The following is a 144,179-nucleotide window of genomic DNA, read 5'->3' on the forward strand; positions in this document are numbered from 1 at the left end:
AAATAAACATATTATATCCGTATAAGCCTACAGCGTTAATTCACTGCCCACTGCAACTGATTCCTAAGGAAGTGAAATGCCTTAGCTCTATATACACAATATTACAAGCTTGGAGAAAATTAGGACACAAATTAGGCATAGACCTATCTATTCCGAGATTTCAAGGATTATGTGGCAATCCGGAATTTCAAAGAGGTACCCAATCGCAGGTCTTCCAGGGATGGAATAGCCTCGGATTGACTTACCTCACACAATTTATAAATCAGGAGGCCTGCCTAATTAAAACTTTTGAGACCTTAAAACAGGAATTTGAACTAAGCAATAAAGACTTCTTCGCGTACCTACAGGCTAGGCATTATCTTTTGTCGCTTATCAGCAAATATGGCTGGTCCTGGTCTTGGGGGAAACTAGATAACTGGCCTATTCTGGTTAAAAATAACCTATTCTCCATCTCAACTTGGTATAACTTGCTGGTCAGCCAGAAAGGTGAATCTAATCTGGAGTATATAACGCAAAAATGGAATTTAATATCGCAAGATCTAGACATAGACCCCAACCAGGTTGAAAAGTCTATAGCTACAATAACACAAACTACCTTGTCTGCTAGCTGGAGGGAATCACACATCAAGCTATTGTATAGAACTTATTATACCCCGCTCAAAGAATTTAAATGGCATAACTCCAACTTTAATATGTGTCCAAAATGTTCCCTCCCAGCGGCGGACTTAGTTCATATGATATGGACCTGTCCCCGATTAATGCAGTTTTGGCGGAAATTAGAATTTTGGCTTACTAGGGTGTTGAAAATTCCTCCTTTCTCTCTCTCCTTGGCAGAAGTAATTTTCTTTGCTGAACCCCCGTCCACTCATAACTCTAAAAAAATAATAAACATGACAATTCTGGCTGCAAGGAATTTAATTCTTAATAAATGGCGAGACACTTCAATCCCGAGTATATCAGAAGTTAAAAACTACATGAAAAAGCAATGTCTCATTGAGCAGCTGGACATAACTCTGGCTTCCGAAAGAGACATAACTCTCTTTTTTCAGAAATGGTCTAGATTCATCAAAATCTTCCCCCAGAAAGAAATAGATAATTTAATATACCCCCTTAGAAATACAGAGACAGTCTTATTAGGACGTTGGCAAGAAAGGCTTTCCCCCTTTTCTTTTTCCGTTTTTTTTTTCCCCCTCTCTCTCTCTCTCTTTCTCTCGCTCTCCCTCTGTGCCGCCCCCCCCCCCATCCCCCTCTTCCCGCAGATGTCGAACAGATAACGGTTAAACTGAAACCTGGTTTAAAAAGTTTATGCCTTTAATTATCTATGTGTTAACAGGAGACCTCCTCTCTTCTTTATTTTTTGTATATGTATTTCTGCTGAGAATTACTGATTATTGTTTATGTTGTAAATTCAAAACTGAATAAAAAAAAATATAAAAAAAAAAAAAAAAAAAAAAAAAAGGTGCGGGGGGGAAAAAAGGAGCGTTAGCTACACGGGTCGTTACCGACAAAACTCTAAATATAGCCGAGTGTTAGTAAACCAATCCATTATTTGCTGCATAAATATGGCTTGCCTATATTTTAGAAGATCTGGAACACCCAGTCCACCAAATGAAACTGGGGTGCACATAATAGATTTATTAATCCTAGCATGTTTCTTATTCCAAATATCTTGTTCTATATGGATTGTATATATTTAGGTGGTAAAGGTATAGGAAGTGTTTGTAATATATAGAATAGATGTGGTATTATGTTCATTTTAAAAATATTAATTCTTCCTAACCACGAGGTGTTTACTGACCGCCACAATGATAGGTCAGCTATTATTTGTCTTTGAAGGTAACTGTAATTGGTTTGAAACAGATCATGTGTTTTTGGTGTAAGGTATATCCCTGGACTTGTTTTGCCATTTAAAAAGGCATGATTGTTTAATAAGATGTATGTCAATATGGGGTATAGTAATATTAAGGATTTCTGATTTGGCTTGATTAATTAAAACGATAGCTGTGGACCGAAATTTCTCAAATATATTGATGATAGAGGGTTTAGATGTAATTGGATTTGTCAGTGTAAATAAAATATCATATGCATATAGCATTATTTTATATTCTGAGTTTGCTATTTGGATACCTGTGATACTTGGGTCATTGCGTATTTTAACTGCTAAAGCTTCTATAACATAAATGAATAGTAAAGGGGACATGGGGTATCCCTGCCCCGTACCGTTAGATATGGGAAATGAGTGAGAGAGAGTACCGTTAACTCTAATCTGAACGGATGGAGAGTGATACAATGCAAATACTTTGGAAATAAATTGTTGTCCCATACCAAACCTATCCAGGACTGTGCGCAAAAATCCCCAGCGGACACGTGCAAAAACTTTTTCATCGTCCGTGGAGATCATAACTGCGGGTATGTTATGTGTATTGGCATAATCTATCAGGTGCATCGCTTTTGTTGTATTGTCCCTTGCTTCTCTATTAATTATGAACCCCACCTGATCTTTATTTATTATTTTTTGTAATAGTAGGTTAAGTCTAGTAGCTAGAAGTTTAGCATAGATTTTGATATCATTATTTAACAATGATATTGGTCTATAGTTTTCAACTCTGTCTGTGGATTTGCCAGGTTTTGGCAACACCACAATGTCTGCTTTTAAAGATTCTGCTAGAAATGGTTTCGAATCTGTGATAGAATTAAACAGATTTTGTAGATGAGAAGCAAGAATAACAATGTATTTTTTATAATATTCTGACGTATATCCATCAGGACCAGAGGCTTTATCGGTGGGCAAGTCTTTGATGGCCGTTTGGATTTTCTCTAGACTAAATGGTTCATTTAAAATAGCTCTATCTTTGTCATTAAGTGTAGGGAGAGTTATCTCATCTAGAAATTTAGTTATATCCTCAATTGGGGCTTCCTCTAGGTTGTATAATTTTGCATAATATTGTCGAAATTATTCCAGATTTTTTTCTGTTGTAGATAGTGTTTTATGTTCTGTGTTTTGTATATGCAGGATATAAGATCTGTTTGTATTGCGTTTAAGTTTTCTAGCTTATAGTCTGTTACATGTATTGTTTCCTTCATATTGTTTCTGTTTTAGCTTACAAGCATATCATTTACATTCTTTATCTAAAATATCATTTAATTTGAATTTAAATTATTGTAGTGGTGTTAATGTATTATGGTTTGAGTGGTCTTTTTTATGCTCTGTTTCCAAGTTCTCTTTCTGTTGTAATACGTTATAATAATAAATTCTCTGCTGTTTTAGCTGATGAGCTTTTACACTAAGCAGTTCACCTCTAATTATAGCCTTATGGGCTTCCACACCTGTCTGATATCTGAAATAGAGTTAGAATTGAGCAAAAATAGTTTTGCAGGGTCTCTATTAATCGTTGTTCATATATGGGGTCTCCTAAAAAAAATTACTCTAATCTTCACTTGTTATTTGATCGAGACATAGAATCCCATTGCATGTTGCAACTGACCATAGAATGGTCCGTCCAAGTCATGGGTATTATTTTGGATTTTTGGATGAGACCTAAGCTCATGACATCTGTCATAATGTAATAGATCCTAGAGTATCTGGAATGGGGATGTGAATAAAAAGTATGGATTTTGTCCTCCATATGGAAGACTCTCCAGACATCATGAAGAGCCAGATCACTCAAGCATTTTTGATCTTAATAAATATTCTGTGTGGAATTGTTGAAGTCTCATTGGAGTTATCCATCTGTGGATTTAGAGTGCAATTGAAATCTCTGCAAATTATTAAGGGGCCCTTGGCTACATCTAATATTACGTTAGTTAAATGTTTAAGAAATAGTCTTGTGTTGTGTTAGGAGCATATGAGTTGACCAATGTTATACATTTATTGTACAAAAGGCCTACTAGTATCAGGTACATTCCCTGCATAGTTTAGCTTGATTTTTTAATTTAAAAGGGATATTTTTTTTAAATTTGATTCCAACTCCATTTGTCTTGTTTGTGTTGGAAGCGTAGTACACCTCTCCAAACTTAAATATGAATGTTCAGGGCTCCCTGCCTTTAATAATGTGAGTCTCTTGGAGGAAAATAATCCCTTTTTTTCTCTTTAAAGTCTCTTAATGCCATATTATCTTTATCGGACTATTTAGACCTTTTGAGTTTACTGTTAGTAGGTTTAATCCCTATATTCTTTCTTTTACTATATTAAATCCTGTTTCTACAGGGTTTTTGTTCTTTGATAAGCTCCAAAGCTATATAAGGATATAGAGATTATGATAAGTAAGGACCATGCGGTTTTCCCCATAAGCAAGGTGAGACATGATGTATGACATGATAATTAAAACAAGAAAATTTGAGTAACTTTATAAACTATGAACATAATACTAATAAGTACAACATCTCCTTGTACCTCTGGAAAGCCTATGGATCTTTTTTGCGAGGGTGTGCTAAACAACCTCATAACCCTGTATTGACTATACCATAACATCAGCATCAAGTCATGTACATTATACTTCTAACCATAACATATGAAACAACCAGAAAACAAACAATTTATGATATATATATATATTTATCATATCATATGAAATATCAATGTGAGTGCAAGGCGTACAGTCTATGTAAAGAAGTTCATTTATCAGTTCCTTCATTATTACCATATGGGGAAAAAACTTCTATATGATTGAGACATCGATAGATCTGACCCATATGTTATGACCATCAAGTATTTGCTGTAGCGGTCTGATCTGTAGAATCTGTTGAATCAGGATATTTGTTCTTTCTTTTTTTGCTATTGGAGGGTATCATGTGCCATTGTGATTTTTTCTTGAAGCGGCTGGGTTGTTGATTTAAGTGTGATGCTTGGTCTCTCCTGTTCTATGTGTTGGTCTGGAGGCTGAAAAGTAATGCTTAAACCTCTGGTCAGAGTATCCAGATCTTGAATGTTCTTGTAAGTATATATGGTTCCTTCATGTTTGATCATCAGACGGAAGGGGAATCCCCACCTATATCTGATATGCTTTTTCTGCAAGATTTTGGTTATAATGGAGACTTCCCTTCTCTTTTGAATAGTATTCGGACTGAGGTCCATATATACTTGAAGGTTGTGATCAAGATATTTTATATTGCAAAGTTGTCTTGCTTTAGACCAAACATCTTCTCTTTCTTTAAACCTTAGAAAGTGCATAATCACATCTCTTGGTGGCTCATTTGAAGGTGGCATGGGTCTGAGAGCTCTATGTATCCTATCCTTTTCGATCTCTGGTGCTTGCGGGTCTGTTTTAAGATATCTGAAAAAGTCCTGAACATAGGCCTCTAATTCAGAGCTTTTAACAGTTTCGGTGTTTCCCCTTATTCGTAAGTTAATACATCTAATTCAATTGTCCAAGTCAACAATCTTATCTTGGAGAGTTGATATTTGAGAGTTGTGTATATTCGCCTGCGTTATGATCAAATCAGTTATAGCAGTGTCTCTTCCACATTTTCCACTCTATGTCCTATCTCTGTTATATCCCTTCTCAATGTTAATTCTGTTTTAATAAGTATTTTTAGGGAGTCAAAGTCTGCTTTAGATGGCAGATTAGCAATAACCGCTTTTATTTGTGCTATATGGTCTGGCTGTGAGTTAGACTCAGATACAAGAAAGAAGGCACTGACAGAGACTGGGTGATTAGCCTGTTGTTTAGCTTTGTCCAACTTTGTGGATTTTTTGGAAGCCATAGTGTAGGTATATATCAGGCAGATATCTGGATACATTTGTATAGATAGTAAAGTTCAGTTGTGTCTGCCTTTTGATTTAGTGATTTCACACGAGCTGTAGTGTTATTTTTTGCATTCAAAACATAGAAATCTTCTTTGTCTCTCATAGCATATACTTTTTTCCTCTTTTTATATAACTTATTTCATGTACAGATATGCTGTAAGCTGTTTTTTCTTTTATTCTTTTTTACTTTTCTTTACTTGCTTTCCCCACACTTTAAGCCATATTGTGAGCCTAGCTTCATGTATGACTGATAGTTATTATGCAAATCTCAATTATAGCCCCCAAAAAAACAAAAACAAATAAAAAAAACATTACATTTTTTAACCGCTCTCAATGGTTATATTTAAAGCTTCCATTTTTGTTTTAATATCCGCTTCTTTATAAAGTATGTAAATTTTATTGTTGAAGCACACGCATGGAGATCGATTAGTGTGTGAGATTATAAGCCCTCCATTGATTTGTGTGATGGTATCACCCCTTTCTTTACCTTTTCTTTAACACATGAGGACACTTACTACAGTCATTTAGGGTGTTGTTTTTATGGCAAATAGCCCTTGCAGCCTTACTCACATTTTGTATTGCGGTTTAGATCGCTGTTATGTATGGGAAGCTGCAAATGTGCTGATCCAAGATGGTGGATTCTTATCCTGTAGTTCTCTGCTCCCTCGGTTGCATCCACTGCTGCTTGTCTCTCACTGATGTCTCATGCCCCCGGGCCATTCCTGGACACTTCTAGTATGACTTGTGCTGCTTTCCCGGTTATATAGTGTGAATAATCTAGATAGGGTTGGTTGTTCAGCTCGGAGCTCTGTCAGTGTGTGGCCATGTTCCGGCACAGCCAGGCTCCACCCCCCGATCACAGAAATGTTTTAAATTTTATATATATATATATATATATATATATATATAAAACACGGAAGGGAACTGCACTCTCATACCGGACCGGGTACACATCCCATGGACCCTGCAACATGCTCAGCCCTGGGTGCCACTGGCACTCACAGGAAGCTGTGCTGTCCCCAGAATCACAGGCAGTTAACCCCAGACAGGTTTGGGTGCAAGAACCATAGGGAAAATTACAAAACAAATTAATACAACACACAAAGAAAACCCAGCACTCACTTACAAGCTCTAAGCTAAGATTTAAAAGCAAAAATGGAAAGGTTAGTTACTGCATCTGGCCAAATGGGACAAGCCCAGGTACCTTGTCAAGGTCCTTTCCAATACCTGGGACCCTAAAACAGCCACACAATGCAAGCTTTCAAATCCAAACAAACTGGGAACAAGGGAAGGATGCACAGGCATATGTAATTACCCTAGACATATACAAAACACGGAAGGGAACTGCACTCTCATACCGGACCGGGTAGACATCCCATGACCCTGCAACATGCTCAGCCCTGGGTGTCACTGGCACTCACAGGAAGCTGTGCTGTCCCCAGAGTCACAGGCAGTTAACTCCAGACAGGTTTGGGTACAAGAACCATAGGGAAAATTACAAAACAAATTAATACAACACACAAAGAAAACCCAGCACTCACTTACAAGCTCTCAGCTAAGATTTAAAAGCAAAAATGGAAATACCTGGGACCCTAAAACAGCCACACAATGCAAGCTTTCAAATTCAAACAAACTGGGAACAAGGGAAGGATGCACAGGCATATGTAATCACCCTAGACATATACAAAACACGGAAGGGAACTGCACTCTCATAACGGGTTGTTCAGCTCGGAGCTCTGTCAGTGTGCGGCCATGTTCCGGTACAGCCAGGCTCCACCCCCCCCATCACAGAAATGTTTTAAATTATATATATATATATATATATATATATATATCTGGTACACATCCCATGACCCTGCTACATGCTCAGCCCTGGGTGCCACTGGCACTCACAGGAAGCTGTGCTGTCCCCAGAGTCACAGGCAGTTAACTCCAGACAGGTTTGGGTGCAAGAACCATAGGGGAAATTACAAAAAAGCTTGTAAGTGAGTGCTGGGTTTTCTTTGTAAGTGATAGATAGATAGATAGATAGATAGATAGATACAGAGGTTCAAATTTCCACTAGTCTACTGGTCCCAGACAATGTAGAAATTGCAACAGATTAAAAAATATATATTTGATGTATCTTTAACATTGAGTTAATTTGGAACTTTTCCCTCTGGATAAATTACTTTTAACCCCTGACTACTAAATTATAGTGATATTTGTCCACTCTTGTATACTAAAACGTTTTATGGCAGATGTGTTGTAACTTAATTTACCATAATGCTTAGGCCCTCTGCACAAAAGGAATCTATAAACATTTACAAAATGATTCATTGATTATAAAACACATATTAGTCCCTGATGTAGATAAAGGTGCTGCCTAATCCCTGTCCCTTTTTTTTCACAACCTGAAATCCGGGTTAGTCCAAACAAAAAATTACAGCCACTGGTTAGTACTCAATCCCTGCAAGCTCCCACAAGGAATGTCTTCTGATCTATATCCGTTAGAGTCAGAGGAAGATGTATGAGCTGCAGGTAGCTATGGCAGCTTGAAGGTGGCAAATCAATTGACATACAAATAGCCTATGTGACAGCTGAACTTTGGCGGCTTTGTGGGCTGGAGTCCGGACGTTGCTGTATTGGCTAGATTGGAGCCCTGTATCAACTGCTTATCTGCCGCTCTGGGATCTTATCAAGAACATTCGGTATACCTGGCTCTTACATTGAAGAAATAAGCTGTCGGAGACTTACCGGGAAGTCTGGTATCCTACCTGGTATCCCACCTGGCCGCCTGGTTGGCCGGGTGTATGGTTGTATCTGCCGAGGAGTCGGAGGGTAGATTGAAAGGGAGTCCACCGAGAAGAGGGCGGCACATAAAGCATACAGACTGAAATTGAAAGTCTTGACCGGTGGCTGTTGCGGTCTCCTGAGTGCTGGGCGGGACCAGTGAGAGTAGTGCGCCCAGAGAAGGTAGCAGCTATCAGTGTTGCGGTTCCTGCTGAGGAGTCGGCAAAGAGGCTGAAGGTGACCCCGCTGAGAGGAGGGCGGCAGCTAGAGTAAAACATACCAGAACCAAAACGCTTGTCCTGTCCTTGTAGTGTATCCTGAGTCCTGGGCGGGTCCAGTGAGAGTGGTACGTCCAGAGGTAGCAGCGGCTATCGGTCCAAGAGATCAGCTCCCAGGTACTGTGTTCTTACTATTGCTCAAGGCTCTTGGTGCGTTTGGAGGGATTACAGTGCGGCACTATGGTCTGATCCGATAAGGGACGCTGTGAATATTCATTTGCTTATTAACTTTGTTTTGATCAATAGAAACTTTGTCTAAATCTACCTGACTTTTCCACTTGGGACTAAGAGACGCCAAGATAAACTGACTTATTGTTCCTTATTGGATACTGTTTTCAGCTATTATTTAATGTCCACCTAAGAGCAGCTGTTTAGAACCTTGTATTTTTTTTTTCCTCTTTTTTTTTCCCTTTTTTTTTAAGTAAGCTGTCTTTTGGACTGTTTAGTTTAAAATGATGCTAGTTGTATATAACCCAACATAAATACAGGGGATCCTTTACTTGGCCTCCTCTTTTGGAGCTACTGATTTAGGTTGGCTAAAGGTATTGTTTTATTTTGATTGCATTTGCTTTAAAGTAATAGAACTTAAGAAGGAACTATTATTTAAATGACATGTTAATAATGTTGCATTTCTTTTTGTATGAGCCCTAGCTAACTGTGGGGTCTGATTCCAGCAGGGTAACAGGGAGTTGCCCTGCCCTCATATTGGGCTCATCATTGTGAGGAGGTAATAGAACATAAATTACTTTACCCAATAGGTATTTTTGTTTGTAATAATCACGGCACGTTCTCTCCCCAAGAAGGAGAGTTATCAAAGGTTTTTTTTGTCCTAATACACTTTTAGACTAATTTATATTTCACTTTGTTTGGTTTTCACATTCCATTTCAGTTTTGTATTTCTCCTAGGATAGGAGATTTAGGAGATCTGGATACATGGTTTTTGTATATATACCTTTAAAACACAACTAAGTAGGTTGATTTATTTTTTCTTTCTTTTTTTCCTTAGTCACCTTGCACGGTAGTTCACTTTTTTTTTTTTTTTTTTTTTTTTCTTTCTATATATATTGATAGCACCATACCCATTTTTCCTTTATGGAAAGATTTATCACACAAGCCAAGGCTTCTTCACCCAAAATGCCTGTTAGAGGTAAAGATAAAAAAATGAAACAGGCTGACCCAAGCCTAAATAGCTCTAATTAGATATTGTCTACTAATTGTGACACTCAGTTGTTAATCACCCATTTAACAGATCTATTTAACCCACAGTTTGAGATTATTAAGACCGAATTAAGTTCAATCTTAGCAGTAATAGCTAATCTTTCCACAGAAGTCAAACAATTTTCAAAAAGAATGCAAGAGGTCGAGAACAGAGTGTCTGAAGTGGAAGATCAAGTTCATGTACAAGATTCAGTCATAAATAAACAGGAGGCTAAAATTACTAAATTGCAATTGCGTCTGGACGATCTGGAAGATCGTTCCAGGCGCAATAATATCCAAATAATTGGTCTCCCTGAAATTGCAGAATTTGGAGATCTTCTCCAATTTACATCATTTGTACTTCCTCAAGCATTAGGTTTCCCCGAACATCAGCTTCCAATTGCTATAGAAAGAGCGCATAGAACCGGCTCTAAAAAATCTCAGCCTGAAGGTATGCCCCAAAACAGAATGTGTATTTTTAGGGTTCTAAATTTTCAGGTAAGATTGAGATGTTAAGGTTATTTAAAAAAAGAACTGATCCTTTACTGTTTGGGAATAACAGAATCCTGTTATTTCAGGATTACTCAGTAGAAACCTCTACGAGAAGGAAACTAATGGCACCGTATTGCTCGCAACTAATTAATAAAGGATTTAATGCATGGATGGGTTACCTGCTAATATAATTGTTGTTGATCAAAGCGGGGCTAGAAGAACTTATCGTGAGGTTGTGGAGGTGAAAAAGTTATTAACTGACAGTTAGGGCTGAGTACTATAGCTTTTCATACAGTTAGTGTGGAATTAATGCAGAGTTCTAAGGAAGATAGAAATGGAATTAAAGTTGTTGCTTTTCTTAGTAACAATTTAGAGACTTCCCCCTTTTTTTTTTCCCTTCCTTCCTCTTTCCCCCCCCGCTCCCTCCACCCCCCGTCAAAGATGGTCGTGTAGGATGGAGTTTTAAATTGCGATGCAGCTTAAAATAGTGTCATGGAATGTGGGAGGAATTTCTTCCCCACTCAAACGTAAATTAATTATTAAAACTTTAGCAAAAGAGAAGCCTGATATCGCATTTTTACAGGAGACTCATTTAAGTAAACAGGAAGCTGATAAATTGAAGTTTAAATGGGTTGGGGAGGTTGTTGCCACAGATGCCATAAGACGGAAATGTGGTGTTGTCTTATTAATTAATAAATCCTTAGATTATAAAATCTCTGATAGAGAAATAGATGTGGACGCCCGATATATTGTCTTACGTATTGTCATTAATAATGAGGAGTATATTCTCTGTAATATATATGCTCCTAATAAATTTAAAATTGAATTTTGGAACAAAATTAAAATTAAATTATTTCCCTTCATTAAGCAGAATCTTATTATAGGGGGCGATTTTAACGTGACCATGTGTCCGGAGCTGGACCGTTTCTCACAAAGGAATGTCTCAGAGAATAGGAGATGCTCTAAACATTTTAGTAAATTCTATCGAAAGCTACAACTGGTAGATATCTGGCGGAATCTTAACCCTGACGATCGACAGTTCTCTTGTGAATCTAAAGTTCATAAAACTTTCTCGCGAATAGATATGTTTCTTATAGCAGAGGGTTTATCTATTGGGCGAATAGAGGCCGCAATTGGAGAAATTGTAGTTACAGATCATGCTATTATTTCTCTAGTCTTGGATAGACAGATTATGTCTAATATGAAAGGTTCTGCATTTTGTATTCCCCGTTATCTTGTGAATAATCCTAGATTCACACTCTGGTTAAAACAGAGCTTCAAGGATTTTTGTCTATTTAATATTGCCCATTTACAGAAAATTAAAACTTTCTAGAAGGCATCTAAGGTGGTCATACGAGGCGCCATTAAAGGCTACATGGTTACTTTTAACAGGAAAAAAAGGGCCCAGGAAGTCCAATTAACGAATCAAGTCAGGAATGCTTTTAGAAATTATTATTTGAGTCGTTCGATGCATAATTGGTCTAAATATCTTGAAATGAAAAAAGAGAGAGAGGCATTTCTATTACAAAAACACCATGAAGAAGAACACAAAATTAATCTACGCTTTAGAAGTTTTCATGGCTGTTCTGCAAAAAATCTTGCCAGATTGGTTAAAACTAGGAATAGGAGAAATTTTATTCCTGTTATTCAGGTAGAGGGAACCTATTACAATGAGACTAAGGATATATCTAACGCTTTTTCTTTATACTATCAACAGCTTTATACGGAGGTCCCTGCTGATTTAAAGAAACAAGAAAATTTTTGGTCTAAGACCAAGGTGCCTAGAATACAACCAGAAAATCTGGGAAGGTTGAATGCACCTTTTAATAAGGAAGAGATCATTACTGCAATAAAAGCTACAAAGATGAGTAAAGCAACAGGCCCAGATGGGCTACCCGCAGAGTATTATAAAATATTAGCTGAGGAAATTACCCCCATATTAGTAAAACTTTTCAATTTTTACTTTTCTTCCGATAATCCTATCTCTAACCTCTTTACAGCTGCTAATATTTCTTTAATTTTAAAAAAAAGGCAAAGATCCTATGGACCCTGCTTCTTATAGGCCAATCTCAGTGCTTAACGCTGATTATAAAATTTTAGCGTCAGTCTTATCCGCCAGACTCTCATATTGTCTGGATAATCTTATTCATCCTGACCAGACAGGATTTATGACCGCTCGTAATCCGACGAAAAATATTCGGAAATTGTGGATTATATGTGGTATAGTGACCCACTTAGAATTGATAGCGGCGTGGAAGACCGGGCTGTGTTAACTTTAGATACTGTCAAAGCGTTTGATAGTATATCGTGGTCGCATCTTTTCTCTACACTCGCTAAATTCGGCTTTTCAGATAACTTTGTCAAAATTATTAGGAAAATTTATCAGAATCCCAGATCATTTCTGTTGATCAATCAAACTATCTCAGCGCCAATTGTTTTACAAAGGGGAACGAGGCAGGGATGCCCGTTGTCCCCCCTCCTTTTTAATATTGCGCTAGAACCTCTTGCAGTTCGGTTAAGAGATGTATTAAAGGGGATTCCACTTGGAACGCAAAGCTTAAAACTTTTATTATACGCAGACGATATGTTAATATTTATCCAGAATACTGCGATTGCTATTCCAGAAATAGTTCAGGTATTGGAGGAATTTAGCTCCTTTTCAGGATATAAGATTAATATTGATAAGAGTGAAATAATTTGGCTGGGTCCGGAAGAGGGGAAGGTAACCGTAACTAAGTTCAGAAGAGTAAGAAGCATCAAATATTTGGGTCTGGATATAAATAAAAATCCTAAATTCTGGTATCAGGAAAACTTTCTACCCCTTTTTCAGAAGATTCAAGATGATTTACAGTTGTGGAGGATATTTCCGCTTTCTATTTCAGCTTCCATAAGTGTTATCAAGACATTAATTTTTCTGCGTATTTTATATTTGTTGCAAAACTTGCCATTATATATATTAAATAAAGATTTAACGAAAATGGAGTCTTGGTTCTCTCAATTTATTTGGAAAGGCAAAAAGCCATCAATTAAGAGATTGACCAATACATTTCCTGCAGCTGGGTTGGCTCTTCCAAATATCAAATTTTATAATTTGGCAACTTTATTGAAATTTGCATTTGATTGGATTGCCCAATCTAATATAGTCTCGTCACATGCTCTTGAAGAACACTTGGTTTCTCCTTGGTCACTGTGTGCCCTCTTGCACTGCACATCTCCAAATTTACCGATACATGTTAAGAAACTGTGCTCATTTAAGAATATAATATCTGCTTGGCATAAAGCTGGTCATGCTCTTCAAATTGATCCTGCATTTTCTGAATTCCTGCCGATTATGGGTAACCCACTCTTTCTTCCGGGTACAGAGCAGATGGTGTTTAAAAATTGGCGAGAGAAGGGGCTTAAAAATATATCTCAACTGTTGACTCCTGATTTTCGAATTCATCCTTGGACCACCCTGTGTCAAAAGTTTGCTCTTCCATGTAGGAATCAATATGCGTATTTCCAGATCCGACATTATGTCTCATATCAGAAATGGTACGCTTCTTTCACATCTGATTGGTCAGACGTGAAGATGTGTATCCAGAAATTTAGAGGGGGAGAGGCATCTATATCTCTAATTTATGATGTAATGCTGTCCAAACAAGGTACTCTGGCTATGGATAAACTATGTGCTTCTTTAAGGTCGACTATTGAAACAATTGATACAGAGAAGATTGTACTCAGCCTCTCTCAGGCTTCTAGTTATCCTATATCAGTGGGCTGGAATGAATCTCATCTAAAATTAATTAACAATCTTTATCTAACGCCAGTTAAATTATCCAGATTCTATCCCGAACAAAGTGCAGCCTGTTATAGATGTTCATGCCCATGTGCGGATCTGGCTCATATGTTATGGTTTTGTCCAAAGATTCGACAGTTGTGGTATAAAATACAATTTTGGGTAAACAGGGTTTTTAAGATATCGCACTCCCTTTCTCTAGAAGACATTCTTTTTTTGGTCACTGATGTCAGATTGAATATAGATAGACGCATAGTTAATATTATCATACTTACTACTAGACATATTATTTTTAAGAACTGGAAGTCTGTTAAAGCTCCTAGTTTGGCTTCTATACTGAAAGGTATTAGAGAACCGATTATTTATGAATCATTTCATTTAAAACAGGTAAAGGAATCCAGAATAAAAAAATCTTTGATTGGTTGGGCCTCCGTGATTGCAACATTCCCAACTCCGGTCCAGAAGCAAATTTTGTCCCTCTTCCTTTCTTCGATCAATTTTTCTGAACTGGTAATACTTGGAATATTCCCTCATTCGTGGATAAGGAATTATAGAGATGGTTAAAAAGCCTAGTGGACCCTCCAACGACGGGGTCGGGGTGAGGATTATCGAGAGGGGGGGTGTTGGGGTCCCTTTTCCTTTTTTTTTTTTTTTTTTTCTTCTCCTCTCTCTCTTTTTCTTTATTTTCTTCTTGGTCTTTTTTTCTACGGTGTTCCGATACACCCTTGGTCTATCCTTGTAATAAGTAGGGAATCTATAATATATAGTATAGCAACATTTTGATCAGGAAATGTTATAAAAGCTGTGTTATGGTAATACTACAGTAGAGATTATGTTAATTGCTGTCTTGTGTATTTATATGTTTTGAATTTATTTTTGGTTATTTCTTGTTTTTTTGTATGATGTTGGAATACATATATATGGAATTTTTTATGTTACAATGTAACCTTTTTGGCTCAAGACAGCATGACACCATGTATGATTTGTCCTTTCCCTAATAAAAAGATTTAAAAAAAAAAAAAAAAAAAGTACTCAATCTCAAATAGATACAACAGAAATCTCCCTCAAGATAGGTGGATGATACTAACGTATGTTGTTTTTTTTTTAAAGGCACAAAAACAATCCTCTTATTAATAAGTATTAAACCTTTGAAACATGTTAGGAGATACAGTGGTAAAAGATGCACTGAGCTTAACTGTAAGTATTTGTATGCACTATGAACAACCTTGTGAGCTTTTAAACACATTTAGACTGAACTGCTTAGCTGCATAGTATTTTAGTAAGGACAGTACCATTGTAAACTGATTCTTCATTTAATGCTCTTGACACACCTCATATCTGTATAAGGTTAACAAATCTGAATTAAGTTAGTTGCATCCTATTTGTATTAGCATCAACAAACTTTGAATAAACTACTACACTATATATTGTTTTCTACTTTTATTTCTTATAGATTACTGAAGTTCTAAATCAGGCTGGTTATTAACAGTATACCAGTTTGCTTGTATCTGGCTTTCCCCTAACAGATCTTCTCAAAATGAATTATGTGCACCAACCAATAAAATTTCAAGAAAATGTAAGGAAATCAATTTTATCCACAAGAGCTGCCAATTAAAGATCACCTGAGACAGGTTAAACAGGTGTGACTGGAGATTGAATGTGCATGAGCACTGGATAAAGGTTTTGTTGGTGTTAGATGATTTTTTGAAGTAGTTGCTTTTGAAGTTCCATTGAGTATGAATATGAGACCCAATGCTAATTTATAAGAGTGTAGGTACTTCAGAGGGCTAAAATCACCATGGTGTGTGTATGCTGAGGTAAGATGGTAAATATCTTAAGCTAGTAAAGTGAGCAGACATAACTACCAGTGGCACTGTGTATATATAATTTACATGGTCATGTGAACATTCCTACATTCAACAACAATATTACAATAAGAAAGAAAATACTAGACATTGAATGTGTACATTTTTGTTTTGTCCAAATATTTGTTTAATATTTTTCAAACCATTTTGTTTGGCTGAATTTCATGCATGCGGGTGTTTGTTTGGGCCAAGTATTGTTTTAGATTAATTACTGTTGTTACCAATGGGAACAGTAGATTTACAACTCATTTTAATAAAAATCTTACATTATAGAATTTAAACAATTAAAAGAACCTATTGTTCAATGTTAACAGAACATATCCTTTAGAAACGCATACCTAATGATTTTTCTGCAAAATTCATCACTAAATTCTATGGGGATTTCTGTTAAATAATTTGGTAAGCTTTTGTAAAGGATTGTGATTGACCTTATGGCCTCTAGTTATGAAAGTCTGGTGGACCTGATCCGCCTGTGCGGATCAGGTCCACCAGACCTCTCTGAATACGTTGAGCAATACGCTCTCCGTATTCATCATTGCACCAGCAGCTCACAAGAGTTGCTGGTGTAATGCCGCCCCCTGCAGACTCGCGGCCAACAGGAGGGTGTCAATCAACCTGATCGTACTCGATCGGGTTGTATTGTTGCAATGTGTGTCCGCCTGCTCTGAGCAGGCGGACAGGTTATGGAGCAGCAGTCTTTGTGACCGCTGCTTCATAACTGCTGTTTCTGGCGAGTCTGATGACTCGCCAGAAACACAGGGCATCAAGCTCCTTTCGGAGCTTGATACATATGCCCCTATAACTCTAAACAAAATGTAACAACTGTTGATATCACCTCTGTGTTCAACTCTAGGGGGCACAAGAGGAGAAGGTCACTAAATTGTCATATGGGACAAACCGTGTACATATGTTGGTATTAGTTTTTATATTGTTATTTTAATAAATTAATTTTAATTTCCTGGAAGCCTGTGCTTTTTTTGCCTTGATCTGGAGCTGATACTGGGAGCCCGTGTCCACATTTCCCTGGCCAGGGAACAGTGAGCTTGGACACTGCAAGATTCCAGGAGGCTTAATTCAGCACAAGTGGGTGCTGCCTATTTTGTGAGTACAAAACCTACTCAGGACTTTTGTATTCTCTTAAAGTATTACAGTATTACACTAGGAGGCCTGTTTCTTTGTGGTTCATTTCACAGATTCCTGGTCCTAATTGTGGTTCTGAGCCTGGGAGCAGTGAGCTGGAACACTAGCAATTTTCCAGTTAGCCTTACTCAGCACAAGTGGGTGCTGCCACTTTTTTGAGTATAATACTTACCAAAGATTCTTGTGTGTTTATATACCCATTTTGTCATTACAGTATTATACTAAGAGGCATCCTCTGTTTTGTGATCTCCATTCACAGACCCTATAACTCACTGTTTTTTTTAAGTCTTCCTTGACTTCTCTGGACCTCCTGACTTTGTGATTTTCCCTGTGATCCTCTTTAGTCAAAGTTTATTGAAAATGACATATTGTCCCCTAGTTTGCCACCACTCTATGATAGGTTAAGACTTGATTGGACAAGCTTGTATGGCCAGATTCCTTTCCTGTCTCTTCCAACATCTTTTTTTGGTGGTAAACAATACAAACCAAAAAAACAACCATTTGATTTGGTTAAGCAACTGTTATTTTTCCATGCTGTCCTATTATATATTGTGTTGCTCCTATATCAGGAAAATTCCTGAATTAGCATAAGTTTAGATTAATTTATATTTGTCCAAAGCAGAATGCACATCTTTTCAAAATAGTCTTTTCAAAAAATAGTTTTTCAAAAAAGCAAATTTTACCATGGTCTTTGTACTTTTCAAATCAAGTTGCATTTATTGTTTATTCAACCATTCTGCCGGTCCGGATGTCCTCTTCTGCCCCATCGGTGCCCGGTTGGGTGAACACGGCTCAAGGTAGGGTTATCTTCAATAGGGTAGTGTTAGGTTTTTGTATTTCATTTTTTTACAGGTAAAAGTGCTGATTACTTTGGGGCAATGCCCCGCAAAAAGCCCTTTTAATTACTTTGTAATTTAGTTTAGGATAGGGAATTTTATTATTTTGGGGGGATTTTTTATTTTATTAGGGGGCTCAGATTATTTGTAATTAGATTAAACTTCTTGTAATATTTTTTTATTTTTTGTAATTTAGTGTTTTTTTTTTTTTAATATAGTTTAGTTTATTTAATTGTATTTTTTTTTAGATAATTGTATTTAATTTATTTAATTAATTTATTGATAGTGTAGTGTTAGGTGTATTTGTAACTTAGGTTAGGATTTATTTTACAGGTAATTTTGTAATTATTTTAACTAGGTAGCTTTTAAATAGTTATTGACTATTTAATGGCTATTGTACCTAGTTAAAATAAATACAAAGTTGCCAGTAAAATAAATATAAATCCTAAAATAGCTACAATGTAACTATTAGTTATATTGTAGCTAGCTTAGGGTTTATTTTATAGGTAAGTATTTAGTTTTAAATAGGATTAATTTATTTAATTATAGTAATTATATTTAGATTTATTTAAATTATATTTAACTTAGGGGGGTGTTAGGGTTAGGGTTAGACTTAGGTTTAGGGGTTAATAACTTTATTATAGTAGCGGCGACGTTGGGGGTGGGATATTAGGGGTTAATAATTGTAGGTATGTGGCGGCGACGTGGGGGGGGAGATTAGGGGTTAATAAAATTTACTATAGTGTTTGCGAGGCGGGAGTGCGGCGGTTTAGGGGTTAATACATTTATTATAGTGGCGGCGATGTCCGGTCGGCAGATTAGGGGTTAATAATTGTAGGTAGGTGGCGGCGACGTTGGGGCGGCAGATTAGGGGTTAATAAGTATAATGTAGATGTCGGCAATGTTAGGGGCAGCAGATTAGGGGTTCATAGGTATAATGTAGGTGGCGGCGATGTCCGGTCGGCAGATTAGGGGTTAAAAATATTTATCTTAGTGTTTGCAATGTGGGGGGGGGGGGGCTCGGTTTAGGGGTTAATAGGTAGTTTATGGGTGTTAGTGTACTTTGTAGCACTTTAGTTAAGAGCTGTATGTTCCGGTGTTAGCCCATAAAACTCTTAACTACTGACTTTTATATGCGGTAGGAGTCTTGGAGGTAGAGGCTGTACCGCTCACTTCTTCCAAGACTTGTAATACCAGCATTAGCCAAATCCCATTAAAAAGATAGGATACGCAATTGACGTAAGGGGATTTGCGGTATGAAAAAGTTGCGGAAAAAAAGTGAGCGGTAGACCCTTTCCTGTCTGACTCGTAATACCAGAGGGCATTAAAAAGCAGCGTTAGGACCCCTTAACACTGCTTTTTAAACTAATGCAGAACTCGTAATCTAGCCATACATTTTTATTACATTTGGTATTGAGTCATGCTAAATTATTGTGTTGTCTAGGAAATCAGTTTCAAAGAAAATATAAATCCTTTAGTAAGAAAATAACCAAAGCGATGTACAGGAAATTGTTTGAATTTAACTTTTAATGTTATCATTATGTCAGTATTACAGGGTTATCCTGCTGTGTGTGTATGTATATATATATATATATATATATATATATATATATGCTACATACTATCTACTACAAACAATGTATAGTTACTGTAGTTTTTATGCTGTGCAGCATAGCATCCAAAGTTTAAGGGACAGTAAATTAAAAATCTTAAATAATTTACTTCTATTATCTAATTTTCTTCATATATCTTGCATTCTTTGTTGAAAAGCATACTTAAGTAGGCTTAGAAGCAGCAATGCACAAATGATAACTAGCTGATGATTTGTTGCTGTACATATATTTCCGTTCTCATTGGTTCACCTAATATCACCATGTTCAGCTAGATGCTCCTTCAATGAATGATATAGATGAAGGAAATTTGATAATAGAAATAAATTGGAATGTTTTTTTAAAAATTGTATCTTCTAGTTTGTAAGATCCCACTGGAAAAAGGCCCCTAATTACTCCTGTATTTGTTTTTCAAATGTAGTCTTTTCTCTTAGAAGTTTTCTATCATTGTTTTATTTAAATGAATTGAACCCATGGACAGCACTGTGGAATATTTTGGTGCTTTATAAATTAAGCATAATGATAATATGCTTTGTCTGAATCATAACAGAAAAACATTCGGCTAGATTACGAGTTGTGCGTTAAGGTAAAAAAGCAGCATTAACATGTCCTAACGCTGCTTTTTTACGCCCGTTGCTATTACGAGTCTTAAAGGTTTAGGGTGACCGCACACTTGTTTGGCCTTACCGCAAACCGACTTACGTAAAGTTTGTAAACCCTTTTTTCAATGGGACTTCCACAGCGCCGGTATTATGAGTTTGTTCTGGGAGGCGAAAAAGTGAGCGGTACAGCCTCTACCGACAAGATTCCTAATGCATTTAAGTCAGTAGTTATGAGTTTTACACTACAACGCTGTAGCATAAAACTCATAACTAAAGTGCTAAAAAGTACACTAACACCCATGAATTACCTATTAACCCCTAAAGCGATGCCCTCCCGCATCACAAACACTAAAATAAAATGATTAACCCCTAATCTGCCGCTCCAGACAGTGCCGCCACTATAATAAAAATATTAACCACTAAACCGCCACACTCCCGCCTCCCAAACACTAGTTAAATATTATTAACCCCTAATCTGCCACCCCTAACATCGCCGTCACCTACATTATATTTATCAACCCCTAATCTGCTGCCCCCAACATCGCTGCCACCTACCTACATTAACATTACATTAACCCCTAATCTGCGGTCTCCAACGTCGCCATCACTATTTTAAATTTATTAACCCTTTAAACCTGTCTAACCCTAACCCTAACACCGCCTAACTTAAATATATTTTAAATAAATCTAAATAAAATCCCTATCATTAACTAAATTATTCCTATTTAAAACTAAATACTTACCTAGAAAATAAACCCTAAGCTATCTACAATATAACGTATAGTTACATTGTATCTAGCTTAGGGTTTATTTTTATTTTACAGGCAAGGTTGTATTTATTTTAACTAGGTCTGGAGGACCACTTCTGCCCTTTTGGAGGACCACTTCTGCTCGTCTGGAGGACCACTTCTGCCGGCTTAGTTGAGGAAATCTTGCCGCTTGGATGAAGACTTCTCCCGCTAAGTTAATCTTCGGGGGTTAGTGTTAGGATTTTTTAAGGGTGTATTGGGTGGGTTTAATTTTTAGGTTAGGGCTTTGGTCCGCAATAGAGCTAAATGCCCTTTTAAGGGCAATGCCCATCCAAATGCCCTTTTCAGGGCAATGGGGAGCTTAGTTTTTTTTAGTTAGGCTTTTATTTGGGGAGTTGGTTGTGTGGGTGGTGGGCTTTACTGTTGGGGGGGGATGTTTGTATTTTTTTTTACAGTTAAAAGAGCTGATTTCTTTGGGTCAATGCCCCGCAAAAGGCCCTTTTGAGGGCTATTGGTAGTTTAGTTTAGGCTAGGGTTTTTTTTTATTTTTGGGGGGATTTTTTTATTTTGATAGGGCTCTTAGATTAGGTGTAATTAGTTTAATTTAAAGATCTGTAATTTGTTTTTTATTTTCTTTAATTTAGTGAGGTTTTTTTTTTGGTGATTTAGCTAATTTAATTTAATTTATTTAATTTTATTTAATGTAGGGAATTGATTTAATTGTAGTGTTGAGTTAGGTATTATTGTAAAATAGGTTAGGTTTTATTTTACAGGTAAATTTGTATTTATTTTAGCTAGGTAGTTAGTAAATAGTTAATAACTATTTAGTAACTATTCTACCTAGTTAAAATAAATACAAACTTGACTGTAAAATAAAAATAAACCTTAAGCTAGATACAATGTAACTATTAGTTATATTGTAGCTAGCTTACGGCTAGATTTAGAGTTTTGTCGGTAAGGACCCGCGTAGCTAACGCCGGCTTTTTTCTGGCCGCACCATAAAAATAACTCTGGTATTGAGAGTCCACATAAAGGCTGCGTTAGGCTCCAGAAAAGGAGCGTAGAGCATATTTAACGCAGCTTCAACTCTCGATACCAGAGTTGCTTACGGACGCGGCCAGCCTCAAAAACGTGCTCGTGCACGATTCCCCCATAGGAAACAATGGGGCTGTTTGAGCTGAAAAAAAACCTAACACCTGCAAAAAAGCCGCGTTCAGCTCCTAACGCAGCCCTATTGTTTGCTATGGGGAAACACTTCCTACGTCTGCACCTAACACCCTAACATGTACCCCGAGTCTAAACACCCCTAGCCTTACACTTATTAACCCCTAATCTTCCGCCCCCACTATCGCTGACCCCTGCATATTATTTTTAAACCCCTAATCTGCCGCTCCGTAAACCGCCGCTACTTACATTATCCTTATGTACCCCTAATCTGCTGCCCCTAACACCGCCGACCCCTATATTATATTTATTAACCCCTAATCTGCCCCCCACAATGTCTCCTCCACCTGCCTACACTTATTAACCCCTAATCTGCCGACCGCACCGCACCCCTATCATAATAAAGTTATTAACCCCTAATCCGCCTCACTAACCCTATAATAAATAGTATTAACCCCTAATCTGCCCTCCCTAACATCGCCGACACCTAACTTCAAACATTAACCCCTAATCTGCCGACTGGAGCTCACCGCTATTCTAATAAATGTATTAACCCCTAAAGCTAAGTCTAACCCTAACACTAACACCCCCTAAGTTAAATATAATTTTAATCTAACGAAATTAATTAACTCATTAAATAAATTATTCCTATTTAAAGCTAAATACTTACCTGTAAAATAAATCCTAATATAGCTACAATATAAATTATAATTATATTATAGCTATTTTAGGATTAATATTTATTTTACAGGTAACTTTGTATTTATTTTAACCAGGTACAATAGCTATTAAATAGTTAAGAACTATTTAATAGCTAAACTAGTTAAAATAATTACAAATTTACCTGTAAAATAAATCATAACCTAAGTTACAATTAAACCTAACTCTACACTATCAATAAATTAATTAAATAAAATACCTACAATTACCTACAATTAAACCTAACTACACTATCAATACATTAATTAAATGCAATACCTACAAATAACTACAATGAAATAAACTAACTAAAGTACAAAAAATAAAAAAGAACTAAGTTACAAAAAATAAAAAAATATTTACAAACATAAGAAAAATATTACAACAATTTTAAACTAATTACACCTACTCTAAGCCCCCTAATAAAATAACAAAGCCCCCCAAAATAAAAAAATGCCCTACCCTATTCTAGATTACTAAAGTTCAAAGCTCTTTTACCTTACCAGCCCTGAACAGGGCCCTTTGCGGGGCATGCCCCAAGAAGTTCAGCTCTTTTGCCTGTAAAAAAAAACATACAATACCCCCCCCAACATTACAACCCACCACCCACATACCCCTAATCTAACCTAAACCCCCCTTAAATAAACCTAACACTAAGCCCCTGAAGATCTCCCTACCTTGATTCGTCTTCACCCAGCCGAGCCAAATTCTTCATCCAAGCGGAGCAAGAAGAGGTCCTCCATCCGGTAGAAGTCTTCATCCAAGCGGGGTAGAAGAGGTCTTCCATCCGATTGAAGTCTTCATCCAAGCGGGATCTTCTATCGTCATCCATCCGGAGCGGAGCGGCAGGATCCTGAAGACCTCCGACGCGGAACATCCATCCTGGCCGACGACTGAACGACGAATGACGGTTCCTTTAAATGACGTCATCCAAGATGGCGTCCCTCGAATTCCGATTGGCTGATAGGATTCTATCAGCCAATCGGAATTAAGGTAGGAATATTCTGATTGGCTGATGGAATCAGCCAATCAGAATCAAGTTCAATCCGATTGGCTGTTCCACGTCGGAGGTCTTCAGGATCCTGCCGCTCCGCTCCGGATGGATGACGATAGAAGATGTATCATTTAGAATATTTAATTGTATTTTTTTTTTCAGATGATTGAACGATGAAACATTTTTGCCTGCAATTTTTCTTTAAGATTCCCATACATTTTAAATTACAGAACAAACCTAAAAAAACAGCTTACTTGTTTTCTTAATTGTTGAGTTAAATCCATATGTTCATCCATTAACATATGACAAAAACAGAGATTTATGTTTTTATTTTTAAGATAAATCCAGTAAATCATTTTGCAACCTACACACTTTCTTGCAGTGATATATTATGGATGACTGCAATAAAAAAACTTTCTTTAGTGATTTACTATATAACAAGCTTCAGCACAGAATTCTGATCATGCTTGCTATTACATAACTGAATTCAGATTAGCAGACGTAAGGGAAGATGAATAGTTTTTAATCTATGTTGCCATTTGCAAAGCTACTCCTTTTCAAAGAGCTACAGTGTATTACATTTTCCCTACTCTAAAATCATAAACTATATTTCTTTGACAAAAAGTATTGTTTAAAAATAAATATATATTTAAAAAAAACTACTGTTAAAAAATAATAATACAAAAAAGTATAGTTTAATCAAAACCTCTTGGGATAGGAAAGTTAAATTAATAATTATAGATAGAGGATATAATTTGAAAATTCTTTATATTCACTAAATTATTGATATATAAATATGCTACACTTCTGGGAGGTAGCTGGTGATTAGTAGCTACACATATTTGTCTCTTGTTATTGGCTCACCAGATGTATTCAGCTAGCTCCTAGTGTATTGTTGCTCTGGAGCTGACTTTAACTACATTTTTAACCCCTAAAAGCACAGTTATTTGCAAGCAATAGTGTGATAATAAAATGATCTAACACATTAGAACATTTTCTTTTTGCACTTATATATATCCCTTTAAAGACCCAAAAATGTTGAACAGAGGGCTAATCACTAAGCCAAGGTTGTCCAGGGACTAATGCTAAAGACAACACCTTAATTTAGCTGTATATATTTATATATTTTGTTACAATTAAACATAATTACCACCTAATCAGAAGTATAGAATTGTTTATTCAATAACTATTTCAGATTTTTATTTTAGCTCAGTGGTAATGAATGCCGCACAAACACTTTTGTTTAGTCATATGTGGCCAGCGGGCTGTAATTTAATAATACAATACTATAGTTTTTTTGGTTTTTTTTAAATATGCAAAAAAGCATAAGAATAGGGGGCGCTAAAATAGTTTTTGAAACACAATGGGTGAAAAAATTTAATCTAAGTATACAAAATCATAAGCCAAAAAGTGATAATAGTGACTAAGTGACTGATCTCAAATGATAAACTTAATTAAGAAATAATATAATTGTAGAAGCAAATAATAATAACAAAAAAGAAAATTCAAATGACAAGAAAATATAAAATAAAATAAGATAAAATGAAATACGAGATACTGTGAATAAAACCCAATAAAATGGGTAGTGATGACAATATTAAAAAAACAAAAAAGTCTTTCTGTGCTAATCCTAATCAGGAGGGAGGCAGCTTTTCTTGTGACTGGTGGTGATTCAGTGCATCTACAAATTAACCCCTTAAGGACTAAGGCCATTTTTCAATTTCTTTTCCCTGAAGGATCAGGGCTATTTTTAAATTTCTGCGGTGTTTGTGTTTAGCTGTAATTTTCCTCTTACTCATTTACTGTACCCACACATATTATATACCGTTTTTCTCGCCATTAAATGGACTTTCTAAAGATACCATTTTTTTCATCATATCTTATCATTTACTTTAAAAAAAATGATAAAATATTAGGAAAAAATGGAAAAAAACACACTTTTTCTAACTTTGACCCCCACAATCTGTTACATATCTACAATCACCAAAAAACACCCATGCTAAATAGTTTCTAAATTTTGTCCTGAGTTTAGAAATACCCAATGTTTACATGTTCTTTGCTTTTTTTGCAACTTATAGGGCCATAAATACAAGTAGCACTTTGCTATTTCCAAACCACTTTTTTTCAAAATTAGCGCTAGTTACATTGGAACACTGATATCTTTCAGGAATCCCTGATTAACCCTTGACACGTATATATATTTTTTTTAGAAGACATCCCAAAGTATTGATCTAGGCCCATTTTGGTATATTTCATGCCACCATTTCACCACCAAATGCAATCAAATAAAAAAAAATTGTTCACTTTTTCCCAAATATTTTCACAAACTTTAGGTTTCTCACTGAAATTATTTACAAACAACTTGTGCAATTATGGCATAAATGGTTGTAAATGCTTCTCTGGGATCCCCTTTGTTCAGAAATAGCAGACATATATGACTTTGGCGTTGCTTTTTGGTAATTAGAAGGCCGCTGAATGCCACTGCGCATCACACGTGTATTATGCCCAGCAGTGAAGGGGTTAATTAGGGAGCATGTAGGAAGTGTCTAGGGTTAATTTTAGCTTTGGTGTAGTGTAGTAGACAACCCCAAGTATTGATCTAGGCCCATCTTGGTATATTTCATGCTACCATTTCACCGCTAAATGCGATCAAATAAAAAAAAACGTAACATTTTTCACAATTTTAGGTTTCTCACTGAAATTATTTACAAACAACTTTTCAAAGTATGGCATAAATTATTGTAAATGCTTCTCTGGGATCCCCTTTGTTCAGAAATAGCAGACATATATGGCTTTGGTGTTGCTTTTTGGTAATTATAAGGCCGCTAAATGCTGCTGCGCATCACATGTGTATTATGGCTAGCAGTTAAGGGGTTAATTAGGGAGCTTGTAGGGAGCTTGCAGGGTTAATTTTAGCTTTAGTGTAGAGATCAGCCTCCCACCTGACACATCAGACCCCCTGATCCCTCCCAAACAGCTCCCTTCCCTCCCCCACCCCACAATTGTCCACCTCCATCTTAAGTACTGGCAGAAAGTCTGCCAGTACTAAAATAAAAGGTATATTTAAAATTTAAAAAAAAAATTGTATTGCATATTTACATATGCAGCTGTGTAGGACCCCCCCTTAGCCCCCAACCTCCCTGATCCCCCCCAAACAGCTCTCTAACCCTTCACCTCTACCTTACTGGGAGCCATCTTGGTTACTGGCAGCTGTCTGCCAGTACCCTGTTTTCAAATACAAATGTGTTTTTTTTAATTTTTTTAATTTTTTTTTTATTTTTTCTGTAGTGTAGCTCCCCCCCCCACAGACCAATTACCCACCCGCTCCCAGATCCCTTAGATTTACTTTTGTTGGGGATTTTATCCCCCCTTACTGCCACTCATATAGCATGTATTTGCTGTAGTGTAGCGGTTCCCACCCGCTCCCTCCCCGTGCACGCGCCCGCCCGCCACCCCCTGTGCACGCGCGCGCTCCCGTGCGCGCTCCCGACTATCCCGCCCCCGATCCCGCCCCCCTCTCTCTTCAGTTTTTCATCGATGGCCGCCCACCCGCCTCCCACGGTCAGCTCCCACCCACCAACGATTGCAGCCATCGATGCCGGTGCAGAGAGGGCCACAGAGTGGCTCTCTCTGCATCGGATGGGGGAAAAAGGTTATTGCAGGATGCCTCGATATCGAGGCATCACTGCAATAACCTTAAAGCGGCTGGAAGCGATCAGGATCGCTTCCAGCCGCTTTAATTCCCAAAGTCGTACAGGGTACGTCGCTGGTCTTTAAAGACCAGGTTGTGTGTGACGTACCCTGTACGACTCGTGTCGTTAAGGGGTTAAGAAACTCAAAGAGAATTTCCGAGTAAGTAAAAACAGGTTTTTAATAAGCTTAGCAATGCGTTTCTTGGCCGTATTGCTCTGGCCGTTTCTTTCAGCCTCAGGAAATGGCCAGAGCAATACGGCCGAAAAACGCGTTGCTAAGCATATTTAACAACTGTTTTTACTTACTCGGATGTCCTGCTTCCTTATCCCAATATTGTTTTCCATTCAAATCTCCAATATCAAGATTAGACGCCACTCCAGCATTGGACTTGCTATACAAGCTGCAGTAATCCCCACTGCAGTCTAACCATTTGGGCTCTGCTCCCGGATTTTGTTACAAGACAGATTCTAGACTGGCTATCTAAGGATTGCACCTGCTGTGGATCTCATACCAGCCTCTTAATCACACGTAGGACACTGTGGCTACAGTGTACTGACTGATGCATTAAAGGTCAGCCTGCCTTTATGCACTTTTTTTGTTAAAAATGCCATCACACTTGTGAGTACCTATTCACCTGATAGATCGCTGCATTGTTTCTACACTGTTTGAAAATACTGCACCATGAGGCACTTTCTTTTTGTTTCTCAATAATAAAATAATTTATTGCATTAGAGCAGCGGTGTCAAATTGGCAGCCCACATGCCTCATGTGGACCACAACCTAATTTTTTTTAAGTCTTCAACAAGAAAATAATTATGCTTATTACTTAAAGAAGTTTACGTATACACCAACTGTACAATGCGTGACGTACTAGTTCCTGCGCGAACAAATATAACAGTGGAGTAAATGTGAAATCGTAATCATACAATTTGATGTGCTTTCAATCTTACGTAGTAAAGCGAGTTAACTGTCGGCTAGATTACGAGTTGTGCATTAAGGTAAAAAGGCAGCGTTAACAGGTCCTAACGCTGCTTTTTTATGCCCGCTGCTATTACGAATCTTGCAGGTTTAGGGGCACCGCACACTTTTTGGCCTTACCGCAAAATGACTTACATAAACTTTGTAAAGTCTTTTTTCTATGGGACTTCCATAGCGCCGGTATTACGAGTCTGTCCTGGGAGGCCAAAAAGTGAGCGTACACCCTCTACCTCCAAGATCCCTAACGCATTCATCAGTAGCACAACGCTGTAGCATAAAACTCATAACTAAAGTGCTAAAAAGTACACTAACACCCATAAACTACCTATTAACCCCTAAACCGAGGCCCTCCCGCATCGCAAATACTAAAATACATTTTTTAACCCCTAATCTGCCGCTCCGGACATCGCCGCCACTATAATAAACATATTAACCCCAAAATCGCCGCCCTCCCACCTGGCAAACACTAGTTAAATAATATTAACCCCTAATCTGCTATCCCTAACATCGCCGCTACCTACCTACATTGAGTAACCCCTAATCTGCTGTCCCCAACGTCACCGCCACTATATTAAATGTATTAACCCCTAAATCTAAGTCTAACCCTAACTTAAATATAATTTAAATAAATCTAAATACAATTACTATAATTACCTAAATAATTCCTATTTAAAACTAAATACTTACCTATAAAATAAACCCTAAGCTAGCTACAATATAACTAATAGTTACATTGTAGCTATCTTAGGGTTTATTTTTATTTTACAGGCAAGTTTGTATTTATTTTAACTAGGTAGAATAGTTACTAAATAGTTATTAACTATTTACTAACTACCTAGCTAAAATAAATACAAAAGTACCTGTAAAATAAAACCTAACCTAAGTTACACTAACACCTAACACTACACTACAATTAAATAAATAACTTACCTAAATTAAATACAATTAAATAAATTACATAAAATTAAAGTACAAAAAAAACAAACACTAAATTACAGAAAATAATAAACAAATGACAAGATATTTAAACTAATTACACCTAATCTAATAGCCCTATCAAAATAAAAAAAGACCCCCCCAAAATAAAAAAAACCCTAAACTAAACTATCAATAGCCCTTAAAAGGGCCTTTTGCGGGGCATTGCCCCAAAGTAATCAGCTCTTTTACCTGTAAAAACAAACAACCCTCCAACAGTAAAACCCACCACCCACACAACCAACCCCCCAAATAAAATACTAACTAAAAAAACCTAAGCTCCCCATTGCCCTGAAAAGGCCATTTGGATGAACATTGCCCTTAAAAGGGCAGTTAGCTCTATTGCAGGCCCAAACCCTAACCTAAAAATAAAATCCACCCAATACACCCTTAAAAAAACCTACCACTAACCCCCTGAAGATCGACTTACAGTTCTGAAGACTGGACATCCATCCTCAAGGAAGAGGCAGAAGTCTTCATCCAACCGGGCCGAAGTCCTCAACAAAGCAGGGAGAAGTCTTCATCCAAGTCGGGCGAAGTGGTCTTCCAGACGGGCAGAAGTCTTCATCCAGACGGCATCTTCTATCTTCATCCATCCGACGCAGAGCGGGTCCATCTTCAAGACATCCAACGCAGAGCATCCTCTTCATCCGGAGTCTTCTTACTGAATTAAGGTACCTTTAAGTGACGTAATCCAAGATGGCGTCCCTTAGATTCCGATTGGCTGATAGAATTCTATCAGCCAATCGGAATTAAGGTAGAAAAAATCCTATCCAATCAGTCAATAGGATTGAGCTCGCATTCTATTGGCTGTTCCAATCAGTTATATTGTAGCTAGCTTAGGGTTTATTTTATAGGTAAGTATTTAGTTTTAAATAAGAATTATTTAGGTAATAATATTAATTTTTATTTTGATTTATTTTAATTATATTTAAGATAGGGGTTGTTAGGGTTAGACTTAGGTTTAGGGGTTCATAAATGTAGGTAGGTGGCGGCGATGTTAGGGATAGCAGATTAGGGGTTAATATTATTAACTAGTGCTTGCAATGTGGGAGTGCGACGGTTTAGGGGTTAATATGTTTATTATAGTGGCCTCGATGTCCGGAGCAGCAGATTAGGGGTTAAACATTTTATTTTAGTATTTGCGATGCGGGAGGGCCTCGGTTTAGGGGTTAATAGGTAGTTTATGGGTGTTAGTGTACTTTTTAGCACTTTATTTATGAGTTTTATGCTACGGCGTTGTACCATAAGACTCTTAACTACTGACTCATTCAAATTGTTTGCCTGAGGAAACGACCAGTTTAAGGTCAAGAAACGTGTAGCAGTTTTGGAATAAAAGCTTGTTACTTTTAAACTTTATAGGGAGTTGTCATTTTTTTTTTTTTTTTTGAAGTTCAAATCGAGGCATACAGATATCAAGAAAACAATAGAATACAAAAATGGCACAAAATATGTAAAACATAGCACAGAGTCAAATTCAAAGGAAATATTGTGCAGCCAGTATGCAAAACAATGCGTCACCCCCCTAAATGACACAAGAGGACACTTTTGATCCTCAGAATCATAAAGCAAACTAATAGGGGGACATCTTGAACAAAGGAGACCACTTTTGGATCTCCTATGTCGAACCTCATTTTCTTTTTTGGTGTAGATGGTCACTCATGGACCACTGATATGATAACATTGCCCCTTTTGAGCATCAACATTTGGCAATGAATCATTTAAGCTATGGGCTGCTCCTTGTATTGAAAATAGAGGTTTCTGCCCTGGCTACAAGCAGTTATACCTCAGATGTTCTTATATGATACTATCTTGAAATAGGCTACAAAAGGAGTATATAAACATACCTTATGTTATTGAAATATGTATTTAACTTTGATGCCCTAACAACTTAATATGTCACATTGATTGCACCAACAATCATCCTCATGACTTGGAACATTACAATCAAATATCCTAATTTTAGACAGTAAGGTATACAAAAGCTAACACTCCAATACAGTCTCTTTATGAAATCCTTAATATAACAAGTGTTCAGCTATCTCTAGCAACAGAATAAGATATTTTGCAAGTTAGTATCTCGACATATACAGTTACCCCTGGTTATGTTAACCGTTCCATTTTATGTAATCAAAATGACAACTTAGAAAACGTCCCTTTTGAGGATCGAGTAGGAGGAAAAACAGTTAAACTTGCATTGTAGCTGCAAAGTAGGACCTCCGGTATCAGGCTTTCTGGCTGTCATCAACAAGAGGAGAGGTTCTACAGGTATTCGGATTGTTTGGGGCCCCTGTTCTTTCTGAACATAAACTCAAATTAGAGACCGCGGTAGGCAAAGAGTCTCATCAAATTGGCCCCATGTATGAGTGGGCTATCTATGGTAATAAACTCTAAGTGTCCCAAGCCCATTAGTCTGTGCCAAAACATTCTCACCCCACTCCGATCCTGAGGCAACAGGGGTTGGAAACTGTAGGTATGTTACTCACAGTGTGCAGATCACTGGAAGCAAAAGAAGCCCGCCAAGTCTTTTCTCCCCCTAGCTGAGCGAGTCGCCAAGTTGCTAGCCCTTTAGACCGGCTGATTGATGGAAGAAGTGTTAGGGAGGTCGGGTTTGATTTTCTCTGCCGTCTTCTCCTGCGCCTGATCACCTGAGGTGTGCGGCCATCCTTAGGCTGCGTTATCAATGGCGGTATTTTGATCGCATCTCTAGCCGGAGGAGCAGGTAAGCTAGTTGCAGTGTAAGAGGGCGGCAAGGATATCTCAGCACTTAGCGAGGCATCCGGAGGTGCTATATGAAGTCGGTCCTCATCTTCTAGTAGAGCAGACTGGGGTCGAATGCTGAACCCACTGGAGATTAGATAGGCCAATTTCTGATAGTGCTCCTCTAGTAGAGAGCAGATCGTAGCTTCTAATAATCGAGTGTTGAGTGCCATAGCATAGAGTGTTCAGAAGGACAGCTTAGCAAGCTGTTATACCCGGATTGCCAGGGGGATTAGGTGACGGTCGGGCCTTATTCTAGGCCGCCACTGCGTACCTCACTGTTCCAGTATAACAAGGATGAATTTTGCTCCACTATTTAGGTCAAATTATACAGCAACATCTATAGTTTAGATATATTACACTTTTGACCCTGGTTGGTGCCGTAGTCAGATGATATGCGGTGGATATATCAGACCAACTCTTCAGCTCTTGAAATAAGCAGCCATCATGGCCGCCACCCGGAAGCATCCCACTGTCATTACCTTTTTATTGCACTTCAAGCTCATTGCCAGTAGTAATCCACCGTTTAGGAACAAGGGTTCCTACAAGCACAGTCGAGAGTACTTTTGTGCTAGAGACACAGTGGATCAACGTACCGGAACAAGGGTTCCCAAAGCACAGTCCTGAGCATTCCGTTGCCAAAGACACAGTGTTTCAACAAGCCATATCAGTGTGCTAACCACTGTAAGAGTTTAGCCTGCCTGCTGGCACCGGTCAATAGTATGGTGCATACCCATCTGGTAAGCCTATCTCAGTTGTACTCTGTTTGTCCTAACAAGGCTGTTTTACACTATGAGGCACCCTCTTCTTTTTGTTTGACTTTAGAATGTGTTAGGGATCTTGGAGGTAGAGGGTATACCACTCACTTTTTGGCCTCCCAGGACAGACTCGAAATACCGGCTCTATGGAAGTCTCATAGAAAAAAAAAAGACTTTACAAAGTTTATGTAAGTCGTTTTGCGGTAAGGCCAAAAAAGTGTGCGGTGCCCCTAAATCTGCAAGACTCGTAATAGCAGCGGGCATAAAAAAACAGCGTTAGGACCTGTTAACGCTGCTTTCTTACCTTAACGCACAACTCGTAATCTAGCCATTTATTTGTATAAATGTTATTATTTTAAAAAAAATTATACAGGCCATATCACTTTTCAAGGCAAACAGAAAAAGAATATTTTTTTTCTTTTCACCAGACATTTTTGTTTTAATGTTGAGAAAGCTCCCATTTCCCTACAAATAGAACTAATTAATTTGCAGAATTACTCAGCTTTAAAGGGACATTAAACACTAAATAAATGCTAAAAAGAATGATGCATTCAAAGAAAAGATTTGTCTGAGAATAAAATGTTAGATGTATTTTTTAAAGTTAAATTTTCTGTTTAAATATTGACAAAATAAGTGTAACGTTTTAGTGTCTTTAGAACAATGGGAGCTTCCATGACGTAACTTAGGTTACCTTCTCTGCTGTGGCCAATTAGGGACAGTTATAAATAGGTCGCTAGAGAGCCAATGGATGTGTGGAATATAACTGTGTTCGGCACTTCCATTTCTAATAGGAACTGAAAAGCTCATCACAATATAAGAATGGAATTATAGGATACGGGTGCAAATAAATAATGAAAGTCTATTGTAGAATTATTTTATATATACAATTTTGATTTTATATTATTATTTCAAAGTGTTTAAAGGGAACCACAACACCTGCTTGAAAAGTTTTTAACTAACTTTCTCTGATTATGCAAAATAAACTAACTACAATTCTGTATGCAGTCTTCATCTTACCGCATTCTGTTGCAGAAAACAGCTTTATAATTTTAATGATGATCTGCAGCCTACGATCTGCTGTGTATGCTGCCATATTGGGAAGTACTTTCCATTACAGTGGGTCATGTGACTAAAACGGCACCTTCTTCTATTACTAACACTAAAGAAGCAGAGGGATCACTGCAGTGTCTTCTAAGAACGGCTTCAGTCACTGCTATAATTATAAATATCAAGAGCAGGGAAGGAAGTGGGAGGGGGAGAGGAATGCACAGGAGGAAGAAAGGCTCCGGAGACAGAAAGCAAACTGAGGGTTTGCTCTGTTAGCTCTATTTTGCAAGATACTAGGTTATTTTAGAGAGATGGCTTGCGTTTGGAAAAGACTGCATAAATAATTGTTATTTTATTTTGCACAATTAGAACAAGTTAGTTTAGAACATTTGAAGCAGGTGTGGTTTCTCTTAATAGGAAAATATCAAGATGTCGGGATCAAAAAAATATATTTATATATAGGGCAAAAATAAAAAAGTTTTGCTGAACAAAATTTCTTGTTACTTTGGGTGTACATATATATGTGAACAACTGTTTTCATGTATGAAAGGTTCCAAAACAATTCCCAGATCAAGGCTAACCAACACCAATCTTTCTTCCATAATGAAGGTTGGAGAAGTGTCTGGCAAAAAATTATTAAATTACTTAAAATTAAAGTCAATCCTAGCGTTTGTGACTATTGAAACAAATAAAGGAGACTTTCATTCATAAAGTATAAGATACTTCATATAGAAAGCTCCTTTATTTGTTTCAATTGATCAGCATTCTTAGCTGCTACGGCAGCCCACGGCTGAATTTTTTTTTGTTAAGAGGTGATGTTTTCACCCCTTAGCCAATATCCATGCAGTAAATCCGGCTTGTCGCCCATGGGAGCTGGATTTACCGCACGGCTATTGACTAAGAGGTGATCGGTTGAAACAAATAAAGGAGCTTTCTACATGAAGTATCTTATATTTCATGAATGAAAGTCCCCTATATTTGTTTCAATAGTCAATCCTAGCGTTTGTAAAATGCTAGGATTGACTTTCACTTTAATATTATTGTTATTATTTCATATTAATATTGAATAGATTTTCTTTTCATTATTCATTCTGCTGTTTATTATTTAATTTCCTTTCTGTTCCCAAAACTGCTAGAATTTTTTTTTATTCTTGGACCAATGGCTAAACTTTGTCCCTCACCTCCAGTTCCCCATGAGGAATCTATTTACAGATTAAAATATCACACTTCAGAATACAATCATTAGAATGGCATTTCAAATTGAATTGTTATTTCAGGTTTATCCCCAAAAGGATCAGTGGTGAGGGTAGCTCTGTTTTGCAAGATAATAGGTTATTTTAGAGAGATGGCTTGTGTTTGGATGTTAAAGGAACAGAGTATCTGGTAAAGGAGTTTAAGTGCTTTATGAGAAATAATTTAACCTAGAAAAATGGGTAGCATTAACATATCCACCTGCCCCCCCCACCCCAAAGCATGCATAAACTGTTAGTCTTATTTACAGGGGGCAACCACCACTATAGTGGTATACCAAACCTTAGATTTCTAAGGTCTTAAGCCACTAGACTCTGATAAGTGAGGAACGAACGTCACACAATATAGAACCCCTCAGCTACGACTAGGCAATATTAAGGTCTTATCTGGGAATATACTACATTTTTGGATAAAGCTAAAATCTTACCTCATTATTGATTGAGGTTTTCTAATGTAAGCAGAATACCATTTGTACATAATAAATTTTATTTTATGTTATACAGTATTACGCTATGTGTGCTTTTTTCTTTTCTGCATAACTCTGGGAGCCTTGGTTTATTACTCTCCATACACCTGAGGGGATAAAGATTCTCACCAACATACGAAAGCACAGCAGAGAGTCCAGGAGTTCCATTAAGTATAAAGACACCTTCCTACAAAAGGATTAAAAGGGTGGATCAAGAAAATTCCAAAGATAGTATACTGAGGCCAATATCATCTTCAATCACGCAGAGCAGACACCTTATCTCATATGATTGAGGTCTGAGTTGGTATGCAAGCATTCTTTACATCAGTATACAACTATAAGAGGCTGTTGACTAAAGAAGTAACAGCATACAGCTATTAATTAAGATTTGTCTCATCTATGAAAGAATTTTTATGAAAGACTCTTTATTTTATTATTTTTTTGCTTACAGAAAAGGCTGTTCATATAGCCGAGCGCCTTTTCACTTTTATTGATTGCTCTTTTCTCAAATACCTTTAACAGTGTCAGGGGTACACTGCATCAAAACTAGGCAGCACGCTAATTTTACTTATTCTGGTGGGTTAAAATCCCTTATAAATGGTGTATTGTACAGTACACACTAAATAAGATATATATTCAGTACAATCGGTCATACCAATACACACACTAAATAATACAGGAATTTTTTAACTATATTTCGCCTAGATTATGAGTCTTGCATTAGCCTTAAAAAGCAGCGTTGAGAGGTTCCAATGCTGCTTTTTAACGCCTGCTGGTATTACGAGTCTGGCAGGAACAGGTGTACCGCTCACTTTTTTTCCGCTAATCGAGCAAACCGCAAATCCCCTTACTTCAATTGCTTATCCTATCTTTTCAATGGGATTTTCCTAACGCCGGTATTACGAGTCTTGGAAAAAGTGAGCAGTACAGCCTCTCCTGTCAAGACTGATACTGCATTTAAAAGTCAGTAGTTAAAAGTTTTATGGGCTAACGCCGTAACATAAAACTCTTAAATAAAGTGCTAAAAAGTACACTAACACCCATAAACTACCTATTAACCCCTAAACCGAGCCCCCCCCCCCACATCGCAAACACTTAAATAAAAATTTTAACCCCTAATCTGCCGACCGGACATCAGCGCCACTTTAATAAATATATTAACCCCTAAATTACTGCACTCCCGCCTTGCAAACACTAGTTAAATATTATTAACCCCTAATCTGCCGTCCCTAACATCGCCGACACCTACCTACATTTATTAACCCCTAGTCTGCCACCCCCAATGTCGCCGCCACTATACTAAATGTATTAACCCTAAATCTAAGTCTAACCCTAAGACCCCCCTAACTTAAATATCATTTAAAATAATCTAAATAAAATTACTACAATTAAATAAATTAATCCTATTTAAAACTAAATATTTACCTATAAAATAAACCTTAAGATAGCTACAATATAACTAATAGTTACATTTGTATCTATCTTAGGGTTTATTTTTATTTTACAGGCAACTTTGTATTTATTTTAACTAGGTACAATAGCTTCCTAGCTAACATAAGTACAAATTTACCTGTAAAATGAAACCTGTTACAATTACACCTAACACTACACTATAATTAAATTAATTACCTAAACTAAATACAATTAAATACAATAAAATAAAATAAAATAAACTAAAGTACAAAACCCCCCACTAATTTACAGAAAATAAAAAAATAATTAATTTTTTTTAAATAATTACACCTAATCTAATCCCCCTAATAAAATAAAAAAGCCCCCCAAAATAATAAAAATCCCTACCCTATACTAAATTACAAATAGCCCTTAAAAGGGCTTTTTGCTGGGCATTGCCCCAAAGTAATCAGCTCTTTTACCTGTAAAAAAAAATACAATACCCCCCCAACATTAAAACCCACCACCCACACACCCAATCCTACTCTAAAACCCACCCAATCCCCCCTTAATAAAACCTTACACTAACCCCTTGAAGATCACCCTACCTTGAGACGTCTTCACCCAACTGGGCAGAAGTGGTCCTCCAGACGGGCAGAAGTCTTCATCCTTTCCGGGCAGAAGAGGACCTTTCAGACAGACAGAAGTCTTCATCCAGGCGGCATCTTCTATCTTCATCCATCCGGAGAGGAGCGGGCCCATCTTCAAGCCAACCGACGCAGAGCATCCTCTTTTTTCCGACAACTCTCGACGAATGAAGGTTCTTTAAATGACGTTCTCCAAGATGGCGTCCCTTGAATTAAGATTGGCTGATAGGATTCTATCAGTCAATCGGAATTAAGGTAGGAAAAATCCTATTGGCTGATGCAATCAGCCAATAGAATTGAAGTTCAATCCTATTGGCTGATCCAATTAGCCAATAGGATTGAGCTCACATTCTAATGGCTTTTACAATCAGCCAATAGAATGCAAGCTCAATTCTAGGATTTTTCCTACCTTAATTCCGATTGGCTGATAGAATCCTATCAGCCAATCGGAATTCAAGGGACACCATCATGGATGACATCATTTAAAGGAACCTTCATTCGTCTGGAGTTGTCGGAAGAAGAAGATGCTCTGCGTTGGTTGGCTTGAAGATGGACCCGCTCCGCTCCGGATGGATGAAGATAGAAGATGCCGTCTGGATGAAGAGTTCTGCCCATCTGGAGGTCCTCTTCTGCCCGGAACGGATGAAGACTTCTGGCCATCTGGAGGACTACCTGCCCAGTTGGGTGAAAACATCTCAAGGTAGGGTGATCTTCAAGGGGTTAGTGTTAGGTTTTATTAAGGGGGGATTGGGTGTGTTTTAGAGTAGGATTGTGTGTGTGGGTGGTGGGTTTTAATTTTGGGGGGTATTGTATTTTTTTTTGTACAGGTAAAAGAGCTGATTACTTTGGGGCAATGCACCGCAAAAAGCCCTTTTAAGGGCTATTTGTAATTTAGTATAGGGTAGGGATTTTTATTATTTTGGGGGGCTTTTTTATTTTATTTGGGGGATTAGATTAGGTGTAATTAGTTTAAAAATGTGTAATTATTTTTTTATTTTCTGTAATTTAGTGTTTTATTTTATTTAATTGTATTTAATTGAATTTAGTTTAGGGATTTAATTTAATTATATTGTAGTGTTAGGTGTAATTGTAACTTAGGTTAGGTTTTATTTTACAGGTACTTTTGTATTTATTTTACCTAGGTAGTTATTAAATAGTTAATAACTATTTAATAACTATTCTACCTAGTTAAAATAAATACAAACTTGCCTGTAAAATGAAAATAAATCCTAAAATAGATACAAATGTAACTATTAGTTATATTGTAGCTATCTTTGGGTTTATTTTATAGGTAAGTATTTAGTTTTAAATAGGATTATTTATTTAATTGTAGTAATTTTATTTAGATTATTTTAAATTATATTTAAGTTAGGGGGGTGTTAGGGTTAGGGTTAGACTTAAGTTTAAGGGTTAATAACTTTATTATAGTTGCGGCGACGTTGTGGGCGGCAGATTAGGGGTTAATAAATATAATGTAGGGTTTGGTGATGTGGGGTCAGCAGATTAGAGGTTAGTAGGTATAATGTAGGTGGTGGCAGTGTCCGTAGTGGCAGATTAGGGGTTAATAATATAATGCAGGTTAAGAGAATTATGTAGGGGGCAGCAGATTAGGGGTTAATAAGTGTAAGATTAGGGATGTTTAGACTCGGGGTTCATGTTAGGGTGTTAGGTGTAGACATAAAAAGTATTTTCCCATAGGAATTAATGGTGCTGCGTTATTAGCTGAACGCTGCTTTTTTGCAGGTGTTTTTTCCAGCCAAATCTGCCCCATTGATTCCTATGGGGAAATCGTGCACAAGCACGTTTTACCTGCTTACCGCTAACGTAAGCAGCGCTGGTATTGAGGTGAGATGTGGAGCTAAATTTGCGGTGAGAAAAAAATGCTCGTTAACACCGCACACCATTAACGACAAAAACTCGTAATCTAGCCGTTTATATAGTAATCTTTTAGGGCAGTACAAAGCCTTATACAAAATAGAAGTGTAATAATCAAAACCACTACTAAGGTTGAGCGCTGTTGAATTTTTTCTTGACTCTCATATATATATATATATAGTCATGGCCAAAAATATTGGCATCCCTACATTTCTGTCTGATAATGCACCACTTCGCCCAGAAATTTGTTGCAATTACAAATGTTTAGGTATTCTTATGTTTATTTCTTTTGTTTGTATTTGTATGATACAAACAAAAATGGAGAAAAAAAGCCAAATCTGACACATTCCACGCAAAACTCCAAAAATGGACTGGACAAAATTAGTGGCATCCTCAATTAAATATTTGGTAGCACACCCCTTGGGAAAAAATAACTGAAATCAGTTGCTTCTTGTAACCATCAAGGTGTTTTACACCTCTTTACTGAAATTTTGGACCACTCTTCTTTCGCCAACTGCTCCAGGTCTCTCAGATTGGAAGGGTTCCTTTTCCCAACTGCTGTTTTGAGATCTCTCCACAGTGCTCTATGGGATTGAGATTTAGACTCATTGCTGGTCAGTTCAGTACTCTCCAGCACTTTGTCTTAAACCATTTCTGGGTGCTTTTTGATGTGTGCTTTTGGTCATTGTCCTGCTGTAAGACCCATGACTTCTGACAGAGACCCAACTTTCTGACCCTTGGCCCTACATTGCACAACAGAATTCTTTGGCAGCCTTCAAATTTCATAATGCCATGCATACAGTCAAGACATCCAGTGCCTGAAGCAGCAAAGCAACCCCAAAACATCAGTGAACCTCCACCATGTTTGACTGCAGGGACTGTATTATTCTCTTTAAAAGCCTCATTTCTTTTTCTGAAAACAGTAGAATGATGGGCTTTACCAAAAAGCTGTAATTTTGTTTTGTCTGTCCACAGCACATTCTCCCAAACGGATTTGGGCTTCCTCAGGTAAGTTCTGGCAAACTCCAATCTGGCTTTTTTATGTTTCTTTGTCAGCAGTGTGGTCCTCCTTGCTCTCCTACTATAGCGTCCCTTTTCATTCAGATGGCGACGTACAGTGCAAGCTGACACATTTGTACTCTGTGCCTGAAGGTCAGCTTGAATTTATCTGGAAGTATATTATATTTTTAATACTATGGGGCCTATTTATCAAAGGTCTTGTGCACCTGATCCGACAGTGCGGATCAGGTCCGCAAGACCTCACTGAATGCGGAGAGCAACACACTCTCCATATTCAGCATTGAACCAGCAGCTCACAAGTGCTGCTGGAGCAACGCCGCCTCCTGCAGACTCGCGGCCAATGGGCCGCCAGCAGTTGGGTGTCAATCAACCCGATCGTACCCGATCGGGTTGATTTTCGGCGATTTCTGTCCGCCTTATCAGAGCAGGCGGACAGGGTTATGGAGCAGTGGTCTTTAGACCGCTGCTTCATAACTGGTGTTTCTGGCGAGTCTGAAGACTCGCTAGAAACACGGGCCCACAAGCACCATTCCGAGTTTGATAAATGGGCCCCCTTATCTGGAAAATTATTGGTTCAGAAATTTAATATAAATCGGCTTGTCCACTTTTTTATGTGTAATTTCCTCTGGGCAGCTTAAAGGGCCATTATAGTAAAAAAAAAAGTTACATGCTCTAATTTATTAGGGTCATGTGAATAGCACTACTGGTTGGGAAAGTGGCAATTTAGTATTGGGAGCTGTGTTCTGTGGGTCCTTGATGAGTTCTGTAACTATGTACTTAACACTTGTGTTCTCCAATAAATGCAAAGAATACAGCAAAATTTGTGTTATTTTAAAAATTGTGTCTGAATTTAAATGCACATATTTAGCTAAAGCATGCTCATCTAGCAGTGTTTAGGCAAACCACATATTCATTAATTAAGTTTTTTTTTTTTTTATATATATCAAATCATCTTAATCAAAATTGTATTCATAATATATAAACAAAAGAAAAACATCCTTTTACTTTTTATACTGAACTTGCTTTCCTATTAGATCATTGGAGGCCAGTTCAAAATCTTATAAAAAGAACTTGCTTAAAGGACCACTCTATGCAGTAGAATTGTAGAATTGAGAAGTGCATAGTAAAAAGACAATGATTTAACACCATAGGGCCGATTTATCAAGTGTCTGGCTGACATGATTCGCTGTAGCAGATCATGTCCGCCAGACTTCGATAAATGACGACAGCATACGCTGTCGTCATTTATCATTGCACAAACAGTTCTGGTGAACTGCCTGTACAATGCCGCCCCCTGCAGATTCGCGGCCAATCAGCCGCTAGCAGGGGGTGTCAATCAATCCGATCATATGAGATTGGGCGGATTAATGCCAGAAGAGGCATACGAGAGGAGAAGCGGTCTTAAGACTGCTGCTTCTTAACTGCTGTTTCCGGTAAGCCTGAAGGCTTGCGCAGAAACAGGGAATTACAGCCCCATTTGGGCCGTGATAAAACGGCCCCCTACTCTTAATTTCAAATAAGCGGTTGATTTTTTTTTGAAAAAAATATTTTTTCTCCAATTTTCTAGCCCCTTGTATCAAGTGATAGACATCAGCCAATCACAGACTAGTATACGTATACCCTGTGAGCTTGTGCACATGCTCAGTACGATCTTGTTCCCTAAAGTGTGAATATAAAAAGACTGTACAAAATTTGATCATGGAAGTAAATTGGAAAGTTTCTTAAAACTACATGCTCTTTCTGAATCATTAAACTTTATTTTGACGTGAGTGTCCCTTTAAATTGCTGTTCTACACAGCATGAAAAACTACATAATTGTAATTTTTTTCTGTAATAGATATGATACATTATATGCTACTAAATTGTGACACTAGTTCTTTAAGAATTTTATTTCTGTTAGTATACACTACTTATAAAAAAAAGAAATGATTTACATAATCAAATCTTTTTAGACAGCAGGATAAACCAGTATTACCGACATTATCATTATATTAAAAGTCAAATTCAAAATATTTCCTAAAAAACACAATATGATAGCATGACTCAATACCAAATATAAAAGAAAGATTGTTTTGCTGTAACAGAGAACAAATGCAAAACTGTTTTAAAAAGATCTAAACGTCTTAAACTGTGCAAACATACTAATTTGCGGGTGTTTAATAATACATTTTACATGTAAATAGAACTTAAAAAACAAGCTTGTATGGAGTAGTAATGCAGTTGATGCTAAACCTGAACCCTTCCATTTTAGGTCTATAATTGTAAAAAAAGTATCACCTAGATATAGAGTTTTGCGTTAGAAGGGGTGCGTTAGCTACGCGTGTTTCCCCCCCCCCCCCCGGCACCTTTTAACTAACGCTGGTATTGAGAGTTCTCTGAAGGGCTGCATTAGGCTCCAAAAAGGGAGCGTAGAGCATAATTTACCGCCACTTCAACTCTCAATACCAGCGTTGCTTACGGACGCGGCCAGCTTAAAAAACGTGCTCGTGCACGATTCCCCCATAGGAAACAATGGGGCAGTTTGAGCTGAAAAAAAACCTAACACCTGCAAAAAAGCAGCGTTCAGCTCCTAACGCAGCCCCGTTGTTTCCTATGGGGAAACACTTCCTAAGTCTGCACCTAACACCCTAACATGAATCCCGAGTCTAAACACTCCTAACCTTACACTTATTAACCCCTAATCTGCCACCCCTGCTATCGTTGACCCCTGCATTACACTTTTAACCCCTAATCTGCCGCTCCGGACACCACCGCAACCTACATTATCCCTATGTACCCCTAATCTGCTGCCCCTAACATCGCCGACACCTATATTATATTTATTAACCCCTAATCTCCCCCCCCAACATCGCCGCTACCTACCTACACTTATTAACCCCTAATCTGCCGACCAGACCTCGCCGCCACTATAATAAATGTATTAACCCCTAAACCGCCTCAAAAACCCTATAATAAATAGTATTAACCCCTAATCTGCCCTCCCTAACATCACTGACACCTAACTTAGAGTATTAACCCCTAATCTGCCAACCGGACCTCACCGCTACTATAATAAATGTATTAACCCCTGAAGCCTAACCCTAACCCTAACAACCCCCTAAGTTAAATATAATTTAAATCTAACGAAATAAAATAAATCTTATTAAATAAATTAATCCTATTTAAAGCTAAATACTTACCTGTAAAATAAACCATAATATAGCTACAAAATAAATAATAATTATATTGTAGCTATTTTAGGATTTATATTTATTTTACAGGCATCTTTGTATTTATTTTAACTAGGTACAATAGCTATTAAATAGTTAATAACTATTTAATAGCTACCTAGTTAAAATAATTTCAAAATTACCTGCAAAATAAATCCTAACCTAAGTTACAATTAAACCTAACACTACACTATCAATAAATTAATTAAATAAACTACCTACAAATACCTACAATTATCTACAATTAAATCAACTAAACTAAATTACAAAAAAAACCCACTAAATTACAAAAAATAAAAAAGATTACAAGAATTTTAAACTAATTACACCTACTCTAAGCCCCCTAAAAAAATAACAAAGCCCCCCCAAATAAAAAAAATGCCCTACCCTAATCTAAAATAAAAAGTTTACAGCTCTTTTACCTTACCAGCCCTTAAAAGGGCCTTTTGCGGGGCATGCCCCAGAGAATTCAGCTCTTTTGCCTGTAAAAAAACATACAATACCCCGCCCCAACATTACAACCCACCACCCACATACCCCTAATCTAACCCAAACCCCCCTTAAAAAACCTAACACTAAGCCCCTGAAGATCTCCCTACCTTATCTTCACCACGCCGGGTATCACCGATCCGTCCAGAAGAGACTCTGAAGTCTTCATCCTATCCGGCAAGAAGAGGTCCAGAAGAGGCTCCGAAGTCTTCATCCTATCCAGCAAGAAGAAGACATCCTGACCGGCAAACATCTTCATACAAGCAGCATCTTCTATATTCATCCATCCGACGAGGAGCGGCTACATCTTCGAACGACTAGTCTATAATCGGCTAACTCAATTTCTCACAACTAACTCCTTACTTGATCCACTACAATCTGGTTTCCGCCCTAAACACTCAACAGAGACCTCTCTTGCTAAAGTAACAAATGACCTGTTATCAGCCAAAGCAAAAGGCCATTACTCATTACTGATTCTTCTTGACCTGTCCGCAGCTTTTGACACAGTTGACTATCCTCTCCTCCTAAAAATACTACATTCATATGGCATCCGAGACACAGCCCTCTCCTGGTTTGCATCATATCTTTCAAACCGCTCGTTTTCAGTTTCCTTTAACAACATATCTTGTGATCCTATGCCTGTCTCAGTTGGAGTACCGCAAGGCTCTGTCTTGGGTCCCTTGCTTTTCTCTCTTTATACATCCTGCCTTGGAAAACGTATAGCCTCCTTTGGATTCCAGTACCACCTATATGCTGATGATACCCAAATCTATCTTTCCTCTCCTGATATCTCTCCCTCTTTACTCAACCAGATTTCTGACTGCCTCTCTGCAATTTTCTCTTGGATGTCTTCACACTACCTCCAACTCAATCTGTCCAAAACTGAGCTGCTTCTTATTCCCCCCTCTTCGAGACATCCAACACCTGACATTTCTCTGATGTTGGAGACTCTATTCTCAACACCTCACCCCAGGTCCGCTGCCTTGGGGTCACACTAGACTCAGAACTCACATTCAACCCACATATACAAACGCTTACCAAATCATGCCGTTCACACCTACTCAAAATACTACAAAAATACTTATTCATTCCCTCATCCTGTCACGCATTGATTATTGCAATCTACTCTTACATGGCCTTCCAAAACACTGCCTTTCCTCCCTCCAATCTATTATGAATGCTTCTGCTAGACTCATCCACCTAAGTCGACGATCTACATCAGCTGCTCCACTCTGCCAGTCTCTACACTGGCTCCCCATACACTCCAGAATACAATTTAAAGTATTAGCCCTAACCTACAAAGCACTCAACAGTCTAACTCCCAACTATATTTCCTCTTTCATTGGGAAATACTCCCCATCCCGTCCTCTTCGATCAACCTCTGACCTACGTCTCTACACTCCTGTTATCTCTACATCCCACACCCGCCTCCAAGACTTTGCACGTGCTGCTCCTGTCCTCTGGAACTCTCTACCCCACTCCATCAGACTCCAACCTTGTATAGCTTCAGAAGATCCTTGAAAACCCACCTATTCAGAGAGGCTTACCATCTCTCCTCCATCCCGCATCCGAACCAAGCTAATACATGTACATGAACTGCCTGACTCACTGTTGCAAATACAACCGATGTAACAAGCTACCCCAACCTTATGTCTCTGCACCCTAAACCTATAGACTGTGAGCTCTCCGGAGCAGGGCCCTCTTCCTCCTGTGCTAGATTTGTTTAGTCTTGTTATGTTTTGTATTGTATCACAAATCTTTGTCATTGTATACCCCTATCATTGTACCCAGCGCTACGGAATTTGGCGGCGCTATACAAATAAATTATAATAATAATAATAATAATAATAATCTTCAAGACCTCCGGCGCGGAACATCCTCTTCTCCCGAAAACTAGACGACGAATGAAGGTTCCTTTAAGGGACGTCATCCAAGATGGCGTCCCTCGAATTCCGATTGGCTGATAGTATTCTATCAGCCAATCGGAATTAAGGTAGGAAAAATCTGATTGGCTGATTGAATCAGCCAATCAGATTCAAGTTCAATCAAATTGGCTGATCCAATCAGCCAATCAGATTGAGCTCACATTCTATTGGCTGTTCCGATCAGCCAATAGAATTCGAGCTCAATCTGATTGGCTGATTGGATCAGCCAATCGGATTTAACTTGAATCTGATTGGCTGATTTAATCAGCCAATCAGATTTTTCCTACCTTAATTCCGATTGGCTGATAGAATCCTATGAAGATGTTTGCCGGTCCGGATGTCCTCTTCTTGCCGGATAGGATGAAGACTTCGGAGCCTCTTCTGGACCTCTTCTTGCCGGATAGGATGAAGACTTCAGAGCCTCTTCTGGACCTCTTCTTGCCGGATAGGATGAAGACTTCGGAGCCTCTTCTGGACGGATCGGTGATACCCGGCGTGGTGAAGATAAGGTAGGGAGATCTTCAGGGGCTTAGTGTTAGGTTTTTTAAGGGGGGTTTGGGTTAGATTAGGGGTATGTGGGTGGTGGGTTGTAATGTTGGGGCGGGGTATTGTATGTTTTTTTACAGGCAAAAGAGCTGAATTCTTTGGGGCATGCCCAGCAAAAGGCCCTTTTAAGGGCTGGTAAGGTAAAAGAGCTGTAAACTTTTATTTTAGATTAGGGTAGGGCATTTTTTTATTTTGGGGGGCTTTGTTATTTTTTTAGGGGGCTTAGAGTAGGTGTAATTAGTTTAAAATTCTTGTAATTTTTTTTATTTTTTGTAATTTAGTGTTTGTTTGTTTTTTTTTATTTAGTTTAGTTGATTTAATTGTAGATAATTGTAGGTAATTGTAGGTAGTTTATTTAATTAATTTATTGAGAGTGTAGTGTTAGGATTAATTATAACTTAGGTTAGGATTTATTTTACAGGTAATTTTGTAATTATTTTAACTAGGTAGCTATTAAATAGTTATTAACTATTTAATAGCTATTGTACCTGGTTAAAATAAATACAAAGATGCCTGTAAAATAAATATAAATCCTAAAATAGCTACAATGTAATTATTATTTAAATTGTAGCTATATTAGAGTTTATTTTACAGGTAAGTATTTAGCTTTAAATAGGAATAATTTATTTAATAAGATTTATTTTATTTAGTTAGATTTAAATTATATTTAATTTAGGGGGGTGTTAGGGTTAGGGTTAGACTTAGCTTTAGGGGTTAATACATTTATTATAGTAGGGGCGAGGTCCGGTCGGCAGATTAGGGGTTAATACTTGAAGTTAGGTGTCGGCGATGTTAGGGAGGGCAGATTAGGGGTTAATACTATTTATTATAGGGTTTTTGAGGCGGTAGTGAGGCGGTTTAGGGGTTAATACATTTATTATAGTGGCGGCGAGGTCCGGTAGACAGATTAGGGGTTTATAAGTGTAGGTAGGTAGCGGCGACGTTGGGGGGGGCAGATTAGGGGGTAATAAATATAATATAGGTGTCAGCGATGTTAGGGACAGCAGATTAGGGGTACATAGGGATAATGTAGGTTGCGGCGGTGTGCGGTCGGCAGATTAGGGGTTAAAAAAAATTATTAGAGTGGTGGCGATGTGGGGGACCTCGGTTTAGGGGTACATAGGTAGTTTATGGGTGTTAGTGTACTTTAGAGCACAGTAGTTAAGAGCCTTATGAACCAGCGTTAGCCCAGAAAGCTCTTAACTCCTGGCTTTTTGCTGCGGCTGGAGTCTTGTCGTTAGAGTTCTAACGCTCACTTCAGCCAAGACTCTAAATACCGGCATTAGAAAGATCCCATTGAAAATATAGGATACGCAATTGACGTAAGGGGATCTGCGGTATGGAAAAGTCGCGGCTGGAAAGTGAGCGTTAGACCCTTTCCTGACTGACTCTAAATACCAGCGGGCGGCCAAAACCAGCGTTAGGACCCCCTAACGCTGGTTTGGACGGCTAACGCAGAACTCTAAATCTAGGCGTATGTGTTTTTAATACGTTAGAACATGTAATTTTAAAACTAACAACCCTTCACAAAGGGTTTAACACTCAGTAGAATTACATCTTGGGACCCACAGAGCACTGCTGGTGTCGAGTGGAAAAGACTGCTGTTCAAGTTGTACAACTCAGCTGTGTAAAAATCACTGCCGATTGGATCAGTGCCCGAGCAGTACTTCTACTGTGTGTTTAAACTCTTTGCAAGGTTAAACACACAGCAGTGCAGGGTGGATGGTGTTGAAATGATATGTTCTAACAAATTAGAGCATGTCATTTTTGGGTCCTTTAAATATTAAATATAAATATAACTCATTTTTTTGCAATAATTTTGTGTGAGCTAACTATTGTACTAGCGCAAAGAAAATGGTTGTGCTAGTGTAATGTCTAGTGAAGACACCAAAAAGTTATCAAACAAATAATAAAATGCGTAAATATTTCCCTCTTTTCTTCCCATTACACTATTAACTCCTAAACCACCACAACCCCAATTAGAGATAACCCCTATGCCATTTACCCCTAAACTGTCACTACCCCATATAAATACCCTCTAAGATATTAACCTCTAAATTACCACTTTTGCCATTGCAAATACCCTCCTACACTAATTACTACTATTGCCATTGCATAAATTGCAAATACCCCCTTACAAAAATAATTCCTAAACCAACTCTAACCCCAGTTAATATAATACCCATTACACTACTAGCTCCTAAATGGTCAATGCCCCATCACAAATAACCCACCGACAATATTAACCTCTAAAGTACCACTACCCCATCACAAAGACACCCCTGCTCTATTAACACAAACTGCCAAACCCACAAGACCCCTTTATTTAAGGCCCCCTTAGTAAAAACATAGATGCATACTTATCAAACTCCGTATGGAGCTTGATGCCCCATGTTTCTGGCTAGCCTGCAGGCTCACCAGAAACAGCAGTTATGAAGCAGCGGTCACAAAGACCGCTGCTCCATAACCTGTCCGCCTGCTCTGAGCAGGTGGACAGATATCGTCGAAATTCAACCCGGTCGAGTACGATCGGGTTGATTGACACCCCCATACTGGCGGCCGATTGGCCGCGAGTCTGCAGGGGGCGGCGTTGCACCAGCAGCTCTTGTGAGCTGCTGGTGCAATGCTGAATAGGGAGAGCGTATTGCTCGCCGTCTTCAGCGAGGTCTGGCAGACCTGATCCGCACTGTCGGATCAGGTCTGCCAGACCTTGATAATTAGGGGCCATAGAATAAAAGTAAAAAAGGAGTCAACAGTGTAGGGGGTATCTGTGATGAGGGAAGGGGCAGTTTATGGGTTAATAGTTTATGGGGAGTTTTTGTGATAGTGGTAATAAGAGATGTGCATTCATTTCACTATGGATGCACATTCGTAACAAAAATTTGGATATTTGTTTTGTTTTAACAAAATCAATATCTGAATGAATGCATAAAATAATTTAGATAAAAGACTATGGCCTAGATTTGGAGTTTGGCGGTAGCCGTGAAAACCAGCGTTAGAGGCTCCTAACGCTGGTTTTAGGCTACCTCCGGTATTTGGAGTCACTCAAAAAAGGGTCTAACGCTCACTTTTCAGCCGCGACTTTTCCATACCGCAGATCCCCTTACGTCAATTGCGTATCCTATCTTTTCAATGGGATTTTTCTAACTCCGGTATTTAGAGTCGTGTCTGAAGTGAGCGTTAGAAATCTAACGACAAAACTCCAGCCGCAGAAAAAAGTCAGTAGTTAAGAGCTTTCTGGGCTAACGCCGGTTCATAAAGCTCTTAACTACTGTACTCTAAAGTACACTAACACCCATAAACTACCTATGTACCCCTAAACCGAGGTCCCCCCACATCGCCGACCGCCACCTACGTTATCCTTATGTACCCCTAATCTGCTGCCCTAACATCGCCGACCCCTATATTATATTTATTAACCCCTAACCTGCCCCCCACAACGTCGCCGCCACCTACCTAAAATAATTAACCCCTAATCTGCCGACCGCAAAGAGCCGCCAGCTACATTATAGCTATGTACCCCTAATCTGCTGCCCCTAACACCGCCGACCCCTATATTATATTTATTAACCCCTAACCTGCCCTCCCTAACATCGCCGACACCTAACTTCAATTATTAACCCCTAATCTGCCAACCGAATCTCGCTGCTATTCTAATAAATGTATTAACCCCTAAAGCTAAGTCTAACCCTAACACTAACACCCCCCTAAATTAAATATAATTTTAATCTAACGAAATTAATTAACTCTTATTAAATAAATTATTCCTATTTAAAGCTAAATACTTACCTATAAAATAAATCCTAATATAGCTACAACATAAATTATAATTATATTATAGCTATTTTAGGATTAATATTTATTTTACAGGTAACTTTGTATTTATTTTAACCAGGTACAATAGCTATTAAATAGTTAAGAACTATTTAATAGCTAAAATAGTTAAAATAATTACAAATTTACCTGTAAAATAAATCCTAACCTAAGTTACAATTAAACCTAACACTACACTATCAATAAATTAATTAAATAAAATACCTACAATTACCTACAATTAAACCTAACACTACACTATCAATAAATAAATTAAATACAATTCCTACAAATAAATACAATGAAATAAACTAACTAAAGTACAAAAAATAAAAAAGAACTAAGTTACAAAAAATAAAAAAATATTTACAAACATTAGAAATATATTACAACAATTTTAAACTAATTACACCTACTCTAAGCCCCCTAATAAAATAACAAAGACCCCCAAAATAAAAAAATGCCCTACCCTATTCTAAATTACTAAAGTTCAAAGCTCTTTTACCTTACCAGCCCTGAACAGGGCCCTTTGCAGGGCATGCCCCAAGAAGTTCAGCTCTTTTGCCTGTAAAAAAAAACATACAATACCCCCCCCACAACATTACAACCCACCACCCACATACCCCTAATCTAACCCAAACCCCCCTTAAATAAACCTAACACTAAGCCCCTGAAGATCATCCTACCTTGTCTTCACCATACCAGGTTCACCGATCCGTTCTGGTTAAAAAATCTTCATCCAACCCAAGCGGGGGCTGGCGATCCATCTTCCGGCGGCTGAAGAGGTCCAGAAGAGGCTCCAAAGTCTTCATCCTATCCGGGAAGAAGAGTAGATCCGGACCGGCAACCATCATCTTCCAATCGGCATCTTCTATCTTCATCCGATGAGGACTGGCTCCATCCTGAAGACCTCCACAGCGGACCCATCTTCATCCGGCGACGTCCAACTGAAGAATGATGGTTCCTTTAAGGGATGTCATCCAAGATGGCGTCCCTCGAATTCCGATTGGCTGATAGGATTCTATAAGCCAATCGGAATTAAGGTAGGAATATTCTGATTGGCTGATGGAATCAGCCAATCAGAATCAAGATCAATCTGATTGGCTGATCCAATCAGCCAATCAGATTGAGCTCGCATTCTATTGGCTGATCGGAACAGCCAATAGAATGCAAGCTCAATCTGATTGGCTGATTGGATCAGCCAATCGGATTGAACTTGATTCTGATTGGCTGATTCCATCAGCCAATCAGAATATTCCTACCTTAATTCCGATTGGCTGATAGAATCCTATCAGCCAATCGGAATTCGAGGGACGCCATCTTGGATGACGTCCCTTAAAGGAACCGTCATTCTTCAGTTGGACGTCGCCGGATGAAGATGGGTCCGCGGTGGAGGTCTTCAGGATGGAGCCTGTCCTCATCGGATGAAGATAGAAGATGCCGCTTGGAAGAAGATGGTTGCCGGTCCGGATCTACTCTTCTTCCTGGATAGGATGAAGACTTTGGACCCTCTTCTGGACTTCTTCAGTGGATGTCTAGCCCCCGCTTGGGTTGGATGAAGATATCGGAGCCAGGAGGGATCGGTGTGATACCCGGTGAGGTGAAGACAAGGTAGGATGATCTTCAGGGGCTTAGTGTTAGGTTTATTTAAGGGGGGTTTGGGTTAGATTAGGGTTATGTGGGTGGTGGGTTGTAATGTTGGGGGGGGGTATTGTATGTTTTTTTTTACAGGCAAAAGAGCTGAACTTCTTGGGGCATGCCCCGCAAAGGGCCCTGTTCAGGGCTGGTAAGGTAAAAGAGCTTTGAACTTTAGTAATTTAGAATAGGGTAGGGCATTTTTTATTTTGGGGGGCTTTGTTATTTTATTAGGGGGCTTAGAGTAGGTGTAATTAGTTTAAAATTGTTGTAAGATGTTTGTAAATATTTTTTTATTTTTTGTAACTTAGTTCTTTTTTATTTTTTGTACTTTAGTTAGTTTATTTCATTGTAGTTATTTGTAGATATTGCATTTAATTAATGTATTGATAGTGTAGTGTTAGGTTTAATTGTAGGTAATTGTAGATATTTTATTTAATTAATTTAATGATAGTGTAGTGTTAGGTTTAATTGTAACTTAGGTTAGGATTTATTTTACAGGTAATTTTGTTATTATTTTAACTAGGTAACTATTAAATAGTTCTTAACTATTTAATAGCTATTGTACCTGGTTAAAATAATTACAAAGTTACCTGTAAAATAAATATTAATCCTAAAATAGCTATAATATAGTTATAATTTATAGTGTAGCTATATTAGGATTTATTTTACAGGTAAGTATTTAGCTTTAAATAGGAATAATTTATTTAATAAGAGATAATTAATTTTGTTAGATGTAAATGATATTTAACTTAGGGGGGTGTTAGTGTTAGGGTTAGATTTAGCTTTAGGGGTTAATACATTTATTAGAATAGCGGTGAGCTCCAGTCGGCAGATTAGGGGTTAATAATTGAAGTTAGGTGTTGGTGATGTTAGGGAGTGCAGATTAGGGGTTAATACTATTTATTATAGGGTTAGTGAGGCGGATTAGGGGTTATTAACTTTATTATAGTAGCGCTCAGGTCCGCTTGGCAGATTAGGGGTTAATAAGTGTAGGCAGGTGGAGGCGACGTTGTGGGGGGCAGATTAGGGGTTAATAAATATAATATAGGGGTCGGCAATGTTAGGGCAGCAGATTAGGGGTACATAGGGATAATGTAAGTAGCGGCGGTTTACGGAGCGGCAGATTAGGGGTTAATAATAATATGCAGGGGTCAGCGATAGCGGGGGCGGCAGATTAGGGGTTAATAAGTGTAAGGTTAGAGGTGTTTAGACTCGGGGTACATGTTAGAGTGTTAGGTGCAGACGTAGGAAGTGTTTCCGCATAGCAAACAATGGGGCTGAGTTAGGAGCTGAACGCGGCTTTTTTGCAGGTGTTAGGTTTTTTTTCAGCTCAAACAGCCCCATTGTTTCCTATGGGGGAATCGTGCATGAGCACGTTTTTGAGGCTGGCCGCGTCCGTAAGCAACTCTGGTATCGAGAGTTGAAGCTGCGTTAAATATGCTCTACGCTCCTTTTTTGGAGCCTAACTCAGCCTTTATGTGGACTCTCAATACCAGAGTTATTTTTATGGTGCAGCCAGAAAAAAGCCGGCGTTAGCTACGCGGGTCCTTACCGACAAAACTCTAAATCTACCCGTATATTAACAAAATTGGTTTCCTTTAAATAAGCGGTAAAAGAAAAAATACTTGCCCATAGAGCTCTGGGGAGCTGCGCTAATCACAACCCTTCTTCCCAGAACAAAACTGATAGGAGGCTTAGAGCGATGGATATCAGAGCTGCTCAAGTCTAGTGGTAATGTCAGTTTAGAGGTTAGACGCATAGGAGGGTTTATCCAGGGGTTTATGATGGGGTTATTGGCAGTTTGGGGTTTGATTATTTTGGGAGTTTGGCAAGTATAGTGATGGTTATAGGGGGGTTAGTGCTGGTTGGTCTGTTACCATTTGTGTTAACAGTGTACACCAGCTTTTCAAAAGCAAACATGAGCATTGTCCATGCTACACTCAACTGCTAACATCAAGAGAATATGTCCTTCATGCTAATTAACTTTACATTATGCATATGGGATGCAAGCATGAAACAAGTTTTGGGTTAGATTTTTTTAATTAATGACTTGATTGCAGGTGGGTTGCAGAGAAATGAAGTAAATAGGGTGACTCTTGCATCCCAAACATGTAGTAACAGGATTAATAAGTTTAGAATTATCAGTATATTAATATATATGCAGCAGAGAAATATTCAGTTCATATGAACTAAATAAAAACTGAATTAGTCGGGGAACATTTATAAAAATATTTTTGTTAAATGAATGAAAATTTTAAATATTTCACCTGCAGTATTTTCATTATGAATTTTCATTCGTAATGAAAAGAATGCACAAGCCTATTATAAAATATATTATAAAGCAGAAAGACCTAATCAGATTAAATAACCTATATGTTAAGGCAGTTATTGAATTTGGAGCTAAAGAAGAGGATTGATCAAATACGAGAACTATAGTAAACTGCATAATATTTAAGAGCAAACTACCCAGATACTGTACAAGTGTCCCCAACCCAGGATCATCAGTGGAGTATTATTAATAAAAGATGGGAACCTAGGGTGAATAGTATGGTTCATATATGATTTGGGAATCAAAATATCATATAGTAAATTGAAACACATCTCATCCTATCATATAGGTGTCTGACAGCAGGAGAATAGCTAAATTAAATTAAGGAAACTAATTGTTCTTAAATAATTTCACAACGTCTCATCATATTTCACAAAATGCAGTATGCCCCAAAAATAAAAGGGTAACAACAGTGGCAAACATAAAGTAATCAGAGATTGCAAAATCTCATAGCTCCTAGATCCATATCCCAAGCCTCAGAGTAAATTGCACCTGGCCATATTGATCCCTATACTCAGTAGCACATCTAGATATTTTCTATATGCCTAACAAGTAATTGTAAATAGACTTACAAATAAGAATAGGTAACTTAAATCTGTGAGAAAAATTTCACCAACTGAGCCCTATCAGAGTCAGAGATAGATTTGTATTATTTAGAAAAAAAAAAAATTCTTATCCATTCATACACTAACGTTTATTAAGTAAATATATTTAACCACACATACATTTAGCAAGAGCTAAAAATTAAAAACACTGCACCCAGGTTGAGCTATAGTTTTTTTGAATTAATCTGAAATCAGCATATAGAGTATCTTGCAGCATGAATATAAATATAGGCTAAGCCTTTACAATCCGAGGGCTAAATTAAGTTTAGTTTTACCAAAGGGGCCTCTGAGGAAGCGTTTTTTGTGAAACGTACGTCAGGGGTCCTCTGGGATAAGCTTTGTCTTTCCCTTTTTTAACTTGCTCACCCTCGTTGGTCTGGTAAATTGCAGCTTTATAATATAATTGGTAAAACTAAACTTAATTTAGCCCTCGGATTGTAAGGGCTTAGCATATATTTATATTCATGCTGCAAGATACTCTATATGCTGATTTCAGATTAATTCAAAAAAACTATAGCTCAACCTGGGTGCAGTGTTTTTAATTTTTAGCTCTTGCTAAATGTATGTGTGGTTAAATATATTTACTTAATAAACTTTAGTGTATGAATGGATAAGAAATTTTTTTTTTCTAAATAATACAAATCTATCTCTGACTCTGATAGGGCTCAGTTGGTGAAATTTTTCTCACAGATTTAAGTTACCTATTCTTATTTGTAAGTCTATTTACAATTACTTGTTAGTTGTACCTTGCTTTTAACTTTAAATCTGTGGCAGGAGGTATTAGTGGTTAGGAGATTATAAAACTCAAATTTGGCTATTTGCCTTTAACCACTAACCTCTTGTATATATTATACTCTGCCCTACCCCCACCCACTCTTACTTTAAAATTTTCTATATGCCCCCATTAAATAAATCACCATTAAAAATCCTTAAAAAGGGTATGGTAAGTATGGTAAACAGTCCCCAAAGGATGAATATCACCAGTAAATATAACAGATATGGAGACCTGCCAGAACCGCAGAATAGTTGCAGGACAGGAACAAGCAAGAGTTTAGTTATTTAACCCACTTCAACTCTCTTTACATCTAACACATAGGGGCCAATTTATCATCTTGCGGGTGGACATGATTCGCTGCAGCGGATCATGTCCGCCACACATTGATAAATACCGACAGCATACTCTGTCGGCATTTATCATTGCACAAGCATTTCTCATGAAATGCTTGTGCAATACCACCCCCTGCACATTCGCGGCCAATCGGCCGCTAGCAGGGGGTGTCAATCATCCCGATCGTATCTGATCGGGATGATTGCTGTCCGCCACCTCAGAGGTGGCAGACAAGTTAAGGAACATTGGTCTTAAGACCGCTGCTTCTTAACTTCAGTTTTAGGGGAACCTGAAACTACGGGGATAGATTGCAGAATCCGCATATGTGTAGAGGAGGCCAATGGCCACACCAAAAGAAGAAAACAACCATATCCTGAAGGATAAGTGTTCTTGCCAGCCAATAAAAGAGCTGTAAAAAAAAACAGTCCAGTATATCTTACTATATTATTGAAGTCAAATAACTAAGGCCACAGTAAGCCCAAAGCATTATTTGATATTCTTCCGCAATTTGAAGAATACCATTAATACCATATTATGTTAGTATATGTAGCCTTCACTGTAAAAGAACACTCATCCATTAAAATTGAGAGGTCTTTCAGCTCAGTCTTGCTTCTCCTATCATCCATTTGATCCTGACAGCCAGCTCTAGCATTGTTTATAGTAAACTCTTCTTCATTGCTTCCATCTCTCATGTGGTGATCTGATGAAGGGGTAAACTTGTCCCTAAACTATATGTTTTTTATGCTATCTATATATCTAAACAAACATTTTGAACATTATAAAACCAGTGAGTTTGTACTGGAAGAATTTAATATCTTTAATAGCCAATAATGCACCTTAGAAGATGTCATAGGTTAAAGTGAACATAGTAACATAGTAACATAGTAGATAAGGTTGAAAAAAGACTGAAGTCCATCGAGTTCAACCTATACAAATCTAAAATACTTTCAAAAAGCTCCAGTTAAGCTTAAATAACCCCATTAAAATGTGACCCATTTAATACTAGCAATCATATCCATGAATTTTGTTTATATACAGAAATTTATCCAGACTATTTTTAAATGTATCTATGGTATTGGCATTCACTACCTCCTTTGGTAATGAGTTCCACAATTTTATTGCTCTTACAGTGAAAAAATGTTTCCGTTGCAGGAGATTAAATCTCCTTTCCTCCAACCTTAAATTATGACCTCTTGTCAGAAACAATTTTCTTGGAATAAACAGAGCTTCTGCCATCTCTGTATATGGGTCTTGAATATATTTATAAATATGAAGGGACCCATAAACTTTTTATATATGTATTTACACGCCAAAGACCAATCTAATAATGCATCACCTTACCTATTTTGTTACCTTCTCACTAGACACAGCAGCAATGAATAATTTGTTTTGGAGAAATCATTTAGAACGAATATTCTAAAAAAATAGTTTTCAGAATATTCGTTTGCTACAGTATCAGGTATTTGGTTAGTTTAAAACAAACCAAAAACTGAATATTCATTAAAATTTACATTAGATATCTTTAATACAAATGTAAATGTTATCTTGCTGCATGTATCAGGTATACTTACTTATAGCGTGCTTGAGAGCCTCGCTAATCTGCTTCTTCACAGACTCCAGGCTCTAATTCTCTTATTAGCGCAGCCCTAGAGTTTACGAAAAAGAAGCGGATTAGCATGGCTCCCCAGCTATAGGTATTACAACTACATTAAAGATGAAGAATGACAAATTTACGGCTAGATTATGAGTTTTGCGTTAGGTTTAAAAAGCAGCGTTAGCCGGTCCTAACACTGCTTTTTAACGCCCGCTGGTATTACGAGTCTTGCAGGTACAGGTGTACAGCTCACTTTTTTGGCCAGACTTGGAAATACTGCAAATCCACTTACGAAAAATTGCATATCCTCTTTTTTCAATGGGACTTGCATAGCACCGGTATTATGAATCTGCCAAAAAGTGAGCGGTAGACCCTCTCCTGTCAAGACTGGTACCGCATTTTAAAGTCAGTAGTTTTACACTACAACGCCGTAGCATAAATCTCTTAACTAAAGTGCTAAAAAGTACACTAACACCCATAAACTACCTATTAACTCCTAAACCGAGGCCCTCCCACATAGCAAACACTAAAAGAAAAATGTTAAACCCTAATCTGCCGAACTGGACATCACCGCCATTATAATAAATATATTAACCCCTAAACCGCAGCACTCCCGCCTCGCAAACACTAGTTAAATATTATTAACCCCTAATCAGCCATCCCTAACATCGCTGCCACCTACCTACATTTATTAACCCCTAATCGGCCGACCCTAACGTCGCCGCCACTATATTAAAGTTATTAACCCCTAAATCTAAGTCTAACCCTAACACCTCCTAACTTAAATATAATTAAAAGAAATCTAACTAAAAATTCCTATCATTAACTAAATTATTCCTATTTAAAACTAAATATTTACCTGTAAAATAAACTCTAAGATAGCTACAATATAACTAATAGTTACATTATAGCTAGTTTAGGATTTATTTTTATTTTAAAGGCAAGTTTGTATTTATTTTAACTAGGTAGAATAGTTAATACATAGTTATTAACTATTTAAAAACTACCTAGCTAAAATAAATACAAAAGTACCTGTAAAATAAAACCTAACCTAAGTTACAATTACACCCAACACTATACTATAATTAAATAAATTACATACAATTAAATAAATTACATACAAGTACCTAAATTAAATTAAATTAGCTAAAGTACAAAAACAAACAAACACTAAATTACAGAAAATAATAAACAAATTACAGAAATTTAAACTAATTACACCTAATCTAGTAGCCCTATTAAAACAAAAATGCCCCCCCCAAAATAAAAAAAAAACCTAGCCTAAACTAAACTACCAATAGCCCTTAAAATAGTCTTTTGCAGGGCATTGCCCCAAAGTAATCAGCTCTTTTACCTGTAAAAAAAATACAAACAACCCCCCAACAGTAAAACCACCCACACAACCAACCCCCCAAATAGGATTGAGCTCGCATTCTATTGACTGATCGGAACAGCCAATAGAATGTGAGCTCAATCCTATTGGCTGATTGGATCAGCCAATAGGATTGAACTTCAATCCTATTGGCTGATTGCATCAGGCAATAGGATTTTTTCTACCTTAATTCCGATTGGCTGATAGGATTCTATCAGACAATCAGAATCTAAGGGACGCCATCTTGGATGACATCACTTAAAGGTACCTTCATTCTGTGTTAGTCGTCGGATGAAGAGAATGCTCCGCATCGGATGCCTTGAAGATGGACCCGCTCCGCGCCGGATGGATGAAGATAGAAGATGCCGTCTGGATGAAGACTTCTGCCCGTCTGGAGGACCACTTCTGCCCAGCTTGTATGAAGACTTCTGCCCATCTGGAGGACCACTTCGCCCGGCTTGGATGAAGGGGTCTCCTGGTATGTCGATCTTCAGGGGGTTAGTGTTTTTTTAAGGGTGTATTGGGTGGGTTTTATTTTTAGGTTAGGGACTTTGGGCAGCAAAAGAGCTAACTGCCCTTTTAAGGGCAATGCCCATCCAAATGACCTTTTCAGGGCAATGGGGAGCTTAGGTTTTTTTAGATAGGTTTTTATTTGGGAGGATGGTTGTGTGAGTGGTGGGTTTTACTGTTGGGGGGGTTGTTTGTATTTTTTTTTACAGGTAAAAGAGCTGATTACTTTATATTAACTCCTAAACCACCTCGCAAACACTAGTTAAATAAAATAAACCCCTAATCTGCTGCCCCTAACATCGCCGCCACCGACCTACGTTTATTAACCCCTAATCTGCCGCCCCCAACGTCGCCGCCACTATACTAAATTTATTAACCCCTAAACCTAAGTCTAACCCTAACACCCCCTAACTTAAATATAATTAAAATAAATCTAAATAAAACCTACTATCATTACCTAAATTATTCCTATTTAAAACTAAATACTTACCTGTAAAATAAACCCTAAGCTAGCTACAATATAACTACTAATAGTTACATTGTATCTAGCTTAGGTTTTATTTTTATTTCACAGGCAAGTTTGTATTTATTTTAACTAGGTAGAATAGTAACTAAATAGTTATTAACTATTTACTAACTACCTAGCTAAAATAAATACACATTTACCTGTAAAATAAAACCTAACCTGCCTTACAATAAAGCATAAACTTGCACTACAATTAAATAAATTACCTAAATTAAATACAATTACCTAAATTACAAAACCCCCCACTAAATTACACAAAATAAAAAAAATTATAATATATTTAAACTAATTACACCTAATCTAATAGCCCTATCAAAATAAAAAAGCCCCCCAAAATAAAAAAAAAACCCTAGCCTAAACTAAACTACTAATAGCCCTTAAAATGGCCTTTTGCGGGGCATTGCCCCAAAGAAATCAGCTCTTTTACCTGTAAAAAAAAAATACAAACACCCCCAACAGTAAAACCCACCACCCACACAACCAACCCCCCAAATAAAATACTAACTAAAAAAACCTAAGCTCCCCATTGCCCTGAAAAGGATATTTGGATGGGCATTGCCCTTAAGATGGCATTTAGCTCTTTTTAAATGCCCAAACTCCTAATCTAAAAATAAAACCCACCCAATAAACCCTTAAAAAAGCCTAACACTAACCCCCTAAGATCCACTTACAGTTTTGAAGACCCGACATCCATCCTCAACGAACTAGCAGAAGTCCTCATCGAAGCCCACAGAAGTCTTCATCCAAGCGGCCGAAGTCTTCATCCATGCCCGCAGAAGTCTTCATCCAGACGGAATCTTCTATCTTCATCCTTCCGATGTGGAGTGGATCCATCTTCAAGACATCCATCGCGGAGCAGCCTCTTCTTCCGACGACTAACGACGAATGAAGGTTCCTTTAAATGATGTCATCCAAGATGGCGTCCCTTTAATTCCAATTGGCTGATAGAATTCTATCAGCCAATCGGAATTAAAGGTGAAAAAATCCTATTGGCTGATGCAATCAGCCAATAGAATTGATATACATACCCACACATATACATACCTACACACACATATATATATTAATTAAAATTAGGTGGAGATAAAAACATGAGATTAAAATCCTCCATATCGCATAAGTAAATCAATAGAAATTATTGCATAGGTTATTAGCACATCTAGGCAAGTAAAGGCAAGCGGGGATAATTGCCTATGCAATTATATATATATATATATATATATATATAATAAAAAACAAAATAGGGAGAATTACCGGGAACAGAATCCTGGTAAAGAAAGACAGGGATTTCAGCACTCTTTTGAAAAAAACTCTCAAATCATTTTAAATCATAAAAAGTCCCTCCTCCACATCATGGGAGCAGATCCATGCAAGTGAAAATTTAATGAAACACATAAGCATAACGCTAACATGGAACTTTAATGTGTTCAAGAAGCACTCAACAACGTGGATACTTGGAACCAGAGTGTCCGAAAATAAGGTCGTATTAGTATACAAATGCTGACACCTGATATATGAAAGCTACAATATCTATCAAAGTACCTGCTATGAATGGATGACCCTATTAAGGGAATTTACGGTACTAAAAGTCACAAGCTGTTTTGATATGGGATAAGACGCAGCTCTATGTCTTAAAAAGACTGTGAATGTTGAAAAAGTCTCCGCTTGAGGTCATATATTTCTTGCTAAGACTGAGCTTTACCTAACTCAACTTGGCTTTCGCTTGCTTACATCCAGCAATACTAACATGTTCTCTGCACCTGTGCTTTAACATCGCTCCATCCTGCATACAGGCTTCTGCTTGGAACTGTGAATATATATGATCAATGGTTGCTAGATGTGAAATATGTGTATGAGCGACACTTGCATAATTGTGCTTTCTCGTTTTGCCTTGTACATATTCAGGGAGTCCACTTGCTTGTCCACTTAGATCGCTAACATCACCCGCACAGCGTTAAGCCCCTCATATATAGGGGTGCTGCGAGCAGCCGGGTGTAGCTAGACTTGAGGTGGTCTCTCTTGATATAACTAATACTATCTTGTACGAGCATTTCCATGTATATCATACACCACGTGTAAATATTTTCCGCTTCTGTATATCCGTTCCCGGTAACTCTCCCTATTTTGTTTTTTATAATATAAATTTTGAAGGGTCTGCACCACGTTAATTGACTTTTTGCTTGGGCAGTTGTGCCTATATACAATGTATCTAATAGAACTCTTTTAGCAATTGCGTCCTCTCCTTAAATGGACAGTCTACACCAGAATTTGTATTGTTTTAAAAGATAGATAATCCCTTTATTACCCATTTCCCAGTTTTTCATAACCAACACAGTTATATTAATATACTTTTAACCTCTGTGATTATCTTGTATCTAAGCCTCTGCAAACTGCCCCTTTTTTCAGTTCTTTTGACAGACTTGCAGTCTAGCCAATCAGTGCCTGCTCCCAGATAACTTCACGTGCACGAGCACATTGTTATCTATATGAAATACGTGAACTAACACCCTCTAGTGGTGAAAAACTATTAAAATGCAATCTGAAAGAGGTGGGCTTCAAGGTCTAAGAAATTAGCATATGAACCTCCTAGGTTAAGCTTTCAACTAAGAATACCAAGAGAACAAAGCAAAATTGGTGATAAAAGTAAATTGGAAAATTGTTTAAAATTACATGCTCTATCTGAATCATGAAAGTTTATTTTGGCCTAGACTGTCCCTTTAATGTTCTTGATTAAATAAATAAATATATATAAATATATATATATATATATACATCTACATACATATACACACAGATAAATTAATAGATTAGATATTTTATTATGTCAGGATACTTCCTTAAAATGAAAATATAATAAAATCAGATAAAACCTATAAAGCAATGTTTTTTCTACCCTGGCTGTTACTGCCTGGGCTCCTGTTGTGATCTTCTCATGACCAGATGCCATATCTGCATTTTCTGTAATCTTTCTCATTTGGGCTCTTAATTGAGCCGCTATACCAGCCTATATCCCCTCTAATTAGCTGTAAACATTACGCTTTACCACAATGAGAACAAGTCCTCTTGAGGCTGCAGTACTTGCCGAGATGAAGAGACATGCTTAATATAGGCTGTACTTGAGCCAGTTATAATTACTTATTAACTTTCATTGTCTCTGTGGTATATTCTAGTGTGCTTTTTAATCATTTTAAATTCTGTATTTCCGTAATTTAAATGGATATACTGTTTCTTATTTTTCATTAGCATGAAGCATGCTTCAGAAAATACTCTCTCTGAATGTACTCGTTTTGTTTACTTGTATTTTACACACAAAGGTATGTTGAAAGCATTACGATTTTTGTTGTGACACACGGTCAATATACGCTTGCAAGTAAATAGCAGGTAGTTTGATTTTGAAGCTTTTTTTTTTTTTTTGCAGACACAATATACAATTGCTGTGATAATCATTCTTTACTGTTATTTCAAAATACTGGTTTGAATTGTATTATGTTATTGCTTTTTGTAATTTGTAATAAAAAATCTCTCTATTTTACTCTCGTTCCTTCTTTCTCACTTGCTCTAAAATGAATAATAATTCTATTACATAATTATGTTTGATACAATTCTGTTTACCTTTATACCAGAAGGTGTTAATAAATAGAATCGCATGTACAGTTCTGATTAAAATGTTTCTATGGAAACAAAGAATTATAGTGAATTTAGGCATCATGCTGCTTAAGATCAAAATGCATTTAATTTTTAACTTTAACATGGTAGAAAATATAGGTTGAGATTGGTATAATCAAAGAAATCCCACATTGAAATGTTGCATTTAAAATATGAAGTCATCACAAACATAGCAAATGCTAACATACATTACAAATGTGGACATTTTAAAGGGACATCAATCAAAAACATCATAAATCAAAAACATCATAGAGTTATAACTAGCTTTCCCATTTACTTATATTATTAAAATTGCTCCATCCTCTTGGTGCCCTTTATTGGAGGATCAGAAATGCACTACTGGGAGCTAGCTAAACATATTGAGTAAGCAAATCACGGAAGCATATAAGTGTAGCCACCAATCAGCATTGCTCCTCCGAATCATACCTAAGTATGCTTTTCAACAAAAGAAAACCAAAAGAACAAAGCAAAGTAGATACCAGAAGTAAATTGAAAGTTTTTTGTTAAATGGCATTCTCTATCTGAATCATACAATTTTAATTTTGACTTAATGGTTTACTTTATTGGAAAATGTTTATTGTTATATTATCAATAGCAGCAGATGTTGAGCTTATGTTTCAATAGGATACCTAATACAAGAAAATGTCCCAAAATCAGATATCAAACAATCCTCTGGTTCTGTAAATAAAATAAAAATGCTATGATTCGTACAAATGATTTATGAAGGGATGACCAATTTTTATTTATGCAAAATACAAGCAAAACGTGATAAAATATGAGTCATTGTGGATCCCGTATATATTATGCATACATATGCAACATAATGGTAAGTCCTTTCAAGGCTCTTTAAAGTGCCATTAAACATGTTAAGTTCTGTACATATCCTAAAAGGGCTAATTAAGTAAAAATTGTTTGCAATAATAAAAAAAAAAAAATACTGGCAAGTATTTTAAAATAATTTTCAAAAATAAGCTGCATTAGTTACATAGCCATGCTGTCTGGAGTAGTCTGATCCAACCCCCTTATTAGTGTTTAGCATCAGAAACACAGGCATTGTATTTCAACTAAGTTCACAACAGCTTATTAGCTTCTAGGCATGCTCCAGCAGATAATGAGTGTAAAGTCTTGCATTTTACCAAATCAAAGATGGATATAGATACAGCCATAGAAGGAAATGTGTGGGGGTTGTTAGAGCTTTACAATTAAGAAACTTAAAAGAAAGGGTTAATGGCAAGGCATTGCAGTATAAATTTGCAGGCAAAGTAATTAAAATACATATTACTATATTTTGTCTCTATCCCAACTTGTTTTATGTCCCTTTAACTTCATATTGCATTTCATCAACTCATGAAAAGACATTACTTGGTATCTAGTTTGCCATTCTCATTAAGTCCACATGAGCCTTCGACAAAGCCCTTTCAATACCATAAGTATATCCACATGTTTATAAGTCTGATAAGTCTCATACTAATATTAGTGGTCATTGGGCATCATCATTTAGAGCAATCTATTAATCTATGATTGTTCCCCTCTGAGTCTTTTTCTCTTTCTTCTTTGTTGGGCATTCAAGTTACCCTTTTGGATGTGTCTTCCTAAAGAAGATACATGCAATCAGGCATGGACCCATTAATCACTATGCCTCATGGGAAACACCATTGGCTAAACCTATAGGGTGCAAAACATTAATCTGGAGTTAGCAGAAAAATGATCTTATTTAGAAGAAGATTATGATAAGCCACAATTTCTGGTTGGGACTAAATTGATTGACTCCAGTAAAATTCTTCTCTGATACAAGGCATGAATGGAATTTGTTTTGTGTAAGTACCTTTAAAATAAGTAAATGATGCAGCTGTAATTGTTGCTTTGTACTAAAGATTGATCCAATCAGCCAATAGGATTGACCTCGCATTCTATTGGCTGATTGGAACAGCCAATAGAATGCAAGCTCAATCCTATTGGCTGATTGGATCAGCCAATCGGATTGAACTTCAATCCTATTGGCTGATTGCATCAGCCAATAGGATTTTTCCTACCTTAATTCCGATTGGCTGATAGGATTCTATCAGCCAATAGGAAGTAAAGGGACGCCTTCTTGGATGACGTCACTTAAAGGAACCTTCATTCAGTCGTCGGATCAAGAAGGAAGAGGATGCTCCGCGTCGGATGTCTTCAAGATTGACCCGCTCCGCTCCGGATGAAAGAAAGCTGTCTGGATGAAGAATTCTGCCGGTCTGGATGTCCTCTTCTGCCCGGATCGGAAGAAGACTTCTGCCCCTCTGGAGGTCCACTTGTGCCCAGCTGGGTGAAGACGGCTCAAGGTAGGGGGATCTTCAAGGGGGTAGTGTTAGGTTTTTTTTTAAGGGGGGATTGGGTGGGTTTTAGAGTAGGGTTGGGTGTGTGGGTGGTGTGTTTTAATATTGGGGGGGTATTGTCTTTTTTTTTACAGGTGAAAGAGCTGATTACTTTGGGGCAATGCCCCGCAAAAGGCTCTTTTAAGGGCTATTTGTAATTTAGTATAGGGTAGGGAATTTTATTATTTTGGGGGACTTTTTTTATTTTATTAGGGGGATTAGATTAGGTGTAATTAGTTTAACATTCTTGTAATTCTTTTTTTTCTGTAATTTAGTGGGGTTTTTTTTTCGTAATTTAGTTTATTTAATTTAATTGTAATTAATTGTAGGTAGTTTAGGTAATTAGATTAATTATAGTGTAGTGTTAGGTGTAATTGTAACTTAGGTTAGGGTTTATTTTACAGGTAATTTTGTACTTATTTTTGCTAGGTAGTTATTAAATAGTTAATAACTATTTAATAACTAATGTACCTAGTTAAAATAAATACAAAGTTGCCTGTAAAATAAATATAAATCCTAAGCTAGCTACAATGTAACTATTAGTTATATTGTAGCTATCTTAGGGTTTATTTATCAGTAAGTATTTAGTTTTAAATAGGATTAATTTATTTAATTATGTTAAATTTATTTCGTTTAATTTAAATTATATTTAAGTTAGGGGGGTTAGACTTAGGGTTAGATTTAGGATTAGGGGTTAATACATTTAATATAGTAGTGGCGACGTTGGGGCGGCAGATTAGGGGTTAATAAATGTAGGTAGGTGTCGGCGATGTTAGGGACGACAGATTAGGGGTTAATAAAATGTAACTAGTGTTTGCGAGGCGGGAGTGCGGCAGTTTAGGGGTTAATACATTTATTAAAGTGGCGGCGATGTCCGGTCGGCAGATTAGGGGTAAAAAATTGTATTATAGTGTTTGCGATGTGGGGGGGGGGGTTCTGTTTAGGGGTTAATAGGTAGTTTATGGGTGTTAGTATACTTTGTAGCACTTTAGTTAAGAGCTTTATGTTACGGCGTTAGCCCATAAAACTCTTAACTACTGACTTTAAAATGTGGTAGGAGTCTTGCCAGGAGAGGGTGTACCGCTCACTTTTTAAGGCGATCTTAATACCGGCGTTAGGCAAATCCCATTAAAAAGATAGGATACGCAATTGACGTAAGGGGATTTCTGGTATGCTAAAATCGCAGAAAAAAAGTGAGCGGTAGACCCTTTCCTGCCTGACTCGTAATACCAGCGGGCGTTAAAAAGCAGCGTTAAGACCCTTTAACGCTGCTTTTTAAGGCTAACGCAAGACTTGTAATCTAGCCGAAAGGTAGTACAAGGTAACAATCTAACATGTTTCGGCTGTAGCCTTAATCATAGATAAATTTAAAACACCTGTGTTTAAAAATAAATACCCTGTGCTAACATTTCATTGGTCAATCACTGAATGTATGCAAACCTTGGTTATCCTATGTATGTCACCAAGAAATGAAACAAATCCGGTTATATAACTGTTAGTGGCAATCTTTAGGATAAGTTGAATGTTACACATGCTGTGAAAACTTCGAATTTCCGGAAACCTATCTCAGGGAACACCCTTCTACATGGTAGAAGTAACCACCCACCCAGTGTACTAAATCAATAACTAAAGGGCAATACGTAAGGATCAAAAGGAATTGTTCAAGCGAGAGAGAATATAAAACACACAGTCAAGGAATTACCAGGCGATTCTATGAGAGAGGTTATAACAAACAAACATTTAAAAAGATGAAAAAAGAAGTGGATACGTTGGACAGGAAGTCCTTACTTAAAGACACTCTCAAAGCCGTCAAATCAAATGTTTCTAATGACACAGAAAAGGTGACTTTTGTCACTCAATACTCCTCTGATTATCAGGAAGTATGTAGGGTCATCAGAAAACATTTACCGTTATTGACAGCTGACGAGGGCCTGACAGAGACATTGAACAAAGGTTGCAGGTTTTCCTACAGAAAAGGGGTAACACTGGGGAACATTTTGTCACCTATTGATTTACCACAAAACAGGACAGGGAGCGCTTGGTTGACTTCCAAGTGAATGTTTAGATGTGGCTATGGTCCATGCATTCCCTGTAGCTTTATCCAAAAAGGCGACAAGTTTAGATCAGAGACTAACAACAAAGAGTTCCGAATAGAAAGTTGTGTAAACTGTAGGTCAAAATTTATTATATATATGGCATGGTGTACATGCACAAGCAAGAAATACATTGGTTCCACCTCAAGGGAAGCCAGGGAGAGAATACAACAACATTTGTCGGACATCAAGAGATCAGATGCCAAGTCAGAACTGGCAAAACACTTCATAAGTGAACATAATTGTTCCAATTTGACGTTTAGATGGATGATCTTAGAACGTCTTATGAAACCCAAGGGAGGGGGAGATTTAAACAAATTGTTATTCAAGCGGGAGGCCTTTTGGATCTTTACCCTGGATACCAGGGTCCCTAAGGGTTACAATTCTATCTATGACATCATACATTTCTGGGAATAATTAAATTAAATTAAATAGAAAAGCAATACTGTCCCTCATTATATTTTGCAAGTAACCCATTTCAGGTATAGCTTGAGACTGAGGCTCTCAGAGTTCCAATATTGCGTGAGACCTTTAAGATAAGATAAATTCAGCAAAATATATCTTCCACAGTATCAGGGATAGTAACACACATAGAGATGTGATTAATTAAAAATAAAACATAGGGAAGATGCAGAAGTTCACTAAAATACAAACTAAAATACAAACAACATTAAATTATAAACTTAACATTAGGTATTGATAGTGCAGTAGGAAGCATTTAGCAAAGTATGAGACACACATTGACTCCGGTACTATGTAACTAGAAATAGAGATTGGGAATTGGATTGGGGAGAGTGCTTATCCACAGTTAAAGGTTGACACTATATATTATCATATTATATTCACATATAATTCAATACTTTATTAAAATATAAATATAGCATTTTTAGTGCCATTTCAGCACATGTGAACATAGCTCCTTAGGGTAGTTTGTGTTTGTTTTTGTCTTTGTTTTTACTTAGAGTCAAATATTAGTAACAAAGACATATATAATAAAAATGTGAATTAATACAAATGTGAATTGGTAATTTGCAGATAGGATAATATATATAGTATGTATGTTGTGGCTAGTGGTGGTGTGTCTAGAGGTTCACAGCATGTGTAACATTCAACTTATCCTAAAGATTGCCAATAACAGTTATATAACCGGATTTGTTTCATTTCTTGGTGACATACATAGGATAACCAAGGTTTAAAGGAGCAATTCACAGATTGCTTTGCATACATTCAGTGATTGACCAATGAAATGTTAGCACAGGGTATTTATTTTTAAACACAGGTGTTTTAAATTTATCTATGATTAAGGCTATGGTCGAAACATGTTAGATTGTTACCTTGTACTACCTTTGTGAGCTGTGTTTTCAGCAGCTTATCCTTTTAAATTTGTTGAATAAATTTGGACATTTTAAATGAAGCATCGTGCAGGCTGATTCCATGAACTTTTCTACCAGAATTTCCCTATACAGCCGTGGACCTTCAAGTCCGGGAGTCTGACAGTACTGTAATCCTTCTGAAAGATCTCTCTCAATTGGTGGATTGCAGTCACCTGACCAAGTGAGGGTTTGGAGCACTTTGGCGTTGTTCTGACGGGACGAAGCAAGCTGTGCAGGAACAAGCAGACAAAAAGCATTGGCGGTTCTGAGTATTTTAGCTGTATCTATCAAGGAAACAGATAATCCCTCAATGTCAAGGAGGTGAACGTTTAGGTTTACCGGGTGTGCTTGGCCTTTTGAGGTGCTGTTGATCACGGCTCTTCAGAGGGCTCTCTTCACGCCAGGACACCGACTGAGTAAGTTCTTACCCTTGACTTGGGACATTTCCTTTACAGCAGTTCATTACTGACCACTCAGTGGATGAACTCCCTACCTCACTCAAAGCGGCACTAGAGACCTATTCCAGGATATCTTTAGGTCTTATGTGCCAGTGTTAGGACACTTGTAAATTTGAGCACAGGCTTTTGGGGTATCTTCTTTAACTTTTTCACTTTGAAATTCTACGGGACTTGGGATACGCGTTTCCCCAGAAGGTTTCCGGGTGCCTATATCAAGTGTTGTAAGTAACCACCAAAAGAGAGTAATTCATATCAAATACAGATTTATCTTTATTGCTTGAAGTGAAGCATGACTCCTTTCGACAGAAGGAACTTTTAGATATACAAATATTGGTTTATCACTGAACTGACATCTAAAAAACACTTTCCCAATATCACTGGAATGTTGATTTAAACTGTTGATTTGAACTTTTGTTACTCTTGTTTTGATATTTTTTTATATATTTTTTGAGATCATTATGAGAGACACAGTTTGCTATTTTTACATTTATTCTTATTTTATCAACTTAATGGTCATCAGTATAATTGGTTGATTTAGCAGGTTGAATATCTTGTTAAAGTATTATTACTATTCAAAAACGTGTTGATTGTAGACTGGGGAACAAGTGTAGAGTAGACCAGGTTTTAGCCATTAATACACGTAGTATACCATTAATACAGTTGCAATGGTCAATGTCAATATTCTTATACCATCTATAAATGTATCAACATTTAGACCATGATATCTATTTCTATGTATGTAGTTAGATTACTGTAGTAGATAGAAGTTTCTCATCCTTGATAATTATCATATTACAAAGGAGTTACCAAAATTGTTATTATAGCACTTTAAGGAGATGCATAGTGTTTCCATTTCATCAAGATATTTTGGTTATATGTATAGATGCTTGATAATAACACAGTGTACCCCATTGCCATATATATACTAAGTGAAGTTACAAGTGCACTATAGGGTGAGGTTCATTGCTCCCTTTTCTTCAGGAGACTATAGGCCCAAGTGAAGCTTATGGATGCTAGATAAGAACGGTTTGTGTCCTATTGTTATACATATATATGAGACTATAGGCCCAAGTTAAGCTTATGGATGCTTGACAATACCATTTTGTGTCCTATTGTTATACATATACATGATAAGAACCGCTTGTGCTTTATTGTTATATACATACTAAGGCAATTCATTTTGTGTCCAATCCAGAATAAGGCATGGGGTGTATATGAGGATATGATATTTTATACTGTATTGAATTAGTAACAAAGAGACAGCATTATTTACCCTAGATTTGAACATACACAGACATATTTGGCACATCTAGCCTCCTAGTTGGCGTAAATAAATTATTTTGTTCATAATAGTCTGTGACAACACAGAATTAGTGATGGAGGTCTCAAATGAAGAAGTGGGTACCAATGTTTACTATTCACAGATCTCAAGAGCTAACCTTGACCAATTAGAATATGACTTTAAGCAGATATTTAATTAGTCTGCAGTACATAGTTCTCTGAGTGGTCAATTCCAGACAATGGGATCATTGATGAAGAGGGAAATTAAGCTGAAATGGGACAAATGGACCCTAGAAAGATACATCTTACTCAAAATAGTTCATAGAGGCCTGAAGATCAGAAAATTTCCTACGTTTGTCACAGACGATAAGACATTTATGGAAAAATGGAATAGCAGCCTGTCAGAGTGTTCCTTTAAGTTTATGCACCTAATTATAGAATACAAAGATGTATAACTTCTAGGAGTTAGGGAAGAAATTGCAAAACTACAGGCAACTTTAGACATATATACCACATAAATTAAATACAAAGAATATGATAGCATCCTAAAGGAGACTATAGCCACACTCAAGAAAGAATTAATAGAAACTAAGCATGATAAATTCATGAGGGACCAACAAAACTATTCCCTAGGCAAAGTATATATTTGGCAAAAAACATCTAGACATAGGTCACGGGATAGATACAGGAGGAGGAACCAGGGAAAAGGAGAGATTCAGGATAAAGGAGAACTGCGGGCAAACACTGGGGGCATAGAGACAGGGGACACGAGTAACTCTGACAATGAACATTCAGATAGTGATAGGAGTAATGGTTATACGGATGTAGCCCCCAAATCTATATTAAAAACCCAGAAGGAACCAGGCCAGAGGATGGTCAAGTTTGGTGATATGGAGCCAAGTACCTCAATGTCATCAGGACATGTGAGACAAACAACGGTCCCAGAGGTTAGAGAGAGCAATATTTTGATCCAAGATCTTAGAGATCACAGAGAACTCGATCAGGTTTTTCATCTCACCCCAATGAATCCCTCCACAAGAGGAGGAAGAGTAGGGGAGGGAAGAGGCAAAATAATAAGAGGAACAATGAGAAGCAGGACAAACAACTCACAATATTTCTCGAGGCAAAACAGGAAACAAACCAAGTATCAGTAAAGAGAGAAATACATGGGAAGAATGTGATAAATCTGACAGATTACCATTTAAGTGATATTGAGCTCAACGTATTAGACTATGGTTTATGTTTTGTACCTACTAATAGATTTAACCTGTTTCAAACGCTAGTGGACGTAAATAGGTTAATTTGCGACCTGACTCTAAAGAAGTATTTCAGCACCCTTGATCAGACTGTTATTGAGGGTAGCAACCAGACTGCACAGAGACGCACTAGCTCCAGAAATGATATAATCCATTTGGATTTTTTAGAACAGCAAGATTTATAGAACCTTATCAAGGGGTGACTTACTCCTGACTTTTCAAAAGAGAGTAGAGACAGACCTCATAGATCTGGCCAGTAAACCCATGACAATACATCCAAATCTCTCTCATGAAGAGAAGTTAGCTGTAGACATCTAAGAAATAATGATGAGATAGTAATAAAAATGGCAGACAAGGGTGGTAGTGTGGTAGTGCGGAGCAAGGTAGCATATACCAATGAAATTCTGAGGCAGTTAAGTTGTAGTGAGGATTACAGGACCCTACCAGGGGATCCAACAATGATATTCTCAATGAATTTAAAGTCTCTTCTAGATGACGGCCTAGAAAATGGGCATATTGACTACAATACATATGGCTATCTCTTAGTCAAAGAGCCTATCATTCCTATCTTTCACACACTCCCAAAGGTCCACAAGTCAATCACTGATGTGAAGGGGCACCCTATAGTATCAGGGATAGGGTATTTATGCGAACATTGCTCAGAGTGGCTGGACAGTTTATTACAACCACTAGTTCTCAATCTAAGCAATTATTTAAGAGACACCAAACATCTTCTCCAATTTTTAGAAGAAATAACCTGGGAACCACAGTTTAATTGGTTGACAGTGGACGTGGTGTCTCTTTATTCCTCCATACCCCATGATATGAGGTTGAGAGAAATTAACGAACTCTCTACCTCACTCATAGCGGCACTAGAGACCTATTCCAGGATATCTTTAGGTCTTATGTGCCAGTGTTAAGACATTTGTAAATTTGAGCACAGGCTTTTGGGGTATCTTCTTTAACTTGTTCACTTTTATTTATATATATATATATATATATATATATATATATATATATATATACACACACAGTTTATGTCTATGTAAAAAGCCCTTAGCCTGCTTTTTTTCTAACACCTGAGACCTCATTTCTTTGAGCCCTTTTTGTGCAAAATTTTATTAATAATGAATGGGGTCGGACTAATATACTACAGTAGAGTTCTCTTCTGTAAAATGCACATATTGGACAGAAAGAGGCAATCTGGGTGGGTACCATCCTAAAGGGTGATTTTTTAAGCTCCATCTGTTCCCAGCTGAGCATATATATACTGTATTTGTGGGCAATATTACAAGTGGTGTGCTATTTAATGCTTTAACGCTCGAGTGTAAACGTCACAGGAAGTAATCTATTCACGTGTGTTAGGAAGCGAGCTTTTTACAAGTTGAAAGTAAAAAGTTTGCACGTAAGCAAAACTTGAAGCGCACTAACCAAAGGACTTTGCAATGTTGCTACCGCATTAACGTATTCTCCACATAAAAGTCAATGGAGAGGGCATTAGAAAAAACCTTACACTTATAGCTTACACTATAACCCGACAGGAGTAATGAATATTTCACATTCCCATGTTCTTCACTTACAGGAAAATGTTATTTTTATTGTAAATACATATTTCTATATATAGCTGTAGCAAACTATACCTGCATATATATTCCTATAGATATATATATATATTTATAGCTATCTTTTTTACATTAACATTATCATATATATATATATATATATATAAATATATAAATATATATATATATTTAATAATAAAAACTATTATTTTTTCTATATGAAAGACACCCGGGGTGTCGGGTTAGCGCACATGAATAATTGCCAACCTCAATGCGTGTTATTGAAATATTAAATAAAAATATTTAAAAAATAAATATATATATATATATATATATATATATATATATGATTATGTTAATGTAAAATAGATATCTATACCTAAATATCCATAGGCATAGATATATAGGTATATACAGATATATATATATATATATATATGCATACATACACCTTGTCATATACCATATATGTTTTAACCCTTAGAACCTTTGTTATAATATTTCTATGAATATTTTTTTTACCAGATAGTGTTTATATAAGTGTAACTGTAATTTTCTATTTATTTATGCTGTGCTTAGGGCAACTTTTTTAATGCACTACCCTTTACATAAGGATTTCTGTAACGGTAACCTAATAAATGTAAAATGCGATTGCACTCTTGTGACCATGATTACTTTCAACTTGTAATACATGCATTATTTTAGCCATGTGCAAAAAGACGATAATGCTCATGCACAAGAGTTAGTGCGCAACTTGTAATCTAGCCCTATATATTTAAAACATTATACAAATATATAATGGGTAGCCCTTGAAAAGGTGAAACATACAATAATTAATTGTTCCTATATATTAAAACATAAAACACATGATACAAATAGAGCCTGATCAAGTACCTCTTAAAAAACTAATAGTGGCTCAGTATAAAGTTCATATAAAGTTCCATATAGTCTTTCTTATGGGAGAAAAAATCCTTTCCTCAATATCCAGAGATGATGAAATTCAGTCAATATCCAGAAAAAGAGTCCTCGCCTCGGTACCTGCAAAGTGGACCATAAATTGTGATTATCTTTTTTTTATAATTGTAAACAGTTGCTGGATAACTTGTGATTTTTGTCTCTTCTTTCTTTTGCAGAATTTTTCTTTGGACCTCCCTGCACCCTTCCTTTTGTTTCTTCAAGTGCAGGCCTGTTTCTGGATTCTCTTGCAGTGATTCTGTTTTTAGATATTTACTGAATTTCATTGTCTCTGGATTTTGAGGAAAGGATTTTTGTCCCCATAAGGAAGACTATATGGAACTTTGGGGTAAATGTATCAATGTGCGGGCGGATATGATCCACTGTAGCTGATAATGTCCGCCACGCATCGATAAATACCAACAGCATACGCATTTATCGTTGCACAAGCATTTCTAGTGAAATGCTTGTGCAATGCCGCCCCCTGCACATTCGTGGCCAATAGGCTTCTAGCAGGGGTTGTCAATTAACCCAATCATATCTGATCAGGCGGATTGCTGTCCGCCACCTCAGAGGTGGCGGACGAGTTAAGAAACAGCGGTCTTATGACCGCTGCTTCTTAACTTACATTTCCGACGAGCTGGAAAGTACGGGGGTAAATAGCAGCATCCACTGCTTGGTAAATCTACCCCTCCTACTGGCACAGGAGTGGTTTGGGTAGCATACACAATTTTAGCCTCTTTTGGATAATAGATTTACCAAGCTCCGTATGGAGCTTAATGCCCCTTGTTTCCGGCGAGCCTTCAGGCTAAAGACCGCTGCTCTATAACTTGTCCACCTGTTCTGAGGCCCTGGACAGAAATCAACCCGATCGAATACTATCGGGTTGATTGACACCCCCTGCAGGGAGCAGCATTGCGTATGCTGTCGGCATTTATCTATGTGCGGTGGACATGATACGCTACATCGTATCATGTCCGCTCACACATTAATAAACATACTCCTTCTTGTTATATTTATTTTAAAACAGCAACATTCCACATTTCTATTATCTATCTATAAGTAAATGCAGTATTTTACTAAAAATGGAAAACGTAATAATGTAGCAGTTCTAATCTATAATACAGAAAAAAAGAATTATGCTTTCAAAGTGCTAATGTGGAATCCTTTTTGCATCTTATATGTTAAAAATTAATTGGTCACAAGACAACTAAATAGTAGACAGGTTCCCTGTAAATCTGTGATTGCAAAGACATTTTCTAACAGTTTGCTGAAAATGCCTTAATTTCCTGCAGCATTCAAACCCATGTTGTTTCACATTAAGATAGTGAAGAATTGTTAACTTTGATTACTGTTGCCGTAATTTGATTTAATTATTACTCAGCTGTGACGAGCAGTAAAGACTCATGTGTAAAGACTCATTTGTATACAGTTTTAAAATATATTGGATTATAACACCTTTGTTGTACCAAGCAAATAAAATATTGGTATTTTAAACACCAAGTACATATATCTATATATTATTATTATTTATGAAGGCATTTAAAAACTCTCAGGTAGATTACAAGTTGTGCGTTTGGCTTTTAGCACAAAAAATGGTAATTTCAGTGTTAAAACAGCAACACAGCCATTAAAAGTCTTGTTGGTATAAATGTACTGCAAGCCTTTTAGCCGGTAACGCAACGTCAGTCCAGCACTCATAAAAATTACGTTTTTTCATGGGACTTCCATAGCGCAGCCATTACGAGTTTTGCAGTGAGGCTAAAAAGCTTGCATTGCAGCCTATACCGACAAGATTGGTAACGCCATCTGAGAGCAGTAGTTATGAGTTTTACGCAACAAAACAGTTATTTAAAACTCATAACTAAAGTGTTACAAAGTACACTAAACACTCATAAACTACCTATTAAATTAACCCCTAAACCAAGGCCCTCCCGAATCGCAAACACTATATTAAATTTACTAACCCCTAATCTGCCGCTCCCGACATCGCTGCCGCTAATAAAATGTATTAACCCCTATTCTGCCGCTCCCCGACATCGTCACCACTAAAATAAAGTTATTAACCCCTAAACTGCCGCCCTCCCCCATCGCAAACACTATTTAAAAATGATTAACCCCTAATCTGCCATCTGCCCACATTGCCTCCACTATACTAAAGTTATTAACCCCCATTCTGCCGCTCCCCGACACCGCCACCACTATAATAAACCTATTAACCCCTAAACTGCTAACCCCCACAACAAAATATACAAAATTAAACTATTAACCCCAAAACCAAAAGTCCCCCACATTGCAATAAACTAATTTAAACTAGTAACCCCTAAACCTAACGCCCCCTAACTTTATATTAAAACTACAATTTCCCTATATTAAATTAAATTAAATTAAAACTTACCTGTCAAATAAAAAAAACTGTTTAAACTAACAATTAAACTAATATAACTATTAAACTAAAATTAAACTAACTACCAATTAAAGAAAACTAAAATACACATTAAACAAATCCTAACACTACTATAAAAATTACAAAAAATAAAAAATACTAAATTACAAAAAAATAACAAACACTAAATTACAAAAAATAACAAACGAAATTATAAAAAATAAAAAAGAATTACACCTAATCTAATAGCCCTATAAAAATAAAAATGCCCACCCAAAATAAAAAAAAACCTAGCCTAATAAATAGCAATAAACTACAAATAGCCCTTAAAAGGGCCTTTTAATGGGCATTGCCCTAAGTTAAACAGCTATTTACCTGTAGAAAAATACAGACCCAGCCAACAGTAAACCCACCACCCAACCAACCCCCCCCCAAAAAAACTAACTCTAACAAAAACCTAAGCTACCCATTGCCCTGAAAAGGGAATTTGTATGGGCATTGTAGCTCTTTTGCATTGCCCTGAAAAGGGCATTTAGCTATTTTTTAAGTAAAGCCCAAACCCTAGACGTAAAAAAAAAAACACCTAAAAAAGTTTTAAAAATCCTAACACTAACTCCCGAAGATTCACTTACAGTTCCTGAAGTCCGTACATCTAGGCTGCGAGAAGTCTTCATTCAGGTGGCAATGTCTTCATCCATCCAGGCGGCATCTTCTATCTTCATCCAGGTGGCATCTTCTATCCTCATCTCAAAGGTGTGGAGCGTGTCCATCCTGAAGACATCCGACATGGAGCATCCCCTTCATACGGTCGCCGCTGTATACTGAATCTTCAATGCAAGAGAACCTTTTCAAAATGGTGTCCCTTGAATTCCTATTGGCTGATTTGATTTTGGAAATTCGAATCTGCCATTAGGATGAGAGCTACTGAAATCCTATTGGCTGTTCAAATCAGTCAATAGGATGAGAGCTACTGAAATTCTATTGGCTGATTTGAACAAGGGATGCCATTTTGAAAAGGCTCCCTTGCATTAAAGATTCATTATATGGCGGCAACCGTATGAAGAGGATGCTCCGCGCCGGATGTCTTCAGGATGGACCCGCTCTGTGCCGCCGGGATGAAGATAGAAGATGCCGCCAGGATGAAGATAGAAGATGCCATCTGGATAAAGATGGAGCCGCCTGGATGAAGATGGAGCCACTGGGATGAAAATCCTTCAAGCGGGATTTCAGCAACTGTGAGTACCTAAAGACGGGTTAGTGTTAGATTTTTTTAAGGTTTTTTGGGTGGTGTTTTTTTTTAGATTAGGGGTTGGGTATTTCTTAAAAGAGCTAAATGCCCTTTTAAGGGAAATGCCCATACAAACGCCCTTTTCAGGGCAATGGGTAGATTAGGTATTTTAAAATATTTTTATTTTTATTTTGTGGGCTGGGGGGTTTGTAATGTTAGTGGATTTCTTTAGGGCAATGCCCTACAAAAGGCCCTTTTATTTATTTATTTTTTGGGGGTGTTTTTTTAAAAAAAAATGGGTATTAGAATATGAATAATTGTTATTATTTTGGATAATTTGTTTGCTATTTTGTGTAATATTTTTTTTTTTTTTTTCGTTTTGGGGTAGATTTTCCTTTTTAGAATAGCCATTTCTTATTTTTAATGGGCAGCAAAAAAGCTGAATGCCCTTTTAAGGGCAATACACATACAAATGCCCTTTTCAGGGCAATGGGTAGATTAGGTTTTACTTTATTTTTATTTTGTGGGTTTGGGGGGTGGGAGTTTGTATACTGTTAGGGGGTGTTTGTTTTTCTTTTGTAGGAAAATAGCTGTTATCTTTAGGGCAATGCCCAACAAAGGCCCTTTTAAGAGCCCACAAAAAGCCCTTTTAAGGGCCCTTGGTAGTTTATTATAGATTAGGGTTTTTTATTTTGGGGTGTGTTTTTTTTTTTTAAAGGTTATTAGAATAGGAATAATTTTTATTGTTTTGGATAATTTTGTTTGCTATTTCTTGTAATGTTAGTTTTTAGTGTAAGGCAGCTTAGGTTTTATTTCACAGGAAAGGTTGTATTTATTTTAACTAGGTAGTTAGTAAATAGTTAATAACTATTTACTAACTAGTCTACCTAGTTCAAATAAATTACACCCCCAATAAGATCATTTGATAACACCATTGTCATCTGAACCATTAATTAATTGAATGGACTATCAATATCAACAACTCTTTTGGCCAGGAGTGAATGATTTGAAATTTAGCTTACCAGCTGATAGTCAACGCGTTTAGGCCACTGTGTAGGCCTTTATCAAGACACTTACAGTGGCCAAAACACGTTGACTATCAGCTGGTAAGCTAAATTCCAAATCCTTAATTAAAGTTTGGAAGAAAAAATCCTATTGGCTGTTGCAATCAGCCAAAGGGATTGAGCTTGCATTCTATTGGCTATTCCAATCAGCCAATAGAATGCAAGCTCAATCCTATTGGCTGATTGGATCAGCCAATAGGATGAAAGATCAATCCTATTGGCTGATTGCAACAGCCAATAGCATTTTTTCAGCTTTTATTCCTATTGGCTGATAGAATTTTATCAGCCAATCGGAATGTAAGGGATGCCATATTGGATGACGTCACTTAAAGGGAAACTTCATTCTTCAGTGACCATCGGGAGAAGAGGATGCTCTGCACCGGATGTCTTAAAGATAGACCCACTCCGCGCTGGATGGATGAAGATAGAAGATACCGTCTGGATGAAGACTTCTGGCCTCTTTGATGAGGGCTTCTGCCCGCTTGGATGAAGACTTCTGCCCGCTTCGATGAGGACTTCGCCGGCTGGATGAGGATGGATGTCCGGACTTTGAAAACTGTAAGTGGATCTTCGGGGGTTAGCGTTAGGTTTTTTAAAGGTTTTTTTGGGTGGGTTTTATTTTTAGCTTAGGGTTTGGGCACTTCGAAAAAAAGAGCTGATTGCCCTTTTCAGGGCATGGCAAAAAAGCTAAATGTTCTTTTAAGGTTTATTTAGATAGGTTTTTATTTGGGGGGTTTGGTTGGGTGGGTGGTGGGTTTTACTGTTGCGGGGTTGTTTGTATTTTTTTTTACAGGTAAAAGAGCTGATTTATTTGGGGCAATGCCCCGCAAAAGGCCCTTATAAGGGCTATTGGCAGTTTAGTGTAGGCTAGGTTTTTTTTTATTTTGGGGGGGTATTAGTTTAGGAGTAATTCGTTTTTATTTTTGATAATTTTGTTTTTTATTTTTTGTAATTTAGTGTTTATTTTTTTGTGATTTAAATGATTGTATTTTATTAATTTAATTTATTTTATTTTATTGTAATGTTAGCTTTTAGTGTAAGGCAGGTTAGGTTTTATTTTACAGGTAACTTTGCATTTATTTTAACTGGGTAGTTAGTAAATAGTTAATAACTATTTATTAACTAGTCTACCTAGTTAAAATAAATACAAACTTTCCTGTGAAATAAAAATAAAAATTAGTTATATTGTACTATTAGTTATATTGTAGCTAGCTTAGGTTTTATTTTATAGGTAAGTATTTAGTTTTAAATAGGAATTATTTAGGTAATAATTGTAAGTTTTATTAAGATGTATTTTAATTATATTTAAGTTAGGGAGGGTTAGGGTTAGACACAGTTTTGTTAGGGTTATGCTTAGGGTTCGTGAAACGTTAGGGTTAGGTTTAGGGGTTAATATATTTATTTAGTGTTAGTGATGTGGGAGGCCAGAAGTTTAGGGGTTAATAACTTTAGTATAGTGGCGGCGACATTGGGGGTGGCAGATTAGGGGTTAATAACTGTAATGTAGGAGGCGAAGATATCTGGAGCAGCAGATTAGGGGTTAATAGTTTTATTTAGGTGGCGGCGATGTTAGGGGCAGCAGATTAGGGGTTAATAACATTATGTAGGTTGCGGCAATGTTAGGGGCAGCAGATTAGGGGTGTTTAGATTTGGTTTTTATGTTAGGGTGTTAGGTTTAAACATAACTTTTTCTATTCCCCTTAGACATCAATGGGGCTGTGTTAAGGAGCTTTTGTTTCCGCGATCGCAGGTGTTTTTTTTAGCCGACTCTCCCCATTGATGTCTATGGGGAAATCATGCACAAGCACGTCAAAACACTGCTTGTATTTGGGTGAGGTATGGAGCTCAATGCAACCATATCGCCCGTGCAAGCCGGGTTTTACAAAACCTGTAATAGCAGCGCTATAGGGAGGTTAAATACCGCCACTTTAGTGGCGGTTGTTAATTTCCCTATAGTGCTCAAAACTCATAATCTAGCTATATGTATATTGATAATATGTATCAGAATGATGTATGAATTATGACTGACTATATGAATAAATATTAAAAAATCAATAGACATAAATTAAAATGATGTGCATTTGAAAGTACTACCACATTTCAAGATTCTACTATATACACTTTAGTCACACAAATGTCTAATACAGGCTATTCCAGGTGGTCATAGTCATACCTAGTCCATATCACACGTTTTTAAACACCTATACCAGATATGACTACCAGATGATCACAGCAATAATACATTTACTTCATGTTTTTTTATATTTTTATTGCTGTTTATAATACGGTTCTCCTAGTAGTAATGTTAACATCTATTATTAAGTAATTTGCACAATAGTTTTGTACACATATCATATTATCCATCTCTTGCTTAGAAATAGTAAGTTTATCCTTACACACCATTACAAATTCACTACTGGCCAATAGATTTATTGATATTGGTAGTCCATTCAATTCATTGGTTGTTCAGATGATGGTTTTTTATCACATACAAGAAAATACATAAAGCAGCAGCACTAGTGAATACATTTCCTTTTATTTAGGACAAGAGGATAAAAAAACACAACGTTTCGGGGCTCACCCCTTAGTCATGTGTACAATTCTTACATGGTAGGTCATTATATTTATGCCCTTCAGGTGAGAGTATTCACAGGTGTATCCATCACATAATCAATACATATCGCCATCTACTGACAGAAAGATAACATTACAACTTTTATGACTCAAACCTATAAAAATACAAACACAGATACATCTAACAGAGTCACTACTCATCGCCACCCCCTGGTGAATATACCATATTGCAGAATATTTTGTTTTAATAGAAAATATTCCTTATATCTTAAAGGGACATAATACTCATATGCTAAATCACTTGAAACTGATGCAGTATAACTGTAAAAAGCTGACAGGAAAATATCACCTGAGCATCTCTATGTAAAAAAGGAAGATATTTTACCTCACAATCTCCTCAGCTCAGCAGAGTAAGTTCTGTGTAAAAAGTTATACTTCACCTGCTCCCAGCTGCAGGTAAACATAAAATAAAATGAAGAAATGAACAGCAGCCAATCAGCATCAGCAGTGATGAGGTCATGACCTCTTACGGTGATCTCATGAGATTTGACTTAACTCTCATGAGATTTCATAGTAAGCTTCCTTTACCTGATTGGTGAAATAATATGAGAGTTCACGAGGCTCATCCTTTCAGCTATCCCAGGACAGACACGCTAAAATGCTGCTTAGAAATCCTTTACAATGGGAGGTGGCTACTGAGGAACTTTTGAGGTAAAATATCTTTCTTTTTTACATAAAGATGTTTAGGAGATATTTTCTAGTCAGCTTTTTACAGCTATACTGCATCACTTTCAAGTGTTTAAACATTTGGGTATTATGGCCCTTTAAATCAGAGTTTCTCATTAAAGACAGATCACAGAGGATGACTACTGAAGTCTTGAACTTAACCACAGCATGTACCTCTAACTTAATCTCACATATACTGATAATTCAATCCTAAACCTGGCAAAAATAATTCGGGATTAAGACATTTTATAGGAACATCGACCAATCTGAAGGATTGCAAGGTATCTAATTTAAAATTCCAGAATGCCTCCCGTCTCTTCAAAATAAGCTCTCTATCGCCCTCTCCTAGGTCTTTCAATCCTCTCTATTATCTGAAATCTTAACTGTGAAATTTCATGACCAGCCCTAACAAAATGATTATAGATGGGGGCTTCTTTTACCTCATTGGTGAAATAATATGAGAGTTCACGAGGCTCATCCTTTCAGCTATCCCAGGACAGACACGCTAAAATGCTGCTTAGAAATCCTTTACAATGGGAGGTGGCTATTGAGGAATTTTTGAGGTAAAATATCTTTCTTTTTTACTTAAAAATGTTTATTAGATATTTTCTAGTCAGCTTTTTACAGCTATACTGCATCACTTTCAAGTGTTTAAACATTTGGGTATTATGGCCCTTTAAATCAGAGTTTCTCATTAAAGACAGATCACAGAGGATGACTACTGAAGTCTTGAACTTAACCACAGCATGTACCTCTAACTTAATCTCACATATACTGATAATTCAATCCTAAACCTGGCAAAAATAATTCGGGATTAAGACATTTTATAGGAACATCGACCAATCTGAAGGATTGCAAGGTATCTAATTTAAAATTCCAGAATGCCTCCCGTCTCTTCAAAATAAGCTCTCTATCGCCCTCTCCTAGGTCTTTCAATCCTCTCTATTATCTGAAATCTTAACTGTGAAATTTCATGACCAGCCCTAACAAAATGATTATAGATGGGGGCTTCTTCATCACCCCTCCTGATGTTTAACTTGTGTTGGTTCATATGCTCTCTGGCTTTTGTTGTGGACTCACCAATATATACCAGGCAACATGGGCATTTAATCAAATAGATAATGAATGCTGAATTACAGGTATAATAATCCAGACAGGGGTAGCAACCCTTATTATTAGTTATATAGTCTATTCTGCCAGTTCTAGCATTACCAACATCACTCCTAATAAGGGCATATCTAAGGGATGTGGCTCTTTTATATACAGGCCTAGGGTATTGACTGAACTCAGTAACCAAAGGGTTACACTCCCTAAGGATGTGCCAAAGCTTTTTAATGATATTCTGTATTTGTTTTGATTGTCTATTATATTGACTAACAAACACCAATCGGTCCTTATTTTTATTTTTCTGTTCACTCATTTTATTCTCTTTCAATAGGTCCTCCCTATTTAATGCCAGTACTTTGTCAATATTTTTCTGTATTAGCTCCTCAGGATAACCCCTATTAATAAAAAAAAACGTCCCCATCTCCGTGAGCCTCTCTTCTACTAAATTAGGATCAGGCACAATTCTCTTTACTCTTAAGAGTTGGCTATATGGAACGGAGTTTAACAGGGGCACGGGGTGGGTGCTAACATATTTAACCAAGTTATTACGGTCAATACACTTTTTGTATAAATCTGTACACAATTGGCTCTCACCTTTATACACTGATGTGTCCAGAAAATCAACCCTAGACTCACTAAAAGTGGTTTTAAATTTTATGGACCTAGTAAATCCATTCAAATCGGCCACAAACTCTAGAAGGGTTCCAATGTCACACACCCAAACGTCAAATATATTGTCAATATAGCACCACCATGTGGTGCCATACTGGATAAACAGAGGATTCTCATACACAAATTTTTCCTCAAAGGAATTCATGTATATATTTGTGTAATTGGGGGTGACATTGGAACCCATTGCTGTTCCCTGTATCTGCATGAAGAACTGATCCTGAAAGAAAAAGTAATTACACTTCAAAATGATATTCAACAACTCCAGTAAAAAAGTACATTGTAATTTAGAAAACCTCCCACTAGAGGCCAATACATGTTCTACAGTCCCCATCCCACTTGAATAACATATTGATGTGTAAAGACTTACAACATCCATGGTAAAAAGAATATATTTATCACCAGGGAGCACCACCATGTTCAGTTTTCTCAAAAAGTCACCTGTATCTATAACAAACGACTGTGCCTCCTCTACAAAGGGGCGGAATATCCTATCCAAATATACAGCTATGTTTGAAAAAACTGAATTGGTGCTGGCCACAATAGGATGGCCCCGGGGTCTCAGTGCACCTTAGGGGTCTAAATAGAGATTTAGATTGTTCACTGTTCCTATAAAATGTCTTAATCCCAAATTATTTTTGCCAGGTTTAGTATTGAATTATCAGTATATGTGAGATTAAGTTGGAGATACATGCTGTGATTAAGTTCATTACTTCAGTAGTCATCCTGTGTGATCTGTCTTTAATGAGAAACTCTGATTTAAGATATAAGGAATTTTTTCTATTAAAACGAAATATTCTGCAATATGGTATATTCACCAGTGGGTAGTGATGAGTAGTGACTCTTTGTTAGATTTATCTGTGTTTGTATTTTTATAGGTTTGAGTCATACAATTTGTAATGTTATCATTCTGTCAGTAGATGGTGATATGTATTGATTATGTGATGGATACACCTGTGAATACTCTTACCTGAAGGGTATATATATAATGACCTACCATGTAAGAATTGTACACATGACTAAATGTGAGCCCCCCAAAACGTTGTGTTTTTTATCCTCTTGCCCTAAATAAAAGGAAATGTATGCACTGGTGCTGCTGCTTTATGTATTTTCTTGTATTTTTCTGGGATTTGTATCTATACCTGCAGCTTGCACAGTGCTGTGAGCTGGAAAGTGCTGGACTCTCACTCTTTTCTACATGTGTTATCACATACACATATTAACATATGCAGGTAGCCCTCAGTTTACGCCGGGGTTAGGTTCCAGGAGGAATGGTTGTAAATCGAAACCCTTGTAAATAGAAACCCAGTTTATAATGTAAGTTAATGGGAAGTGAGGGAGTTAGGTTCCAGGCCCCTCTCAAAATTGTCATAAGTAACACCTAATACATTATTTTTAAAGGTTTGAAATGAAGACTTTAAATGCTAAACAGCATTATAAACCTAATAATATAGATTGTATGATCATCAAACTAAGTTTAATGAACAAAAACATTTGCTAACAGCACCTAATTAAAAATTTAAAAAATAAACTGCATTATCATCAAACTAAGTTTAATGAACAAAAACGTTTTTTACTTGCATTTTTCTGCAAACAGTTCTCTGCATTTTTAGCATGTTAGATAATATTGGGTCTGCACCTATTCTATGCATTTCAATCTGCAGTGATTCATAGGCAGTTAGGCATCCTCACCTCAAGCAGCTGGACAGGAAGATAATAGGGAAGTGGTTGCTAAATCTTGCTCGATAGATCTGGCCTGATCTGTGTACACAGATCAATTTCCGGCTGGAAAAATTGCTTATCTTTGCTGAAACACAAGTGGACAGCTCCACCTACTGGTTATTTTAATTAGTGCACTGATTTTCAATGCATTTCAATAGCAGTCCCATGAACTGAAACGGCGCAAATTGAACCAGCGTAAACCGAGGGCCACCTGTATTAACATATAAATATATATTTATATAAGCATATACATATATATTTACTGGGAACACACAGTTCCCATAGACAGCAATGTAAAGGCACTTTTCAGTGCAATTTTTGACCCTTACACTGTGAACTATCTGGAATAAATACATCATAATTGGGGTACAAAGGCTGCAGCTTTTTATTAACTTTAACACATAACCAATTATAAATAATCAAATCCTCAGTCAAATACACAAACCCACCAACAGAGCTTGCCCATAGCAGTCCCATAAGTCCATTATCCATTATATTCTCTCCTGGCATTCCAGGAGGTACCCCTTACTGCTATCCCACCAGGCAAGCACTCCGCCCCACTCGCTGCGACATGTCTTCCTCTATCTACAGGGCGGGAGGGAGCTGCTTCCCCATGGGCCTTGTAGGAGAATTTGGCGCTCTTTTGGACCACTCCCCCTACTCTTATACTCATTCCAGGCTCTCCACCCACTCAGCACCATTGGTCCCTAGGTAGGGGTCACATGCCCCTCCGGCGTATGTGCTCCTCCAGGGCTTCTTTGACCCTTCCACTGGCAACTATCTGGAATAAATACACAACACCATAATTGGGGTACAAATGCTGCAGCTTTTTATTAACTTTAACACATAACCAATTATAAATAATCAAATCCTCAGTCAAATACACAAACCCACCAACAGCGCTTGCCCATAGCAGTCCCATAAGTCCATTATCCATCTTATTCTCCCCTGGCATTCCAGGAGGTACCCCTTACTGCTATCCCACCAGGCAAGCACTCCGCCACAGGCACAGGCCTTACCGCCTTGCCCCGTCAACCAACCTCAAGGCCTTTGTCACCCCTTCCTTAATGTTAAAATTGAACAAATGTAAACCTACCTTGTTTAAATGTACCCCATCTCGAAGGAAAAAACATTTCCCCGACTATCCTTCAAATTCCACATGTCGTAAAGACAGCCCACCCCTCTTTTAACAAAAGCACTCATCATTCTGTTAATTTTCCTTCTAGATGTATCCAGCTTTTTAATATCCCATGCCATCCTCCAAGCCAACCGCGGCTCTGTTTCAGACCACAATATTACCAGTCCCGGAAACAGTTCCAACAATCTTTCCACATCCCTCTTCATTGCATCCACCATCTCCTTTTGCGCCATGAAAACTAAATCATTACCCCCAACGTGTATAAACAGGACCTCCGACGGGCGGTAAGGCATCGCATATTCTATCACTTTGACCAGTATCTGGTTCCATCTCATACCTCTGAAACCCAATCAATGCATACAGACCTCATCCGCTGACCACCCCAACTGCACCCCTTGACCCCAACTGCAACACTTGCTCTTTAACTGCCGCCGCATTTCGTGCTTAGTAAATGTATGAGTGGCCCATCAACCAACAATTAACCGGACCTGGAAAACAAGAAAAAATAACACACGGCCACCATGTCAATTTTTAAACTAAAGCTGGCCTAACATACGACAAATAACTGTTAGGCACCCACCTACCAACCCCTATACCTAAGGCTTTCGCTTCCGTGGCTGCCCCTATCCTGAATGAGTGTGTCCCAAACTCCCTAGGCTCCAACCCCAATAAACTCACACACTTTTTTAAAATTGCCTGAAATTGGAACCGTGACAATGATGTCCCATCCTTATGAATAAATAGGGGTCCCCCCCTGGGGCTTCACCCCTACATAATCCTGAAAGCTTCGTACTGGACAACAAATTCACCCTAAGGCTCCCAAGGATATCTGGCAGCCTTTCCCCATCTGGTCCGTGTTTGACCTCCTCAGTCATATATCTAGCACCCAGACTCCCATTGCCATATCTTCCCACTGGATCCCCCCTTTGTCCTTTTTGTTCATACCTACTAGCTCCGATATCCTAAAGGCCCTAAAAAAGGCCAACACAAAGCCCAACCTAAATAGCTTATACTCAAAATCCGATACACAGATCTCTCCCAATTTTCCAATGATGCGCAGCAAAACTGAATAGACCGCTGGTCTTCTGCCATCCGGCACCCTCCTTTCCCTACACAAATTTCCTCCCATCCCATCAGCTGAAATAAAAAGGCCAGGGCCGATAACCTTCTCCTCACCATGGATCTGGACACCCCCATCCTCCGCCATTCCAACATCCAATCCACCATTGCTTCCGTTCTGTCCACGGAAGTTCGCACCACCGCCCGCCCCTGCAAAAATGTAAACCACAGAACCCAAACCTGCGTGTATGCTTTCCAAGTTCCTGGATCTACCTCTCCCCTCACCAAATTCAACCTGTTGCGAATGCTCTCCTCCATAACGACTCTGGGCATTGATCCCCGTACTCTTCTGCCTCCGGAGCCAAATGCCGAAATCAATCCCACTGTAAACAGGAAAGAGCATCAGTTACATTGTTTTCTTTACCAGGCACATGAACTGCTCGAAACAACACATTGCATTGCAAACATTTCAGCACAAATAACCACAACAAGTGGACTACAGGCAAAGATGAGGCCATGAGGCAATTAACTGCATACACAACCCCCATGTTATCAGAATAAAATTTTACCCTCTTATCTGCCAAAAGGTGAGGCCATACCTCCAGTGCCACTACCAAGGTTCAAACCTTCCTCCTGCCACCACTTGGGCCATAACCCCACACACCACCTGCCCTGTAGGAAAGCCCCAAAGCCAACCGCCCCTGCCGCGTCCGTGAACAAATAAAGATCTGCCTCTGCTGCCACCACCTGCTGTACTAGGGCTTTCCCATTAAACTCCTCCAAAAATGTCTTCCAAACCCCCAAGTCCTCCTTCAACTTTTTCTTCAACCGTATTCTGTGTGACGGTTCCTTTGCCCCCGCCGTAGCCAATGATAGCCTTCTCATGAAAATCCGTCCCACCTGTATGATTTTACATGCAAAATTCAACTTTTCGATTAGTGATTGCAATTCCCTCAACTTCAGCTTCCGCTTCCCCATAACCTCTCCTATTGTGTTTAACAGATCCTCCACTTTATCCACCGGCAAACTACATTCCATCCGGCACGTATCAATTTGAATACCCAAGAAGCTCAAGCGCATCGCCAGCCCCTCCGTCTTTTCGGCCGCCACCAGAATCCCAAAGTCGTCTGCTACCTGCATAAAGGCCTTCATCAATCGTTCACAATCCGTAGATCCCTCTGGGCCCACAAACAGGAAGTCATCCAAATAGAGCACCATTGACCTCAAACCCGCTGTCTGACTCACCACCCATTCCACGAAACAACTGAACTTTTCGAAATAGCAACATGAGATGGAACAACCCATCGGCAAACATAAATCCACAAAATACGCTTCTTCGAAGAAACACCCCAGCAAATGGTGACACCTCAGGTGCACCGGTAGCAGCCGAAAAGCTGCTTCCACGTTTACTTTCGCCATCTTGGCCCCCACCCCTGCTGTCCTCACCAGTTCCACTGCCCTATCAAAGGATGCGTACCTGACCACTGCCACCTCCGGGTCAATCCAATCATTAACTGAAGCCCCTTTTGGGTAAGGTAAGACAGATGGTGAATCATCTGAAACTGCCCCGGAACCTTCCCCGGAACTACTCCCAGAGGAGATACCCTCAAATTTTCCAGTGCCATGTCTCTAAATGGGCCCGCCATCCTACCCAGTGCAACTTCTTTCCCCAATTTACTCCGGACAAACTCCGGGAATTCCCTAGCTGACCTCAAGTTCCCTTTTGCCCTGAATCACCCCCCTTTAGCAAACGGGATCCAAAACCCTGAACTAAAGCCTGACAGCAGCAGCTCCGCATCCCACACTCCCCTTGGCCCCCTAGCATACTGTTTTAACCAAGGAACCATCCTTTTGACTGACCCTCACCGGCATCCATGCCCTGTGTACCCACATCCCCCAGTTTGGCCAGGAACTTTCCTCTCCTAAAGCATTTTGCGAATGCGTGGGCCCCCCCACATTCCAAACACTCGTGTTTATACGTACACGTTCCCCCAAACCTACACAGTCCATCGTTGAACTGGAAGCATAATCCTTTTCTGATGACCATTGCCTCCTGTCCCTGCTCCCCCCAGCCCTCGAAAGGACTGGCCCCCCCGAAGTGGCGTCATCATCTCCAGCCATATCCCCATGTTACGATCATCCCACTTCATATCCGGATGCACCGCTATCCTCTGGTGAAACTGTTCATTGTAACGCCACCAAGACATCCCACCATAAGTCCGATATGCCGCAGCTATTTCATCAAAATAACAAAACAACGCGGATCCCTGTTCCAGAAACTTTTCTGCCGTCACACTAGCCAATATGCAAAACGCCCTAGACCAGTTCCCAAAAGTCTTGGGCAACTTTCTGTACCTCTTTTTCCACTCCTCTTCCTCCTTTTTCCTTGTTCGCCTTTGGTATCCTCCTTAATCTCCACAAACTGCTTTAACGGCAACAGGGAAAAAAATCTCCAAAAACTCCCGCTTCCAAATCTTCTCCTTGATGTCCTGGGCCAAATGTATCCCCAGTGTCCCAATTGTGCAGAGGCATGGTCTACTCATTGCCACCTTGGCTACTTTAATAGATCCCCCGGCGGCCACTGCCACCACCCCTGTAGCCCCCTGACCCCCCACCTGCTTGCCCCAGACACCTGCTACCCCTGAACCACCACCACACTGCTTCTCAGACTGTGCCACCAGCTCTTTCAAACCTCTTAATAACTCAGACACCCCTTCATTAACATTCCCCACATAGACATTAGCTGTGGTAGCTGTTTCCGTTGCTCTTGACACCTCACCTGTGTTGAGAGGTGCCATGGCCTGTCCTGCTCCGCCTTTCTCCCGATTTCCGCTTCCCACTGCTTCCCCCCTCCTGGTCCTCTCTGGGGATCTCCAGCTCCATCTTCCTGCCTCCCCACGGATTGATTCCTGTCCCTCATCCTGTCCCTGTCCGCGTGACCCCCTCGCCTAGGTGATCTATCCAGCCTGCCCCAGGTTGGGGAGGTGTGCGGCACCCTCTGTCTCCTGACTTCCACTGGGGAACGGGACCTGTCCCGCCGTCTTTCTGCTCCCATTCCACTCCCCCATTGGCTGCCATGTCTGCCGCCGTACCCGGATCCTGCCTGGGAAGATACAACTTGATCAAGGATAGTCCCCCCAGACACCCCATGCCAGACCTGCTCCCGTTGTCCACGTTCCAATATCCTCTCCCCCTCTCCACTCCCGCAGCACCAGGAGACATAGTCTGCAGCAATTGGGCCAGCACCCTCATGTCCCCTACCTGGTCTGCTGTCCTTGGTCCCGACTCTTCTGCAGTCCTTTGCTGCTCCTTATCAAACTCATTATACGAGTCCCCCAGAAAAATGGTATCCATATCCTTTGCATTAAAATCGGGCTCCTCCTGGGGCGACCCCTGCCTCGCAGGTCCGCCCCCCCACGTGGCATCCCATTCCTAAGGCCTTCATCCCCAAGCCACCCCAACCCTCTCCACACTTTTCACTACATACTGCCCTCCCTCCTTCATGGGGGGCCTTCTCTCCTAACCGCTAACCCACCAATCCTCCTTTTGCAAATCTGGCCCGTGTTTATCCCCACACAGGCCCCCCATTCCAATTTACCCATTCTGTTCTCTAACCATTCCCATGGCCCTAACTGCGTCTCTCTCAACCCCTGCCCCTTTTCTTAATACGGCCCGTGTTTATCCCCACATGCCCCCCCCCAAGTAATCCCTGGTCCCAGCAATCTTATTGATAACTTCCAAATCCCCTTTTCCCTGGTGACATACCTCCTGACACCCCTGCGCAAGTCCCTCCTCTCCCCAAGACAACCCGGTAACCTTCTCAGTGCCCCGCCATCACACCGCCACACTACTTTCAACCGCCACACTGCCTCTCTCCTTACCTGCCTCCAGCATCTCCTTCCGCTGTGACCTCCTCATCGGCTGGCTCCGCCTGGTCCGACCACCGGCTCCTGTGGTCCCACTATCCGTTCCTCGATCTGCCGCCACTTCTCGATCTGCTCCAGCTGACCCTGCCACTCCACTTACTTATTCCACTTACGTCTGTTGCCGCAGGTCCGGTTAGCGCCGGCGAAACTCTCCTCCCACTCCTTCTCAAGCATGGCCCTTGTGTCCTGGGCCTGCCGCCGACTTCCGGACTAAGCCGCTCTGGTGGTCTGGCCCTCCTGGCCGGCCTCCTTCCTGAAGGCCGTGATGTCCTGCCACTCCCGACAGCATCTCCGCTCTCTGGTGGCGCCAAGCCCACCGTCCTCAACTGGTCCCGCACCCAATCTGCGCCTCTGGCATTAGCCAAGGCTGTTACAGACTCAATCAGGTCCTGCAGCGCTGCCATTCTCATACAAGGTACGTGACAGCTTCTTCCCCACGGACCTTGTAGGAGAATTTGTCGCTCTTTTAGACCACTCCCCCTACTCTTATACTCACGCCAGGGTCTCCACCCACTCAGCACCATTGGTCCCTAGGTAGGGGTCACATGCCCCTCTGGCGTATGTGCTCCTCCAGGGCTTCTTGTTTCTAACGCCCTATACCCGCCAACTTTAGCTCCCAAAAACTGTCCGGTGCAGTGATTTTATTAAAAAACAATGTTTTTTTGTCAATCTGCGCTATCCAATGAAGTCTATGAGGAGAAGTTAGCGTGGTCGCAATATCCAAAGTCCTAAAATGACTTTAAACTTGTAATACGCATGCTACCCTGAGCACGTAAAAAGTTTACTTTTGGTTATATCGCTGGAGCTGGAGTGCTAAATACCACTCCACTTGTAATCTAGTCCAAATATTATGGAACCTCTTTATAATTCTTTTAATGTAATTCAATATATATATAAAATAGTGGTTACCAACTTTGCAGGAGCAATGCGTGTAATTTAATAACACTCCAAATTATATAATTTGCAAAGGATAATGTATATAAAACCTGAATCCTTTTAGTTCTGATTTGTCTATTAATTAAACTGAGACCAGATCAATAAACAAACATATTTTATTACAGTGGTTATTGGCAATAATAAGCAATATTTGAATAACGCTAATCAATAAGCACATGTCAGAGTGATTTAATGATTATCAGGTTAGAACTAATGTAAACATGCACTAAATTATTTTATTTGCAGTAGCTTGCGTGTTTAATAAAAAACAACAAATGTTTGTTATTTAATTTACAGTAAATACATAGTTAAAACCTTTATTAAATATGAATATTGCATACACACCACAGAGTGGAGGTCACATGTTTCCTGTCTATAGTCAGTGGAGGTCACATGTTTCCTGTCTAGATTGGAGCTCCAGTCTGCAGCTAGACCCAGATCGGGGGGTTACTAGCAGCTCTTATTGGTCTAGAGAAGGAGGGTGTAGTATGACATCACTAAGATTGGCCGAACCCGGAAGTGCTTTGTAAAGGTGCGAGGAATTGGAAGTTACTACTTACTAAAGAGAGCACGAGGACATTTGGAGGATTCTACTATCCATATTCCAAGATACAGAAGCCTGCACTCTGGGAGATCCAGTGGATCATTCAATCTTTTCTACAGGGAGTGCCTCACTCTTTTATGAAAGTGCTACATTCTTACCTCATGTGATTGAGGTTCATTCAAGTAAGTGCACATCTAATAGGGGACTAACATCTGAAGACTTTGCTCTCCGTATTTTGATGTGCTCCTGATTACCTCTGATCGTTTAGGATTTCTTATAGCTTATGGACATTTGTTACACTATACACTATATATTATATTATTTATTTTATATATATATATTTTTATAACTTCGTATTGCTATAATATTTTACTATAAACTGTATTATATTTTATTTATTTATTCATTATATATTTTTTAGTTTGAGTTTTCTGCGCCACCCTGCCCCTTTCTTTATATATATATATATATATATATATATATACATACATATATATATATGCCTATATGTGTACATATGTATTTATGTGTTTATATACATCTGTATATATATACACGATATATGAAATGACACCCTTATGTGTACACGTTTACTAGTGTGTAATACCTAGTTGTATGTAAGTACTGTAAGTCAATCTAGATCTTTGCTCAGAGAAAGAATTTATCGAATAAATAAAAGTAATGTAAACAACAATACTGCTAATTGTGCTGCGATAAAGTTCCATAATAATATGGCAATGTAGGTATAAAAACCTATGTATAATTGAAAGCAGATGTGACTGCATAAGGTATGTGCTTGAAAGAGAAATACATTGGCAAAAAAATAGATTGTAGGGGACAAATTGAGGGATCTTTTAGTTTTTCCAGTATATTGAATTTTGCACTGCTCACAGGTAAGCAGATAAACCACATGAGTGGTTGCGCAATTTATAAAGAATTTGATGTCATACTCTTTATTAGTTGTACTTGACATAAATTTATCTCCCTCTGAGACAAAGTTACAAGTTTTACAGATAGGACGTCTGCACCTGAAGAAACCATTTTTCTTTGTCAACCAGCATGTGTTTTTAATGGGCTTCATACCTGAGGGAGACAAGTAATTGGCAAATGTTTTGCCTTTTTTGGGAATGAAATCACAACCTGATTTCAGAATTTTCCTAATGATTGAGTCTGAATAGAGAATTGGTAGGGATTCTTTAACTATAGTGCAGACTTTGTTAAATTCTGCACTATAAGTCGTGATAAATTTCAGTTTAGTCATTTTGTTAGGTCTATATTTTAACAATTGTTTCCTTGGAATAAGTTCGACATTAGCTCTGGCTTTTGTTAGAATATCCTCTCTATATCCACGCTGTTTAAACCTTTATATAGCCTCTCTGGCCAGATTTTGATATTTCTGTTCATTTTTACAGTTTCTTTTTATGCGTATGTACTCCCCTTTGGGGATACCTTTCAGCACATGCCTAGTGTAACAAGACTCGTATCTAAGCAGCGTGTTACCTGCTGTATCTTTTCTGTAAATTTTTGTTTCTACAGGAAAACCATTTCTTCCTCCATGGACAGAAAGATCAAATAAGTTAATGCTTTCATTGCTGTTTTCCCCTGTAAACTCTATACCACATTTATTGCAGTTTAGATAATTGCAGAAATAATCTGCTTCCTGTTTGTCACAGTCCAAAATGAAAAAGAGATCATCAATAATATTGAATTATCTTATCTTTAAATGGATTCCCATCTCCAAAGACGTGGGACAGCTCCCACCAACCCATGAACAGGTTGACACAGGAGGGGGCAAATTTGGTTCCCATTGCTGTACCCTGTCTTTGGAGATAGTAATCCATCTGAAACATAAGAAAGTTATGTGTCAGCAAAAATTCAATTGCTCTCAAAAGGAAAATTTTGGTTGCTGGTTCAAAATTCCAAAATGTGTCTATGAAAGCTCAATCGCTGTAATACCTCTCTCATGACCAATGGAAGTATAAAGTGAAGTGATATCTACTACCATAAGTTTATAATTAGATTGCCATTTTAGATTCTTAATTTTGTTAATAAAAGATGTGGTGTCCTGTATATAACTAGGTAGCTGAAGTACCAGAGGCTGCAACAAGGTGTCTACACGTTCGGATAGTGCTTTGTTTAATGAACCAATGCCTGCAATAATGGGTCTCCTTGGCGGGCATTCGGAATTTTTGTGGATTTTTGGGAAATTATGAAAGATAGGGGTGACCGGATGTTGTACTATTCACTTTTCTTCTGTTAATTGGGTTATTATGTTGTTATAACATGCATATTTGATGATATCTATGATCTCTCTTTGAAATTTATTTGTAGGGTTTTCTGTCAATTTTACATACACATTTTTATCTCCTAGCTGTCTTTTAGCCTCTGCTATGTAACCTGACCTATTAAGAACCACACCATTACCCCCCTTATCTGACGGCCTTATTATGATGTTTTTTGGTGAATATAGATTCATTTAAAGCTCTGAGTTTAACCTCTGTAGTCTTTTGAAGACATCTAAAATTTTGGAGCGTGTATGTATGGGGTAAAATATGCTCTTGTTCTTAATGTGTTTAAGGGAGATATTTCTCTCTTCTAAGAGATATTCTATACCTCCCTCCCCTTCTCCTAAACGTTTTTCCAAATCTCTTACAGTATTCAATTCAGAAAAGTTCAATTCTGATGAAGTTGTAATATGAATATCAACTTCGCTATTTGTGTTAAAATCAGCAGCTTTTTGTGATTCCTCATCACTAGCATAAAAATGCTTTTGTAGTGTAATTTTCCTTACAAACCTGTTAATATCAAGGATTTTTTTGAATATATTAAAGTGATGAGAGGGCACAAAATTCAAACCTTTGGACAGTACATTCACCTGTATGGGGGTAAGGGTTAATAAAGACAGATTAATCACATTTGTATTTATGCATATCTTTTCATCACTTTCTGTGACCTGGTCGTTTCTCTGTTTTTCTCTGGGCTTTTTTTGCATCCACCTCTTCTCCCTCTGTGTGTTTTTTTCTGACCGCTTGTACTGTCCATCGCTGCCCGTTTTTTGACTGTGAGGTTGGAATTTCTAGATACTGGATGTCATCTTCTTCTTGTCATACTGCTGCGGTAGCTCCCTCTTCATATACATCCCCATCTGAAGAATCACACTCGTATTTCAGTGTCTGAAAACGTTACAGTTTTGCCTTTTTATTCCACTTCCAAGTTGATTCTTTATTACGATTTTTTGAATTGCATTTGTAACCACTTCTTGAGTTATCCTCTTGTGTCCACCTGTAAACCTGTTTTGAGTCGTAGTCCTTCTTATCTTGGATCATTTTCCTTGACATAAACTGCCACAGTTCCCTTTTAAAGGTATTCATCTTAGTTTCAAATTGTTTATCATATTTTTTGAAGTCTGGATCTTGTTGGTAGTTCTTAAGTTGTATTTGTGTTTCTTTCAGCACTGGCAGTAGATATTTCCTTTGTTGTTTTTTTTAGGTGATTAATAGGTCAATCAGTGCAAATGAACAAGCATCTAGTACTGCATTCCATATCTTAAAATAAGAAGAGTATTGCATTGAGCAATGATAGTTTTTTATTGGACTAACTATATATTTATAAGTTGACAAGCTTTCGGAAGAATGCCTTCCTTTCTTAAAGGACCAGTCAACACTGTAGATTTGCATAATCAACAAATGCAAGATAACAAGACAATGCAATAGCACTTAGTCTGAACTTCAAATGAGTAGTAGATTTTTTTTCTGACAATTTTAAAAGTTATGTCTTTTTCCACTCCCCCTGCACCATGTGACAGCCATCAGCCAATCACAAATGCATACACGTACCATGTGACAGTCATCAGCCATTCACCAATGCATACACACTTATTCTTGCACATGCTCAGTAGGAGCTGGTGACTCAAAACGTTTAAATATAAAAAGACTGTGCACATTTTGTTAATGGAAGTAAATTAGAAAGTTGTTTAAAATTGCATGCTCTATCTGAATAATGAAAGTTTAATTTTGATTGAGTGTCCCTTTAAGTTTGAAGCAATACTGACCAATTAAATGGAATTTACAGATTATGGGTCATATTTATCAAGCTCCTTATGCCCCGTGGCTGTCTAAAGACCTGCTCCATAACCTGTCCGCCTGCTCTGAGGCGGTGGACAGAAATTTACAGAAATCAACCCAATCAAATAGAATCATGTTGATTGATACCCCCTGCTAGCGGCTGATTGGCTGCAAATCTGCAGGGGGGAGGTATTGCACCAGCAGTTCACAAGAACTGCTGGTGCAATGATAAATGCAGAGAGCGCGTGCTGTTGGCATTTATCGATGTGCAGCAGACATGATCCGCTATATCGGATCATGTCTGCTTGCACTATAATAAATAGGCCTCAATACTCCAGTGAAATATGAAATAAACTCACATGAAACAGTTTTGTTAATATGATTTAAGCTCTTTTAATTTATATTCAGTTTTCTATTTTTAATTAGATGAGTTAATTAATCATGGTGGTCCTTTTTATAGTCACAATTGTTTTGTTAGGTAACTCCTGTAAACCTGGTTTTATCCATCGACAATAACATTGGCCAATACAGAATCTGGTAATAATATAATTTCTAATGGTTTGCCATGATTATTAGCTTACCATATTCTTGCATTAGTTAGTTAATCTAATAATCATTAAAGGGACAGTCAAGTACAAAAAAAGCTTTCATGATTTATATATGGAATGCAATTTTAAACAACTTTCCAATTTACTTTATCACCAATTTTGCTTTGAATACATTTTGACCACTAGAGGGCATTAGTTCAAGTTCATGTGTTTCATATAGATAACATTGAGCTCATGCACGTAAAGTTACCCTGGAGTGAGCACTGATTGGCTAAAATGCAAGTCTGTCAAAAGAACTGAAATAAGGAGGCAGTTTGCAGAGGCTTAGATACAAGATAATCACAGAGGTAAAAATAATATAAAAAGAATAATATAGAGGTTCCATAATATTCATTGTGTCTTAACATATAATACACGTTTGCTAGTACACTACAGAAATAATAATAATAATAATAATAATAAAGATAATATTCCCAACAATGTAGTGGGGTATTTTCAGGTGGGGGTTATAGTGGATTAGGGCTTTTAGAGTGCTGGTTTTATTGCGCAGTGGATTAGTGCAGGAGTATGGGTGTTAGTTTTTTTTTTTTTTTTAGTTAATATACCTCAGTTTGAGTTAGAAGTTTTGAAATCTAGTTATAATTTTCTATGACCACTGATACTAGTAAAACCTAGGCGTTCAAATAGTACCTGATCAACAAATTGTTCAATCTAAAAATTATGATGATTTTTTACAAGAAGTGAGGAGACTTTTGGTGTCTTGTGACGTCAGGGAAGTGTCATGGCTATGCTGGATTGCTTTATTAAAATGTCTATTATACCTAAAACTTTATATTTATACAGATGTTTACCAATTAATCTTTCTATAGAATTACTGGATATGTTCAATTCCTTATTTATGCATTATATCTGGCAGGATAAATAAGCAAAAGTAGCCGGGAAGTTACTACAAAAATAATATACACAAGGGGGGAGTTTCTCTGCCTAATATAACTATATACTACAAGGCAGCTCAGCTAACCCAAATAACAGCCATGAGTTCTGCTGGAGAAATTCTAGGATGACATTCTTTTAAACAGGCCTCTCGTCAAAAGGGTATTAACATACTTAGCCTCCTTTGGATCCCAGATTACAAATGGCATTCTCTAGGTTTCTCAAATGAAATTACAAGAAAAAAGCTGGAAAAAGCTAATGAGAATTAGTGAAACACAAGTTGGAGTTGTCATGTACTGTTTGGCCAGTCATGAGGAGGGATTTTTGTTGGTATAGCAGTGAGACAGGATTAAGTGTGGAGCAATGTTTGATCTGTGGTTACAAACTATCATATGCAAATGTATTACTGCATGCAGGTACTTTAAACCCTTTCAGCTAGATTACAAGTTCGGCGTAAGCTTTAAAAAGCAGCATTAAGGGGTCCTAACGCTGCTTTTTAATGCCCGCTGGTATTACAAGTCTGGCAGGTACAGGTGTACCGCTCACTTTTCTTCCGCGACTTTTCCATACCGCAAATCCCCTTACGTCAATTGCGTATCCTATCCTTTTAATGGGATTTGCCTAACACTGGTAGTACAAGTCTTGGAAGAAGTGAGTGGTACAGCCTCTACCTCCAAGACTCCTACCGCATATAAAAGTCAGTAGTTAATAGTTTTATTGGCTTACTCCGGCACATAAAGCTCTTAACTAAAGTGCTAAAAAGTACACTAATACCCATAAACTACCTATTAACCCCTAAACCGAGGCCCCCCACATCGCAAACATTATAATAAAATTATTTAACCCATAATCTTCCGACTGGACATAGCCGCCACCTATATTATATCTATGAACCCCTAATCTGCAGCCCCTAACATCGCCGACACCTACATTATATTTATTAACCCCTAATCTGCCCCCCCCCCATGTCGCCGCAACTATATTAAATGTATTAACCCCTAATCTTCTGCAACCAACGTCGCCGCTACTATATTAAATGTATTAACCCCTAAACCTAAGTCTAACACTAACCCTAACACCCCCCTAACTTAAATCTATTTATAATAAATCTAAATAAAATTACTATAATTAAATAAATTATTCCTATTTAAAAATAAATACTTACCTATAAAATAAACCATAAGATAGCTACACTATAACTAATAATTACATTGTAGCTATTTTAGGATTTATATTTATTTTACAGGCAAATTTGGATTTATTTTAACTAGGTACAATATCTATTAAATAGTTAATAACTATTTAATAGCAACTAGTTAAAATATTTACAAAATTACCTGTGAAATAAATCCTAACCTAAATTACAAATACACCTAACACTACACTATCAATAAATTAATTAAATAGATTAAAGGGACATAATACTCATATGCTAAATCACTTGAAACTGATGCAGTATAACTGTAAAAAGCTGACAGGAAAATATCACCTGAGCATCTCTATATAAAAAAGGAAGATATTTTACCTCACAATCTCCTCAGCTCAGCAGAGTAAGTTCTGTGTAAAAAGTTATACTTCACCTGCTCCCAGCTGTAGGTAAAAATAAAAAAAAATGAAGAAATGAACAGCAGCCAATCAGCATCAGCAGTGCTGAGGTCATGACCTCTTACGGTGATCTCATGAGATTTGACTTAACTCTCATGAGATTTCATAGTAAAATACAATTAAATAAACTAAACTATAGTACAAAAACAAACAAACACTAAATTATAAAAAATAAAAAAAATATTACAAGAAGTTTAATTTAATTACACCTAATCTAATCCCCCTAAAAAAATAAAAAAGCACCCCAAAATAATAAAATTCCCTATCCTAAACTAAATTACAAATAGCCCTTAAAAGGGCCTTTTGCGGGGCATTGCCCCAAAGCAATCCACTCTTTTGCCAGCCCTTAAAAGGGCTTTTTGCAGGGCATTGCCCCAAAGTATTCAGCTCTTTTACCTGTAAAAAAGAAGAAATACAATACCCCCCAACATTACAACACACCACCCACACACCCCTACTCTAAAACCCACCCAATCCCCCCTTAAAAAAACCTAACACTACCCCATTGAAGATCACCCTACCTTGAGCCATCTTCAACCAGCCGGGCACCGATGGGGCAGAAGAGGACATCCCGACCGGCACAAGTCTTCATCCAATCCGGCTAGAAGTCTTCATTGAATCCGGGCAGAAGAGGTCCTCCAAGCGGCAGAAGTCTTCATCCAAGCGGCATCTTCTATCTTCAATCAATCGGAGCGGAGCGGGTCCATCTTCAATCCAGCCAACGCAGAGCCATCTTCTTCTTCCGATGTCCTAACACTGAATGAAGGTTCCTTTAAATGACGTCATCCAAGATGGTGTCCCTCGAATTCTGATTGGCCAATCGGAATTTGAGGGATGCCATCTTGGATGACGTCATTTAAAGGAACCTTCATTCAGTGTTAGGACATCGGAAGAAGAGGATGGCTCTGTGTCGGCTGGATTAAAGATGGACCGATTGATTGAAGATAGAAGATGCCGCTTGGATGAAGACTTCTGCCGCTTGGAGGACCTCTTCTGCCCGGATTCGATGAAGACATCTGGCCAGATTGGATGAAGACTTGTACCGGTCCGGATGTCCTCTTCTGCCCCATCGGTGCCCGGCTGAGAGAAGTCGACTCCAGGTAGGTTGATCTTCAATGGGGTAGTGTTAGGTTTTTTTAAGGGGGGATTGGGTGGGTTTTAGAGTAAGGGTGTGTGGGTGGTGGGTTGTATAATGTTGGGGGGCATTGTATTTCTTCTTTTTTACAGGTAAAAGAGCTGATTACTTCAGGGCAATGCCCTGCGACAAGTTCTTTTAAGGGCTGGTAAAAGAGCTGATTACTTTGGGGCAATGCCCCGCAAAAGGCCCTTTTAAGGGCTATTTGTAATTTAGTTTAGGATAGTCAATTTTATTATTTTGGGGGGCTTTTTTATATTATTAGGGGGATTAGATTAGGTGCAATTAGATTAAACTTCTTGTAATATTTTTTTTATTTTTTTATTTTTTGTAATTTAGTGTTTGTTTTTTTTGTACTATAGTTTAGTTTATTTAATTGTATTTTATTTTAGATATTGTAGTTAATTTATTTAATTAATTTATTGATAGTAGTGTTAGGTGTATTTGCAACTTAGGTTAGGATTTATTTTACAGGTAATTTTGTAATTATTTTAACTAGGTAGCTATTAAATAGTTATTAACTATTTAATAGCTATTGTACCTAGTTAAAATAAATACAAAGTTGCCTGTAAAATAAATATAAATCCTAAAATAGCTACAATGTAAGTATTAGTTATATTGTAGCTATCTTATGGTTTATTTTATAGGTAAGTATTTATTTTTAAATAGGAATAATTTATTTAATTATAGTAATTTTATTTAGATTTATTAAAAATAGATTTGTTAGGGGGGTGATAGGGTTAGGGTTAGACTTAGGTTTAGGGGTTAATACATTTAATATCGAAGCAACGACATTGGGGGCGGAAGATTAGGGGTTAATAATTGTAGTTAGGTGGCGGTGACGTTGGGGGCGGCAGATTAGGGGTTCAAAGTTATAATGTAGGTGGCGGCGATGTCCGGTCGGCAGATTAGGGGTTAATAATCTAATGCAGGTGGCGACGATGTTGGGGGCAGCAGATTAGGGGTTAATAAGTGTAAGGTTAGGGGTTTTTAGACTCGGGGTTCATGTTAGGGTAGTTGGAAATCCAAAACAAGTCTAAGTAAACAAAGTAAAGTACAAAGGGTCACAGTGAGGAACGCCTGACGCGTTTCGCGCATGCGTAGATGCGCTTCTTCAGAGGCTAATTAGTTTGTGGCCAATACAGCTTTTTAAACCTTACAACCACCAATCCTGGGGTGGCTTTGAAAGATGGCCAATGGGTGCAACATATCCAAACAACAGTGTGTTAACATTTAATATGCAATCAATGTGTTTTCAGATGGTTGCTGTTTGGAAGGGGCACATCTTAATTCTAAGTTCACTGTTGACAACTCATTTGTATAAATGCAAAGCATATAAATCAACACTATTCACTATAAAACTAAACATTTTAAACAGTAAATATAAACAAAATTATGTAAATAGAATATACAGAAAGTCAATGATAAAAAATAATAAATGAGAAATAAATAAAAATTGTATAATATAGTTTACTAAGAATCCTAAAATAACATATATGTGAATCTAGTATACATAGACCTAAGAGTGCCTCGGTCGGAACTAGATAGTAAATCTCAAGGGCATGTCTATATCCTATATGGGTTAGAATTATTGTGTAAGACGATGACATCGTTACCCTTAGTAAAAAAGGCTACAGGAGGCTATGTGAGTAGTTCAGCGTAATACTTTGTGTGTGTATGGGAATTCTGTACACTGAATATAATTTTGATTTTTGGTGCTATCTCTAACCAAGGGGATTCCCTATGGCAGTGCATTACATAGTACATGATGGCTAAATTACCTATCATATGTATCATGCTCCTACTTCTAAGAAGAGAAGAGGAAGAGGGGAGGGGTTTACCAGATATGAGCAAGAGTATGACATATGAAAGTGAGGAAAAGGACATAGGTAGATGGTAGCACTCAATTGGTTAACTATTACTTAGGTGTGTGAGATATCAGATGACAAATCGTACAGAAGACTCAAAGAAAAAGAGGTCATAGAAATAACAATTTATAAAATAAAAATGGAAAATATGCGTGAAATGTGAGCTTAGGTGTGAATGAGTTGTATAGGGGATAGGGTGACATATTGTTAATAATGTTAAATGTGGAGATAAAAAATGTAAAAAATAAAATAAAATAAAGTATGCATATAGAGAATATAAGGGATGGAAGGATAATGTGTCATTCCAGAACACTTTTACCGGTTATATGAGCAATTCTGTAAAAAGGTTTATGTACTCGTCTCTAATTAAAAAAGACTAGGGTTTAGCTCAATTCGGTTCTTATTATGGCTGCATCAGATGGGAGGAAGTATATTCTGTTATAGTGGGTGATATTATTGTCATCTTAAATGACATATTAATACTGGTCATCTTAATTATGGCAGACTTAGGGGTAAACCAAGACGGGGTCTGGAAAGTGGGACTAAAAACAAATAAAATTCAAGTTATAAATAAGGCAAAAACTAATAAAACTAGGAAAAAAAATCTGTATAATAATGGATATAGGAATAGGGAAGGTGTGTAAAATCTTTGACATAATTGTCTTCAAGGGTTACTAAACTGTAATCTTAATAAGGATTCCAAAGGAGAATATATATATATACATCTCCTAATTGAAGTGAATATATGATTCGGTGGTTATTGGAATTAGTATTTATAGAGTCTACACTTATATAAATGATTATATTTCTTGTATTTTATATATGTATATAATGTTGATCAATCAGATAGATAGCTTGTATTCCTCAAACCAGTGGGTATTAACTTGCAAAGGTAGGATTATTGAAATTTCTACTGTTTCCAACTGTTTTATTCTGGGATTGGGTCAGGTAGTAGCACCTATACATATAGGTCAACATCTAATCTTTTATTGATGCCATGGGGGTGTCTTGTGTTCAATTTTAAGATCCAATAAACTTCTCTTTTAAGTAACCTAGCTGTTCTATCGCCTCCTCTGGCATTTTGTACAATTCTCTCAATCCCCATGAAGGAAAAGAATGTGGTCCCTATGCCATGTTGGCGAAAGTGTTTCGCCACTGGTGTTTTAGGGTCTTTTTCAGTTAGGGACAATAAGTGCTCTCTTATTCGATCTTTTAAAGGACGTGTAGTGATTCCTGTATATTGTTGAAAGCAGTATTGGCATGTAATCAAGTAGATAACATATTGCGAAGTGCAATCTATTCTTTGTCTAATGGTGTATATTTCTTTTGTGTTGGTTGAAGTGAAAGTGTGATTTTTTCTCTGTGTAATCACAACTCTTGCAAGGTATATGTCCGCACCTGAAAGAGCCTGGATTCAGACTTTAGAAACCTACAAACTAGAAGCTGAAGAACTGACTAATAGACTGATCAAAAGAGGGTATAATAAATTTAAACTTCACAACATCAACAAAGAAGTTCAAAAATTAAACAGAAATACATTATTTAATAAGAAAACCACCAAGATCGATAATGAAAATATAGTCTTCTCCACACAGTACAGCACACAATATTACAAAGTGTGCAACATCATTAAGAAGAACCTTGTAATACTAAATAATGATAGTACATTGAAACAAATTATCTCAAAAGGGATAAAATTTGTAGCTAAAAAGGCCCCCTCATTAAATAATCTTATGAATAAAAAATTCTCAGAAAAACCACAAACCCAGACAAACTGGCTAAGTCTGAATCCAGGCTCTTTCAGGTGCGGACATATACCTTGCAAGAGTTGTGATTACACAGAGAAAAAAATCACACTTTCACTTCAACCAACACAAAAGAAATATACACCATTAGACAAAGAATAGATTGCACTTCGCAATATGTTATCTACTTGATTACATGCCAATACTGCTTTCAACAATATACAGGAATCACTACACGTCCTTTAAAAGATCGAATAAGAGAGCACTTATTGTCCCTAACTGAAAAAGACCCTAAAACACCAGTGGCGAAACACTTTCGCCAACATGGCATAGGGACCACATTCTTTTCCTTCATGGGGATTGAGAGAATTGTACAAAATGCCAGAGGAGGCGATAGAACAGCTAGGTTACTTAAAAGAGAAGTTTATTGGATCTTAAAATTGAACACAAGACACCCCCATGGCATCAATAAAAGATTAGATGTTGACCTATATGTATAGGTGCTACTACCTGACCCAATCCCAGAATAAAACAGTTGGAAACAGTAGAAATTTCAATAATCCTACCTTTGCAAGTTAATACCCACTGGTTTGAGGAATACAAGCTATCTATCTGATTGATCAACATTATATACATATATAAAATACAAGAAATATAATCATTTATATAAGTGTAGACTCTATAAATACTAATTCCAATAACCACCGAATCATATATTCACTTCAATTAGGAGATGTATATATATATATTCTCCTTTGGAATCCTTATTAAGATTACAGTTTAGTAACCCTTGAAGACAATTATGTCAAAGATTTTACACACCTTCCCTATTCCCATATCCATTATTATACAGATTTTTTTTCCTAGTTTTATTAGTTTTTGCCTTATTTATAACTTGAATTTTATTTGTTTTTAGTCCCACTTTCCAGACCCCGTCTTGGTTTACCCCTAAGTCTGCCATAATTAAGATGACCAGTATTAATATGTCATTTAAGATGACAATAATATCACCCACTATAACAGAATATACTTCCTCCCATCTGATGCAGCCATAATAAGAACCGAATTGAGCTAAACCCTAGTCTTTTTTAATTAGAGACGAGTACATAAACCTTTTTACAGAATTGCTCATATAACCGGTAAAAGTGTTCTGGAATGACACATTATCCTTCCATCCCTTATATTCTCTATATGCATACTTTATTTTATTTTATTTTTTACATTTTTTATCTCCACATTTAACATTATTAACAATATGTCACCCTATCCCCTATACAACTCATTCACACCTAAGCTCACATTTCACGCATATTTTCCATTTTTATTTTATAAATTGTTATTTCTATGACCTCTTTTTCTTTGAGTCTTCTGTACGATTTGTCATCTGATATCTCACACACCTAAGTAATAGTTAACCAAATGAGTGCTACCATCTACCTATGTCCTTTTCCTCACTTTCATATGTCATACTCTTGCTCATATCTGGTAAACCACTCCCCTCTTCCTCTTCTCTTCTTAGAAGTAGGAGCATGATACATATGATAGGTAATTTAGCCATCATGTACTATGTAATGCACTGCCATAGGGAATCCCCTTGGTTAGAGATAGCACCAAAAATCAAAATTATATTCAGTGTACAGAATTCCCATACACACACAAAGTATTACGCTGAACTACTCACATAGCCTCCTGTAGCCTTTTTTACTAAGGGTAACGATGTCATCGTCTTACACAATAATTCTAACCCATATAGGATATAGACATGCCCTTGAGATTTACTATCTAGTTCCGACCGAGGCACTCTTAGGTCTATGTATACTAGATTCACATATATGTTATTTTAGGATTCTTAGTAAACTATATTATACAATTTTTATTTACTTCTCATTTATTATTTTTTATCATTGACTTTCTGTATATTCTATTTACATAATTTTGATTATATTTACTGTTTAAAATGTTTAGTTTTATAGTGAATAGTGTTGATTTATATGCTTTGCATTTATACAAATGAGTTGTCAACAGTGAACTTAGAATTAAGATGTGCCCCTTCCAAACAGCAACCATCTGAAAACACATTGATTGCATATTAAATGTTAACACACTGTTGTTTGGATATGTTGCACCCATTGGCCATCTTTCAAAGCCACCCCAGGATTGGTGGTTGTAAGGTTTAAAAAGCTGTATTGGCCACAAACTAATTAGCCTCTGAAGAAGCGCATCTACGCATGCGCGAAACGCGTCAGGCGTTCCTCACTGTGACCCTTTGTACTTTACTTTGTTTACTTAGACTTGTTTTGGATTTTCACAATAAACAAGTTTTCCCAGCAAACAACTCTGAGTCAACAGACTTTTTTCCTTTTTTGAACTTTATTCTATAGCGGAGGATATACCGCATATTGATCTGTTGTTCCAGTAGCCTAACCAGCGTTGATTTCCGGGTCTGCCCGGAACTACAATACCCACAGTGCACCTAGCGACATCACGGGGAGTGCAAGAGCATACCACGTTACCAGAGCCGGATCTCCAAGCACGCCAAGAAGGACCCACACGCTGCACCCCCACGGAAGGGTTTCCACACCAGTCCGAGGAGAAGTACAGCAGTGCGCCCAGGCACCCCACCAAGTCTTGTGGAGGGTAAGAGATTTTCCGGACAGCACTACAATGACTGTTTATTACCTCTGCACTTAGACACCCGTGACAACTAGGTTGGAGTGGCATCTATACTATCACCCGATAAGCACGGAACTTAACACCAGGAACCAACGCTGGGTTTTCTATATGTACTGCACATTGACTGTTGTCCCTGACAAATACGGATTTTACTGGGACTGATTCCCTGGAAATATGAGGGTGTTATATTTAAACCATCCATAACCCCCTTTGGGAATCCTCACACTGAACACTTGCTTTGCTCTTTGATTATTCATGTTAGGGTGTTAGGTGTAGACTTAGAAAGTATTTTCCTATAGGAAACAATGGGGCTGCGTTAGGAGCTGAACGCTGCTTTTTTGCAGGTGTTAGGTTTTATTTCAGACAGCTCAGCCCCATTGTATCCTATGGGGAAATCGTGCACAAGCATGTTTTGCCAGCTTACCAATACCATAAGCAACGCTGGTATTACAGGTAGAAGTGGCGCTAAAGTTGCTCAACGCTCATTTTTCTGAGGCTAACGCAGCCATTCAGAAAACTTGTAATACCAGCGTTGCTTAAAGTGTGCGCTGGAAAAAATAGGCTCGTTATCAACGCAAGTTTTTAACGACAAAACTTGTAATCTAGCCATTTGTGATCTTTGTGATCTGATATATATGTGTTTTTAATAAATTAGCAGTTTTTTTTCCAGCATTTGTGACCATTTTTTATCCAGTTTGCCTTGGGTTTATATGAAAAAGCATATTCTTATAGCTTTTGAGGCTCTGATAAATGTGAGTATAATTGCTCTATTTCTGTATATCTGGAATTGGAACTTTCTAACAAAATAGTGTGTTTTTGAGGAAACATCAAATTAACTATTTGTAAAATAGAGACTGTTGCAACCTTCATTAAAAAGGACACAGTCACTTGGAATTTTTGTATTATAGGTCTGTATTATTTATTTATCTGCCTGTGCACATTTTATTTTTATTTGAAATTAAATAATCATACAAAACCCGAAGATTTGGAAAACCTTAAGACATTACTAGTCTTTTATAGGGTTTTATTTACTCCCACATAGCTCATTGTATACCTAAATATTGGCAACAATTTCTCACCTATATAATGAGCAACAACTGTAGCTGCCAGGTCAGCTTCATCTTAGTTTCTCTGATCCAATCTCCTTGCTTGAATTTAAATGTAATAGACTATACAGTTTTGTGCATCTTGAGGATTTCCCAAATCCCAGATTAGAGAACCTACAAATTGAGAGAAATGTTGGCAGATGGGTAATAAGATGTATAAGCCCATAACCATTCATTATTTAACTCTGTTGGCAGATGTGATTGCACATAGATCATGGCAGCTTGGAAAGAGATTTTCACTTTGTTATTACAGATAAAAAGTTACATTTGTCTGTTACTCATATAGAAAAAAATAATTACATTGTGCTCATTTTTTTAAATTATAATTCAAAATTCAGTTATAATGGTATTTTATACCCCTGAGATTATCTAAGATATCCCCAACCCATTCTGCAGAATATTTGACTAAATGTGGTGAGCTAGGAGCAGACATTTCTATCTGGTGGATCTGACCAAAACTAGTCCCATTATGGAAACAAGTATTTGATATTTGCAATAATTTTGGGATTATTGTGGCATTGGCACTTGATACTGGCATGTTCAATATTATGGGTGGTAGGATACCCCAACCCAAAAAGAGGTTAGCTATCTTTTTTTTTTTGCTGCAACTAAGAAGGTGAATTCCCCAACTTCGATTGAAGTGCTTACTTATGTAGATTATTTTGCAGAAATGGAAAGGGGTTTCTATCAGGCACAAAATAGATTGCAAGCATACTGGGATATATGGGATAACTGGCTGAATCAGGATAGATAAAGTGTCTATTGTTATTCCTTCTTCCCATCCTTTCTCTTTTTCCCCACACTTAATATAATTAAATTTAGTTCCCTGACTATATGCACAGATCCAGAAATACTTTTTTTCACTTATATTTATCTCTTAATAGAATCCATTATCAAACTATCTGCTAGATTACGAGTTTTGTATTAGGGTTAAAAGCAGTGATGACATGGTCCCAACGCTGTTTTTTAACGCCCGCTGGTATTACGAGTCTTGCAGGTACAGGTGTACCAGTCACTTTTTTTTCGAGACTCGAAAATACCGCAAATGCACTTAAGTCGATTGCGTATCCCATATTTTTAATGGGATTTTCCTAACGCCGGTATTACAAGTTTTCCTCAAAGTGAGTGGTACAGCCTCTACCTCCAAGATCCCTAACGCATTTAAAAGTCAGTAGTTAAGAGTTTTATGGGCTAACGCCGTAGTATAAAACTCTTAACTAAAGTGCTAAAAAGTACACTAACACCCATAAACTACCTATTAACCCCTAAACCGAGCCCCCCCCCACATCGCAAACACTTGAATAAAATTTGAACCTCTTATCTGATGAACTGGACATCACCGCCACTTTAATAAATATATTAACCCCTAAACCGCCACAATCCCGCCTCGCAAACACTAGTTACATTTTATTAACCCCTAATCTGCTGTCCCTAACATCGCCGCCACCTACCTACATTTATTAACCCCTAATCTGCCGCCCCCAACATTGCCACTACTTTATTAAATGTATTAACCCCTAAACCTAAGTCTAACCCTAACCCTAACACCCCCCTAACTTAAATATAATTTAAATAAATCAAAATAAAATTACTACAATTAACATACGGCTAGATTTAGAGTTTTGTCGGTAACGACCCGTGTAGCTAACGCTGGCTTTTTTCTGGCCGCACCTTTAAAATAACTCTGGTATTGAGAGTCCACAGAATGGCTGCGTTAGGCTCCAAAAAAGGAGCGTAGAGCATATTTAACGCAACTGCAACTCTCGATACCAGAGTTGCTTACGGACGCGGCCAACCTCAAAATGTGCTCGTGCACGATTCCCCCATAGGAAACAATGGGGCTGTTTGAGCTGAAAAAAAACCTCCTAACGCAGCCCCATTGTTTGCTATGGGGAAACACTTCCTACGTCTGCACCTAACACTCTAACATGTACCCCGAGTCTAAACACCCCTAACCTTACACTTATTAACCCCTAATCTGCCACCCCCGCTATCGCTGACCCCTGCATATTATTATTAACCCCTAATCTGCCGCTCCGTAAACCGCCGCTACTTACATTATCCCTATGTACCCCTAATCTGCTGCCCCTAACACCGCCGACCCCTATATTATATTTATTAACCCCTAATCTGCCCCCCACAACGTCGCCTCCACCTGCCTACACTTATTAACCCCTAATCTGCCGACCGGACCGCACCACTATTATAATAAAGTTATTAACCCCTAATCCGCCTCACTAACCCTATAATAAATAGTATTAACCCCTAATCTGCCCTCCCTAACATCGCCGACACCTAACTTCAAACATTAACCCCTAATCTGCCAACTGGAGCTCACCGCTATTCTAATAAATGTATTAACCCCTAAAGCTAAGTCTAACCCTAACACTAACACACCCCTAAGTTAAATATAATTTAAATCTAACAAAATTAATTAACTCTTATTAAATAAATTATTCCTATTTAAAGCTAAATACTTACCTGTAAAACAAATCCTAATATAGCTACAATATAAATTATATTTATATTATAGCTATTTTAGGATTTATATTTATTTTACAGGTAACTTTGTATTTATTTTAACCAGGTACAATAGCTATTAAATAGTTAAGAACTATTTAATAGCTAAAATAGTTTACAAATTACCTGTAAAATAAATCCTAACCTAAGTTACAATTAAACCTAACAAAACTATCAATAAATTAATTAAATAAAATACCTACAATTACCTACAATTAAACCTAACACTACACTATCAATAAATTATTTAAATACAATATCTACAAATTAATACAATTAAATAAACTAACTAAAGAACAAAAAATAAAAAAGAACTAAGTTACAGAAATTAAAAAAATATTTACAAACATAAGAAAAATATTACAACAATTTTAAACTAATTACACCTACTCTAAGCCCCCTAATAAAATAACAAAGCCCCCCAAAATAAAAAAAATGCCCTACCCTATTCTAAATTACTAAAGTTCAAAGCTCTTTTACCTTACCAGCCCTGAATAAATACAAAGTTACCTGTAAAATAAATATAAATCCTAAAATAGCTATAATATAAATATAATTTATATTGTAGCTATATTAGGATTTATTTTACAGGTAAGTATTTAGCTTTAAATAGGAATAATTTATTTAATAAGAGTTAATTAATTTCGTTAGATTTAAATTTAGGGGTTAATACATTTATTAGAATAGCGGTGAGCTCCGGTCGGCAAATTAGGGGTTAATAATTGAAGTTAGGTGTCGGCGATGTTAGGGAGGGCAGATTAGGGGTTAATACTATTTATTATAGGGTTAGTGAGGCGGATTAGGGGTTAATAACTTTATTATAGTAGCGCTCAGGTCCGCTCGGCAGATTAGGGGTTAATAAGTGTAGGCAGGTGGAGGGGACGTTGAGAGCGGCAGATTAGGGGTTAATAAATACAATATTAGGGGTACATAGCTATAATGTAGGTGGCGGCGGCGTGCGGACGGCAGATTAGGGGTTAATTATTGTAGGTAGCTGGCGGCAACGTTGTGGGGGGCAGGTTAGGGGTTAATAAATATAATATAGGGGTCGGCGGTGTTAGGGGCAGCAGATTAGGGGTACATAGCTATAATGTAGGTGGCGGTCGGTGTGCGAACGGCAGATTAGGGGTTAATTATTGTAGGTAGCTGGTAGCGAAGTTGTGGGGGGCAGGTTAGGGGTTAATAAATATAATATAGGGGTCGGCGGTGTTAGGGGCAGCAGATTAGGGGTACATAAGTATAACGTAGGTGGCGGTCGGCAGATTAAGGGTTAAAAAAATTTAATCGAGTGGCGGCGATGTGGGGGGACCTCGGTTTAGGGGTACATAGGTAGTTTATGGGTGTTAGTATACTTTAGAGCACAGTAGTTAAGAGCTTTATGAACCGGCGTTAACCCAGAAAGCTCTTAACTACTGACTTTTTTCTGCGGCTGGAGTTTTGTCGTTAGATTTCTAACGCTCACTTCAGACACGACTCTAAATACCGGAGTTAGAAAGATCCCATTGAAAAGATAGGATACGCAAATGACGTAAGGGGATCTGCGGTATGGAAAAGTCGCGGCTCAAAAGTGAGCGTTAGACCCTTTCTTGACTCACTCCAAATACCAGCGGTAGCCTAAAACCAGCGTTAGGAGCCTCTAACGCTGGTTTTCACGGCTACCGCCAAACTCCAAATCTAGGCCTAAATTATTCCTATTTAAAACTAAATACTTACCTATAAAATAAACCCTAAGATAGCTACAATATAACTAATAGTTACATTGTAGCTATCTCAGGGTTTATTTTTATTGTACAGGCAACTTTGTATTTATTTTAACTAGGTACAATAGTTATTAAATAGTTATTAACTATTTAATAACTTCCTAGTTAAAATAAAGACAAAAATACCTGTAAAATAAAACCTAACCTAAGTTACAATTACAACTAACACTACACTATAATTAAACTAATTCCCTAAATTAACTACAATTAAATACAATTAAATAAAATTATCTAAAGTATGAAAACCCCCCACTAAATTACAGAAAATAATAAAATAACTACAAGATTTTGAAACTAATTACACCTAATCTAATCCCCCTTATAAAATAAAAAAGCCCCCCCCAAAATAATAAAAAACCCTACCCTATACTAAATTACAAATAGCCCTTAAAATGGCTTTTTGCAGGGCATTGCCCCAGAGTAATCAGCTCTTTAACCTGTAAAAAAAAAAGTACAATACCCCCCCCAACATTAAAACCCACCACCCACACAACAAACCTATTCTAAATCCCACCCAATCCCCCCTTAATAAAACCTAACACTAACCCCTTGAAAATCACCCTACCTTGAGAAGTCTTCACCCAACCGGGCTGAAGTCCTCAACGAAGCCGGGCAGAAGTGGTCCTCCAGACGGGCAGAAGTCTTCATCCAAGCCGGGAAGAAGACGTCCTCCAGACAGGCAGAAGTCTTCATCCAGATGGTATCTTCTATCCTCATCCATCTGGAGCGGAGCGGGTCCATCTTCAAGACATCCGACGTGGAGCATCCTCTTCTTTTGGAATCTTCTTACTAAATGACGGCACCTTTAAGTGACGTCATCCAAGATGGCATCCCTTCAATTCCAATTGGCTGATAGAATTCTATCAGCCAATCAGAATTAAAGGGACATTAAACACTAAATACATGCTAGATAGAATGATGCATTCAAAGAAAAGATTAGTCCATGACTAACATGTAGATTTATTTTTTAAAGTTTCATTAGTTGTTTAAAAAGTGACAAAAAAAGTGTAAAGTTTTAGTGTCTATAAAACACTGGGAGCTGCCATGTTGTAACTTGTGTTACCATTTCTGCAGTGGCCAATTAGGGTCATTTATGAATAGGTCACTAGAGTGTGCAGCCAATGGTTGTGCTGGATTTAACAGTGTTCTGCACTTCCATTTCTAACAGGAACTGAAAAGCTCACAATTTCAGAATGGAATTACAGGCAAAGAGGACAAAATAAATAATGAAAGTATATTGCAGAGTTGTTTTATTATATACAATTTATCATTTTATATTACCATCTCAAAGTGTTTAATTTCCCTTTAAGGTAGAAAAAAACATATTGGCTGATCCAATCAGCCAATAGGATTGAGCTTGCATTCTATTGGCTGTTCCAATCAGCCAATAGATTGTGAGCTCAATCCTATTGGCTGATTGGATCAGCCAATAGGATTGAACTTCAATCCTATTGGCTGATTGCATCAGCCAATAGGATTTTTTCTACCTTAATTCCGATTGGCTGATAGAATTCTATCAGTCAATTGGAATTGAAGGGACGCCATCTTGGATGACATCACTTAAAGGTACCGTCATTTAGTAAGAAGACTCTGGATGAAGAGGATGCTCTGCGTTGGATGGCTTGAAGATGGACCCATTCCGCTCCGGATGGATGAAGATAGAAGATGCCGTCTGGATGAAGACTTCTGCCCATCCGGAGGACCTCTTCTTCCTGACTTGGATGAAGACTTCTGCCCATCTGGAGGACCTCTTCTTCCCTGCTGGGATGAAGACTTCTGCTCATCTGGAGGACCACTTCGCCCGGATTCGTTGAGGACTTCAGCCCGGTTGGGTGAAGACTTCTCAAGGTAGGGTGATCTTCAAAGGGTTAGTGTTAGGTTTTATGAAGGGGGGATTGGGTGGGTTTTAGAGTAGGGTTGGGTTTGTGGGTGGTGGGTTTTAATGTTGGGGGGTATTGTATTTTTTTTTACAGGTAAAAGAGCTGATTACTTTGGGGCAATGCACCGCAAAAATCCCTTTTAAGGGCTATTTGTAATTTAGTATAGGGTAGGGCTTTTTATTATTTGGGGGGGTATTTTATTAGGGGGATTAGGTGTAATTAGTTTAAAAACTTGTAATTATTTTATTATTTTCTGTAATTTAGTGCTTGTTTTTTTTCATAATTTAGATAATTTTATTAAATTGTAATTAATTGTAGTTAGTTTAGGGAATTAATTTAATTATAGTGTAGTGTTAGGTGTAATTGTAACTTAGGTTAGGTTTTATTTTACAGGTATATTTGTCTTTATTTTAACTAGGTAGCTATTAAATAGTTCATAACTATTTAATAACTATTGTACCTAGTTAAAATAAATACAAAGTTGCCTGTAAAATAAAACAAAAACCCTAAGCTAGCTAGCTACAATGTAACTATTAGTTATATTGTAGCTAGCTTATGGTTTATTTTATAGCTAAGTATTTAGTTTTAAATAGGAATAATTTAGTTAATTGTAGTTATTTTATTTAGATTTTTTTAATTATATTATAATAATTATAATAATTATTATAAGTTAGGAGGTGTTAGGGTTAGGGTTAGACTTAGGTTTAGGGGTTAATAACTTTAATATAGTGGCGACGACGTTGGGGGCGGCAGATTAGGGGTTAATAATTGTAGTTAGGTTGCGTCGACATTTGGGGTTGGCAGATTAGGGGTTAATAAACATAATGTAGGTGTCAGCGATGTTGGGGGCAGCAGATTAGGGGTTCATAACTATAATGTAGGTGGTGGCGGTGTCCGGAGCGGCATATTAGGGGTTAATAATATAATGCAGGTGGTGGCGATGTCGGGGACAGCAGATTAGGGGTTAATAAGTGTAAGATTAGGGGTGTTTAGACTCAGGGTTCATGTTAGGGTGTTAGGTGTAGAAATAAAATGTATTTCCACATAGGAATCAATAGGGCTGCGTTAGGAGCTGAACGCTGCTTTTTTGCAGGTGGTAGGTTTTTTTTTCAGCCAGCTCTGCCCCATTGATTCCTATGGGGAAATCATGCACAAGCACGTTTTTCAAGCTCACCGCTACCGTAAGAAACGCTGGTATTGAGGTGAGTTGTTGAGCAAAATGTTGCTCTCCGCTCACTTTTCTGCGGATAACACCGGGTTTAAAAAAAAACATAATACCAGCATTGTCTGTAGGTGAGCGGTGAGCAGAAACTGCTCGTTAGCACTGCACAACCTTACCGACAAAAACTCGTAATCTAGCCGTATATTAATTGTTGTTAATAGAACTTTGCTAATTTTTAAAGTTATCTTTATTTATTATGACTATGAGCTTGTAATGTCTCTATATTTAAAGGAAATATATTGTACATTTATAAACCTTCTATGTCTTTATTGACGGAAACGATTTACTGCTGATGCTTAAGAAATGTGTGTCACGTGAAGCTTTGGGCCCCTATTCTGCAGTTATAACCAGAGATTACAATGAAAAACTTTCACTGGACAGTTACGTTGACTCCAGCAGAGATCTACCTACTTGCATTTTATATTGAGGTTTATGCAATTTCATCAATACATGTACTATCTACAAATGCTACGTATATCAACTATTATAGAAACCGTACTTCTGTATTGTTATATCATATCCAGAATCATTTAGTGCATTGGTAACAATGTATACAGAGTACTTCTGGGGGGAAGCAATTGGGGATACATGCCTATATATGCTAATTGCCTGTACAATAATTCTGTGGCTCTTACTTTTATGAAAGAAAGGATTTTAATCTCATGTTTTATCTCCACCGTAACTTAAATGAATATTGCTTTTGCCTGGAAAAGAGTTTTACTTAGCAGCAAATCAAACCTATCTTCTGCTGATGAGAACTAATAGCTTGACATAGCATTCCAGTAATGGTTCTGTTTTTTCTGTACTTACCCCATAAGGGGTTCACTATGGTCATAGGGGGGCAGATTAGGGGTTAATAAATATAATATAGGGGTCAGCGGTGTTAGGGGCAGCAGATTAGGGGTACATAGCTATAATGTAGGTGGCGGCGGCGTACGGACGGACGGCAGATTAGGGGTTAATTATTTTAGGTAGCTGGCGGCGACGTTGTGCGGGGCAGGTTAGGGGTTAATAAATATAATATAGGGGTCGGCGGTGTTAGGGGCAGCAGATTAGGGGTACATAGCTATAATGTAGGTGGCGGCAGCGTGCGGATGGCAGATTAGGGGTTAATTATTGTAGGTAGCTGGTAGCGACATTGTGGGGGGCAGGTTAGGGGTTAATAAATATAATATAGGGGTCGGCGGTGTTAGGGGCAGCAGATTAGGGGTACATAAGTATAACGTAGGTGGCGGTCGGCAGATTAGGGGTTAAAAAAATTTAATCAAGTGGCGGCGATGTGGGGGGACATCGGTTTAGGGGTACATAGGTAGTTTATGGGTGTTAGTGTACTTTAGAGCACAGTAGTTAAGAGCTTTATGAACCGGCGTTAGCCCAGAAAGCTCTTAACTACTGACTTTTTTCTGCGGCTGGAGTTTTGTCGTTAGATTTCTAACGCTCACTTCAGACACGACTCTAAATACCGGAGTTAGAAAGATCCCATTGAAAAGATAGGATACGCAAATGACGTAAGGGGATCTGCGGTATGGAAAAGTCGCGGCTGAAAAGTGAGCGTTAGACCCTTTTTTGACTGACTCCAAATACCAGCGGTAGCCTAAAACCAGCGTTAGGAGCCTCTAACGCTGGTTTTCACGGCTACCGCCAAACTCCAAATCTAGGCCTAAATTATTCCTATTTAAAACTAAATACTTACCTATAAAATAAACCCTAAGATAGCTACAATATAACTAATAGTTACATTGTAGCTATCTCAGGGTTTATTTTTATTGTACAGGCAACTTTGTATTTATTTTAACTAGGTACAATAGTTATTAAATAGTTATTAACTATTTAATAACTTCCTAGTTAAAATAAAGACAAAAATACCTGTAAAATAAAACCTAACCTAAGTTACAATTACAACTAACACTACACTATAATTAAACTAATTCCCTAAATTAACTACAATTAAATACAATTAAATAAAATTATCTAAAGTATGAAAAACCCCCACTAAATTACAGAAAATAATAAAATAACTACAAGATTTTGAAACTAATTACACCTAATCTAATCCCCCTTATAAAATAAAAAAGCCCCCCCAAAATAATAAAAAACCCTACCCTATACTAAATTACAAATAGCCCTTAAAATGGCTTTTTGCAGGGCATTGCCCCAGAGTAATCAGCTCTTTAACCTGTAAAAAAAAAGTACAATACCCCCCCCCAACATTAAAACCCACCACCCACACAACAAACCTATCCTAAATCCCACCCAATCCCCCCTTAATAAAACCTAACACTAACCCCTTGAAAATCACCCTACCTTGAGAAGTCTTCACCCAACCGGGCCGAAGTCCTCAACGAAGCCGGGCAGAAGTGGTCCTCCAGACGGGCAGAAGTCTTCATCCAAGCCGGGAAGATGACGTCCTCCAGACAGGCAGAAGTCTTCATCCAGACGGCATCTTCTATCTTCATCCATCTGGAGCGGAGCGGGTCCATCTTCAAGACATCCGACGTGGAGCATCCTCTTCTTTTGGAATCTTCTTACTAAATGACGGCACCTTTAAGTGACGTCATTCAAGATGGCATCCCTTCAATTCCAATTGGCTGATAGAATTCTATCAGCCAATCAGAATTAAAGGGACATTAAACACTAAATACATGCTAGATAGAATGATGCATTCAAAGAAAAGATTAGTCCATGACTAACATGTAGATTTATTTTTTAAAGTTTCATTAGTTGTTTAAAAAGTGACAAAAAAAGTGTAAAGTTTTAGTGTCTATAAAACACTGGGAGCTGCCATGTTGTAACTTGTGTTACCTTTTCTGCAGTGGCCAATTAGGGTCAGTTATAAATAGGTCACTAGAGTGTGCAGCCAATGGTTGTACTGGATTTAACAGTGTTCTGCACTTCCATTTCTAACAGGAACTGAAAAGCTCACAAATTCAGAATGGAATTACAGGCAAAGAGGACAAAATAAATAATGAAAGTATATTGCAGAGTTGTTTTATTATATACAATTTATCATTTTATATTACCATCTCAAAGTGTTTAATTTCCCTTTAAGGTAGAAAAAAACATATTGGCTGATGCAATCAGCCAATAGGATTGAGCTTGCATTCTATTGGCTGTTCCAATCAGCCAATAGAATGTGAGCTCAATCCTATTGGCTGATTGGATCAGCCAATAGGATTGAACTTCAATCCTATTGGCTGATTGCATCAGCCAATAGGATTTTTTCTACCTTAATTCCAATTGGCTGATAGAATTCTATCAGTCAATTGGAATTGAAGGGACGCCATCTTGGATGACATCACTTAAAGGTACCGTCATTTAGTAAGAAGACTCTGGATGAAGAGGATGCTTTGCGTTGGATGGCTTGAAGATGGACCCATACCGCTCCGGATGGATGAAGATAGAATATGCCGTCTGGATGAAGACTTCTGCCCATCCGGAGGACCTCTTCTTCCTGACTTGGATGAAGACTTCTGCCCATCTGGAGGACCTCTTCTTCCCTGCTTGGATGAAGACTTCTGCTCATCTGGAGGACCACTTCGCCCGGATTCGTTGAGGACTTCAGCCCGGTTGGGTGAAGACTTCTCAAGGTAGGGTGATCTTCAAAGGGTTAGTGTTAGGTTTTATTAAGGGGGGATTGGGTGGGTTTTAGAGTAGGGTTGGGTTTGTGGGTGGTGGGTTTTAATGTTGGGGGGTATTGTATTTTTTTTTACAGGTAAAAGAGCTGATTACTTTGGGGCAATGCACCGCAAAAATCCCTTTTAAGGGCTATTTGTAATTTAGTATAGGGTAGGGCTTTTTATTATTTGGGGGGGTATTTTATTAGGGGGATTAGGTGTAATTAGTTTAAAAACTTGTAATTATTTTATTATTTTCTGTAATTTAGTGCTTGTTTTTTTTCGTAATTTAGATAATTTTATTAAATTATATTTAATTGTAGTTAGTTTAGGGAATTAATTTAATTATAGTGTAGTGTTAGGTGTAATTGTAACTTAGGTTAGGTTTTATTTTACAGGTATATTTGTCTTTATTTTAACTAGGTAGCTATTAAATAGTTCATAACTATTTAATAACTATTGTACCTAGTTAAAATAAATACAAAGTTGCCTGTAAAATAAAAAAAAACCCTAAGCTAGCTAGCTACAATGTAACTGTTAGTTATATTGTAGCTAGCTTATGGTTTATTTTATAGCTAAGTATTTAGTTTTAAATAGGAATAATTTAGTTAATTGTAGTTATTTTATTTAGATTTTTTAAATTATATTATAATAATTATAATAATTATTATAAGTTAGGAGGTGTTAGGGTTAGGGTTAGACTTAGGGGTTAATAATTTTAATATAGTGGCAACGATGTTGGGGCGGCAGATTAGGGGTTAATAATTGTAGTTAGGTTGCGTCGACATTTGGGGGTGGCAGATTAGGGGTTAATAAACATAATGTAGGTGTCAGCGATGTTGGGGGCAGCAGATTAGGGGTTCATAACTATAATATAGGTGGCGGCGGTGTCCGGAGCGGCAGATTAGGGGTTAATAATATAATGCAGGTGGCGGCGATGTCGGGTCAGCAGATTAGGGGTTAATAAGTGTAAGATTAGGGGTGTTTAGACTCAGGGTTCATGTTAGGGTGTTAGGTGTAGAAATAAAATGTATTTCCACATAGGAATCAATAGGGCTGCGTTAGGAGCTGAACGCTGCTTTTTTGCAGGTGGTAGGTTTTTTTTTCAGCCAGCTCTGCCCCATTGATTCCTATGGGAAAATCATGCACGAGCACGTTTTTCAAGCTCACCGCTACCGTAAGAAACGCTGGTATTGAGGTGAGATGTTGAGCAAAATGTTGCTCTCCGCTCACTTTTCTGCGGATAACACCGGGTTTAAAAAAAAACATAATACCAGCATTGTCTGTAGGTGAGCGGTGAGCAGAAACTGCTCGTTAGCACTGCACAACCTTACCGACAAAAACTCGTAATCTAGCCGTATATTAATTGTTGTTAATAGAACTTTGCTAATTTTTAAAGTTATCTTTATTTATTATGACTATGAACTTGTAATGTCTCTATATTTAAAGGAAATATATTGTACATTTATAAACCTTCTATGTCTTTATTGACGGAAACGATTTACTGCTGATGCTTAAGAAATGTGTGCCACTTAATACTTTGGGCCCCTATTCTGCAGTTATAACCAGAGATTACAATGAAAAACTTTCACTGGACAGTTACGTTGACTCCAGCAGAGATCTACCTACTTGCATTTTATATTGAGGTTTATTCAATTTCATCAATACATGTACTATCTACAAATGCTACGTATATCAACTATTATAGAAACCGTACTTCTGTATTGTTATATCATATCCAGAATCATTTAGTGCATTGGTAACAATGTATACAGATTACTTCTGGGGGGAAGCAATTGGGGATACATGCCTATATATGCTAATTGCCTGTACAATAATTCTGTGGCTCTTACTTTTATGAAAGAAAGGATTTTAATCTCATGTTTTATCTCCACCGTAACTTAAATGAATATTGCTTTTGCCTGGAAAAGAGTTTTACTTAGCAGCAAATCAAACCTATCTTCTGCTGATGAGAACTAATAGCTTGACATAGCATTCCAGTAATGGTTCTGTTTTTTCTGTACTTACCCCATAAGGGGTTCACTATGGTCATACACTCAAATCCATATTACATGTGGCATGCTGTTTATATTACCACCAATTTGTTTACAACAACTTGCAATAATTTTCTATGGGCGGCATTGAGAAGCAATGTGCTCTGGTATAACAAGTTAAAAGTAAATGCGATCGCCTGAACATGAAGGAAAAAGTTGCACTAAACTACACTAATAAACCCTAAACCACCACACCCATACACCACAAAGTAACCCTCTACACTAAACCGCCACACCCCCACATCACAAAGTAACCCTCTACACTAAACCGCCACCCCCCCACATCACAAAGTACCTCTCTACACTAAACCGCCACACCCCCACATCACAAAGTACCTCTCTACACTAAACCGCCACACCCATACATCACAAAGTAACCCTCTACACTAAACTGCCACACCCCCACATCACAAAGTAACCCTCTACACTAAACCGCCACACCCCCACATCACAAAGTACCTCTCTAAACTAAACCGCCACACCCATACATCACAAAGTAACCCTCTACACTAAACCGCCACACCCCCACATCACAAAGTACCTCTCTACACTAAACCGCCACACCCATACATCACAAAGTAACCCTCTACACTAAACCGCCACACCCCCACATCACAAAGTACCTCTCTACACTAAACCGCCACACCCATACATCACAAAGTAACCCTCTACACTAAACCGCCACACCCCCACATCACAAAGTACATCTCTACACTATTAACCCAAAAAACGGCAAATATCCCTCTATACTATTAACCCACAAAGTGCCACACCTCACATTGTAAAGTTTCCCTAGTTTCAATTTTGTGCTAAAGTGGGACAAGAGGGAGGAGTTCTGTTGCAGTTTGTATTGCTATATAGAGGTACATGACAACACTTGTATATATTGTGTGTTTATTCTTGGTGGATGGAGTGAATCTGTATACTTTTTTCTGATCACAGTGGCTGATGTTTTATACATGATGGTTAGTGACATAATGGCAGTGGATTTGCAATTTTTTGCTTATTTTCTGATACAAAATGGCTAGTGTTTTTAAACAGAGGGAATTAAAGGGATATTTGTGGTGACATTTTATCATTGGAATATTAAAATACAGCTCACAGATTTTATACCTGGCAATTCGCATAGCTGGTTTTAAAATTAAATATACAAGTAGTTCTTTGGCCTAGTGTCTGTCTAAGTAGGACACTCCCAATAGCCTTTGAGTGGCATTTGATAAACCACTCCCTATTAAATTGGGGTATAAAAACTGGAACACTCTCTGCCCTGTCTTAAATATTTGGACTGTTTTGCTGTAAAATAGATGTGTATATATACCTGTAAATATTTCTCTTATTATTAAAATATATTGGAATTAGAATTATATTTAGTATAAAAGTAAAAATATTTTAAATTAATTAATAACCACATTTTGGCGGCCATGAAGTTGTAGACAAATCCATATCCCAATTGATTTTGCAGGAATTAAAAAATATGTTGATTTAATTTTAGAATATTGCAGGATATATATATATATATATTTATTTATTTTTATTTTTTTCTGAAGAAAATGCATGGCTTAGAAAACCTGTATTGCAGATGGAATTGTCTGTATAAATTTGCATTTGCATAGAGTTACATGGGGGGAGAGCCTCAGTCAAAGGAAATTTCTAATTTTAGAGCAAATAATACAATTGAGGCCTATTTAAGAAATGTCTGTTGGACCTGATCTGACAGTGCAGATCAGGTCCGACAGACATCGCTGAATGCGGAGAGCAATACGCTCTCCGTATTCAGCATTGCACCAGCAGCTCTTGTGAGCTGCTCGTGCAACACCGCCTTTCTACAGACTTGCGGCCAATTGGTCGCCAGCAGGGGGTGTCAATCAACCCGATTGTACTCAATATGGTTGAATTCCGGCGATTCTGCTGAGGCGGACAGGGTTATGGAGCAGCGGTCTTTGTGACCGCTGCTTCATAACTGTAGGGCCCTCAATCTCTATTCGGAGCTTGATAGATAGGCCCCAATTTTGTGAAACTGCAAAATGTTTAAATTTAACTGCAGTAAAGGTAGATTTTGTGTTTTATAGCAAAATCTTTGTATTTAGTACTGTATTTAGAGACAAAGGCCCCTATTTATCAACCCGTCAACTTACTTGCATTCGCCGCCACCAATACGCTCGCCTAAGATCGCTGCCGTGGACCTGAATACGTTCTCCAAAGTTACCAAACAAGCTGTCAAAAAGCTGCACACCAAGTACGGGGCGATGAGCAGCGGACTGTTGTTAACTAACAGTCATCGATCTCGCTGCTCTTCGGCTTTTCCCCAGCTTTATTGGTATACTGTCACTAAGCACCCACACTATACTATACTGTTTTACCCCTAAACCACCGCTCCCGGACCCCACCACAACTAAATAAAGTTATTAACCCCTAAACAGCCACTCCCGGAGCCCAGTGCCACCTACATTATACTTATTAACCCCTAATCTGCCACCCCTTTACAACACCACCACCTACATTATGTTATTAACCCCTAATCTGCCCCCCTACACCACCGCCACCTACATAATACTTATTAACCCCTAATCTGCCATCCCTAACGTCGCCACCACTATATTAAATTTATTAACCCCTAAACCTAAGTCGAACCCTAACACCCCCTAACTTAAATCTAATTTAAATAAATATAAATAAAATTACTATCATTAACCAACTAATTCCTATTTAAAACTAAATCCTTACCTATAAAATAAACCCTAAGCTAGCTACAATATAACTAATAGTTACATTTTATCTAGCTTAGGGTTTATTTTTATTTTACAGGCAAGTTTGTATTTATTTTAACTAGGTAGAATAGTTATTAAATAGTTACTATTTAATAACTACCTCGCTAAAATAAATACAAAGTACCTGTAAAATAAAACCTAACCTAAGTTACAATTACACCTAACACTACACTACTACAATTAAATACAATTAAATAAATTACATACAATTAACTAAATTATGTACAATTATCTAAAGTACAAAAACAAACAAACACTAAATAACAGAAAATAATAATCAAATTAAAGAAATTTAAACTAATTACTGGAGGACCACTTCTGCAAGGCTTGGATGAAGACGTCTCCCGGTAAGTCGATCTTCAGGGGGTTAGTGTTAGGTTTTTTTAAGTGTGTATTGGGTGGGTTTTATTTTTAGGTTAGGGCTTTGGGCCACAAAAGAGCTAACTGCCCTTTTAAGGGTAATGCCCATCCAAATGCCCTTTTCAGGGCAATGGGGAGCTTAGGTTTTTTTAGTTAGGATTTTTTGGGGGGGCTTGTTTATGTGGGTTGTGGTTTTACTGTTGGGGGGGTTTGTATTTTTTTACAGGTAAAAGAGCTGATTACTTTGGGGCAATGCCCTGCAAAAGGCCCTTTTAAGGGCTATTGGTAGTTTAATTTAGGATTGGTTTTTTTTTATTTTTGTGGGACTTTTTTATTTTGATAGAGCTATTAGATTAGGTGTAATTAATTTAAATTTCTGTAATTTGTTTATTATTTTCTGTAATTTAGTGATTGGTTTTTTTGTACTTTAGATAATTGTATTTAATTTAGTTAATTATATGTAATTTATTTAATTGTATTTAATTATAGTTTAGTATTAGGTGTTATTGTAACTTAGATTAGGTTTTATTTTACAGGTACTTTTGTATTTATTTTATCTAGGTAGTTATTAAATAGTTAATAACAATTTAATAACTATTGTACCTAGTTAAAATAAATACAAACTTGCCTGTAAAATAAAAATAAACCCTAAGATGGCTACAATGTAACTATTAGTTATATTGTAGCTAGTTTAGGGTTTATTTTACAGGTAAGTATCTAGTTTTAAATAGGAATAATGTAGTTAATGATAGTAATTGTATTTATATTTATTTCAATTAGATTTAAGTTAGGGGGTGTTAGGGTTCGACTTAGGTTTAGGGGTTAATAAATTTAATATAGTGGCGGCGACATTGGGGATGGCAGATTAGGGGTTAATAACATAATGTAGGTGGCAAAAGTAGTAAATGAGTACAGCACCTGTTGGTTCCTTAAAGCAGGTTTTAGTTCTGTATGATGCCCGTGGAGAAATGGTTACTGCCACCCTTACAGCAACATAGACAAATGGAATCCACAGCACCAATTAGGTAAAAGAAAATACCTTTATTTTCACATTACATGCGACGTTTCGGCCTTCACAGCCTTAATCATGTGAAGGCCGAAACGTCGCATGTAATGTGAAAATAAAGGTATTTTCTTTTACCTAATTGGTGCTGTGGATTCCATTTGTCTATAATGTAGGTGGCGGCAGTGTAGGGGGTGCAGATTAGGGGTTCATAACATAATGTAGGTGGCAGCGGTGTAGGGGGGGCAGATTAGGGGTTAATAACATAATGTAGGTGGCGGAGGTGTGTTTTGCTGTAAAATAGATGTGTATATATACCTGTAAATATTTATCTTATTATTAACATATATTGATTCCAAATAAGCTGTTTGGAATTGGAAACAATGGATACCCTCTCATAGAGTTTACTACACAACTTACTTGTATTGGTTTAGTGGTTTTACCATAGAGATTTAGTACTAAATTAGAATTATATTTAGTATAAATGTAAAAATATTTTAAATTAATTAATAACCACAATACTAAACCCAAATTTTTTCTCTCATGATTCAGATAGAGGGGCATATTTACAAAGCGTCAATCTCAGTGTATTTGCCGGTGTCAATACGCTCGCCAGACATTGCCGACGAGGATCCACATATGATCCCATTATTTATAACAAAAAAATGTCAAAAACACGCGCGTCAAGTACGTCGCGATGAGCATCAGACTGTTGTTAACTAACAGTCATCAATGACACGGTTATTCGGGTTTTTCCCAACTTTATTAATACAATTTCATTACTGTCCATGAACAAGCATATTTCTGTAAAGCTAATCTTTTATTTTTTCATCTGTTAATGTCCAAGAAATAGCTAGATTTATACCTCAACAAGCAATATCCCATAGAAAGTTATTTTTATATTTATTTGTTATGTGATACTTTCACATAAATGCATGTGTATTTGTATTTCTAGAAATCATGATATGCTTTAATCTCATGTTTTTTTTTATAAATGATTATTAATGCAAGAATTTGTACATATATCTTTGCACATACTTGTGTGTGTGTGTGTATATATATATATATATATATATATATATATATATAAGAAACAAGATAATGCACTCTCAGGACTTCTTCAAAAAACCAATTTAATGGAACGTTTTCGGGGTTCACAACCCCTTCATCAGCATACAAAATAGACAAAATACAACTCATTTATAGTGTTTCATACAAATGAAATCACACCAACCTTAGTGCCTCTCCAAAAAAGTGCGCCAATATTTCGAGCTTGGAACGCATCTTGCGTTCCACAGTGCTGTCCGAAACCGGAAGTTTCCATACATCACTTCCGGTTTTCGGTCCCACTACATAATCATAAACTTATTCAATCTACATGTTTGAACAATCTTATGTGACATACTAGTGTAGAGATCATCAAATAAACAAACATGTGGAACATTGCCACAAATACCTAAAAATGTGTCAAATAAATATTTGATAGTGTTTGTGCGTCGAGTTGGCATGGTGACAGTAACCAAGGTAATTGTATACAATATAGATTACCCATAGGTGTCATTACCTGTGTTAAGTTTAAAACAAAATACCAACTTGATAGAACGAGAATTTTCTTAATGTGCAAAACAACATATATTTATGCTGAATATGCTCATTACTATTAAAATTAAAATAACAATTGGACTATGTATCAGTACATGTGGTTGGAATGACATTTTCTAAATAAGAAACAAATGGAATGCTGCAAATATGGATGGAAAAAAAACCAGAGTGTGACATCAATATGGTATGAGGGTAACTTGGACCAACTGACAGTTGGCATGAATGTTAGTTCAATCAATATGCGAACAGATAAATATAAGATAAATGCATATAATGAGAGGAATATATGATGAAAGGAATATGTGGGATATTGTAGGGCTGTATGAATTATAAACTGTACAGCTGGGGCATCACATCGTATTCATATATAGTAATTATAGCCATCGGCCGGTTATAACATACATAAGCCCAAATATAGATGCAGATGAATATATATAATGGCTGGGAAGATATACAAGGTTAGTAACCTTATTTTGTATTCGTAGCCTCAAACATGGCAGCAAAGCCACCAATATGGCAAGATAGAAAGGATAATGGTAATAAGGACATGTAGCTCATATATAAAGTCCCAACATTAGAAATTTCTCCAAGTGGGTATAGTAGTGATCATATCTACTATAAGACTGGTGGTGCTTGTTTGAACAGTGGGTAATTGCACAGGGCAGACCAGGCTTCCACGGAGAAGATGGAGACAGATGTCACCCCTGCACCGTGCCGTTAGGTACACATCAATTCCCCCTAAAAATAGGGGAAAATGAAATGTGTAACAAAAACGGAGCCACAATGTCCACCTGACATACCCCAAGTATGTGGCACCTCAATTATTGATCACAAAAGGCTCTTAAAGTCCGGCATGGTATTCAAGCCGCCTGGTTGTATCGTGCCCAGTCTAAACATCCACTGGGCCTCGCGTTTCAGGAGTTGCTTGTTCCGGTCACCCCCCCGATCCAATGGGGGTATGTGATCAATTAGAATATAACGGATAGAAGACACTGAATGTCCCTTTTTGGCGCAATGTCGCGCCACTGGCTGCTCAGAATCTCCTTGTTTGAGTGCAGTCCTTATGGCGTGGCGATGGTTTGCCATACGCTCACGGAGTGTGCCAGATGTTTTACCTACATAGAAACAGGAACATGGGCAAAATAATAGATATATTACGTGAGTAGTGGTACACGTAATAGAGTGCCTGATAGAAAATGTTCGATTTGTGTGTGGATGATGGAATACTTTGGTACCCACTAGGCCATTGCATGTTGTGCAGCCCAAACAGCGATAAGATCCCTTGATATTCCTTTTGTCCCCGGTCAAGTAACAATGCTTGGGGTCCGTTTTCACCAATAGATCCTTAAGATTAGTCCCCCTCTTGAACCCAACCATAGGTTGTAATATATCTATTATTTTGCCCATGTTCCTGTTTCTATTTAGGGAAAACATCTGGCACACTCCGTGAGCATATGGCAAACCATCGCCACGCCATAGGACTGCACTCAAACAAGGAGATTCTGAGCAGCCAGTGGCGCAACATTGCGCCAAAAAGGGACATTCAGTGTCTTCTATCCGTTATATTCTAATTGATCACATACCCCCATTGGATCGGGGGGGTGACCGGAACAAGCAACTCCTGAAACGCGAGGCCCAGTGGATGTTTAGACTGGGCACGATACAACCAGGCGGCTTGAATACCATGCCGGACTTTAAGAGCCTTTTGTGATCAATAATTGAGGTGCCACATACTTGGGGTATGTCAGGTGGACATTGTGGCTCTGTTTTTGTTACACATTTCATTTTCCCCTATTTTTAGGGGGAATTGATGTGTACCTAACGGCACGGTGCAGGGGTGACATCTGTCTCCATCTTCTCCGTGGAAGCCTGGTCTGCCCTGTGCAATTACCCACTGTTCAAACACGCACCACCAGTCTTATAGTAGATATGATCACTACTATACCCACTTGGAGAAATTTCTAATGTTGGGACTTTATATATGAGCTACATGTCCTTATTACCATTATCCTTTCTATCTTGCCATATTGGTGGCTTTGCTGCCATGTTTGAGGCTACGAATACAAAATATGGTTACTAACCTTGTATATCTTCACAGCCATTATATATATTCATCTGCATCTATATTTGGGCTTATGTATGTTATAATCGGCCGATGGCTATATTTACTATATATGAATACAATGTGATGCCCCAGCTGTACAGTTTATAATTCATACAGCCCTACAATATCCCACATATTCCTTTCATCATATATTCCTCTCATTATATGCATTTATCTTATATTTATCTGTTCGCATATTGATTGAACTAACATTCATGCCAACTGTCAGTTGGTCCAAGTTACCCTCATACCATATTGATGTCACACTCTGGTTTTTTTTCCATCCATATTTGCAGCATTCCATTTGTTTCTTATTTAGAAAATGTCATTCCAACCACATGTACTGATACATAGTCCAATTGTTATTTTAATTTTAATAGTAATGAGCATATTCAGCATAAATATATGTTGTTTTGCACATTAAGAAAATTCTCGTTCTATCAAGTTGGTATTTTGTTTTAAACTTAACACAGGTAATGACACCTATGGGTAATCTATATTGTATACAATTACCTTGGTTACTGTCACCATGCCAACTCGACGCACAAACACTATCAAATATTTATTTGACACATTTTTAGGTATTTGTGGCAATGTTCCACATGTTTGTTTATTTGATGATCTCTACACTAGTATGTCAAATAAGATTGTTCAAACATGTAGATTGAATAAGTTTATGATTATGTAGTGGGACCGAAAACCGGAAGTGATGTATGGAAACTTCCGGTTTCGGACAGCACTGTGGAACGCAAGATGCGTTCCAAGCTCGAAATATTGGCGCACTTTTTTGGAGAGGCACTAAGGTTGGTGTGATTTCATTTGTATGAAACACTATAAATGAGTTGTATTTTGTCTATTTTGTATGCTGATGAAGGGGTTGTGAACCCCGAAAACGTTCCATTAAATTGGTTTTTGAAGAAGTCCTGAGAGTGCATTCTCTTGTTTCTTATTTGATGCTGTATCATTGCACCCAGGCGAGCTGTCTATCGGTGGGCTGAACTGGAAATTGTTTACTATATATATATATATATATATATATATATATATATATATGTGTGTGTGTGTGTGTGTGTTATGTCAGAAATCTTTTGCAAACATATTTACATGTCCCTAAGTTCTTTTTTTTTGTTCTAAACAATGTTGTCCGTCATATCTCTGTTTGTTTTTATACCACTATATGTATACAGTGTACATTTATTATTATTCTGAGCAGTATTAATTGTGAATATAGCATGTAATCAGGGTATGATATGTATTTATTTGCAGTTAATGGATATTTTAAGAGCTGGCCAGTTTTCTTTCTGTACCTGTGTAACCCCTCCTGATTGCAATCTAGTTTTAAAAACCACCCCTTCACATGTGTTATAAAATGGGCTGGCATATAAGATGACATTTCTTACTGAAAAAGAAATTCAAGAGTAGGAAGACACTGAAAATTGCATGACAGTAAAGAGGTGATTTTAACTTCTGCGGTATCTGAATCATGACAGTTTAATGTTATGTGGGCTATCCTTTTGAGCTATCAGCTTAAGATTATATTGAATCAAACATCAATTCGAACTTTAAAATCATTGTCTAAAATATTACACTGTGTGTCCTAATGTCAGCATCATTTTTTTTTTTTCTTTAATACTAATTTCACATATACACACTTTCAAAATATAATACACAATGTAAGAAATGGCACTTACAAGTTCTGATGAGTGATGAATGACACAAGTATCGAGCAATTTGATTCCTTAGGAATAGTTTAACATTTATATTTGAATCAGATTGGCTGATGTCATTTATCATGTAAATATGCATATTCCAATCAAAAGTGGTTGGAAAATTCACTAGTGTGTGGGTTGTTTAGGAGTTTGTGTCATAATTAGTGTGAAAAGCGTTACGTCAAAATTGGTGCGAAGTGGAGAGTGTGACTTGTATTACATGGCTTAAACATCGTACGCATAGATTTTAAAAAATAAATAAAAAGTTAGCTATATTATGTTGTGTATTTATTTCATTTTATCTCTATATCTATTATTGCAAGATTGGGGCAAAACTTTTCAACAAATTTGGAGAAATAATATTGTCCCCTTGCTTTGTAATGACAATATCATTTGTAACATAATCCATAAGTAGTAATGTATTTTTAATTTGTATCCCTATATCTACTACTGCACAAAATGTGGAGCAATAATATTGTTTGATTTAGAAAGGGTATACAATCTTAATAGAGTTTCTAATTTATTTTATTATGTAATATACTTCATTCTCATTGCAACATTGAACATATGCTTTCTGTGTTTTCAGATTCCCTTTGATTTCTATGGCATCCGTGGCCTCAAGGGTGGCAGATTGAAAACTATGTACGCTGCGTCGGAATAGACGTGATCGTACCTGTTAAATGTTTGATAAATTTGGAAAAGGGTCAAATAGAGTTGAATCTGAATTCGAAACATCTGTAATGACGTAAGTATCGATCTGCATCGAATTGAGATCGCGGGAGCCTATTACGTCACAAATTTCAACGAAATTGATAATTGGAGTAAATTAGAAAGTTGCTTAAAATTGCACGCTCTATCTGAATCATGAAAGAAAAAAGTTAGGTTTTGTATTCCTTTAATGCTGTTGTGAACAGTTTTTATTTAATTTCTTCTGTTCTCTGGTCTCTATTATTGTATGCAATATTTTTGTGAGGTCTGACAACTGATCTATAACTAAGTGAATAAGTAATCCACTTGAAGACATTAATCTTGATAAAGTATTCAATTCACAAATACGTATTGACCTCAACATTGCAATGCTACAATTCATAGAAGAGACAAACTACTGGGCACTAAATAAATATTTTATGTTGAAGGATGAGAAGAAAAACTATGGTTAATGCTTTACTTGCTTTTTCTGAAATTTCACAACACACTTCAGACATTACAAGAGTACTGAAAGCAAACTAATTATTATTTGGTTTTATAAATACATTTTATGTTTAGGAATAATGCACAAAAAACCTTCAAATAGTTAGAACATAAAATATATAAAGGTTTATTGCATTTGTATACTAAACTTGTACAGCAGCCAATTAGAAGCAATTATTTACTTACATATTAAAGGGATATTAAACCCACATTTTTTCTTTCATGATTCAAATAGAGCATACAATTTTAAACAACTTTCTAGTTTACTTCTATTATCAAATTGTCCTTGTTCTCTTAGAATAATTTGTTGAATAAAGCTCAGGAGCTTACAAGGGGCATATTTATGAAAGGCCTGTTGGACATGATCCGACATTGCAGATCATGTCCGACAGACCTCGCTGAATGTGGAAAGCAATACGCTCTCTGCATTCAGCATTGCACCAGCAGCTCTTGTGAACTGCTGGTGCAACGCCGCCCCCTGCAGATTCGCGGCCAATTGGCTGCTAGCAGGGGGCTGTCAATCAACCCGATCGTATTCAATCAGGTTAAATTGCGGCAAGGTCTGTCCGCCTCCTCAGAGCAAACGGACAGGTTATGGAGCAGTGGTCTTTAGATCGCTGCTCCATAACTTGTGTTTCTGGTGAGTCTGAAGGCTCGCCAGAAACACGAGCCCTCGAGCTCCATACGGAGCTTGATAAATGGGCCCCCAAGTGTCTAGTGCATTATATGACAGCAGTATTGCACTAGGTGGCAGCACCTGTCATGTATTGGTTCAGACACCTACACAGGTATTTCTTCAGCAAAAGATTATCATTGGAACAATGCAAATTTGATAACAGAAGTAAAGTGGTAAATTTTAAAATTGTATTCTCTGGGGCCTATGTATCAAAGGTCTTGCGGTCCGGATTTGACAGTGCGGATCAGGTCCGCAAGACCTCGCTGAATGCGGAGAGCAATACGCTCTCGGTATTCAGCATAGCACCAGCAGCTCACAAGAGCTGCTGGTGCAACGCTGCCCCCTGCAGACTCGCGGCCAATTGGCCATCAGTAGGGAGGTGTCAATCAACCCGATCGTACTCGATCTGGTTGAATTGTGGCGATTCCTGTCCGCCTGCTCAGTCTTTAGACCGCTGCTTCATAACTGCTGTTTCTGGCGAGTCTGAAAGCTCGCCAGAAACACGGAACCACAAGCTCCATACGGAGCTTGATAAATGGGCCTCATTGTCTGAATTACAAAATACATTTTTCATATCCCTTTAAATTTTAGTTAATATTATTATTATTTATATATTGCACTAAGTATAGGATTCCTTAATAATTAGTATCACATTAAAGGCTAGATGTTAACTTTGGTAAAAGATGTATGGGATGTGGACAAGCGCCTACTCTGTTCCCTATGGGCTTGAGGGGGGTGATACCTAGTAACCACCAATAGAAATCAGCTAGAATGTACGTGGACCCCCAAGCGCCTACCAACCGGAGGCAAAGGGATAGAGATGAGTGTAGCAATATGTACAATAAAACCTAATTTATTGCCTATACATATAAAAACTTAATACAGATACTCGTCGACTTACGACCGCGTTACGTTCTGACCTTCCGGTCGTAAGACGATTTGGACGTAAGTCGGACAAAATATATGGCATGTAAATAATATGGTCTATTGTGTGATGTGTTGGGCTGACATTTCATGATTAATAATAACAATAACACCAGAGTTGTTTTAAATTAAATTCCTTTACTAATACAGTATCATCACAGTATGAATAATAAAATAACCTTTACTGTACTGTACCTGTACTGTGCAAATAATAACATAATATTTACTGTGCAAATACTATTACTGTACTGTACCTATACTGTACTGTAATAAAATAACATTTTTTTTTGTACTCTACCTGTAGTACTATGCAAATAATAACATAACATTTTAACATTTAACATAACATTTTAACATTTACTGTACCTGTACAGTAGTTTGCAGGAACTTTAACACTTATTTTACTTTAAATTTTTTAGAAAAGTAACTGAACTTAAATTTTTCTTTTACTGTACTTTTACAGTTATGTCATCAGAGTTACAGTATTATCATCTTGGTGAGTTGAGGCTGGAGGGGTTTCAGATGCAGTGTTCTTTTCAAAAAACATGCTGAGCTTTGTTTGACGCGTTTGTTTCTTTTTCTCCTCATAGATTTCACGATAGCCACGCACAGCTTCCTGAATTTGACGGTCAACCTTGTTAAATCTTTCAACATTCTGGTCCATGTTTTCAAAACAGGAGACAGCTTTATTTAGCAATGTAAAGCCTTCAGCCAACCCCTTTGCAGTGAATTTCTTCTCTGGCTCTTCTTCTTCTTTGTCTTCTTCCTCTCTCCTATTTTCCTCTGCAACTCTCTCTGCTTCCAGTTCTATTAGATCTTCATTTGAAAGTTCTTTTGACTCATAATCTAACAGCTCTTCTACATCTTCCACTTCACATTCCAATTCAAGATTGTTTGCAAGTCTTACAATGTTTTCTCGAATTTCATCAAGCTCTTCCTCTGTTTCAAATCTCTCAAATCTGGTCACATATCGTTTTAGGCACTTCTTCCAAATTCCATTCATGCACTTTTCTGTTACATCCTCCCACGCTGCTGCAATATTTTTTATGCACTGAAGAATGTTATAACTTTTCCAAAAATCACGCAATGTTATGTCATCATCAGCATCTGTAGCAGCTATGGCTTGGGCGAATGTAGATCTGAGGTAGTATGCTTTAAACGTGGCAATTGCCCCTTGGTCCATAGGTTGAATGAGTGGTGTTGTGTTAGGTGGCATATAAACCACTTTTACATCAGGATTAAGGTCACCCAGGTGTGGTGGATGTCCAGGTGCGTTGTCTAAAATCATTAAAATTTTGAACGGGATTACTTTCCCTAAGCAATATTCACGAACTTGGGGAATGAAACAGTTAACAAACCAGTCTGTGAACAATGCCTGAGTCATCCACGATTTAGCATTTGACCGGTAATACACAGGCAGCGTGTGCTTATTAATGTTTTTAAATGCACGTGGGTTTTCTGAGCGATAGATAAGAAATGGCTTAAGCTTAAAACCAACAACGTTTCCTCCAAGTAACAAGCTTACACGATCTTTGAATGCTTTAAATCCTGGCATGGTTTTGGATTCTTGGTGAATGTATGTGCGCTCAGGCATCCGTTTCCAGAACAGACCCGTTTCATCAACGTTGAATATTTGTTCAGGTAAATACCCTCCCTCTTGGATTAATTCATCCAAAGTGTCAATGAACTTTGCAGCGGCTTCTGAATCTGCACTTGCTGCTTCTCCTGAAACCCGCACATTATGCAGACTGAATCTTCTTCTAAAACGTTTAAACCATCCAGTGCTTGCCTGGAAATTCTCTTTGTAATCCTCACCAGCTTTCTCCTTTAAAGTCTCAAACAAACTTTTAGCCTTCATCTGAATTGTTAGAAGGCTTATGGGTGTACGTTTTTGTATTTGATCTTCTATCCACAACATTAATAATTTCTCCATTTCATGAATGGGCCCTTGACGTTGTTTTGTTATTATTGTTGATTTCATTGGTGCGGAACCTTTTACAGCTTCACGTATGCGTTCCTTGTCCTTAATGATTGTGGAAACTGTGGAATGCGACAGTTTCATATCACGGGCAATCGCATTCACTTTTTTACCTTCGTCATACTGCTTTATTACTTTCATTTTTAACTCCAAATCAAGAGCTTTCCTCTTCTTTGTAGCCTCTTTGCCACTACACGGTACCGGCCTTTTGGACTGCGACATGGTCAGACCCATACAAAGGCTGCTGCTTACAGTCACTTCTCATCACACACAAGCACCGCCTTTGCGCACACAAGCAGTCTTGCTGATGGTCGTAAGTACCGCCTTTGCGACCGATGGTCGTAAGTACCGCCTTTGCGCACACAAGCACTGCCTTGCCCCTTTACGCACATACGCAAATAAGCATCACCCTCAGTGCGACCGATGGACGTAAGTACCGCCTTTGCGCACACAAGCACTTCCTTGCCCCTTTACGCACATACGCAAATAAGCATCACCCTCAGCGCGACCGATGGACGTAAGTACCGCCTTTGCGACCGATGGTCGTAAGTACCGCCTTTGCGACCGGTACCGCCTTTGCGCACGTATCGCCTCTTCAGTGCGACCGATAGTCGTAAGTACGGATGGCCGTAAGTCGCATAGGTCGTAAGTCGACGAGTATCTGTACATACATTTTATACAATACATGGATCCATGGAAAATTACAATAAAAATATATAATAAAAAATACAAATGCAATAAAAACCATATGAAGGTATAATAAAACAGATGTTTAGAATAAAAACAATGGTAAGTTCAATGGATATAGTGGTCCTCCTAAGTATAAAGTCCAGTGAAATTCAGTGATATACAACAATGTGGACAACTGGTGTACAAATATAAAAATATAAAAAATATAAAAATATAAAAAATGTGAAAATACAAAATGTGTAGAAATGCAAAGTTCCAAATAAATGTCAATCAATCCTACTCACGGTGTGAAAAAATATTGAAAAATTGTAGATTCAAAAATAATGAAAAATTGTAGATGCAAAAATAAGTGAATGAGTCAAACTATAGTCACCCAGATCCTGTGGGATCAAGTAGTGGTTGTAAGTATCCAAAAGTGTTGTGATGTGGTGAAGATGTGAAGATGGAGGAAATGCTGGGCCCACCGAGAGTGAATCAAATTTTCAAACAGAGAAATAATGTCCACCAATATCAGTCGACGCGTTTCTGCCTTGCTCTAGGCCTTTATCAAGACTGATTTGTTTGGGGATTATGCACCCTTATAAAGGGTATTATGACCAATAGTTGTCTGAGGAATTTTGCGCCAAAAATAGGCTCTGTCCACTTCCGGTGTCACATGGGTGTGGGCAGTGTTTCTAATAAATTCCTATTCAGATGTCTGATGGGTATGGGCAATCTTTTTATTAATTGTAATCGTAAAAAATTCAAAGAAGTTGCTTCTGGTGTATGAATAGATAAGTATAGTGTATCTTATAAGAAATAGTGTGTTTCAAAGTGGTGTTTAAAATATGTTATCAGGTACATAGTATCACTTCCAGTGGTGGCAGACTATGATATCATATCCTGTTTGTGAGATCTCTAAGTCGTAATGCAGTATCTGCTAACTGGATCAATGTGCTACTTAAGGCAGATTTTTGTGATAACTGCAGAGAGTATAGCGTATAGAGTCCAAAACCATAACCATAATTTAAGATTTAGAATCACTTCCGACTAACTGTGTCATTGTTTACATATCATAAGGTATCTTAGTCACTTCCGGTTGCGGCAGAGCATAATACTCTTTCCGGTAAAAAACATAATGTTCTTTCTGGTAGAAACAATTGTCTGGGGCTTGTGGTGAACCTTATATCTATCAGTGAGAGAGAATTAATCACTTAAGAATATGTTAGAATAATAGTGTATCCGGAATAGTCTTAAGGAGAGTCACTTCCGGTTTGCGGCAGCATAATGGCGCTTCCGGTTGAGACAGTGCAACAGTGGTTACTTCCGGTTGGGGCAGCGCAATAGAGATCCCAATCCGTCTCAACCAAGGGAACTCCAAATTACAAAAATTGTTGGTACAATCCAAAGGTCACTTGACAAAGAGATATAGAATAAACTATAAATAAAGGCATAAACATATAAGTCCAACATTATTATTGCGTTATTGCATTCGTAGAGGGGGTGGCATCATTTCCAGTTCTGGAAATAGACATATTTCTAATCATCCTTAGAAAATAAGATAATCTCTAAGTTGGTGAGAAATTGTTCATAAGATCTTGTGTGTGCAGATCTCAATATTACCTGTTTTATTAGGACAATACAAAAAATATACGAAGATTGCTGAATTCAAACAGTGGAGCCAACAATTATACAACAATAAACTCACAAGGGGGGTATTTCCGATTCTGTATCATATGTGATGTAAATATCGGTTGATATAACCTAGGCTGTGATGTCACTTTCAGTGATATGTCAAATCTGACTTTGCTGGTTATAATAATAATAATAATAATAATAATAATAATAAGTAAAAATAGCTAGAATGGGCTAAAATGAATATTTGATGACATCTAGATTGGTGTCATACCTAGATTTAAAGTATATGGCTGAGAGCAAATTATGCCAGTGCCTATATATATATATGGCTCATGACATCACGCCATAGATCACCAACTCTATTGGTGGTTAGTAAATCAAGGTGATGGAATATATATTATGGGAGGCGTAGATGCTTACATGAATATCTATGTATGTCCAAGACTGTATGGTAATGGAATCATATATGTTTTATAGTTTAGAAAGGGGATTAGTTTCTTCTTAGGGGAGAAAGACTGGGTCTATATACATCTTGATGGTGGTGTCTAAGAGGTTATACTACCTTTTGTTTTTGTTCTTAGAGAGAGGATGACCATATTACCAGAAGGCTAGACAGCTTGACATGACTCAAAAAGAAGGAGACTTAGTAGATATGGGAACATACCACATAACATGTTTAGCCTTTGAACTTTGGCTTTAAATCTATGGTGTTAGTTTGCATGTAGACCATTAGTATAAACATGAACTTCGTGTCTCTAACAAGTATCTATAACGAGTCAGAATTTGTCACAGATCTATGATAGACCTAGTATACAAATGTTTTTGGGTATACAGATATTAAGACATTATGTCATCTTAAAAAGGTGGGAGAAGTCATCTTTGTTATTAAGTCCCTCAGGATGGAGACAGTCCAGAGTAAAAATCCATTTGGATTCTGTGATTAATAATTTCTTCTCAAAGTTACCTCCTCTCCATACTTTATTGACCTTTTGGATACCCGTATTCTGTCCCTAAGGGGTCTCGTCGTTTGGCCCACATACTGTAGGCCGCACGGGCATTGTAACATATATACAATCCCTTTGTCTTGACAACGTATCATGTCGTGAATCTTATGAGTTACCCCTGTATTATGGCATTTAAATGTTGTTGATTTTAATCCACATTTGCATGCCTTACAGGACAGACAAGGGAAAAAACCCTTAATGTTCTTTCCAAAGACATCTTTCAGTCTACCTGGATCTTTCTTACATATACTCGGTGCGATCTTATTTCTTAAGTTTTTGGTTTTTCTGTATATGAATTTTGGTCTAGAAGGTAGTTTCTCACCGATTAGGTCATCTTCCTTTAGGAGTGCCCAATGTTTGTTGGAGATTTTCTCAATAATATTTCTGTTCTGACTATATTCCATAATCATTGGAATGTCTAAGATCATTTCTTTCTTCCCTTGATTTTATTTTATATTTAGTTAAATCGGTGCGTTTCATCTTGTCTATTTCTGATATTTCTTTATCCAACAGCTCTTCGGTGTATCCTCTCTCTAGGAATTTTGATTTAATTATCTAAGATTGTTCTTCCCATTTTGCATGTGTTGAGCAGTTCTTTCTCATCCTCAGCAATTGTCCTTTTGGTATGTTCTTCTTCCAAGTATTGTGATGACAACTCATCATGTGGATATAGTTGTTACTATCCACGTCTTTGAAGTATGTGGAGGTCTCTATCTTGCCGTCATTGATTTTTATCTTTAGATCTAGGAAGTTTATCTCTTTATTACTCCATTCATATGTTATTTTCAAATTGTTGACGTTGTTATTCATTACTTCAATAGTAAAATCCAGATCTTCCTTAGTCCCCTTCCAAACCATCAAGATATCGTCAATGTAGCGACAGTAGAGGACCAGGTCCGCGCTCGCTGGGCAGGACTCCCAGAATATGTGTTCCCACCTCCCCATATAGAGGTTCGCATAACTTGGCGCGAACCTGGTCCCCATAGCCATGCCACAGACTTGTTGGTAGTAGATTCCATTATCGTAAAAGTAGTTGTGTTCCAGGATGAATCTGATGCTGTCCAATATAAAACCCATCTGGTCTGTAGGCATTTCTGAATCTTTTGCAAGAAAGAATTCTACTGCCTCTATTCCCTGTTGGTGTGGAATGCTGGTATATAGGGATGTTACATCACACGTGACCATGATGAATCCTTCTTCCCAGACTAATTCTTCTAGTAGGTTTAATATCTGGGTTGAATCCTTCAGATATGATGGGAGCTGTCTTACGTATTTCTGCAGATTGAGATCTATGTATTCTGACAGATTGCTACTTAGGGAGCCGATCCCAGATATTATCGGTCTCCCTGGTGGACTTTGAAGGGATTTGTGTTGGACTTATGTGTTTATGCCTTTATTTATAGTTTATTCTATATCTCTTTGTCAAGTGACCTTTGGATTGTACCAACAATTTTTGTAATTTGGAGTTCCCTTGGTTGAGACAGATTGGGATCTCTATTGCGCTGCCCCAACCGGAAGTAACCACTGTTGCGCTGTCTCAACCGGAAGCGCCATTATGCTGCCGCAAACCGGAAGTGACTCTCCTTAAGACTATTCCGGATACACTATTATTCTAACATATTCTTAAGTGATTAATTCTCTCTCACTGATAGACATAAGGTTCACCACAAGCCCCAGACAATTGTTTCTACCGGAAAGAACATTATGTTTTTTACCGGAAAGAGTATTATGCTCTGCCGCAACCGGAAGTGACTAAGATACCTTATGATATGTAAACAATGACACAGTTAGTCGGAAGTGATTCTAAATCTTAAATTATGGTTATGGTTTTGGACTCTATACGCTATACTCTCTGCAGTTATCACAAAAATCTGCCTTAAGTAGCACATTGATCCAGTTAGCAGATACTGGATTACGACTTAGAGATCTCACAAACAGGATATGATATCATAGTCTGCCACCACCGGAAGTGAAACTATATACCTGATAACATATTTTAAACACCACTTTGAAACACACTATTTCTTATAAGATACACTATACTTATCTATTAATACACCAGAAGCAACTTCTTTGAATTTTTTACGATTACAATTAATAAAAAGATTGCCCATACCCATCAGACATCTGAATAGGAATTTATTAGAAACACTGCCCACACCCATGTGACACCGGAAGTGGGCGGAGCCTATTTTTGGCGCAAAATTCCTCAGACAACTATTGGTCATAATACCCTTTATAAGGGTGCATAATCCCCAAACAAATCAGTCTTGATAAAGGCCTAGAGAAAGGCCGAAACACGTCGACTGATATTGGTGGACATCATTTCTCTGTTTGAAAATTTGATTCACTCTTGGTGGGCCCAGCATTTCCTCCATCTTCACATCTTCACCACATCACAACACTTTTGGATACTTACAACCACTACTTGATCCCACAGGATCTGGGTGACTATAGTTTGACTCATTCACTTATTTTGCATCTACAATTTTTCATTATTTTTGAATCTACAATTTTTCAATATTTTTTCACACCGTGAGTAGGATTGATTGACATTTATTTGGAACTTTGCATTTCTACACATTTTGTATTTTCACATTTTTTATATTTTTATATTTTTTATATTTTTATATTTGTACACCAGTTGTCCACATTGTTGTATATCACTGAATTTCACTGGACTTTATACTTAGGAGGACCACTATATCCATTGTACTTACCATTGTTTTCATTCTAAACATCTGTTTTATTATACCTTCATATGGTTTTTATTGCATTTGTATTTTTTATTATATATTTTTATTGTAATTTTCCATGGATCCATGTATTGTATAAAATGTATGTATTAAGTTTTTATATGTATAGGCAATAAATTAGGTTTTATTGTACATATTGCTACACTCATCTCTATCCCTTTGCCTCCGGTTGGTAGGCGCTTGGGGGTCCACGTACATTCTAACTTTGGTAAAAGTAAGCTTTTTGCAAGTGTTGAGTAGCATGCATATTGCAAGTTGAAAGCAAAAAGTTTTCGCACAATCGCTAACACGACACATACAAAAACCTGAACTTTAACTATTGCCAATGCTTTAACCTATTCCCACATAGGGGTAGATTTATCAAATGTGCGGGCGGATATCGATAAGTGCTGACAGCATACGCTGTCGGCATTTATCATTGCACAAGCATTTCTAGTGAAATGCTTGTGCAATGCCGCCCTCTGCAGATTTGCGGCCAATCGACCGCTAGCAGGGGGTGTCAATCAGCCTGCTCGTATCAAATCAGGCTGATTGCTCTCCGCCACCTCA

The sequence above is a fragment of the Bombina bombina genome, chromosome 1 (genome assembly GCF_027579735.1).
Source record: "Bombina bombina isolate aBomBom1 chromosome 1, aBomBom1.pri, whole genome shotgun sequence".
Lineage (NCBI taxonomy): Eukaryota > Metazoa > Chordata > Amphibia > Anura > Bombinatoridae > Bombina > Bombina bombina.